This window comes from Oncorhynchus clarkii, chromosome 12, assembly GCF_045791955.1.
Source record: "Oncorhynchus clarkii lewisi isolate Uvic-CL-2024 chromosome 12, UVic_Ocla_1.0, whole genome shotgun sequence".
NCBI classification, from domain to species: domain Eukaryota; kingdom Metazoa; phylum Chordata; class Actinopteri; order Salmoniformes; family Salmonidae; genus Oncorhynchus; species Oncorhynchus clarkii.
Window position 1 is genome coordinate 77,535,251 of NC_092158.1, and position 144,179 is coordinate 77,679,429.

The 144,179-nt window shown below is 43.7% G+C and overlaps 5 protein-coding genes across 7 annotated transcripts; 3 read left to right on the forward strand and 2 right to left on the reverse strand.

Annotated features, from left to right (window-relative positions):
• Positions 1–24,181: 24,181 nt before the first annotated feature.
• LOC139421370 (phospholipid phosphatase-related protein type 5-like) lies at positions 24,182–70,230 on the reverse strand. Of its 2 annotated transcripts, none has more exons than XM_071172195.1 (8): positions 69,896–70,230; positions 65,285–65,412; positions 50,806–50,994; positions 33,943–34,063; positions 30,011–30,261; positions 29,684–29,860; positions 28,610–28,737; positions 24,182–27,844 (listed from the first exon to the last, which is right to left on the reverse strand). In XM_071172195.1, the coding sequence occupies exons 2-8, from the start codon at positions 65,357–65,359 to the stop codon at positions 27,736–27,738; spliced, it is 1,050 nt and encodes a 349-aa protein (XP_071028296.1). In that variant the 5' UTR covers positions 65,360–65,412; positions 69,896–70,230; the 3' UTR covers positions 24,182–27,735. The 2 variants fall into 2 exon arrangements, with proteins under 2 accessions (XP_071028296.1, XP_071028297.1); XM_071172196.1 differs by having other exon boundaries at positions 28,594–28,737.
• Positions 70,231–80,322: 10,092 nt separating this feature from the next.
• Positions 80,323–109,224, forward strand: LOC139422257 (paralemmin-1-like). Of its 2 annotated transcripts, none has more exons than XM_071173437.1 (8): positions 80,323–80,589; positions 97,924–97,975; positions 101,967–102,047; positions 103,286–103,365; positions 103,610–103,692; positions 106,415–106,442; positions 106,704–106,787; positions 107,410–109,224. In XM_071173437.1, the coding sequence occupies exons 5-8, from the start codon at positions 103,669–103,671 to the stop codon at positions 108,357–108,359; spliced, it is 1,086 nt and encodes a 361-aa protein (XP_071029538.1). In that variant the 5' UTR covers positions 80,323–80,589; positions 97,924–97,975; positions 101,967–102,047; positions 103,286–103,365; positions 103,610–103,668; the 3' UTR covers positions 108,360–109,224. The 2 variants fall into 2 exon arrangements, with proteins under 2 accessions (XP_071029538.1, XP_071029537.1); XM_071173436.1 differs by having other exon boundaries at positions 80,423–80,589; positions 103,610–103,688.
• A 435-nt stretch (positions 109,225–109,659) lies between these two features.
• Positions 109,660–115,879, forward strand: LOC139422258 (trichohyalin-like). Its single transcript, XM_071173438.1, has 4 exons — positions 109,660–109,688; positions 111,375–114,010; positions 114,900–114,988; positions 115,315–115,879. Exons 2-4 carry the CDS (start codon positions 111,466–111,468, stop codon positions 115,411–115,413), a joined length of 2,733 nt encoding a protein of 910 aa, XP_071029539.1. The 5' UTR covers positions 109,660–109,688; positions 111,375–111,465; the 3' UTR covers positions 115,414–115,879.
• A 2,291-nt stretch (positions 115,880–118,170) lies between these two features.
• On the reverse strand, positions 118,171–120,423 carry LOC139422548 (anoctamin-10-like). The gene has a single exon (XM_071173699.1). It carries the CDS (start codon positions 120,421–120,423, stop codon positions 118,171–118,173), a length of 2,253 nt encoding a protein of 750 aa, XP_071029800.1.
• Positions 120,424–136,857: 16,434 nt separating this feature from the next.
• On the forward strand, positions 136,858–140,827 carry LOC139421371 (uncharacterized). The gene is made up of 2 exons (XM_071172197.1): positions 136,858–137,169; positions 138,405–140,827. The coding sequence occupies exon 2, from the start codon at positions 138,498–138,500 to the stop codon at positions 139,662–139,664; it is 1,167 nt and encodes a 388-aa protein (XP_071028298.1). The 5' UTR covers positions 136,858–137,169; positions 138,405–138,497; the 3' UTR covers positions 139,665–140,827.
• Positions 140,828–144,179: the final 3,352 nt, after the last annotated feature.

Consider the following 144,179-nt stretch of genomic DNA (forward strand, 5'->3'; position numbering starts at 1 on the left):
GTAATTGTAATGGAGTGACCCATCCAGGGGAAATTACAGCTATCCCCACCCAGCAAATCCAAGACCTCCTTATTTATTCCCAGTCTGAAGTCTCTGTTCTGTTTGCTCACTAGGATGGTTATTAGAAGTGTACAGAGAGACAGGCTGCAGTGAGACTTGTCCGGTGTTGATGTAGTTGTGAACAATATACAGTAGCATACCAGCTTCCTCACAGATGTAGACATGGTAGATCTCATTAGTGATATGCTAGTGTCAAGAGCATGCAAGATGCACAGAAAATAAACATGGTCAGTTGATATAGCCAAAATAGAAAAAAATAGTAAATATGACATTGTAACATTGTTGAGTGCAAGACGATGGGACTGGAGGGAATAACAGTGTGAGCAATCTCTTTAGCATTTATTGATAACTTGAATACATACAGTACTGTATGTAATTAAGTAAACAAACCCAAATCTTGGGCATCTTACCCGCCAAGTCCGTAGTTTACTTTTTAGCTTTCCATTACATGGGGTCAACATGGAATTTGGTTTATTAGGGACTAATTAAGTTATTAAAATGAATAATGAGCGGGGGCTTAGAGATCAAGTTCTATCATGAATTAAAGGATGGAGGAAGAGACTGGAATACAGAGTCTGGAGGCTTGTGCTAACCTTAGGCCAACTGTCACACGTGCATGCGAACCCACACCCACACCCACACACACACACACACACACCCCTCCCTGAGAGAGAGGAGCTCATGTCAGTGCTGTCTCGATGGGCTGCTGTGGAGAATCCTCTTGGCTGAGTGTCTCCAGTGTTTAGTACAGAGACACTGTCAAAGACCCTTTACATGGATGAGACCCAGACTCCTCCCACTGTGAAATCAAGGTATTTACATAATCTTATTACACCCTATTAAAAAAACATTAAAATGAAAATCACCACGGAGGGAAGTTATTAATTTGATCCCCCTACACAACCCCACTAGTTCTCTTCTGCTTTTCCACGTACAGGTGCAGTTAAACAAGTGGAAGTATTAATAAAAAAATGGAAAAGAAAATGAATGTACATGTACAGTGCCTTGTAAAAGTATTCAAAGCCCTTCGATTTCTTCACATTTTATTGTGTTACAAAGTGAGATTAAAATTGATTTGTCATTTGTCAACAATCCACACAAAATACTCTGTCAAAGTGGAAGATTGAAAAAATATATAAAAATGTAAGATGAATACAAATGTTATAAATGAAATATAGTCCTTACATAAGTATTCAGCTCCCTGAGTCCATACATGTTAGAAACACCTTTAGCAGCAATAACAGCTGTGAGTCTTCTTGGGTAAGTCTAAGAGTTTTGTACACCTGGATTGTGCAATATGTGCCTATTATTCTATTTAAAATTATTCAAGCTCTGTCGAGATGTTGGGGATCATAGCTTGACAACAATTCTCAAGTCTTGCAATAGTATTTCAAGCAGATTTAAGTCAAAACTGTAACTTGGCCACTTAAAAACATTCACTGTCTTCTTGACAAGCTACTCCCGTGTAGATTTGGCCTTATGTTGTAGGTTATTGTCCTGCTGAAAAGTGAATTCCTGAAGCGGGTTATGCTCTAGAATTTTGCCTGTGCTTAGCCCTATCCCATTTCCCTTTATCCTTAAAAACTCCCCAGTACCATGCTTGAAAATAAGGAGGCAGTTACTTAGTGAGGTGTTGTGTTGGATTTGCCCCAAACATAGGGCTTTGCATTAAGGCCAAAAAGTGTATTTCTTTGCTATGTTTTTTTTGTTGCAGTATTACTTTTGTGCCTTGTTTCATAAAAGATGCACATTTTGGAATATATTGTATATTTGTGTTTTTCTTTTTATTCTGTCATTTAGGCCATTATTGTGGAGTCACTACCATGTTGTTGATCCATCCTCAGTTCTCTCCCATTACAGCCATTGAACTCTGTAGCTGTTTTAAAATCGCCAATGGCCTCATGGTAACATCCCTGAGCAACATCCTGCAGCTCAGTTCAGAATGGATGACTGGTTCTTGGAGGTGTCTGGGTGGTTTAATACATCATCCAGAGCATAATTATTAACTTGACCATAGAGACATTCAATGTCTAATTAGTTTTTTATAAAAATGTGAAAAGCTCCCTGGTCTTTGTAGTTGAATAAGTGCTTGAAATTCAACACTTGACTAAGGGACCTTACAGATGTTGTATGTACCGTATGGGGGACAGAGGAAAGGTCAAGACCTTTAAAAATCATGTCAACCCCTATTATTTCACACAGAGTCCATATAACTTATTATGTGATTTAACTAAGCCTTTCATAAACACATTTTTTTGTATAAAAAATAAATGTTCTTCCACTTTGACATTACAGAATACTTTGTGTAGATTGTTGACAAAAAAATGACAATTTAGTCCATTTGTATCCCACTTTGTAACACAACAAAATGTGAAAAAATTGAATACTTTTGCAAGGCAATGATACTGTCTACATTTGGATGTGCGTTACAAAAAGGTAGTTTAACCAAGATCACGGTATCACAAATACACCAGTTCACACAAACATCTTTGGTTGGAATGCGTGTTAAATCTCCCACACCATTCAGCCTAGACTGTCCTTCCCTGTTGCCCTGCCTCAACCTGCCCGTCTGTCTGTCCCTGTACCACCTCCAACCAGCCTGGAAAACAGCATCCAGGCTGAGATTTATCTTTGTGCTCTAATGCATTCAGTCCATGCTCCTACCTGCCAGTCTGGATATTGGATTTGCTCTTTGGCTGTGACCTTATTCGACACGAGCCACAGGAGCTGCTGCTGGACCTCTGATGTGTGGTATGGTGTCGCCCAGGCCCACTTCCTCACAAACTCTTATTGGATTCCCCATCCACCACGCACTGCCTCTGATAAGGGCATCTGTCAAGCGGAGGAATAATCAGAGCAAAAAAGGGATGTGATATATGGCTGGGAGGCGCTTACCTTCTGAAGAGGATGTCTGGTTGGGGCTCAAGGTACCGGTCACAACACAGCTCCGAAAGAGAGAGTGTTGGGCAGCGTTGAGGCTGCTTGGATCAACACTAAGGGTCCATATAATGTAGAACATTTAAAACAAATGATAGTACAAAAGTGAAGATTGATCTTTGGAGGAAGGTGTTGCTCCTGTATGTCTATATGACTCCAGAAGGAAAGGTTGGTTGAGGAAAATGGCTTCCACTCAGCTACGCGTATTCTCAAGCAATAACATCGACATCTGTATTATCAACCCAAGAATACCCGTGGTCGAGACGGGAGCAAACGTTCCGGCCACCTCCTCCCCTCCATCTTCTCTCCTCCCTTTCCTCTCCCCATCCCCTATCCATGCTTCATTACAGTGGAAGAGAGATGGAGGGGTGGGCGGGGGTTCATTTACCGCTAACATTGTCCAGGTCCTAGAGAAAAAAAGAAAAACAACTTGCAAAGGAAGAATCGTCTTTCAGTTTGGAGTAGTAATTTGGAATTAACAGTCAATGAATGAATAATTCTCCCCTATCTATGTCTTCTATATGTCTATATGTCCTGTATCTATGCCTGAAATAGTATTAAAATACAGTAACTCTCCCATATCTAGTCCATATCTGACATCTAGTCCATATCTGACATCTAGTCCATATCCCACAGTGTGGGGTGACTGAAAGGCCAGTTGAACGTAATGTACCTGCAAGCTCACGTGTGCTGTCACCTTGTCACACCACACCAGTGTACAATAAAGTTGGCAGTTTTTGAATTCCCGGCCCCTGACTGAGTGTAAACTGTGAGGCTTGCCATCCCTGTCCCTGCGTTTATCAGTGAGAGCCACAGTCACACACACATCTGAAGGAGTGTGCTTCCCCCGCAGCGCCGGGAGCCCAGGCCCCCACGCTGAACACATGAGAGAAACGGAGAGAGAGAGAGAAAAAGAGAGAGAGCGTAAAGGAGAGAGCAGGGACTGAGTGAGAGATATGTTTATTGGGACAGGCAGACTGTAAACTTAAAGGACCTGCTATCGCCTGGCTTTGGACTGGCATTATGAGCTGTGATTGGCTGTCAGTGGAGATAAGGAGACTTCACATCCTCATGCCCTTGCTTCCTCAAGGGGTGGGAATCAAACCCAGAAAACACTGCTCTGCACGTCTCTGCTAAAAGGCGAGCACATGAAAGGAATGAATCCAGCTCTATTATTCTAAAAACCTCTGCATGTGACATACCACACGTTTGGAGGAGGAGTGAAAGAAGGAAGACAGAAAGCCCTGAAAGGGTTTAAATGGGAGGATTTTGGTAGGAGTCTGATAGCATCCTTGTGGTTCCAAGGCCTGAAATTCAAAGCTGTCTTTTTTCACTCCCTCTTTAAAACTGCCTTAGGCTCTCACACAGGAGAGTGAATTAAAGGGAAGGATGGAGAGGGGCAGTCTCCCATATCCCAAACCCCAATGGGATGTAGCTAGTACTGTAGCCCTGAACCAAAGATGCCATCTATAACATGTACATGATCATGGAACATACTGCATGAGGTTTACATATGGGCCTTTATGACATATAGTCTAGGCAACTGTTTATATGATTTCTATTGATGCCTATATGTCTATACTGTATAGAGGTATATACACAATATAATGTCTACACTGTGAACATGACAGGGCTGTCTAACAGGACTACATCCTGGGTATGGACACCTAAAGTAGAAGAGGAGATACAGCTATACACCTATCTACCACTGACAGTCTGTGGGATTCCAGGAGCATCAGTGCCACTCCAAACCAGCTCCCCACTACGCATCACATCAATTATTCACCATATTTATCTATGCAATTTAACGGACGCTCCCCTCTAAAGCTCCTAACAAATTGCGGAAGCTGCTAATATGGCTTCTGTCTCAAATCACCACACAACATACAGAATGCTCAGAGGCTATGGTGGAAAGGCTGTAACAAGCTAGCTTGGCAGTATGATAGTATTCAATACCCGCTGGGCACAGACGTCAATTTAACATCTATTCCACGTTGGTTCAACATAATTACATTGACATTATGTGGAAACAACATTGATTCAACCAGTGTGTTCCCAGTGGGTAGTCTCTTATATGACTACCAACAGTGATCTTTCTTTGTAAAGAAGTAGAATAACTGTTGACCAATGCGACCAATGAATAGTATAGTGCTGTATGTATGCAAATATGAAACCTGTGGAGCCTTTACCAACACAAAAATGACTTGTCAACCTAGCGGCCCTTCCCCCATTAGTTTAAACGCACAATAACACACCTTTGTTTTCCTCTCCACCAAACCTGCATTTAGCATGACCGAAGCCGAGGAGCCAGGGAAGCCAAGTATCAAACAGATGTCAATGTATGTTTTACAATACTAAGGGGAGCCCAAAAACCACACAGATGTTTTATTTTCACATGACAAGATGGTGTCGACAGATACAGTAGCCCAGTTTCTAGCTCCTAGCCAACTTTGCAATATTTTTTCTTACATTATTTGCTCAGAAGGTTTATTTTATTATTACCTACAGCCGGAAATAACTTTTGGATATTAGATCGGCAGTCACCCACCAGAAATTTGAGCATAAACGTGGATCCTTTGTTTGAACTTCCCGAGACAGGCGCAATTCATCCTGGGGGCTGCACCAAAATGTTGAGGCCAAAGAAGATTGGGGCCCTAGTCAGGAGTGGGGCCCTACTCGGACTCAGACGGCATGCATACCATCCACTGCTTCCGAGTATATTACTTGTTGGACAATAAACTGGACAATAAAAGGTAGACAAGCTCAGGGCGAGGATCTCCTTCCAGAGAGACATCAGGGATTCGTTCTCCCAATCTGGAATACCTAATCATCAAATGGCATTACCTCCCGAAATGTTTTGGTCATCGTCACTGCCGTGTATACCCCCCCAAGCCAACACAGAGACGGCTCTCAACTAACTACACTGGAATGTGCAAACCATATATCCTGAGGGCGCATTTAGATTAGCTGGGGACTTTAATAAAGGAAATCCTGTGCTACACGTGCAACACAGACCCTGGATCATTATTACTATCCCTTTCAGGAGGCGGCAAGACCCTTCCTCTGCCCTCGCTTCGGCAAATCAGATCACGCCTCCATTCTGCTCCGCCCCACCTATAGGCAGAAACTTAAACAGGAAGCTCCTGTGGTAAGGACTGTTCAACGTTGGTCAGACCAATCTGATTCTATGCTGTTTTATCACGTGGACTGGGAAATGTCGCCTCTGAGAATAGTATCGACGTGTACACTGACTCGCTGACAGGGTTCTTCAGGAAGTGTATAGAGGATGATATTCCCACTGACAATTAGAACTTATCAAGACCAAAAACCGTGGATAGATGACAGCATTTCCACAAAACTTAAAGTGCAAATCACTGCATTTAACCATGGCAAGGTGACTGGGAACACAGACCAGCTATGACCTCCGTAAGGCAATCAAAGAGGCAAAATGACAGTACAGGGACAATGTGGAGTCGCAATTCAATGGCTCGTGGCAGGGACTCCAGACAATCACAGATTATAAAGGGAAACCCAGCCACATCTCAGACACCTTCTTTGCCCGCTTCAAGGCAAACAAAATGGAGTCGCCGACACGGGCCCCTGGCGCTTTCGAGGACTGTGTGCTCTCGTTCTCAGTTGACAACGTAAGCAACTTAAGCATGTTAACTATCGCAAGGCTGCCAGCCCAGACGACATCCCAAGCCGCATTCTCAGAGTATGTGCAGACCAGCTGGCTGAAGTGTTTACGGACATTAAATCTCTCCATATCCCAGTCTGTTGTCCCCAATTTCTTCAAGATGTCCACCCTTGTTTCTGTACCCTTGAAAGTGAAGTAACTGAACTAAATGACTATCACCCTGTAGCACTCAGTTCTGTCATCATGAAGTGCTTTGAGAGGCTAGTTAAGGTAAGAATATCACCTCTACCTTACCTGACACCCTAGACCCACTACAATTAGCATATCGCTCCAACAAATCCAACCGCCATTGCACTGCACACTGCCCTATCCCAACTGGACAAGAGAAATACCTATGCAAGAATGCTGTTCATCGTCTACAGCTCAGCCTTCAACACCATAGTGCCCTCCAAGCTCATCACTAAGCTTGGAGGGCACTGGGTCCTGGACTTCCCGACGGGCCTACGCCAAGTGGTGAAGGTAGGCAACAACACCTCCACCACGCTAACCCTCAACACGGGGGTCCAACAGGGTTGCGTGCTCAGCTCCCTCCTATGCTCCCTGTTCAACCATGACTGCGTGACCAAAACGATAAGACAGCCTACAGGGAGAAGGTGAGAGACCTGGCGGAGTGGTGCGAGGAAAATAATCTCTCCCTCAACTTCAACAAAACGAAGGAGCTGATCATGGATTACAGGAGACAGCACAGAAAGCACACCCCCATCCACATTGAAAGGGCCACAGTTGAGAGGGTTAAAAATTGAATTGTTCCCTTCACACAGACACCGTGGTGAAGAAGGTGCAACAGCGCCTCTTGAACCTCAGGAGGCTGAAGAAATTCGGCCCCTAAGACCCTCACAAACTTCTACAGATGCACCATTGACAGCATCCTGTCAGGCTATATCACTGCCTGGTATGGCAATTGCACCTTCCGTAACCACAGGCTCTCCAGAGGGTGGTGCGGTCAGCGCAACGCATCACCGGGGGCACGCTGCCTGCCCTCCAGGACATCTACAGCACCCGGTGTCACAGTAAGGCCAAGAAGATCATCAAGGACCTCAGCCACCCGAGCCACGGCTTGTTTACCCCGCTACGATCTGAAAGACTGAGACAGTACAGGTGCATCAAAGCTGGGACCAAGATGGCCTCCCAAGTGTTGCAGCGGTCTAAGGTACTGCATCGCAGTGCTAGAGGCATCACTACAGATCCGGGTTCGGTCCCGGGCTGTGTCCCAGCCGGCTGCGACTGTGAGACCCATGAGGCGGCGCTCAATTGGCCAAGCATCGTCCGGGTTAGGAGAGGGTTTGGCCGTCCGGGATGTCCTTGTCCCATCGCGCTCTAGCGACTCCTGTGGCGGGCCGGGTGCATGCATGCTGACACCAGTTTGACGGTGTTTCCTCCGACACGTTGGTGCGGCTGGCCTCCGAGTTAAGCGAGCAGTGTTTCAAGAAGCAGTGCGGCTTGGCAGGATCGTGTTTCGGAGAACGCATGGCTCTCGACCTTCGCCTCTCCAGAGTTACAGTAATGGAACAAAACTGCAAACACAAATTGGGGAGAAAAAAGGGTAAAAAGTACCAAAGAAAAATACTAAATTAAGCTGTGACCAAGAGACAGAAAAACAGTTTATATCTCCAGGCCATCAGACTGTTAAATAGTCACCACTAACCTTAGTCACTGTTCTAACTTGCACCTTAGAGACTTCTGCCCTATGTTCATAGTCATTGAACACTGGTCACTTTAATCATGTTTACATACTGTTTTACCCAATCGTTGAACACTGGTCACTTTTTTTATTTCACCTTTATTTAACCAGGTAGGCCAGTTGAGAACAAGTTCTCATTGACAACTGCGACCTGGCCAAGATAAAGCAAAGCAGTGTGACAAAAAAACAACAACACAGAGTTACACATGGGATAAACAAAAGTACAGTCAATAACACAATAGAAACATCTATATACAATTGTACAGTGTGTGCAAATGGAGGTAAGGCAATAAATAGGCCATAGTAGCGAAGTAATTATTTAAAGATGGGCTATGTTCAGCTGCAGCGATCGGTAAGCTGCTCAGATAGCTGATGCTTAAAGTTAGTGAGGGAGAAATAAGTCTCCAACTTTAGGGATTTTTGCAATTCGTTCCAGTCATTGGCAGCAGAGAACTGGAAGGAAAGGCGGCCAAAGTAGATGTTGGCTTTGGGGATGACCAGTGAGATATACCTGCTGGAGCGCGTGCTACGGGTGGGTGTTGTTATGGTGACCAGTGAGCTGAGATAAGGTGGAGCTTTACCTAGCAAATACTTATAGATGAGCTGGAGCCAAATGGGTCTGGCGACGAATATGTAGCAGCCAGCTGACGAGTTCATAGAGGTTGCAGTGGTGGGTGGTATATGGGCTTCGGTGACAAAACGGATGGAACTGTGATAGACTGCATACGGTTTACGGAGTAGAGTGTTGGAGGCTATTTTGTAAATGACATCTCCGAAGTCGAGGATCGGCAGGATAGTCAGTTTTACGAGGGTATGTTTGGCAGCGTGAGTGAAGGAAGCTTTGCTGCGAAATAGGAAGCCAATTCTAGATTTAATTTTGGATTGGAGATGCTTAATATGATTCTGGAAGGAGAGTTTGCAGTCTAGCCAGACAGCTAGGTATTTGTAGTTGTCCACATATTCTAAGTCAGAACCGTCCAGAGTAATGATGCTAGTCGGGCGGGAAGGTGCGGGCAACGATCTGTTGAAGAGCATGCATTTAGTTTTACTAGCATTTAGAAGCAGTTGGAGGCCACGGAATGAGTGTTGTATGGCATTGAAGCTTGTTTGGAGGTTTGTTAACACAGTGTCCAAAGAAGGGCCAGATGTATACAGAATGGTGTCGTCTGCATAGAGGTGGATCAAGGAATCACCCGCAGCAAGAGCAACATCATTGATATATACAGAGAAAAGAGAATTGAACCCTGTGGTATCCCCATAGAGACTGCCAGAGGTCCGGACAACAGGGCCTCTGATTTGACACACTGAACTCTATCTGAGAAGTAGTTGGTGAACCAAGCGAGGCAGTCATTTGAGAATCCAAGGCTGTTGAGTCTGCCGATAAGAATACGATGATTGACAGAGTCGAAAGCCTAGGCCAGGTCGATGAAGATGGCTGCACAGCGGAGAAGGTACGGTGGGATCCAAAATGGAGTTCTGTTTGTTAATAACTTGGCTTTCAAAGACTTTAGAAAGGCAGGGCAGGATGGATATAGGTCTGTAACAGTTTGGGTCTAGAGTGTCACTCCCTTTGAAGAGGGGGATGACCGCGGCAGATTTCCAATCTTTAGGAATCTGAAAGAGAGGCGATATGAAAGAGAGGTTGAACAGACTAGTAATGGGGTAGCAACAATGGCGGCGGATAATTTTTGAAAGTGAGGGTCCAGATTGTCTAGCCCAGATGATTTATACAGGTCCAGGTTTTGCAGCTCTTTCAGAACATCAGCTATCTGGATTTGGGTGAAGGAGAAGCTGGTGAGGCTTGGGCAAGTAGCTGCGGGGGTGCGGAGCTGTTGGCCGGGGTTGGGGTAGCCAGGAGGAAACCATGGCCAGCCGTAGAGAAATGCTTATTGAAATTCTCGATTAACGTGGATTTATCGGTGGTGACAGTGTTTCCTGTTTCCTATCCTCAGTGCAGTGGGCAGTTGGGAGGAGGTGCTCTTATTCTCCATGGACTTTACAGTGTCCCAGAACTTTTTGGAGTTAGAGCTACAGAATGCACATTTCTGATTGAAATAGCTAGCCTATGCTTTCCTAACTGACTGTGTGTATTGGTTCCTGACTTCCCTGAAAAGTTGCATATCGTGGGGACTATTCGATGCTAGTAATATCTGATTTTAATTATGTTTACTGCAGGAATGTCCAACAGAGCTGTTGCCAGAGAATGTAATGTTAATTTCTCTACCCTGAACCGCTTCCAACGTCCTTTTTGAGAATTCGGAAGTACGTCCAACCGGCCTCAAAACCGCAGACCACGTATAACCACGCCAGCCCGGGACCTCCACATCCGGCTTCGTCTCCTGTGGGATCATCTGAGACCTGCCACCCGGACAGCTGATGGAACTGAGGAGTATTTCTGTCTGTCATAAAGCCCTTCTGTGGGGAAAACCCCATTCTGATTGGCTGGGCCTGACTCTCCTGTGGGTGGGCCCACCCATGGCTGCACCCCTGCCCAGTCATGTGAAATCCATAGATTAGGGCCTAATGAATGTATTTCAATTGACTGATTTCCATATATGAACTCTAACTCAGTAAAACCTTTAAAATTGTTTAATGTTGTGTTACATTTTTGTTCAGTTATATATATATATATATATATATATATATATATATATATTTGCACAAAGGCGGAGGTAGCGGTCCTGCTGCTGGGTTGTTGCCCTCCTACGGCCTCTTCCACGTCTCCTGATGTACTGGCCTGTCTCCTGGTAGCGCCTCCATGCTCTGGACACTACGCTGACAGACACAGCAAACCTTCTTGCCACAGCTCGCATTGATGTGCCATCCTGGATGAGCTGCACTACCTGAGCCACTTGTGTGGGTTGTAGACTCCGTCTCATGCTACCACTAGAGTGAAAGCACTGCCAGCATTCAAAAGTGACCAAAACATCAGCCAGGAAGCATAGGAACTGAGATCTGGTCTGTGGTCACCACCTGCAGAACCACTCCTTTATTGGGGGTGTCTTGCTAATTGCCTATAATTTTCACCTGTTGTCTATTCCATTTGCACAACAGCATGTGAAATTTATTGTCAATCAGTGTTGCTTCCTAAGTGGACAGTTTTATTTCACAGAAGTGTGATTGACTTGGATTTACATTGTGTTGTTTAAGTGTTCCCTTTATTTTTTGAGCAGTGTATATATTCATGTCTCTGACATTGCTCGTTCTGATGTTTCTTAATCATTTTTTCTGGATGATTGTTTTTATTTATTTATTGCTAGGTGTTACTGCATTGTTGGAGCTAGAAACACAAGCATTTTGCTGCACCTGCAATAACATCTGCAAATCTGTGTATGCAACCAATACAATTTGATATGATTTTGATTTGATCCTCCCCTCTCTTGCCTTTTCCCAACATGGTATGTTCAGGGCCCACTGAGGATATCCCTAGCCCCCCCTCCCTCCACCACACACACACTGCTTGCTAAATGGAAAGGCTGAGATTGTCAATTAGCAGAGTGGGAGAGGGGGAGGGGGGATGGGAGATGTTGGGGGGAGGTTGGGAAGGTGGAAGGGATGGAGGAGGGATGGAGCACAGATCAGAACCAAGGACAGCTCCCAGTGGAGAGATCTGTGCTGGTTTACTAAATGGATGTCCCGCTTGTTTGGCTTTTAGAGAAACACACACACACACACACACACTTGTCAATTTCCCTCTCATTTTCTATTTTCCCTTGGTTTCTTTTATTCCTCTCTATTCTCATCTCCTTCCTTAGAGGAGGTACACTCACAGTTTCAAGCCCAGTCCAAAAACAGATGTGACGGAACTCTATGTCTCTCTCTACTCCTTGATCAATATGAATTTAATAAACAAGGGTTGAGTTCAGGGAGTTCATGCTGGCCGGTGTGCCTATGGGCAAACTGACTGCACACTGAGACTGACACACACACTTGCATGCTCACACACACACTCACAATGTTCCCTGCAAATGCTACTAATTCAATCCAATTTAGTCTATAGGCAGTATGTGTCCCAAGCTCATATTACTGACATTCGAGTAATAATTCACACATTATTGAATTATGTATCTCACTAGGATAAACCTTGGAAGTTTTATGGGCTAAATGGGCTAAAATTGATTGACAGAAACAAAATACCTTGCCTGCCTCAAAGTGAATTTAAATATACAAGATAGAGACTGAGATACTTACAAATAGTGATCAAGCGATACAGACAATTCACAACCCAAAAAATGTATGCAGGACAAATGCAAATAGTTACAGTGTTTATAAAGATTATCATTCAACTCTAAATAAGATTGTGGAAGAACACAACTGACACATCAATCCCTTTCTTTTTAAAGAAATTATGTTAACCATGTAGCGACAAAAATTATATTTATTTCTTTAAAAGCTTGAATACCTAATTGAAACAATAACAAAGCAGCCACCGCACCTCAGTTTTGGTAAAAAGTTGAGGGATGGGCCTGGGGAAATGTTACCACTCTCAAATTCCTAGTCAGAGCTATGGATGCAAGGGCTGACCATCCAGGAAATCAAAATGATAGTTTTAACCATGTTTTGTATTTTTGTTGCTATACAGTGTTTGTTTACATGGAGTAAAACAAGCTTATATTTTGGTTTCTGATGGGGTAGGCCCTACTACAGTTGAAGCTCATGAGGCATTTATGAGTTACATTCTTAGAGAATTAATGGGTCACAGGAGGCTGGTGGCACCTTAATTGGGGAGCACAGACTTTTGGTAATGGCTGAAGCAGAATGAGTGTTTTCCATGTGTCTGATGCCATTCCATTTGCTCTGTTCCGGCCATTATTAGCAGCCTCCTGTGCAATGGGTATATATCATTAATTTAAAATAAAAAACAAATGATGTAGCAATGAAGGATTCTAGCTTTAAGATTAAATATAGTGTTAAGTTTTAGGTGAATGAATATCATTCATCTGTGTGTTGCATTGTGCATTGGATTGCCACCTGCTACACAAATTCAATACGGATAGTCCTGTTTCATTTGTGGCATTATTTTAAACCAAATGACAAGCCTTTAACTTTTCCAAAGGTTTAGGTTATTGAGTGTTGTATCTATATCAACTTCTATTCGCAAATAATAACTTGAATCTACTGTAAAAACAAACAGACATGGTTAAAGTAAATCAATGGCAATACACTAGGCCTCACTCTCAACATGCATTCATAAAGTCGCTCGTGACAGATTGAGCTGTCTATTGAGGAATACGAATTTAGTACAAGGTAGTCTACCAAGTCACGTAGGTCTATCTCTGAATGCATAGACTAGCCTTTACAAAAACAGTCGGTCCTGTTATAAGGGAATTTGAGATCAAACAATTACATTTCAGATAAGTAAAATGGAATAACATAGCTTGAGAAGTCATAGCACTGTTGGCTTTGTGATGCGTTTCAAACACTCAGCGCTTTTTCCACTTGATGATAGAGGGCTATCTTTTACCATGGCCAAACAAGTATTTGCCATCACGTGTAGCCTACATAGCAACCAGTTAAGAGTACCGTTCCTTACTGTATCAATGAAGATCAATTTATCACAAATGTTTGGTTAAGAATATGATAATTTCAACCAATCTAAATCCTCGTGGGTTTCGTAATTGTAAGCCATTTGGTTATTTTTTCGGCAAGAAGAGAACATATAAAGCATTACCAAATATTACATTCAGATGCCATATACTCACCAATTGTTTTTAGTCCTGTCAGTTTCCCCCACTCAAGTAGACGACACGATGTTGACAATGTATTGGAAATATCTGATAATCATAGCCAGGAGAAACGCCCCCTCCAACTCTCTCTCTCCCGCTCTCTAGATACTCCATCCCAATGCCTCTCCCTTTCAGAAAAAAACCCGAAAGGCAGAAGCCACACGCTTACACCCTTTTTCCTTCGTTATCTCTTGCATTTCTTTCTCGCTCACTCTGTCTCTCTTTCTCTATGCCTCTCTCTCTCTCTCTCTCTCTCTCTCTCTCTCTCTCTCTCTCTCTCTCTCTCTCTCTCTCTTCTCTCTCTGACTCTCTCTCTCTGATTCTATTTCGCTTCTAACCTCCCATTGTTGAGATTCAAACGTGGTCAAAGGGGCGAGGCGGAGGCGACTCGAGTTGGGAGAAAAATACATTCACGCTCACACATCATCATGATGCATAGCCTACGGATCAAGATAATGAGAGTTATAAGTGCCAAAAAGAGCGGGTGATGACTGTGATTGTGTCATAATAGCCTAATAATAATAATCCAGTGAAGTCTAATGCCTACCATTTTATTGTAATCAATCAACTGCCTTCATTGTATTAATAACCACATTAAACAATGGTGCTAAAAATGCAGGACAATTATTCAAATGTAACCTTCAGAAAAGTGGTCGAATTATAAAACTGCACACCAGGGACACTAATTACACCAGTGCCATGTTGCTAAGAGACCTCCCTCTTTGAGCCGTTTTGCCCTAAACATGACCGTGGTATGCGTTAATTACCTGTAACTTAAAATTACAGATGGTCCTGAATTTAGATTCAGGGTAGACTGATCGACATTTCTGTTTTCATTTCATGATCCACCTCGCCCTTGCACTACAACATGGTTATAAAACAGGGATCATCAATTTTTCCTTGGGGTGCCTGAACATAGTTGTAAATCATTTATACACTGGAAATTGACCGCAAGAATCCAAAACAGATAAAACAGTATTTCAAAACGTGATTACCTTTGGTGGGATACGATCACAAATGCCTTTCTATTTATACGTGGGAATACTTGGGAAAAGGCTTCCTAAATTAAAATCACTGTGAGCTGATTTCCTGGTGATTTTACAGTCTATGTACAAAATTAAAATAAAGATTGTCTTTTTGCTTAGAAAACACAGGGCCAAATAAAATGAAGGCTGCCAGAAAATTGTTACCTAGATGCTGGGTATACTATACTTTAAAACATATACATAAATTATAGGACTAATAAAGAATATTTAAATATATCTTAATAAAGACCTCATTTTAAAAATGTGTATTTAACCTTTATTTAACTAGGCAAGCCAGTTAGGAACAAATTCTTATTTACAATGACAGCCTACCCCTGCCAAACCCTAAAGACGCTGGGCCAATTGTGCACTGCCTTATGGGACTCCCCAATCATTTTTAATAAAGGATAACATACAGAACATATGAGGCTATGATGGATATATCATTGCAATGAGTGCATATGTCTTGCTAGTGCATGCAGAGTCCTATGCATTGGCCACTCCATGTTGTCTGAGGAACACAGTAGGCTATGTGGTGAGTGACAGTGACATCTCAGAGATGGGTTGTATCCACTCTAATCCAATCTCACGGGATTTCCAGGTGTGGCATTTATACACAGACAGCTTCAATTCTATGATCTATGCTTACCAAATCTCCCCAAACCATCCTCATCCTCTGGGGGATAACACATGCCTGCACCATGGATAGCCTGCTCTCGATGCATCTGGCTATTACACAGCTCCCCATTGGCCTGTAGATCTGCCATTAAAAAATATAACAATGGATTTTGTCTGTCAATCAGTTGATATTGTGTGTTTGTCACAATTTATTAGAGATACAAATGAATATTTCTGAAGTGAAACTGTCAGAGGCTCAAATAAATCTGCCTACACAATGGAAGGAAAAAAGTAAATATTTTATTTCAAATCTATGCCTAAAAACATGTATTTTACCTTTTTTGTGAAGAGATTTTCCACTTCTTATCTGCTAGACTGAATATGCATAGGCAATGTGGCATTGTGATGTGTGCAGTTCCAAATGGCCTAACTAACTGCCCGCCCGTCCTGTTGTGTTCTGTTCTGTCTGACTCTCTCCTCTCTTTCCTCTTTTGCAGTCTCCTCAGATCCCTGTTGGAATGAGCACATTTCTCATTCCTTCTATCCTTCTCTCCCGCTCCCTCGCTCCCTCCAGATTGCTGCTTTATTAAACAGACTCTCCCTATCTTTCATTTGTCAATCTGCTTCCCATTCCCTCCTCTCTCCTTCACTCTATTTTTCTCTTTCACTCACGCACGCGCACGTCCCTGCACACACACAGAGCTGGATACATCAGTACAGCACATCAGTCATTGCTCCATGTAGTTTCTGCTCTTACACTTTCCTCCATATTCTAGTTCAGGGAGAGAAGAGAGAGAAAGAGAGAAAGAGAGAGAAAGAGAGATAGAGAGAAAGAGAAAGAGAGCAACGAGCAGCAGCCCCACAGAGAGCTCCACGCTGCTCTCTGTCTCCTCCTCTCCACTCCTCTCCACCTCTCTTCCCTGTGCTCCGTCTCTCCCAGAACCGGCCAGGGCAGCTATATTTAGAGCCAGGTTAACTGCTCCTGTCAAAGGTCTGATTTGTATTCCTTGCATGTCTGTCTGACTCAGGACTGGGAGCAACACAAACAAAAGGGCTAGTTTGAATATGCACTGATCCACTGGCTTAGAAATCAAAGCCCCCTTTGCCTCATTGCCAGTGGCGCCACCTGCTCTGGGGGGAACTCAAAGTCAAGCCCATTCACTCTGAACACAATCAGCAGAGAGGACTGAACTCAAAGCAACACTTCAGTTTGCTCTATCACATAGTCAAATGTAGGATGGTTAGATTGAAGGCAGCCTATTGGCCATCTACCATTCCCCTGAAATGTCTTCATAGGGCCCCTACAGGAACATCTTACTTGGAGTATTTCTTGACATTAACCCCCAGCTGAAATGACAGAGGAAATTGTATTGAAAGACATGCACACACACAGGGGCAAAGACGTGTAATGTTCAGTTGAGAATGAGGTGTGATGCTTGCTGCTGCTCACCTCCTCCTCTCTTCCTCTCATTGGCTCTGACTACAACTGTGAAGCCTTCTTCCCACAGGAGCCTCCCCAGTACTCCCAGCCAGACTTGAGCTCCAGCCCCTGGGGAGACAGACTCACTCCGCGCCCACTGTAGGCCATGCTTCCAGTACCACTACTTGGTTCCAGATGCCAAGACTCTAGATGGGAAGTGGATCCCGTAGAGACCCTGACAGTCTGTCTGGTCCGTGATCGGCTAGAGATACTGCATGAGGTATGGACTCACATTGCAATTTACTTGCTGTCTCTTGACATGGAAATATCAACCAATCCATGTTTATACCGGTCCAACTGCATTGGATCAGAGATGACTTCAAGGAAGAGAGAAAAGGAGGGAAGGAACTCAGGCCTCTGCCCTGAGTTCACTTCCTGACTGGCTGGTAGCCTGACAAGGGACGTTCCTATGCAGAGCCCCAGCTGGGTCTGTGGTTGGTTGGTTGATGCTTCCGATGCTTCCTCCTGCATTCAGAGTTCAGACAACAGACACTGTTTGTCGTCAGTAAGGCAGAGTCACAAGAACACCTTTGTTCCCACCTGTCATCCCATCAAACACTTTTGCTTTTCACCAAATACATAAGACTCTCTTTCCTGTTCTGTAAGAGTATTGCATTGATAGTACCAATGTGGTGGACTTTCACCTTAACAATCTCTAGTCCTTAGTGGATGCATGTTCAGTTTTAGGACATAACTAATCACACCCAGAAGATTCCTCTGACAGCATGTGCTCATGGGCCATTACCTTACTGTGTTCTCCCTCTCCCTCTGTCTTTCTCTGTGTGTGTGTGTGTGTGTGTGTGTGTGTGTGTGATGAGGTCCTGATCCTGCCATCAGTCAGATTAACAGCAGGCAGAGAGAGGCATCTCATTCCCTCAGGTCACCGTCTCTCCCACAGGCTCTGATGGTGGCTCACGCTGATGATGTCATGGTATAGATCAGCAGGGCGTCTGTTGTGGGGTTGGGTGTCAGCGGCGCTGGCTGGGATAGAGGAGGGAGGGAGTGATGTAGGAGTGGGGGGTAGGGACAGCAGAGTGCCTCACTGGCTGAGAGTGACTCAAGCCTTTTAGCCAACTTCAAGAGACACTGGGGAAATGTGAGGAGGATGAATCCACACATTACTTCCAGCTACTGCTCATTCTCATCCATGGGTGGGTCAATATGTTAACTGTAAAACTGTTGTGTTTCCATCACACAGACAGTGAGTGGGGTGAAGTGAGTGCAGCATCATGCCCCCCAGGGTGGTGTGGGACAGAACAGTGACACTGTCTCTAAGGGCTGCTGGGCTCTTGACTGTAGCTCCGCCTGATACACAAAACTATCCTTCCCTCCTCCTCCTCTTCCTTGCTTCGCAGTTTCAATCCCACTCTCTGTTCCCACTTCTTGGAACCAGCCCATGCAATTGGATTTGGTCTCTGTCCGTCGGTGCGTCTGGCTTGTCTCAACATCCTCTTCACTCACTATGGCTCTCCATTCCCCCCTGCCCTGCCTTTTATCTTTCTCGTAACTGGCCAGTGGTCCATTGCAGTCTGTTACAACATGACTGTGCAACAACAACAGCAGAGATCCGTATGTACTTGTGCTGATGCTGTGTACTGAGACGCGGTCCGCATGCTGCTGCCTCTAGGAGCCTTTGTGTGATGTTTGATGCGTGCTCTGGTGTTACACTGGCTGTTTGTGTTTAGATATCTAGGAATCGGTTGGGGGGGATGGAGAGATAGACAGTTCATTGTTTACATTCATTGATTGCCAGGGAGCCTCTCTCTCTCGCTCTCTCTACCCGTCTTTTCCACCAAAACCACTTTATCAGTACACCCAGTACCCTGCTCCCTAAGCAGCTGCAGGCCAGGGGTTTGGTTAGATCAGGGTAATGGGTGTAGAAACAGGCTAATAACATTACTGACACTGTAAGGAAGGGAGGGGGAGGGGGGGCAGAGTGGGCTGATGGGAGAAAAGGGTGGAGAGGGATGCTGGGAAGGGGGAGGGGCAGGTGCATCACTAATAGCTTTTTAAAAAGGTTACAGCATGTCGCTCCCTCTTTATAATGGGCCCTAGCTGTGCTGGAAATGCAATTTCCGGGAAAGATAATGCGCAAGTGAGAGGGGGGAAGTGTGTACCTTGTGCTTGTGCTTGAGAAGGGGAGGGAGAGAGAGGGGATGGTGAGAGAGAAAGACATATAGAAAACAATAGAGGGAGAGAGAGAGAAAGGCGGGTGGTGAGTAGAGGTGTAGCGAGTGTACTCTGTTTATCACTGCAGTGTAAAGGGTGGCGGTGTAAATGTAGAAATACTTCATGTGAGCATTATCCGTGGACACTACACTGTCATGTATCTGAACAAACATGATTCCTGAGCTTCCTGCATGTCTGATTCAGCCATGTACACTAATTAACCTCGTGCCTCCACTGGATAGGAGTTTAAACATAGCCTGATTACATGCGCATGCTTTTCCAAGGGTAAATGTAATTGCTAGTCATGTTCTGGAGACAACTTCATTGCACACTGCCTATAAGGATACTCTTACCATTTCCTTCTCACTCTCTGCATTTTACATGCAGGTACAGAATTGATTAAATGTATAATTTCTATTTCATTGTATCAAGAATGGAGAGTGTAAGGCTGTTGATATGCCAAACTAAAGAATTATAATCAATATTGACCTTCAGTTGGCGTGTGTGTGTAGAGAGAGAGTGAGAGAGAGCACTGAAGAACAAGTCAGAGAACATTGCCTGGGTTTCTCTCATCAATCAGCTTCCCTCCATCTCTTTCTATATCTCTATACCCTATCACCTAATCTATCAACCACGGAACATCCGGGACTGTCTGTCACTCTCTCCCCTTCCTCCCTGTAGAGTGTTATACACCATCTCTCTCTCTCTCTTTCCCCATCATGACTCATCCTGCCTGCCTCACCTCCTTCAGTTAATGATGATGATGACACGTGTGACTTTCTCAATGGAGTGACTCATCTGATCACACATAACTTCCTCTTTGACAAGGGAATCTGCTGCTGCCTCAAGTCACTGCACCTGGAGAGACTTTAGGATTGAGCAGTATGGGTCTGGGGTTGTATTCGGAATGTGTGACATTATTAAACGTAATAAATATGAATCTGACCTGTTTTACAACTTCTATGTATGTTAAGGGTGAGGAATTTAGCACGGTTTAGATAAGAAAAATCAATAGCAGAATATACACATAGAATTACACTCTCAACTGATATTCAGAACATTGTTCACACTTTAGAGTGCTCAGTCCAGGTTTAAATCATCCTGAATAAACCCCAGAGGAAGTGCAGATGGAGTCCGGCTGTGAGGGGAACATTTCTCCTCATAGGGTCTTTCAACCTCTCTTCATGGAGTCTTTGGTTCTTTACATTAATTTACCCAGGTTTATAAATTGCAGGTGCAATTCTAAAAGGTCTTGAAGCTTCCGAAATCATTGTGAGTCAAATGTTTATTTTCTAAGATTTCAATTAAAACCTACATTTGTAGTAAAAGAGGCGAGCCTAAGAGAGCCAATGCTACTGTGTCATTGGAATACCTTAACATGTTCACAGCTGTGATATTGGAACATCACCTAGAAGAAACAGGAATGGCAACCTCGTAATCAGTGATGCACTCTGATAATTGCTTACCTTGCATTATTAACACAGGTACGTTGCCTCTGAATAACACAGTCATAGCACCGGTGGAAATATCTGATATAGGTCGCCATCTTGTGGCCTTCTACTGTCACTGCATAATCAACGGACGTAATCAATAAGGCCCAGTCCTTGCTATGACAGTCTGTAGGGTCTTTGCTATTACTATCACATGATAGCTTGCACATAATACTTATATTCTACATTTTATCCCAACATACATTTACCATTTGTGAAACCATTAGGCTAAGAACATAAAATACTGTGTTTCCTTGTTCAGTAATTTGCACGTATGCTAGTTTTTAGACATTACTGGGAGTAATTAACAACATTGTACTGAGGTAATAAGGACATTTTAAAACTTCTTAGGGCTAGGCCACTTTTTTCTCCACTTCCTGTCTGAATGACATGTCCAAGGTAAATTGCCTGTAGCTCAGGTCCTGAAGCCAGGATATGCTGATAACTGATACCATTAGAAAGAAAACACTTTGAAGTTTATAGAAATGTTAAAATAATGTAGGAGAATATAAACACAATAGATATGGTAGGAGAAAATCCAAAGAAAAACCAACCGGAATTTATTTTTTGAGAGGGACCATCCTCTTAGAAATGCAAGAGAAAGGTCATATTGTAAAATAGCTCCCTGGATGCAATTCCTATGGCTTCCACAGGGTGTCAGCAGTCTATGTTCAAGTTTCAGGCTCACAAATAAGAAATAACAGTTTTTGTAAGAGGACACAGTCTTGTGTCTTGACACAGTCTTGTTTTTGTGCGTCTTGATAAAGTTGTGCAACTGCTAAAATCGGTTTCCTATAGAACATACTTCTTTCCAAAATAAATATTATAGTTTGATTACATTTTAGGGTGTCTGAGGAGTAAATAGAAATGTAATTTAACTTGTTTAAACAAAGGTTAGGGGTAGAGTGGATTACTCAAAACTAAACAGACTTTTTGGGAATAAAAAAGGATTTGATCTAACAAAACAACACTACATGTTATAGCTGGGACCCTTTGGATGACAAATCAGTAGAAGATTTTCAAAAAGTACGTGAATATTTCATCTTTATACAGTGCCTTGCGAAAGTATTCGGCCCCCTTGAACTTTGCGACCTTTTGCCACATTTCAGGCTTCAAACATAAAGATATAAAACTGTATTTTTTTGTGAAGAATCAACAACAAGTGGGACATAATCATGAAGTGGAACGACATTTATTGGATATTTCAAACTTTTTTAACAAATCAAAAACTGAAAAATTGGGCGTGCAAAATTATTCAGCCCCTTTACTTTCAGTGCAGCAAACTCTCTCCAGAAGTTCAGTGAGGATCTCTGAATGATCCAATGTTGACCTAAATGACTAATGATGATAAATACAATCCACCTGTGTGTAATCAAGTCTCCGTATAAATGCACCTGCACTGTGATAGTCTCAGAGGTCCGTTAAAAGCGCAGAGAGCATCATGAAGAACAAGGAACACACCAGGCAGGTCCGAGATACTGTTGTGAAGAAGTTTAAAGCTCCAAAAAGATTTGGATATAACAAGATTTCCCAAGCTTTAAACATCCCAAGGAGCACTGTGCAAGCGATAATATTGAAATGGAAGGAGTATGAGACCACTGCAAATCTACCAAGACCTGGCCGTCCCTCTAAACTTTCAGCTCATACAAGGAGAAGACTGATCAGAGATGCAGCCAAGAGGCCCATGATCACTCTGGATGAACTGCAGAGATCTACAGCTGAGGTGGGAGACTCTGTCCATAGGACAACAATCAGTCGTATATTGCACAAATCTGGCCTTTATGGAAGAGTGGCAAGAAGAAAGCCATTTCTTAAAGATATCCATAAAAAGTGTAGTTTAAAGTTTGCCACAAGCCACCTGGAAGACACACCAAACATGTGGAAGAAGGTGCTCTGGTCAGATGAAACCAAAATTGAACTTTTTGGCAACAATGCAAAACATTATGTTTGGCGTAAAAGCAACACAGCTGAACACACCATCCCCACTGTCAAACATGGTGGTGGCAGCATCATGGTTTGGGCCTGCTTTTCTTCAGCAGGGACAGGGAAGATGGTTAAAATTGATGGGAAGATGGATGGAGCCAAATACAGGACCATTCTGGGAAAAAACCTGATGGAGTCTGCAAAAGACCTGAGACTGGGACGGAGATTTGTCTTCCAACAAGACAATGATCCAAAACATAAAGCAAAATCTACAATGGAATGGTTCAAAAATAAACATATCCAGGTGTTAGAATGGCCAAGTCAAAGTCCAGACCTGAATCCAATCGAGAATCTGTGGAAAGAACTGAAAACTGCTGTTCACAAATGCTCTCCATCCAACCTCACTGAGCTCGAGCTGTTTTGCAAGGAGGAATGGGAAAAAATGTCAGTCTCTCGATGTGCAAAACTGATAGAGACATACCCCAAGCGACTTACAGCTGTAATCACAGCAAAAGGTGGTGCTACAAAGTATTAACTTAAGGGGGCTGAATAATTTTGCACGCCCAATTTTTCAGTTTTTGATTTGTTAAAAAAGTTTGAAATATCCAATAAATGTCGTTCCACTTCATGATTGTGTCCCACTTGTTGTTGATTCTTCACAAAAAAATACAGTTTTATATCTTTATGTTTGAAGCCTGAAATGTGGCAAAAGGTCGCAAAGTTCAAGGGGGCCGAATACTTTCGCAAGGCACTGTATGTGAATGTATGAAACCTGTGCCGATGTAAAAACATTTTGATGTGGGGCGCCGTCCTCAAACAATCGCATGGCATGTTTTCGCTGTAATAGCTACTGTAAATCGGACAGTGAAATTAGATTAACAAGAATTTAAGCTTTCGGCCGATATAAGACCCATATGTACCTAAATGTTTAAAATCCTTAAGAACTATTCAAATTTATTTGAATTACGCGCCCTCCAGTTTCACCGGAAGTTGTTCCCCTAGCGGGACACCGATCCAAAACAACTTGTATATCACAGAGGTTAGAGAGTTATCAGCTCAGAAGTTGCAGATCTGCATTGACTAATAAATGATTTACATGTAATACGTATCTCTCACCAGCCTTTAGAGGTTGTTGCTAAGGCAGAAGTGCATATTATGTCCAATAGAGAAAATAAAAAGAGAACATTGATTAAAAAGTATAAAACATTGCTATTGGCTATGATCCACACCCTGGGCCACATTTGAGCAACAATCAGCATTGTGATTGGTCAAAGGATAAAATCAATGACAGTAAAACAGAATGTGTCCTGCCCTCATAAAAGGCAAGAGCAAACACTCAACGTCCTTTTTATTGCAATATCCATTTATTGTTCTCATCCGACAAATCTTTACAAAACAGAGGGTACGTTGTAACAAGATGAAATGAAGTGTTAAAACTCAGAACACTCTTCTTTTGTTACTGCATTACTTATCATCTTATTATTTTAAAATATAACTAAATCAAACTGCAGATGTATTGTATGTGCACCAAGGAACACACATTCTGACCAAAAACATAGTCAAGCCATCTGTGTAGTATTTTGTAGCTGCTGTCAGTTTTGGCCTAGCAGTTAAGAGCTCTGGGCCAGTAACTGAAAGGTCGCTGGTTCGAATCCCCGAGATGACAAGGTGCCCTAGACCAAGGCACTTAACCACAATTGCTTCTGTAAGTCGCTCTGGATAAAAGCGTCTGCTAAATGACTAAAATGCAAAAGCAACAGTCCCACTCAAGATTGTGATAGTAGTATACAGTGCATTTTGTCCTAATTCACTGACTTTGGTGTATAGGGAAAGGAGGATACCTAGTCAGCTGTACAACTGAATGCATTCAACCCTACCCCTCTGAATCAGAGAGGCATGGGGGGCTGCCTTAACCCACTGTTCCCTGGGAGCCAATGACATTGATTAACTGTCTTGCTTAGGGGCAGAACGACAGATTTTTACCTTGTCAATTTGGGGATTCGATCCAGCAACCTTTCGGTTACTGGCCCAATATGGACTGGCAGGTGAACTATTACAAGAGAAACTAAACCATGAGGGGATTCTACTGTTAGCATAAAACCACGGGCCATCTTCGGTTGACTCCAACCTTGGACCGGGAGGGTACCTGGTTTGATGCAGAATGGCTGCCATTTTGGAACGAGGAGAGGTCCAATCCAGGCTTGATTTAGAATGGCCCAGGACCTTTACATACACTCTTGTCTTTAGTAATACAGTTGATATGATTAATGTTCCCATTTCTCCATAACCACTTAATGTAAGGAGAGCAGTGGGGTGTCTGTGTAAAAATCACCTTCTCATTACAAAAAATAACTATTTACAAAACCATACAAACAGGTTTAAGTGTAAGAAAGTGGAAAAGAGGGGAGGTACAGGCTAGAGATTAGGAAAGGTAAGTGAGTGTGTGTGTTTGTTTGTTTCGTTGGGTTAGTATGTGTATGTTCGTCCAAAAGTGTGTGTATTTTGGTAAGTTTGTCAATATTAAATATATGTTTTCTTATGAGCGTTTTCGTGTGTGTGTGTGTGTTGTCCAGCAGAGGGAAACATTCCACAGCACAGTGACAGTATAGTCAGGATACAACACAAAGAAGAAAACCAAACAGGGGAAGAAAACCATACGCCAGAGGGAGGGAGTGGAAAGTGGAGGGTGAGATATGAGCAGTGGTGGAAAAAGTACCCAATTATCATACTTGAGTAAAAATAAAGATACCTTAATAGAAAATGACTCAAGTGAAAGTCACCCAGTAAAATACTACATGAGTAAAAGTCTAAAAGTATTTGGTTTTAAAGTATCAAAAGTAAATGTAACTGCTAAAATATACTTAGTTAGACGTAAAAGTAGAAATCGTTTCAAATTCCTTATATTAAGCAAATCTTGTTAATTTATGGATAGCCAAGGGCACACTACAACACTCATAACTTACAAACAAAGCATTTGTGTTTCGTGACTCCTCCAGATCAGAGGCAGTAGGGATGACCAGGGATGTTCTCTTGAATAGTGCATGATTTGGACCATTTTCCTGTTCTGCTAAGCATAAACATTTTTTGGGCTGTCAGGGAAAATATATGGAGTAAAAAGTACATCATTTTCTTTAGGAATGTAGTCAAGTACAAGTAAAAGTTGGCAAAAATATAAATAGTAGAGTACAGATACCCCAAAAAACTACTTAAGTAGTACTTTAAAGTATTTTTACTTAAGTACTTTACACCACTGGATATGAGTGAGGGCTGTGCAAATCAAAATGAAACTGTTTGTGGTAACCACACCATATATACACATCAAATAAATACATCTACGATCAATCTCCTCATAAATAAAATCACATTATCACATGAATAGGCAAAGTCCAATAATATCTCTCTACGGCCCAGAGACAGGGAATCTTGGTTTTCCAGTGTGGCGTTCCGTTCCATGCCGATGTGATCCGTTCCATTCTGATGTGATCCGTTCCATGCAGATGTGATCCGTTCCATTCTGATGTGATCCGTTCCATTCCGATGTGATCCGTTCCATTCCGATGTGATCCGTTCCATTCTGATGTGATCCGTTCCATTCCGATGTGATCCGTTCCATTCTGATGTGATCCGTTCCATTCCGATGTGATCCATTCCATTCCGATGTGATCCATTCCATTCCGATGTGATCCGTTCCATTCCGATGTGATCCGTTCCATTCCGATGTGATCCATTCCATTCTGATGTGATCCGTTCCATTCCGATGTGATCCGTTCCATTCCGATGTGATCCATTCCATTCCAGGCAAAAGGGATGTGTAAGTAAACAAGTATTTTAGTGACATCACAATGACAAAGCTTTGGTAACCAAGGTTCCCTGTCCAGATACATTGAGTGTAAAATAAAATGTTTTGTACTGTACAAAGCTCATGTCTTGTCACTTGTGATGTATTTCAAAATGTGTCTCATCCGGTCTTACCAAATCTGTATATATATATATATATATATTTCATGCTGACTTGCTGCAGAAGCAACCAATCGAAAGCGGAGAAAAATAAACTGTCTGCAGTTTCATCCTGTTTGTTCTTGTATTGTCTACTCCTCAGTGATATGAACAGAATCCTTTGATCTGGGTAATGTCATGCAGAGCTGAAGAGAGATCTGCCAGAGAGCTAATGCGGTGCGTGTAGACCTACCAGGATCCTGATCTGTGTGTGTTGTCTCTATGCTGTATTTGGAAGGTACAGTAATTAAGTACCACACTTGCTACAGAAAGTGATTGGTCCGTAAACATTTGTTCACTTGAGTTTGTTGACTCGTGCAGATATTTGATGACTGGCGCATTCTAGGATACAGAAAATGATCTCTAAAGCCAGCAGAGAGCGCTCATTCAGCGGTTGTTTGGGTTCATCTTAAAAGTGTACAGAGACACAAATGACTGAAGTGTTTCAGGATGACTGGCTGCATTGCAGACAGTTGAAAACACAAAGGAAACACAGTTGTCAAATGGATTGACAGTTTCTCCTTACAAGCACGTAGAAGATGAAACACCACCTTGTGATATCAGTGAAATGTGTACTTCACACAATGAAGCACATTCCAAAAAAAGTCTGCAAAACAAAAAAGAAGCCTCTGAAAACAACTAAATGAAAGAGGCATACCTGTACCTGACACTGTACTGAATGTTCAGCTGGACAGCTGTTAAGTCTTTGTGAGTCTCACTTTGAGATCTCTCAGTTCCCCCAGGGGTTTGGGCTTGGACAAGGTTAGGGGGAGGTTTGTAGAGGTCTGAGTATGCTGTGTGTGTTGTGTTTGTGTGCGTGTGTTTTGAAAGTCTAGACCTGCGTGGAGTAGGATCTGTAGAGGGTGGAGTAGCGGCCTGCCGGGTGGGCGGCGCAGTGGTGTTCGTGTGAGAGTTCATGTTCGTGTGGCTGGTCTAGACTTCGCTGGAAATGGAGCGAGACGGAATGAGGACATCTGGGGTTGCGGGGAACCGATACGGCTGATGGTCATGTGATCTCTGTGAAAGGAGACCCCCTCGGAGTCTGCAGGGGAGAGAGAGGAGTGAAAAAGAGAAAGAGAGGGACAGAAGAGAAGAGAGGGAGGAAGAAGAGACAGAGAGAGAAAGATGGGGCGGAAAGAGTGATGAAAAAAAGAAAAACGAGTGAGGAGCAAGAGAAACAGATCAAAAGTTGGTCAGAATGGCTGGTGAACGTAGGGATGGTAGGGAGGGCAGGAGGAGGAGAGTGCAGGATGCTGGTGATAGAGATAGAAGGATAGAGATCAAGTGAGGGATAAGGGAAAGAGCAAGGTGGGAGACAGGGGAGAGGAGGTCAGGTGAGGGTTAGTGTAGGTGACTGACAAGAGGAGACACAAGCAATCTCAAAGCTGCTCCCTTGAATCACACTTCCAACAGGTTGTGCTTCCCCAGTGCCTTCTGCTCTCCCTTATCTAAAGAGCTCACAGTGCACCTCTCATTCACTTCAAAGTTCTAAGAGGCCTTCAAAGCTTCAACCACTGAGGGATGGTGAATGAATGCTGAGGAAGAGACTACTGCAAACGGCTCCCTCTAAAGAGCCACACATTTTCTGAGTAAAGGGTTATTGGCTCAAAGACAAGGTTGGTGTTCTTGTGCTTTGGTCGGGTTTGAGGGTTAGGGGGTGGTGCTGGGAGATGCGCTGTGAGGGGACATCCTCTTTTGGGATTGGGGGGACGACAGAAGGGGAGAGAAGGGGTGCATGTCTGCCCCCCCCTGTGTGTGCAACCCTGCCACTCACCCACCCCCACCCCTTACCTGAGTTCCACTTAACTTTTCGAGAGGACTCTCCACACATGGCAGAGCCACCATGGGCATGCCTAGCACCGACTCAGGGCGCTGTGGCCGCGGGGGAGGGGGAGGGGGCCTCGTCTGCTGGAAGTTGTTGATCACACACGTCACCTGGAGAGAGAGGAGTGAGAGTGAGAAAGAGAAAGAGAGAGAGAACGAGAGAGAGAGAGAGAGAGAGAAGGAAAGAGAAAGGGAAAAACTGAGTTAATAAGAAAAGAAAAGGTAATGCCAAAAGTATTGGGACAGTAATAATTGTGTTGTTTTTTGACTCTGTACTCCAGAACTTTGGATTTGAAATGATACAATGACTATGAGTGTAAAGTGCAGACTGTCAGCTTTAATTTTAGGGTATTTTCATCCATATCGGGTGAACCATTTAGAAATTACAGAACTTTTTGTATATAGTCCCTCCATTTTAGGGGACCAAATCAAATTGTATTAGTCACATGTGCCGAATACAACAGGTGTAGACTTTAGAGTGAAATGCTTACTTACAAGCCCATTCTCAACATTGCATAGTTAAATAGTAAGACAAATACTTACACAAAAAAAACAAAATAGTAAGACAATAAAAACAATAACAAGGATATACAGTGGGGCAAAAAAGTATTTAGTCAGCCACCAATTGTGCAAATTCTCCCACTTAAAAAGATGAGAGAGGCCTGTAATTTTCATCATAGGTACACTTCAACTATGACAGACAAAATTAGAAAAAAATCCAGAAAATCACATTGTAGCATTTTTAATGAATTTATTTGCAAATTGTATGAAATGCAGGCCTCTAAATTTCTCACTCCTCATTATTATACTTTTGGAGCTCACCGTAAGTGAAATGAGAGTGACATTTCTCATCCCATGGTGAGAAGTACCAGGATTAACAGCCCCTGAGCTTATGAAATTAAATATCAACGTAAAATGTCAGCAATATACATCACTGTTACATTCTATCACCCTCATCTCATCTCTCTGAATAATGACTTCCCTAACCACCCTCTTCTCCCTCACCATTCCATCAGCTCCCTCCATCCTTCCCTCCCCTCCCCTCGCTCCCTCTCACCAGAAACACAGCGATAGCTCCTCCAGTGAAGAAGCCGGCCAGGACGTCGGCCCAGTGGTTGCGGTACTCTGCCACCTTGACCACTCCCACCAGCATGGCCAGGCATAGCAGGGTCAGGCTGACCGTAGGCTTGGTCAGCCGAGTGCCTTTGGTCCGGAATACCAGCGTCACATACATCTGAGACAGACAGAGGTAGGGGGAGGAGACCAGGAGGACTGTCAGGAATTGTAATACTGTAGGCTGGGTATCAACTCTATACTATAGGGTGGTATACCATAACATGTGTATCAAACTGTCCAAACTCCTACTCCCCAGACCAGAACCTACCACAGTGTAGACTGCAGAGTAGACACTGAGGGCTGCGTCCTTGGAGGGGAAGGATTTGCGTGCGGATGCCACTACCAGGGGGTTTCCAGTGCAGGCACGGGGCTGGGTGATGTACTGCATGTTAGATGTGCACCCCAGGGCCGTGTAGTTAGGCCGGCAGGCAGACAGGAAGTGAGGCGTCTGGTTTCCTGTAACCGCCTGACCCGCGTTGGCAAAGATGGTGGTGGTGAACAGGCCGAAGGAGAACACCCCTGAGGGAGAGAGAGAAAGAGAGAAAGAGCGAGAGAGAGCAATGACAGCCAACTAAAAGAGGAGGAGTTTAGTTATCCCCCAGCCTACCTGGGATCCGCTGTTATCAGCTGAGGTGTGAAATTGCAAAAGCCTTCATGATCACCTGAAGTGATGAACATGCAAATAAAGTTGAAGTCGGAAGTTTACATACACCTTAGCCAAATACATTTAAACTCAGTTTGTCACAATTCCTGACATTTAATCCTAGTATAAATTCCCTGTCTTAGATCAGTTAGGATCACCACTATATTTTAAGAAAGTGAAATGTCAGAATAATAGTAGAGAGAATGATTGATTTCAGCTTTTATTTCTTTCATCACATTCCCAGTGGGTCAGATGTTTACATACACTCAATTAGTATTTGGTAGCATTGCCTTTAAATTGTTTAACCACATTGAAATGTTTTGTGTAAGGCTACGCAGAACATTTCACCGTGTTTAAACAATTTAAAACTTCCCACAAGCTTCCCACAATAAGTTGGGCAAATTTTGGCCCATTCTTCCTGACAGAGCTGGTGTAACAGAGTCAGGTTTGTAGGCCTCCTTGCTTGCACACACTTTTTCAGTTCTGCCCACATATGTTCAATAGGATTGAGGTCAGGGCTTTGTGATGGCCACTCCAATACCTTGACTTTGTTGTCCTTAAGCCATTTTGCCACAACCTTGGAATTATGCTTGGGGTCATTGTCCATTTGGAAGACCCATTTGCGACCAAACTTTAACTTCCTGACTAATGTCTTGAGATGTTGCTTCAATATATCCAAATAATTTTCCTCCCTCATGATGCCATCTATTTTGTGAAGTGCACCAGTCTGTCCTGCAGTAAAGCACCCCCACAACATGATACTGCCACCCCCATGCTTCACGGTTGGGATGGTGTTCTTCGGCTTGCTAGCCTCCCCCTTTTTCCTCCAAACATAACGATGGTCATTATGGCCAAACAGTTATATTTTTGTTTCATCAGACCAGAGGACATTTCTCCAAAAAGTATGATCTTCGTCCCCATGTGCAGATGCAAACCGTAGTCTGACTTTTTTTATGGAGGTTTGGAGCAGTGGCTTCTTCCTTGCTGAGCGGCCTTTCAGGATATGTCAATATTACTATGAATATAGATGTTTTTGTAACTGTTTCCTGCAGTATCTTCACAAGGACTTTTGCTGTTGTTCTGGGATTGATTTGCACTTTTCACACCAAAGTACGTTCATCTCTAGGAGACAGAACGCGTCTCCTTCCTGAGCGGTATGACGGCTGCGTGGTCCCATGGTGTTTATACTTGCGTACTATTGTTTGTGTAGATGAATGTGGTACCTTCAGGCATTTGGAAATTGCTCCCAAGGATGAACCAGACTTGTGGAGGTCTAGAATTTTCTTTCTGAGGTCTTGGCTGATTTCTTTTGATTTTCCAATGATGTCAAGCAAAGAGGCACTGAGTTTGAAGGTAGGCCTTGAAATACATCCACAGGTACACCTCCATTTGACTCAAATGATGTCAATTACCCTTTCAGAAGCTTCTAAAGCCATGACATAATTTTCTGGAATGTTCCAAGCTGTTTAAAGGCAACTTAGTGTATGTAAACTTCTGACTCACTGGAATTGTGATACAGTGAATTATAAGTGAAATAATCTGTCTGTAAACAATTGTTGGAAAAATCACTTGTGTCATGCACAAAGTAGATGTCCTAACCAACTTGCCAAAACTATAGTATTTAACTAGAAATTTGTGGAGTGGTTTAAAAATGAGTTTTAATGATTCCAACCTAAGTGTTTGTAAACTTCCGACTTCAACTGTATGTATGAAATTCTCTTCCTGTTTTATTGTTGTGTTACTTGCATTCTCGAGTTTCTTCAAATGTAGCAAGTTCAATCAGGAAGGCTGGTCTGAATGTTTGTTCAACTTCATCAAGCCGCAAACATGTCTGTTTCTTATTATACGGGCATATTGGGAATGAATACAAGTGTTTCATCATCAGCATAGCATCTAGTTCTTCTCCTCTATCCTATTAGCCATGTGCAGAATGTCATTCACCTATTTCCCTTAAGCCTATAAGCACGGCACAATAATGCACATTCTGCAGGGTTCCTGTTTAACCTATCACTTTCCTCTCTTTACTGTCCCAGACCCTCCATTTGTGGCAGCTGGAATTGGGTGAGAGCCCTCCGACCTGATGTTTGAGGACTGGCCTGGCCCTGGATGAGAGGAACGATTTGCCGTGGTTGGTAATTGGCGGAAAGGCGAAGGAGTAATGCTTTGTCCAGATGGAGGAATGCTAACTTGTGTCACTGGCATAGAAGGCGTTGGCAGAGTGGCTTGTCTCCCATGCTCCGTGTTGGCCCCGGAGCCTCCGGGGACTGTGTGCCATGCTGTACCAGAGGGGCAGATTGGGAAAGAAAGGCAGACAGGTCAGGTCAATGTGGAGGGGTGGTCAGGTCAACTCCCTGTTCGTTCCTCTCCAGGAAGGATGAGACCATTCGTGCCTCCTCCAATTCCCTTCTTGCTTGACGGTGCCGTCGCTGCTGTGCCAGGTCCTTGACAATGATTTCCCGTTCCTGTAGAGCTCTATGGGCCTGCACATCCAATTGGTGACATCGTTTGTCAGCCTGTCGTTCCTCCTCAATCTGACGCTCAATTTCCTCCAAAGCTAATAGTTTCATCCTCTCTTGTAGGACAGCGTTCTGTGAATCGCTGAGGGCTAGTGAATGGGGCGGTTTCCTATCTAAGAGTGGAGGATAAGGCAGGCCACACCCATGTCTCCTTTGTCATGGCCAGGTCCAGGGTCGCACCCAAGAAGCAGTTGTCAATGCCTAGCCTGGAACTCAGTGCCGCCCTTTCCGGAGCCCAGTTGGCCTCTACCTTGCGAGCCGAGCTCACCTTGCTAATCCAAAGGGTCATCTACTGGAGTGATTCGACCACTGTATTGACCTGGCTCAAGTCGGAGTCCTGCAGGTATAAGGTGTTTGTCGGAACTCGCATTGCGGAAATCCAAGACCTAACAGAAGTCCAGGACTGGAGGTATTTATATTACTATCTATATTATTATTCATATTTATATCTGTATTATTATTATTATTATTATTATCTATTTTATTATTATTTTCTATATTATTTACATTATAATTTATATTATCTATATTATTATTATTATCTACATTATTATTATCTATATGATTATTATTTATATTATCTATATGACTATTATTATCTATATTATCATTAATACTAATATGTATATCTATATTATTATTATCTATATTTTTTATTTTATTTGTATTATTATTATTTTCTATATTATTATTATTATCTAAATTATTAATAATATCTATATTATTATTATCTATACTATTATTATAATTATTATTATCTATATTATTATTATCTATATTATTATTATTATTGTTATCACTGCACTGTTGGGAAAGAGCTCTCACTGTATTGTTTTATACCAGTTATATCCTGTGCACAGTGACAAATACAATCAACATCTACATTTTCCTTTAAAAATACATCAAATGTAGGTACCCTTTTGTAGATATTTCCAATTCCAGGTGTGTTTATATCATCTTGTTAGACACACTAATCATTCAAGACTAGTTCAGGCAGGGCTGGGTGGTGTTGGCCTAAACTCTAGAGGCTGTAGTGGGTACCTAGGAAGCGGACGATGCGTCGCAGCAGGGGGTTGAAGTAGCAGCAGTCTGCTGTCACTATGGTCTTCTCTTGTGTCCCCTCAGCCTTCAGAAAGAACGCCACCAGCTCCCCTACCAGGATCTGTAGAGAGAGAGAGAGAGAGAGACACACACAGAGAGAGACAGAGAGAGAGAGAGACGAAGAAGAGACAGAGAGAGAGAAAGAGAGAGAGACAGAGAGAGAGAGAGGGAGGCAGAGGGAGAGAGAGAGAGCAACGGAAGGGGGAGGCAGAGAGAGAGACACAGAGAGAGAGAGAGAGGGAGGCAGAGAGAGAGACAAAGAGAGAGACAGAGAGAGAGATAAGCGAGAGAGAGAAAGCGAGAGACAGAGAGAGAGACAGAGAGAGAGGGAGGCAGAGAGGGAGAGCGACAAAGAGAGATAGAGGGAGGCAGAGAGAAAGAGAAACAGAGAGAGAGATAAGCGAGAGAGAGAGACAGACAGAGAGAGACAGACAGGGAGAGACAGACAGAGACAGACACATAGAGACAGAGAGACAGAGAGAGAAAGAGACAGACAGAGAGAGACAGAGAAACACAGAGAGAGACAGAGAGAGTGAGAGAGAGACAGAGAGAGGGAGACAGAGAGAGAGAGACAGGGAGAGAGAGAGACAGACAGAGAGAGACAGAGAGAGAGAGAGAGAGAGAGAGAGAGAGAAGAGACAGCGAGAGATCCCATTAGCTTTATTGAGGGCCCTGAACTGAGCGAGAGGGCGCGTGTCTTGAAAACAACAAGTTATTTTATTTAATTTAGGCAATGCACAAGTTCTCGAAAAGCCACATGCCCACACAGACCTCAACTCTCTCACACAACACGTGGCTTAATGTCAGCGCGTGGCTAGTGATCCCCATGTTCACACCCACACAGTTTCATTTGAAACCCTCATCATCAACATCACATTCGCAGGAGTCCAGCCATTCATTTGTGTTACAAAAAACACCCACCATTGGAGCGAGGAACGTGCCAGGCTCGTGACAGCCGCAGAAACCAGATAACTGTAGCTACATTGCACACCCACTGAGTGCATGTGCTGACATGATTGCTTTATTGAGGGCCCTGAACTGTGAAACTCACTCTTTTATGCATGGTACTCAAACAACATCAACTATTTCCACTTTCTGAAACGACTTGCCTCAACAAAACATTTGCTTGTCCTTCTGGAGAAAACCATGTGTTTATTACTCCAACAGCAAGGACTTAAGCTAATAACCACCCTAACACTAAAGTATAACCGAATCCAAGTTATGTTCATGAAATATAAATGTAAAATGCACTCGGGATCCACAATACAGAGGAATAGCAGAGAATAACATATTACCTCCCCTCAGATCTAAGAAAAAGTAAGACTGGAGAGTTTGAATGAGCTAACAGCCTCTGAAGCAGAGACTCTGTGTTGCTATGTGCGTGCCCAATAGCACTCCCCCTCCATTAGGGAAACATAGATCATAGCGACTAATGGTTCCATAGCAACATTAAACTAACTCTAATATGAACCATGACTTCAAATTGGAAGGAGATGATCAACATAAACTAGAGGTTGCAGAGGGCACCGCTGACTGACAAACATATGTCCACACAGTAAATCTGTTAGCATGTGTTAGGGAAGTGAGGTATTGGGCTTCATCCCATCCCACTCCTGCATGGATCATTACTCTGAAACGCTGATTCTCAGTCTGCTAAAAGCTGTTCAGCAGTAGGGTGGTGATCCTGTTCGGAAGCATATCACATAGTCAATACTGTACAACCATCCCTCTTTCACCACTGTTAATAGCTACGTCCTCCAGAATTGGAGCAGATGAAAACACTTTGGAGATACAATCAGTACAGAGAGGGAGATAGAAGTGCGTGTCGAGATGGAGAGGGAGCGAGTGAAGGGAGAGGGACACAGAAAGAGAGGGACGAGGGAAGAGAGAGAGAGAGAGAGAGAGAGAGAGAGAGAGAGAGAGAGAGAGAGAGAGCAAACTGTAGCAATTAATTATTCACAGATGTGCCTGGACCCTGTCTCCATGGTGAATCATGTTGAACATTATTTCAACTGACATCTTTTAAATAATCCCCTCCATAACGCTGGAGCTCGCTCTGCTGCGTGTCTCTATTCTTACTGCTCTCTTAAAGAGTGAAGGTAACATTGCCGGAGTGTTTGTGTTTAACGTCAAGGAAGTTAAGTACGACAGTCAATGTGCTGTCTACAACACAATCCCGTAACAATTCTGTTTCTACACAGCACCAGTTGACTGGGTGCAGGGAAGTGAGTGTTTGTTCGCAGTGTTATTAGACCCACTCCACCACACCTCTGAGGAGGAAAGGAGAGAGAGAGTGGAAAACACACAGGAGGGTTGGGGTCAATTACATTTGAATCCCAGTCAATTCAGGAAGTAAACCAAATTCTAACTCCAAACTTTCCTCATTGAAAAGCATTTTATTTACCTTTATTTAACTAGGCAAGTCAGTTAAGAACAAATTCTTATTTTCAATGATGGCCTAGGAACAGTGGGTTAACTGCCTTGTTCAGGGGCAGAATGACAGATTTGTACCTTGTAAGCTCGGGGATTTGAACTTGCAACCTTTCGGTTACTAGTCCAACACTCTGACCACTAGGTTACGCTGCCACCCCATTGAAAAGCATTGAAGGGAATTGGAATTGAAATGTGAATTTCAGTATACTTCCTAAATTGACTGGAATTAAACAAAATGTTTAACCTCAACCTTACTTACCTCAACCAACTGCAGACAGGCAGTATCACCTCAACAGACTAAGAACAGTATCTGACCAATCATGTGCCTGGGCTGTGACATCAGTCTAATATGAGTTGCGTGGAGACACAGAGCGGACAGGAGAAGAGAAAAGAGAACGTCCTGCACTTCACCCTCGTCTGTCGCTGAATCAGACAAAAGCTCTGACAAGTGGGATGAACTGGACCCTGACACTGTTGGGGTGTGCGCGTGTGTGTGTGTATGTGTGTGTAAACATTCCTGCCAGAGTTAGAGCAAGTTGGAGGAGTCAGTTTGTGTTTGTGTGTAAGCAACTGGGTAAATATCTTTACTGTGCATATCAAAATATGTGTCTTCTCCAAAACAAGTTGGGAATCAGTTCTAATCACGTGGGAACGAGGGGGAAGGAGATATGAAGACAGGGAGAAGAGGCAGAAAGAAGATAAGGAGCAGACGAGGCAGGGAGATAACAGCCCTAGGTAATCATCTGAGGCTAATTCCAAGAGGCCTGTTAGATCCCAGATAAACACAGACAATAAAACCGAGAGTGACAAGAACAGCAGCAGCCTCCTGACAACAACACAGCACTGGAGCAGAACCATTGTTCCTCAGATACACACACACACACACACACACACACACACACACACACACACACACACACACACACACACACACACACACACACACACACACACACACACACACACACACACACACACACACACACACACACACACACACACACACACACACACACACACAGGGCTACGGATGCTCAGCGAACCGACACATACCGCTCTGGTCCAACAGCTGACTCTGTTAAGATGAGTGTGTGGGGAAATGGAAGGCTGACAATTCCAATCCCATAAACAGATGCATTATGGTACATGGCATACCACCTCTACTGCTATTGTGTGTGTCATCACCTACAGTGGAATCTGACCTGAATCACCTCAACATACTGGGCTTTAGATAGGTCTACCATGTAGGGTACATGTCACAGTGGATTGAGTTGATTATCCTCTGGTGCTGAGAGAATAAGCTACAGCCTACAACACTATGAATGGTACGTAAAGGAAGTGTTAAGGGCCTTGGCGACTTGGAGTTAGATCCCATCTAGTACATACAGTAGTGGCTGGGATTGTATAGTGTATACAGTATCATGTTAATATGAAGAGGATCCAGGCTGTACCACATCTCCACGGAGGGTAGGAACAGCTGGCCAGGCTGGGGATTGTTAAAACCATTTGTTCAACATGAACCGTTACAAGAGAGAACAAGCACTATCGCGGTTGAATGAAATCTGTATACGCGCGTGCATTCACGAACGCACGCACGCACGCACACACAGACACACGCCAATTAACTAATGTGTGAGTGCACTTCATGGACATTGATATAGCTCTCTGATATGAAGGGAAAATAACTGTTTTCAACGCACTTATTTCAGTGTAAACAGCTGAACTTGACTGTTTCTATGGTTGACATGTATGGTTAATCATTCTGGTTGTTTTCAGTTTACTATGTTCTAATGCTGTGATTTCTATAGTCTTTACCAACCATAACCCTTTAGTCGTGTGTTATATCACTCTTCTCTTACCCACTCCTTCCTCCCTCATGTCTTTTTCTATGTCAGTCAACCTTTATAGATGTTTCCTCCCAGTCCCCAACAGGGAAAGTAGGTTAGGATTTCTCTCTCCCTTTGTCCTTCCCCTCCATTCTTGAACTCTTTCATTTCATGCTCTCTTTTCCCAAAATCTCCTCTGTTAAATCCCTATAAATTCCCTGTCACCAGCCAAACAGCTAAGCCACAGCTGCATATGAGGAACAGAGTCTGTCTTTAGTGTGAAAAGTACAGAGATGCAGGAAGAGAGGCAAAAGAGAGGAGCGAAATGAAGAGGGAGGAACCGAGAGAAGGAGAGCAGAAGCTGAAGAGAGTGAGGATGAGTGAGTAAAACAGAATTAGATGATGCTGCTAACTGGTCTCTGGGGTGTTGAGTGAAGCATGTCCCTCTGCCAGGACCACTGAGGTGTCTCTGCTTTCTGCCTGAGCGTAAAGGGATCAGTCATCCGTGCTGTGGAGCTGTGACTGACGAGTTCACTCTAATCACATTGCACAAGCGGGTATATGTCTTCAGCTGTCACATACAGTACAACTAGATACTGGAACATAATCTGCTTATATTATACACATATGTACATTATACACACATACAGTATTACTTTACATGCAGGTATATGTAGGCTATCCATGGCCAATCAGGTCAGTAAAGAAACCTTCTCAGGAGAACCAGGCTAATGCTACATGGAGCTGATAGCGGCAAAACTCTGCCATGAACTATACATAAACTATACTAGAATTATACTATTCACTATACCATAAACTATACTATAAAATATACCATAAACTATACCATAAACTATACTAGAATTATACTATTCACTATACCATAAACTATACTATAAACTATGCTATAAACTATGCATAAACTATACTAGAATTGTACTATTCCCTATACCATAAAATATACTATAAAATATACCATAAACTATACTATAATTATACTATTCACTATACCATAAACTATACTATAAACTATGCTATAAACTATACTATAAACTATACCATAAACTATAAACTATACCATACACTGTACTATAAACTATACCATAAACTATACTATAATTATATTATTCACTATACCACAAACTAAACCATAAACTATACCATAAACTATACTATAAAATATACCATAAACTAAACCATAAACTAAACCATAAACTATACTATAAAATATACCATAAACTAAACCATAAACTAAACCATAAACTAAACCATAACCTATACATACACTACACCACAAACTAAACCATAAACTAAACCATAAACTATACATAACCTATACATACACTACACCACAAACTAAACCATAAACTAAACCATAAACTATACATAACCTATACATACACTACACCACAAACTAAACCATAAACTAAACCATAAACTATACATAACCTATACATACACTAAACCACAAACTAAACCATAAACTAAACCATAAACTAAACCACAAACTAAACCACAAACTAAACCATAAACTAAACCACAAACTAAACCATAAACTATACATAACCTATACATACACTACACCATAATCTATACCATAAACTATATACAAACTATACCATAAAATATATATAAACTATACATACACTATACCATAAATTATACATAACCTATACCCACTCTCAGAGAGAAAGTAATGCAAATAAAGAGAGCAAGAGCCAAAGAGAGAGAAACAGTAGAGAACAAGAGAACCAGATCAGAAAAGAGATAGATAGAAGCGATAAAGGGATGGAGTGAATCATTTGATGGTGCGATCAGTGTATCGCTCTGTAAAGTGATTATCAATGTGGTCAGTCATATAATCCTTGTGATTGTGTTGAGGCTGAGCGGGACTGTGAAGCTGCTTGTAAATTGGCCTGCTGCACGGATACCAAACAGATATAGCACCACTCTGAAAGCTGGGTATTACCATGGTAACCACTTCACAGTGGTTACACTAGACACGGTCATTCTCCTAAAAATAATAGGCAACAACCTCTCTTTTTCTTAATGGTGTGTACTATGTACCTTCACTTCAACCCCTCTCTACTAGATCTATTGTGTTTATCTCTTAGGGAGATCAAGGAAAGTCCTACTCTCCCACCGTCTATTTCTGTGCCTCCACACTCAATATTTCTCTATCCCCTCCCTGTATTTCATCATCTGATACTCTTCTCACATTTCTCAATTTGTCATTTCACCCTTGGCACTCCTCATTTTCCCCCTCCCCCTCTGCACCCCTCCCTTACCCCCTCCACACCCCTTGCTTACCTCCTCCTCCTCTGCACCCCTCCCTTACATTCTCCTCCTCCTCCTCTTGCACCCCTCCCTTACATTCTCCTCCTCCTCCTCTGCACCCCTCCCTTACATTCTCCTCCTCCTCTGCACCCCTCCCTTACATTCTCCTCCTCCTCCTCTGAACCCCTCCCTTACATTCTCCTCCTCCTCCTCTGCACCCCTCCCTTACATTCTCCTCCTCCTCCTCTGCACCCCTCCCTTACATTCTCCTCCTCCTCCTCTTGCACCCCTCCCTTACATTCTCCTCCTCCTCTGCACCCCTCCCTTACATTCTCCTCCTCCTCCTCTGCACCCCTCCCTTACATTCTCCTCCTCCTCCTCTGCACCCCTCCCTTACATTCTCCTCCTCCTCCTCTGCACCCCTCCCTTACATTCTCCTCCTCCTCCTCTGCACCCCTCTCTTAACCCCTCCTCCCCATCGGCACCCCTCCTTCACCTCGTCCTTCCCTGAAGCAGTTCACAGCGGCCCAAGCGACAACAGTGACTCTTTCTAGACACATATGGTCCCATGGCAGAGAAGAGACACAGCCAACACGTCCCCCTGGAGACCACCCTGCCATCTGCATCTGTGTGTGTGTGTGTGTGTGTGTGTGTGTGTGCTCATTTGCACTCCAGTTGTCCTTCATTTGATCCTTTCTGTCTTTCTTACTTTCTGGACCCAAAATCCAAATTTCAGTATGTATCACTATGATTAAAAGGTAGTCAAATAATTCTTATAGAATTACTCTTATAGAATTTCCACGTGGGTGAGGATATTGGACATTTTATTAGCATTTTATTGGATAACACCTTGTTTTTAACCAGGACAGAATCATTTATAACTTACTTTTTCTGACATAATAGAGGTATGACGGCTGCGTGGTCTCATGGTGTTTATACTTGTGCACTATTGTTTGTACAGATGAATGTGGTACCTTCAGGCATTTGGAAATTGCTCCCAAGGATGAACCAGACTTGTGGTCTACAGTTCTTTTCTGAGGTCTTGGCTGATTTCCCATGATGTCAAGCAAAGAGGCACTGAGTTTGAAGGTAGGCCTTGAAATACATCAACAGGTACACCTGCAATTGACTCAAATTATGTCAATTAGCCTATCAGAAGCTTCTAAAGCCATGACATAATTTTCTGGAATTTTCCAAGCTGTTTAAAGGCACAGGCAACTTAGTGTATGTAAACTTCTGACCCAGTGGAATTGTGATACAATGATTTATAAGTGAAATAATCTGTCTGTAAACAATTGTTGGAAAAATTACTTGTGTCATGCACAAAGTAGGTGTTCTAACCGACTTGCCAAAACTATAGTTTGTTAACAAGACATTTGTGGTTGAAAAACTACTTTTAATGACTCCAACCTAAGTGTAAGTAAACTTCTGACTTCAACTGTATATGGGGGATACAACCATCCCAGCTCTGCAAATTTTGCTGTGAAGAGATAGAATTATTAGATAAATTGTTTTGGTACTGTCCATATGTAGCTTGTTTTTGGTTGCAGGTTCAGAAATGGCTGATTCATTGCAATACCTGGAGCTAACTCTGCAAATAGCACTGCTGGGTGATTTAAAAGTCATAGTCAGTAGATATAGTAATACTCTCAGCAAAAATGTTTATCTTTAATTTACTATCTGTAGAAACTATGAGAATAGAAAGGGTCAGAATTTTTGTGAAACAGCACAATGGAAAAATAGAAATGGCAAATAGAAATATCAAAACTGTATGGTGTTCAGAGATAGATGGAAGGATAGCTGAAGGATGGCACTAAAAACAAGCAAAAAAACTATTGTAAAATATACTGTGTCTGTAAAATGCATATACAATGCTTTCGGAAAGTATTCAGACTCTTTCTCTTTTTGTTACGTTACAGCCTTATTCTAAAATGGATCAAATTGCTTGATACCCCATTTTCACAAAGAAAAGGTAGGTTTTTAGACATTTGTTAATGCATGATTATTTATTTTTTATCACATTTACATACGAATTCAGACCCTTTACTCAGTACTTTGTTGAAGCACCTTTGGTAGTGATTACAGCATAGAGTCTTCTTGGGTATGACGCTACAAGCTTTGCACACCTGTATTTGGGGAGTTTCTCCCATTCTTCTCTGCAGATCCTCTCAAGCTCTGTCAGGTTGGATGGGGAGAGTTGCTGCACAGCTATTTTCAGGACTCTCCGGAGATGTTTGATCGGGTTCAAGTCCGGGCTCTGGCTGGGCCACTCAAGGACATTCAGAAACTCGTCCCAAAGCCACTCCTGCGTTGTCTTGGCTGTATTCTTAGGGTCGTTGTCCTGTTGGAAGGTGAACCTTCCAACCTTCCTTAGCACTCTGGAACAGGTTTTCATCAAGGATCGCTCTGTACTTTTCTATGTTAATCTTTGCCTCGATCCTGACTAGTCTCCCAGTCCCTGCTGTTGAAAAACATCCCCACAGCATGATTCTGCAACCACCACCGTAGGGATGGTGCCAGGTTTCCTCCAGACGTGACGCTTGGCATTAAGGCCAAAGATTCTTGTTTCTCATGTTCTGAAAGTCTTTATGTGCCTTTTGGCAAACTCCAAGCGGGCTGTCATGTGTATTTTACTGAGGAGTGCTTCCGCCTAACCACTACTATAAAAGGCCTGATTGGTGGAGTGCTGCAGAAGATGGTTGTCCTTCTGGAAGGTTCTCCCTTCTCCACAAAGGAACAGAAGATCGAGCTCTGTCAGACTGACCATCAGGTTCATGGTCACCTCCCTGACCAAGGTCCTTCTCCCCGATTGCTCAATTTGGCCGGGCGGCCAGCTCTAGGAAGAGTCTTGGTGGTTCTAAACTTCTTCCATTTAAGAACAATGGAGGCCACTGTGTTCTTGGGGACCTTCAAGGCTGCAGACATTTTTTGGTACCCTTCCCCAGATCTGTGCTTCGATGCAATCCGGTCTCGGAGCTCTACGGACAATACCTTCAACCTCATGGCTTGGTTTTTGCTCTGACATGAACTGTAAACTGTGGGACCTTATATAGACAGGTGTGTGCCTTTCCAAATCATGTCCAATCAATTGAATTTACCACAGGTGGACTCCAATCAAGTTGTAGAAACATCTCAAGGATGTTCAATGCAAACAGGATGCACATGAGCTCATAGCAAAGGGTCTGAATACTTATGTAAATACGTTTTTTTGCTTTTAATACATTTTCAAAAATGTCTAAAAACCTGTTTTTGATTTGTCATTATGGGGTATTGTGTGTAGATTGCTGAGGATTTAAAAAAAAAATAATTTAGAATAAGGCTATAAGGTAACTTAATGTGGAAAAACACCAGTCTCATCGTCAACAGCAAAGAGGCGACTCCGGGATGCTGGACTTCAAGTTCCTCTGTCCAGTGTCTGTGTTATTTTGCCCATCTTAATCTTTTCTTTTTATTGGCCAGTCTGAGATATGGCTTTTTCTTTGCAACTCTGCCTAGAAGGCCAGCATCCTGGAGTCGCCTCTTCACTGTTGACGTTGAGACTGGTGTTTTGCGGGTACTATTTAATGAAGCTGCCAGTTGAGGACTTATGAGGTGTCTGTTTCTCAAACTAGACACTCTAATGTACTTGTCCTCTTGCTCAGTTGTGCACCGGGGCCTTCATTTCTCAGAACAAGAACATACTGACGAGTTTCAGAAGAATGTTCTTTGTTTCTGGCCATTTTGAGCCTGTAATCAAACCCACAAATACTGATGCTCCAGATACTCAATTAGTCTATAGAAGGCCAGTTTTATTGCTTCTTTAATCAGAACAACAGTTTTTAGCTATGCTAACATAACTTCAAAGGGGGTTTTCTAATGAACAATTAGCCCTTTAAAATTATTAACTTGGATTAACTAACACCACGTGCTATTGGAACACAGGAGTGATGGTTGCTGATAATGGGCCTCTGTACACCTATGTAGATATTCCATAATAACATCAGCCATTTCCAGCTACAATAGTCATTTATAACATTAACAATGTCTACACTGTATTTCTGATAAATTTGATGTTATTTCAATGGACAAAAAATGTGCTTTTCTTTCAAAAACAAGGACATTTCTAAGTGACCCCAAACTTTTTAACGGTAGTGTATATATTTACAAAAAATATATATGGGGGATTGGAAATTATGCAGACAATTACATTGATGGAAGCCACAATCTATCTTCAAAATTAAAGCTGATCTACCCCACCGCCACCCCTCCCAGCCTCTGAGCAGCAGGGAGACGCAGGAGAGAAAACATCTTCTTGTTGTGCCGGCTCAGCGTGTCTGGTCTCCGGTACGCCGTTTAGGCCCAGGGTATCCTGCGCCAGCTCTGCGTGCTCTGGGGTGCTGGGAGGGTGCAGTGCGTCCTATTCCTGCGCCATGCCCGTACCGGGCAAATGTGGGCATTGAGCCTAAGGGAGAGGTGCGAGTAGTATGCACCAGATCTCCAGTGTCATGTTCTGACCTTAGTTCCTTTTTTATGTCTTTGTGTTAGGTTGGTCAGGGCGTGAGTTGGGGTGGGTAGTCTGTTCTTTTTCTATGTTATATTTCTATCTGTTTGGCCTAGTATGGTTCTCAATCAGAGGCAGGTGTCGTTCGTTGTCTCTGATTGAGAATCATACTTAGGTAGCCTGTTTTCCCCATTTTGGTTGTGGGTGTTTCATTTCTGTTTAGTGTCTGTTCACCTGGCAGAACTGTTTCGTTTTCTCTTCGTTGTTATTTTGTGTAGTGTTCAGTTTTTCTATTAAAATATGACGAACACTTACCACGCTGCATTTTGGTCCTCCTCTCCTTCCAACTTTTCTGTCTGCCAGTTGGATCATGTGCATGAGATCTCACTTCGACTTGGCCTGATGGAACTGTACTGAGCAAGCAGTTCTAGAGCTCACCGATAGAGCTGGCATCTACCTCCATTTCTAAAGGCTAACTGTTAAGAGACGCTAATCTTAGATGACATCTTACTTACACGATCCCTTATTACTTTGATGTCACTAAAGTAAGGGTATAGATAAGAAATGACATGGTAACTGGTAGCTCTTATCCAGGTTTCCCCAACTGGCAAGCCTGTGCCAATTTGGGCCATTTTCTGACAAATAAAAAGTATGTTTTTTAATTACATTTGTATTATTTATCATTTTCATTGTTGGACATAAAATACTGTATAAGCACCAGGAAATCAGCTCCAAGTGATTTTAATTTCGGAAATCTGTTCCAAGTATTCCCAAGAATAACAGAGAGGCACGTGATCGTATAAACATGTTAGTAAGGTTTGAAATGATTATGTTTTAGTCAAATATTAATTATGTTTGGGCTTCTTGCAGTTAATTTGTAGTCTACAAATTATTTGTAATTAGGTTCCGACCCCACGACCATCCACTCAAGAAAAAAACATTGCCCATGGCTGAATCTAGTTGACTACCCCTGTTCTAGTCTATTTTAAACACAGACGGAGGAGTCAAAAGACTCTTGTTTCTCTTCCATTAGGGCTACCTGTCATCCCCATTACCCTTTCCTGATATGAAGAGACTGGATGGGCAGACGTGCTATGGTATGAGCCTATTTGCTATAAAAACCAAGGATTGCTAGTGTGAATTCCTCAGGTTCCTGTTAGATTCAGCCTCTCCTCAATGAGACACACATAATGGGCACTAAGCACATCGTTTCCATCTGTTCTGTCCTCTCAGATAACTGTTGGAGTAGAAGAGGATGATTTACCACGGTAGAGTATTGGGATTCACCCCAGATTCAGTATTTCTCTCATAGGCCTACAATACAGTATATGCTGGAAAAGTATTCTCTGGTGAGCAGGTTTGGTAGGCCAAGTGGTAGTCCATTAAGACTGAAGTGAGAGGGCCGTCCAGAGGATCCATCTCTTTATCTAGGCAGAAATGTTGATGGGGGGGATTTATAAAGGACTCTTGGGGATGATGCGTTAGATCTCACTACATCTCTGCATGACAATGTGGACACACACATACACACACTCATCAACTGTCAGATAGAATCTACGATAAGACATGTTCTCTCAGGTCAGCCCACTCCTCTGCACACGCCACTGGCTTCCAGTCATAGCTCGCATCCCCTACAAGACCATGGTGCTTACCCACGGACCAGCAAGAGGAACTGCCCCTCCCTACCTTTAGGCTGTGCTCAAACCCTACACCCCAATCCAAGCCACCTCAGGTCTCTTGGCCCTCCCGCCCCTACGGGAGGCAGCTCCCGCTCAGCCCAGTCCAAGCTCTTCTCTGTCCTGGCACCCCAATGGTGGAACCAGCTTTCTCATGAAGCTAGGACAGCAGAGTCCCTGCACATCTTTCAAAAACATTTGAAACCCTGCCTCTTCAAACATTTTCTTAAATAATCATCCTCCTCACCTCGACTCTGCCCCCCCAAAAAACTAAATAAAAAACGTAAACAGCAGTTTACCCCACCTTTCTAGCTCTGACTCTACAAATAGCTACATTATTGAGGAAAGTGTTCATTTTTATGCCTGTGATATGTGATTGTCCCACCTATCTACAGTGCCTTGCGAAAGTATTCGGCCCCCTTGAACTTTGCGACCTTTTGCCACATTTCAGGCTTCAAACATAAAGATATAAAACTGTATTTTTTTTGTGAAGAATCAACAACAAGTGGGACACAATCATGAAGTGGAATGACATTTATTGGATATTTCAAACTTTTTTAACAAATCAAAAACTGAAAAATTGGGCGTGCAAAATTATTCAGCCCCTTTACTTTCAGTGCAGCAAACTCTCTCCAGAAGTTCAGTGAGGATCTCTGAATGATCCAATGTTGACCTAAATGACTAATGATGATAAATACAATCCACCTGTGTGTAATCAAGTCTCCGTATAAATGCACCTGCACTGTGATCGTCTCAGATGTCCGTTAAAAGCGCAGAGAGCATCATGAAGAACAAGGAACACACCAGGCAGGTCCGAGATACTGTTGTGAAGAAGTTTAAAGCCGGATTTGGATACAAAAAGATTTCCCAAGCTTTAAATATCCCAAGGAGCACTGTGCAAGCGATAATATTGAAATGGAAGGAGTATCAGACCACTGCAAATCTACCAAGACCTGGCCGTCCCTCTAAACTTTCAGCTCATACAAGGAGAAGACTGATCAGAGATGCAGCCAAGAGGCCCATGATCACTCTGGATGAACTGCAGAGATCTACAGCTGAGGTGGGAGACTCTGTCCATAGGACAACAATCAGTCGTATATTGCACAAATCTGGCCTTTATGGAAGAGTGGCAAGAAGAAAGCCATTTCTTAAAGATATCCATAAAAAGTGTTGTTTAAAGTTTGCCACAAGCCACCTGGGAGACACACCAAACATGTGGAAGAAGGTGCTCTGGTCAGATGAAACCAAAATTGAACTTTTTGGCAACAATGCAAAACGTTATCTTTGGTGTAAAAGCAACACAGCTGAACACACCATCCCCACTGTCAAACATGGTGGTGGCAGCATCATGGTTTGGGCCTGCTTTTCTTCAGCAGGGACAGGGAAGATGGTTAAAATTGATGGGAAGATGGATGGAGCCAAATACAGGACCATTCTGGAAGAAAACCTGATGGAGTCTGCAAAAGACCTGAGACTGGGACGGAGATTTGTCTTCCAACAAGACAATGATCCAAAACATAAAGCAAAATCTACAATGCAATGGTTCAAAAATAAACATATCCAGGTGTTAGAATGGCCAAGTCAAAGTCCAGACCTGAATCCAATCGAGAATCTGTGGAAAGAACTGTTCACAAATGCTCTCCATCCAACCTCACTGAGCTCGAGCTGTTTTGCAAGGAGGAATGGGAAAGAATTTCAGTCTCTCGATGTGCAAAACTGATAGAGACATACCCCAAGCGACTTACAGCTGTAATCGCAGCAAAAGGTGGCGCTACAAAGTATTAACTTAAGGGGGCTGAATAATTTTGCACGCCCAATTTTTCAGTTTTTGATTTGTTAAAAAAGTTTGAAATATCCGATAAATGTCGTTCCACTTCATGATTGTTTCCCACTTGCCCAACAGCCTTGGGGTAAAAGCCCACAGTATCCTACTGGATGGAATGCATTAATATATAAATAAATGCAGCTGTCTTTTTAAAGTTCACTTGTTTTTCTGGAATAATTCAGTTGACACACACACACACACACACACACAGACACACGCACACACGCACACACACACGCACGCACACACGCACGCACACACACAAACACACACACACACAAACACAAAAGCAGTGTTTTTGAGATAACATTGAATCAAAAGCCAGCATCAGAATGACGTCACTCCAGCTGAATGTAGTTAAATAAAATAAATAAAATAAAAAATTGAAATAAATTATCTCAGTGTGATAACACTGGTGTAGAGGTTCCTATCATTACCTCAGCGTGATAACACTGGTGTAGAGGTTCCTGTCTTTACCTCAGCGTGATAACACTGGTGTAGAGGATCCTGTCATTACCTCAGCGTGATATCAACTGCTGCCCATTCATCATCCACCCTCACAATTGTTTTTCACACTTTTTCCTAGATCACTTACAAACCTTTTCTAGTAGAGCCCACTGGATACTGACACTACATCATCACGATGTCATTTCTACAAATACTAGGTCTAACCACTGGACTGGTGACCACCAGACACCCGGGACAAAGTTCCAACACGGTGTTGTACATAAAACAGCTATGCGATCTGTGACCGGATCACCATACAGGGCCATCATACAGTAGTACTTCATGCATAATGCAGCATTCTGAGGAAAGGGGTCAATTATCAACAAGCGGCAACTGAAAAGTCACAGACGAGGCGTGAAAGTGGCCAAACCCTCTTTGTTCTGTGTGGATACTGTTGGCCTCTAAGCAGGGAACTGGCTCCTAATGCAGAGCTGAGATGTCAAAGGATAACCGACTACTTTAATTAGGAAAGAAGGGACCCCTGGGAAGATGAGTGAGGAGGATAGTGCCAACTACTAGCCCTGGAGAACTGGCTCTGACCCAAATATACTGGCCAACAAGCAAAGGTAAAGGACTGACTGGTGCACTGTACTGTAGCTGTTGGGAAAAGGGATCAAATGCCTCTAGACTAGAGTCAACAACAAAATGACAGAGGTACTATAGGCGGAAGGTGTCATGAATATGCCTGCCCACTGGTTACGTGTTTGGCCCCTGTCAGTTAAGGTTAGGTCAGGTTTTGGCTGTGCTCTGATGCAGTGAAATGAAGCTTGACCCAGGTCAAATCTTGGTTAATGCACTTTAAAACTGTTGTGGTCTTTTATTGTGGTGGTTTTCAGCTAAGGCCGGTATTGTCTGTTGTCTGAAACAAGGAAGCAGGTTTGGCCTGTGTTGTTCAGTGCCAGGTGCTCCATGTTTTACGCCCACTGAATCTCTCACACTGACAGCTCCACAACATTGGTACCCTTCCATCCACATTACCATCTCTTTTCTATCCACCATCTCTGTGGTTCGTTGTCTCTCTTTATTGTCTCATCTTCTCACATCTCCATTCAATTGACCTTTCTGTCTATTACTTTCAAATGAAACCCACTGACCTTATCACCCTCACAGCCTCTAAAACGTTGGTGTTTCCATGTTCTGTTTTCTCACTCTCTCGCCAATCGTTTCTCCGACTCTGTTTGTTTCCATTACATCTTTACGTGGTGTGACTATCTTCACCCAATCTCTATTTATATCTGTCCATACACAGCTTTCTGACCACACACACACACACACACACACACACACACACACACACACACACACACACACACACACACACACACACACACACACACACACACACACACACACACACACACACACACACACACACACACACACACACACACACACACACACACACACACACACACCTTTCTGTGACAGGCTCTGAAATGGAGGGAGGGGGCTCCACGTCGCTCACCAATCTGTTCACCATGTCTGTCACAAAGCAGAGATGCACTGGAGATGCTTTGACTCACCAAATGACAGACAGGATCCAACATTCAGACAAATGATGAATGGTAATATACAGAACCATAGCCCCTCTCCTCCGAGACACAAACAAACAAATAGGATCGGTTAAACATACAAAACACATCCAGGTACTCAAACACACCCCCTTGGAATACCCCACATACATGCACTCATGCTCTCACTTCCCACACTGACAAGTTGTCTTCATCGACCAGAGCCCCTCCACCCCCCCACCCCACAGGATTAACCACATGGTCTTACCGTGAAGCATGGGATGCCTGTAACCAGTGAGTAGACCAGCAGTGGGGGTATCTTGCTGGTGTCATCCGGGCCGGGGTAGGGCTTGGAGAACGTCTTGTCGTAGCAGAAGAAGCCCTGGATGTGCACAGGGAACGTGTCTGTGTACTCAAAGTAGTACGCCAGGAGAACCGTCCCTGCCATGATCACCAGCTGGAAATAGAACATGATCCCCGCGTTAGGCAAGAAGAGGAGGAGGAGGTGGCGGAGGAGAGGAAGGAGGGAGAGTCAAGTCCCGATTCCCCTCATCCACAGAGAGAGGCATAGGAGTGATGGGAGCGAGAGAGAGGTCCGGTGAAGAGATCAATAGAGGCAGAGAGCACCTACTGTAAGCCTGACCAGTACAGCGGGAGACAGAGAGAGAGTGGAGTACGAGAGAGAGAGAGAGAGAGAGAGAGAGAGAGAGAGAGAGAGAAAGCTGGAGGAAGAGAGAGCGAGAGAAGGGAGCATCTACAGGGGAGAGGAGGAAGATGGAATAAAGACAGAATAAATAGAATTCTTCTGCAACATGAAGAGAGAAAACAAAGAATATCAGAGCGAAAGAGAGACTGGGAGTGAGGAGGGTGAAAAGAGTGTGAGGTAGATGGAGAACTGCTTGCATTGGTATCGGTGCCGGCGCGCCTGAGTCTACTACGGAGGAGCAGTGGGTGTATTTTTGGATGCTGTGTATGAAGAGTAGTGTGAATGTGATCATAAGCATCCTCCAAACCAGTTATATGAGCTGACATCCCCTGTGACATGTTCAAAGTCTGATTCCAGGGTTTTTTCTTATATAGGCAGGTCCATGGATATCAGAGATAATAATACACTACTGAGATATCAACTCAATAGCAAGTTGTCCTACAGTTTAAAAAATATATATGAAAATGGTGTCTACATGTAATATTTTCCCCCACATTGAATAGACCAAAATATACTTTTACATGACTTTTTGTTTCACATGGAATTTACACTGTACGGTGGAATGGAGCTGCATCTGACTTTGTAACTCAAATACCCACAATAAATCTTAGCTGTATGGCCTCGTTTATCAGGGAAGTGAAGGGATAGTAATAGCCCTTTCCTTCCACTTAGCTAGGGACATGGTGCTGGGTGAGGGGACATGTTTCAGCTTCACACTCCCTTAGGATATTATCTGTGCTCCATCTCCCTCTGACCATAGACACTGCCGACATCTGCGACACACACACACACACACACACACACACTAGGGTACTCAGATATTTATATATTTTTTGTCTTCACTCTCTCTACCCTCCCTTGAGAGAGAGACATGTTATGCCATGAGCGGTTGTCATGGTGAAGAATATAACGGTAGAGACGAGTTCACAATATTGTGCCATTTCATTTCCTCTCAGCAGGATTTATGAATGCATAAAGTGTGGAGGTATATTGTCCTCATTCAGAATGATTCAAGTGTCACGAACGTTGTTGTAAGAATCGGCCCAAGGTGCAGCGTGGTTTGGGTTCATCATCTTTATTTAACGTGAACTGGCAAAAAAAAAGAAGAAAGAAATGAATGTGAAGCTATGCAGTGCTCAAGGAAACTATAAACAAACAAGATCCCACACCAAACAGGTGGGAAAAGGCTGCCTAAGTATGATCCCCAATCAGAGACAACGATAGACAGCTGCCTCTGATTGGGAACCATACCAGGCCAACCTAGAAATAAAGAAACTAGAATGCCCACCGTAGTCACACCCCGACCTAACCAAAATAGAGAATAAAACATCTCTAAGGTCAGGACGTGACATCAAGGGAGATCATTGTAAGAGTAATGAAGAACTAATGATGACCAGCAGCATCACTGAAAGATACATAAGAGCTAAACATATACTTTATAATTGGCGATATATTAAATTATACTGTTTATTAACTGTATGTTCTATACTAACAATGAGTATGCGGAGTAGGTTTATGTTTAAGTAACACATCTGCAATAATGTAGGCTATTCCAGATACAACATTATCTCATCAACAATGATACCCAAAGCCCCTGATTTATCACATTCCAAGCTAATGTGATTCTCTCTTTGTGTATCTTTATCCCCAACAGCCTGGAGAGAAACAGAGATATTTTGAAGTAGGAGTGAGTCATATCATTTTCCCGTACCATTATTTTACATATGATCTGGGAGGGATCTGGGTTGGATTTGAATCATTACATTCTGAGAACTGTCCATCTCACGGTAATGCATTTTAAAGACATATGAGATAATGTATGGCATTGTGGTATTAGCAGTACATTGTTCAATAAGACACAGTAACAGTAGTGAGGACATTATTCCCATTCAGGTGGCCTCTTGTCCAAATCCAGTTGTGGGTTTGTTGTTTTTTGTGCCAGTCTCACTTTCATCTGACTCGTTGGACTGGTGATGTTCAGACACATTATTTACACCCTGACACCTCCTCAACCTCCCTCTGCTTCTCTCTCTCGTCCTACCTCTCTCACACTCTATCACTGTCTACAGTATATCTCTCTCTCACCCACACCAATGTGCTTGTATCTGACTGGTCCAGCTGTGCTGCTGTCAGAACTCATGTCAACCAGTCATAATTCCTAACCTGTGATGGTCACAAGGTGAAACATGGCAGTACTGTTTACAATGTGGGCCGGTCCCTTTTAATATCAACCAGTATGAAAAAAATCCTTTAAAAGGGGCAGAATAGTAAAAAAAAAATAATAATTCAAAGAAATACCTGATATTTCAACTCTATGAGGTCAAAATAACACTGAAATTGTGAAAATGATAATGCACTTATTGTGTAAGAGCTGTTTAAAAAAAACCATGGAATTTCAGCCTGTTCAGTTAGGATGGTGTTTTTTAATTTTCTTATTTTACAGGAAATGAGGGTTCCTCTAGCCTGGAGGAGGAACTTGCCCACTGCAGAGTGACAGGCACCTCTTCTCCTCTATTCTAAGATGATTACGTGTTAATTGACGTGGAGTTAGCTGAGGACCACCCGCAGAGCACAGCGCCCCACACCCGTCCAACTAGAACGCTCTTCCTTTATTCTTAGTCACACACTTCTGGGTCGTGGCCAGGGACTATCTAATGTGATGATGGATGTCAAAACAGTTTGTCCTCTTCATTTCCTTCAAGGTAATTTAAGTTATTAAGCATGTTTCATAAGACTGAATCGTTTAAAAGCAATACAATTGAAACTATTCTGTTTCCGAGCCTAAGCAAGTGGACATTCGCTCAGGCATCCTGACTGTGGTTATACAACTATGTTCTCCTGATCAGATGTTTTTCAGGGAGCTATTGTGCTCGCTAGTCCCACTTTAGTGTTGTTCTAGCGCTGTTATGTGTTGTTTATGGTGGAATCGTTTCAAAATCACCTGCATCCCTCGCAGAGAGATACTTTCTTGCTCGGGATCTTGCATTGTTAGCACTCAAACACAGGGGGACATAATTGTCATTACCTTCAATGACCACAGTTTGAGTAGCAGTCGGGACACCAACACTGCTGAACACAGTTACCTCGCTGTTCACCTTTGCAGCAAAGGCTGGCATGTCATACACCTCCTCACAGCACCAGTATTCAAAATGACACAGACAGGAAGCAATTTTGCCCTTTTCTGAAATTACTGTTCCACCTCCTTGCTTAAGTATGACGTTAGGAATTACACATTGTGTGTATATCTTTTCCTTTCAACATGTCACATTTTATGTCCTGTCTTTCTTCATTTTCCTCAAATCTTAACCTTTACCTTCGCCTCTCTCAAACCCCTGATTCACCTCCTAAAACGATCTTTCGCTCTTTCTCCCCTCAGTCTCCCCTTAGGGTTTATTGTTCTCCACGTCTCCTCCACTCGTATTTTGTTTTAACTCTGGTGAATATTTCATAGCTGTACATCTGTGTTTACAAGTTCAGGACAGACCAGAAAGACATAATGTACTTGAAGACACCATTTAGACTAAGCCACTAAACTCAGGGAATACTCCATCACTCTCACCCCAAGCTTCCAGATAAAACATGTATCATAATCCTAACTCCACATTCTAATCCTAATCCTTGGGTGTAATCCTAAATCTTTTCTTTTGTCCCTTTGATAAAAAAAATATTGTAATCCATGTTTCCTATAATACTGACACAAGAACTCAGATCTCAGATCAAGACTGGGTTGGTAAGGGCACGCTGTTGACACTGAATGTACAAAACATTAGGAACACCTTACTAATACTGAGTCGCACCTTTTGCCCTCAGAAAGCCTTGATTCGTTGGGCCATGGACTCTACAAGGTGTCGAAAGGGTTCCACAGGGATTCTGGCCCATTTTGACACCAAGTTGTGCTTCCCACAGTTGTGTCAAGTTGGCTGGATGTTATTTGGGTGGTGGACCATTATTGGTACACACGAGAAACGGTTGAGAGTGAAAAACCCAGCAGCACTGCAGTTCTTGATACACTCAAACTGGCACGCCTGGCACCTGCCTGGTTCAAAGGCACTTACATATTTTGTCTTGCCCATTCACCCTCTGAATGGCACACATATACAATCCATGTCTCAAGGCTTAAAAATCCTTCTTTAACCTGTCTCCTCCCCTTCATCTACACTGATTAAAGTGGGTTTAACAAGTGGCATCGATAAGGGATCATAGCTTTCACCTGGATTCACCTGGTCAGTCTACAGTATGTCATGGAAAGAGCAGGTGTTCCTAATGTTCCTAATGTACACTCAGTGTATCTCCCTAAAGAGTACATCATATACAATTCCTGACCTGTGTGCCTGCCATTCATGTGTAAGCAGGCCTGTAAACAACCTATGTCATGTATGTTAAATGATGATTTGTGAATGGTATGGGGGATTCCATATGTAGGATCTTAATTTGAGTCTGTTTTCTGCAGCAGGAAAATAATCCTGCAGCAACAGAAAATGTGAATCATTATGTGGACATTTTTGTAGGGGTTGATGCATTTTTCGTGAGAGAAAATCAATTCTGACAGTGGAAATGACTAACTTTAGAAGCCTTTTTAAAACTCAAATACACTTTGCAAGTTTTAATTTCCTGCTGGGCAGAAAAATTCTCAGCAACAAAAAGAATGAGGAAATTAAGATCCTACATCTGTAGAGATGCCGTTTGCTTTTCAAAGTGCTTTTCTCTGCCTCCATGTATGATGCATTCTCTCCCTCCATCTTACAGTACACGGTCTAACCTTACTCCATCACTCCAAGCTCTGCTGACAGACCTCACCCCCCACTGAGAGGACAACTTTGCAGATGGACTCCCATGCTGAGTGGACAAGACTGTGTAGCGTGATGCTCACTATCACTGACCACCATACTCTAACACAGGGTCAGCTGAAATATTTGTACATAGCTTTGTCTCAACGTACAATATGTTTTTCTCAGGAGGAACAGCCATGTCCCTTTGTGCTGCTAAAGCAGTGTACTCTGAAAGAGCAGTTTTGTGTTTTGCTGGGTGGGGTGTGCGGGTTCAGATGGAGAGCTGGGCACAAGGGCCCACGTCAAACACATTCTGTACATTAAGAGCCCCCAACAGCCTTCCACTCTACTGCCATCACACACGCTACACTGAACCGCCCAGACATGACAGGAGACATGGGGAGAGAGGAGGGGGACTGCATGGAACAGGTGCGGGACTAGGGGTGGTGGTGGTAGCAGAAGAAGTCCCCTCTCTCCCCCTCTCCCCCTCTCCCCCCTCCACAGTCACAAAAACAACATTCACTATGTGAGGGTAGAGGGCACAATAACAGATGATTTTATGATTCACTAAGTGTGTAGATTAAAGAAAATTCCCTTCAACTTGCTTACCTTACCCTATGTGCATACAAGTGTTTGTGTGTGTGTTGGTGTGTGCTGAATCGCATGTTGAGCATGGAGGCTCCTCTGTAACTGACTGTAAAGTGGGCTGGGAGGGGGGCTCAAATGGACATTGTGTAACGTTTAAAAACACACACCCCTCTCCAGGGTACTGACCAATGCATGTGGAGAAGAGAGATCACTCCTGCCCTCCACACTATAAGACATGATGCAACAACACAGAGACAGTTGTCACTGGCATCCTCAGTCTAAGGAGTTGGTGCTGCCCTCATTACATAAAACTTACTATGTTCTTATTGTGTGTCAACAACCAAATCTCTCCTAGGTAGATGTTGCCATCCATGCAGCTGACAGCAGGTCAGTGTTAATTATAGCTCAGCTACAGACTACAGTAGAGTTGGCAGGGCTGTGGTCTATCCTGATCTCAGGCCTGTGCCAGACAAACAGGTGAGCTGAATGGGAGATTAGTGAGGCTGGAATGGAGATATATTTTTCTTCAACAAAGCTACGTGTAATTTTCTTCAATCCTTCTCTCTCTTTATCTTCATTTCTTTCATAAGATCCATCTCAACATATTTCAGACTCACATGTCGAATAGCTAGCAACATTAGAGGTAATATGTTTTGCTCATTCTGCCAGCCAGAAGCTGATCATGTGACTATTTGACAGCGCAGAAAATAGTCAATAGAAACGTGTGTGTGAGAGTGTGAGAGAGTGTGAGTGTGAGAGAGAAACAGACAGAGACAAAGAGAGAAACAGAGAGAGAGAGATGGAGAGAAAGAGAGAGAGACAGAGAGAGAGAGCATGAAAGCATGAGAGAGCAAAATAACGGAGATGGAGGAGGTAAAATAGATGGATGAGGAAGGATGGGAGATTAAATGAACAAGAAGTACGTCTCACTGTACATTGTTGGGGCCGTACAGATCCCAGTGGTGGGAGGAAGAAAGGAAAGCAGAGGAAGAGGAGGTGTACATGGATGGAGGGAGGAAAGAGAGGAAGGGATGGCGGGGGAGTGGAGGGGACAGGAAAAGAGAAAGGTTGAGAGGGGGTGAGTGAAGAGAGAGGGAGGAGAGTGAAACTGGCATATGAGAGGTACTGTAGCATGGAGAGGTTGGTAGTTTGGCATGCTTTCAGGGCTGTGTGTGTGTGTGTGTGTGTGTGTGTGTGTGTGTGAAAAAGAGAGAGTGAGAGAGAGATGGAGAGGGAGAGAGAGTAAGAGCGAGAGAGGAAGAGAGAGATGACCGATCTGTGTGAAAGAGTGGAGGAGGGGGAGAGTAGAATGGGTACAAAAGAGAGAGATGTGAGCTGAGCTTAGATCGTCCTCCAGAAAACATCTCTAGGGCTCCTTCTTTAAATATCTCTTTCTCTCTGTTTCTGCTTTTCAATCTTCACTCCCTCTCCCAACCACTCTTTCTTTTCCATGTAACTCTTATCTTAGCCTCTGATTTCCCCCTCTTGTCATGAAATCCCTCTTGCCCTATTTTCAGTATAACTCTTCTTTTGTCCCAGTGATGCCTCTGTCGTACACTATGTGAGGATGGGTGGGGCTGTAAACTGTGTTATAATGGCTGGTAAACAGACCCACACACAGGGGGGCATGAATCACTGGGTGTAAATATTCAGTCAGATCCACACCCCTGCATAGTGTGGGACCAGGGAGGAGACCCTGTACCCACATTACACTGATTACACTGCAAAAACCCATACATTAATGCTACAGCACATATCACAGTACCTGCTTCTTACGAGTGTAGACACACAGCTGCAAAGTATGTGAATGAAGGCTTATACAACCTTTACATTTATAAATCCTTTATAAATATGTAATTACACAGGAATAGCAGTTAAAGCTGCAGTCTACGATGTTGGGTTCTAATTTGAAATGTTGAAATATCCTGAGACATATTAACCATATTAGAACTGGGTGTATGGAAATCTAGAGTGAGAAAGGGGAGTGCAGAAAGTTATACAGCCAACTGCTTAAGGTGTTTCCACATATTCTATGTTTTGAAACACATTTAATCCCAAATGAGGTATTATAAATGAAACACTAAAAGGATGGGGAACTTTGACAAAGTGATACTAAGAGACCACATTCACAGAAGATTGATTGACAGCTGGCTACAGTGACAGCAATCAACCACTTCTCTTTCATATCGTCTGAGATCCCTAAAGATTGGAAAGCTGCCGCGGTCATCCCCCTCTTCAAAAGGGGGAGACACTCTAGACCCAAACTGTTACAGACCTATATCCATTCTGCCCTGCCTTTCTAAAGTCTTCGAAAGCCAAGTCAACAAACAGATCACCGACCATTTCGAAATCCCACCGTACCTTCCCCGCTATGCAATCTGGTTTCCGAGCTGGTCATGGGTACACCTCTGCCATGCTCAAGGTCCTAAACGATATCATAACCGCCATCAATAAAAGACAATACGGTGGAGCCGTATTCATCGACCCGGCCAAGGCTTTTGACTGTCAATCAATGCATTCTTATCAGCAGACTCAACAGCCTTGGTTTCTCAAATGACTGCCTCGCCTGGTTCACCAACTACTTCTCAGAAAGAGTTTGGAGGGCCTGTTGTCCGGACCTCTGGCAGTCTCTATGAGGGTACCACAGGGTTCAATTCTCGGGCCGACTCTTTTCTCTGTATATATCAATGATGTCGCTCTTGCTGCTGGTGATTCTCTGATCCACCTCTACGCAGACGACACCATTCTGTATACTTCTGGCCCTTCTTTAGACACTGTGTTAACAAACCTCCAGACAAGCTTCAAAGCCATACAAAACTCTTTCCGTGGCCTCCAACTGCTCTTAAATGCTAGTAAAACGAAATGCATGCTCTTCAACCGATCGCTGCCCGCACCTGACTAGCATCACTACTCTGGACGGTTCTGACTTAGAATATGTGGACAACTACAAATACCTAGGTGTCTGGTTACACTGTAAACTCTCCTTCCAGACTCACACTAAGTCGAAATTAAATCTAGAATTGGCTTCCTATTTCGCAACAACGCCTCCTTCACTCATGCTGCCAAACATACCCTCGTAAAACTGACTACTCTACAGATCCTTGACTTTGGCTTTGTCACCAAAGCCCCATATACTACCTACCACTGCAACCTGTATGCTCTCTTTGGCTGGCCCTCGCTTCATATTCGTCACCAAACCCACTGGCTCCAGGTCATCTATAAGTCTTTGCTAGGTAAAACCCCACCTTATCTCAGCTCACTGGTCACCATAGCAGCACCCACCCGTAGCACGTGCTCCAGCAGGTATATTTCACTGGTCATCCCCAAAGCCAACTCCTCCTTTGGCCACCTTTCCTTCCAGTTCTCCGCTGCCAATGACTGGAACGAATTGCAAAAATCACTGAAGCTGGAGACTTATATCTCCCTCACTAACTTTAAGCATCAGCTGTCAGATCAGCTTACCGATCACTGCACCTGTACACAACAAATCTGAAAATAGCCCACCCAACTAACTCGTCCACATGTTGTTATGTATTTTTGATCTTTTGCACCCCAGTATCTCTACTTGCACATCATCATCTGCACATCTATCACTCCAGTGTTAATGCTAAAATGTTATTATTTCGCCACTATTGCCTATTTATTGCCTTTACCTCCCTAATCTTACTACATTTTCACACGCTGTACATAGATTTTTCTATTGTGTTATTGACTTTACGTTTGTTTATCCCATGTGTAACTCTGTGTTGTTGTTTTTGGTCGCACTGCTTTGCTTTATCTTGTCCAGGTCGCAGTTGTAAATGAGATATTTTTCTCAACTGGCTTACCTGGTTAAATAAAGGTGAAATAAAAAAATGAATGAAAAACTTCCTGAATGCAAAATGGTAGAATGCTCCAATCAGGAAAGCTTTAGAGCCTCTTTGATAACACAAACTAGGTCCAGGAGAGATACTTGTGTAGTGTAAAGAGATGGATCTAGATTCTAATCAACTCAAATCATCAAATACGATTTTACTCGTCACGTACTTCGTAAAACAACAGGTGCAGACTAACAGTGAAATGATTACCTAAGTGTCATTCCCAACAATGCAGAGAGAAAGAAATGTGACAATGTGATTTTCTGGATTTTTGTTTTAGATTCCGTCTCTCACAGTTGAAGTGTACCTATGATACAAAATTACAGACCTCTACATGCTTTGTAAGTAGGAAAACCTGCAAAATCGGCAGTGTATCAAATACTTGTTCTCTCCACTGTATATGTTTTACCGTTTAGAAATAAACTGTAAAATATCACACCGCACCTGAGTAGCGCAGTGGTCCAAGGCACTGCATCTCAGTGCAAGAGCATTACTACAGTCCCTGGTTCGAATCCAGGCTGTATCACATCCGGCCATGATTGGGAGTCGGGGTAGGCTGTCATTGTAAATAAGAATTTGTTCTTAACTGACTTGCCTAGTAAAATGTGAAGGCATAGTTTTTTGACAAATTCACTTACAGTGCATTCAGAAAATATTTAGACCCCTTGACTTATTCTAAAATTGATTAAATCGTTTTTTTCCCTCATCAATCTACACACAATACCTTAATGACAATGCAAAAACAGGGTTTTAGAATTTTCTTGAAATAAAAAACTGAAATATGATATTTGCATAAGTATTCAGACCCTTTACTCAGTACTTTGTTGAAGCACCTTTGGCAGTGATTACAGCCTCGAGTCTTCTTGGGTATGATGATACAAGCTTGGCACACCTGTATTTGGAGAGTTTCTCCCATTCTTCTCCACTCAAGCTCTGTAAGGTTGCACAGCTATTTTCAGGTCTCTCCAGAGATGTTCGATGAGGTTCAAGTCCGGGCTCTGGCTAGGCCACTCAAGGACATTCAGAGACATGTCCCAAAGCCGCTCTTTGCTGTGTGCTTAGGGTCGTGGTCCTGTTAGAAGGTGAACCTTTGCTCTGGAGCAGGTTTTCATCAAGGATCTCTCTGTACTTTGCTCCGTTCATCTTTGCCTCGATCCTGACTAGTCTCCCACTCCCTGCTGCTGAAAAACATCCCTACAGCATGATGCTGCCACCACCATGCTTCACCGTAGGGATAGTGCCAGATTTCCTCCAGAGGTGATGCTAGGCATTCAGGCCAAAGATCTTGGTTTCATCAGACCAGAGAATCTTGTTTCTCAAGTTGTAGGTGCCTTTTGGCAAACTCTAAGCGGGCAGTCATGTGTGCCTTTCCAAATCATGTCCAATCATTTGATATTTACCACAGGTGGACTCCAATCAAGTTGTAGAAACATCTCAAGGACGTTCAATTCCTAACAAGCAATGATTACATCAAGCTTGTTGGATGTGCATCAAACTTGTTGGATGTAGTTGCTGTTTGTTTTGGTTGGGTTTCAGATTATTTTTTGCCCAATAGAAATGAATGGTAAATAATGTATGGTGCCAATTTGGAGTACTTTTATTCTAAATAAGAATCAAATACGTCTTTCCGACCACTTCTACATGAATGCGGATGCTACTATGATTATAGATAATCATAAATGAATCATGAATAAAGGTGAGTGAGAAAGTTAGAGGCACAAAGGCCATACCCCCAATACATAGTTTTTTATGTACATATACAAATACATATTTATGCCTCTGTACCTTACTCACTCATCATTATTTCCATGAAACACTTATATTCTGTACAACATCATCTGAAACAAAAGCAAAACAAACAATGAATTTGTCCAAATACTTCTGAAATAGGACAGTCTTTCACCAGTCATTCATGCTTCTCTCATTATTTTCCTTGAACTACTACTTTCCCTTCCACAGTGCAGAGCTGCTGAAAACACTGTGCTGTGGCTACCTCAAGCTGGGCTGGCTGGCTGGCTGGCTGGCTGGCTGGCTGAGTGCTGAGTGCATTCTCCCTGCTTTGATTCAGAGGCCAGAACATAAAGCAGGGGCAGCTCTTTAATGGACATTTACCAGATGGCAACCAAAGGAAAAGTCTGTTTTTCTTTGTGTCTTAGGGCTCCAGCTGATCACAGCACTCTAAAAAAAAATGTGTGTGTGTGTGTTCTTTTTGCACTTCACTTGAAAGACTCTCTCCGACAGGTGTTACCCACCATCACACACTGGGGTTATTTTTAGAGACGGAGGAAGCAAAAGAGAAGGAAAGGTGTCATTTCACCTATTTCAAGTGTTAATGAGGCTGTGTGTGTGTGTGTGTGTGTGTGTGTGTGTGTATGTGTGTGTGCGTTCTGAACATTAATTAAAATTCTACTAAAATCAAGGCAACTCGTTTTGAAATGGACAGATGTGGAATATTCATTACAGTAAATTGTCACCATTACCATTCCTTGTCCTTACTGTGAATAAACCAACACAACAAAACTGAGCTTCATTGGCTAAATTCAATTATATTAGCAGAATATAAAGACAAATTGACTCTGGTTAGACACACAAAACCACGACGAAACAGTATTACTGAGCTTCCAAAAGCAGCTCTGAAAGCCTTTACAGTACATCAACAGTGCCCTCTGGTGGGTATAGAGTCCTCGCATGAAACGCAGAGGGGAAAGGTTCATCACACTGCATGTGGTGAGAGATAGATGATGCCCACACAAACACGATTATGAGTACTGCTCATGCCAAAGACAAACACCCCTGCAGTCAAGGAAATCTCCAACGTCACAATGATTCTGACTCATAACCATTCATTCCATAACCGTGGCTGAGAAAAGTGGGACATGTTCGATAAGAGGGTAAAGCACATCATGTATTACAGAATGAGTCATTTTCAAGTCCAAGTAAAAGATCTGAAAAATTGAGAGTAAAACAGGTTATTGTTGCTTTTAATATTAGAGTAGTGTGTGTGTGTAGAGCATATGATTTGACTATTTCTTTTTGTTCATTGAAGGTGATGTTTCCAACTATTAGGTTATTCCTGCTTCCACATTAAAGCCGCAGCCATTATACAAGACACATTCCCACACTTCATAAACTGAATCTGTGACAACCCATACATGGTCCTGTGTGGACAGGACAGGTCAATATTAGGTCACATGACGCACCACACACCCCAATCACACGGCACCGGTTGTCCAATAGCAGTACATCCAAAGCCATCAGAGGGGCTTGTATTTCCTCCTCCATTGGTCTGGATAACTGTTTATGTTAATGTGGCCTTTACAACCCCAAAGCTGTGTTCTCTGCTACACCTGATTACTTATACACACACAGTGGATTATTTCCTAAAAGCATGTCTGTGTTCTGACAATGGCATTTCCATGCATCCTTTGTATCATCCCAGTGCTGAGAGAAACTGACCTGTATAAGCTCTATTGATGTTGAAATTCACATTCAGATAGAAGAGACGGAAGGAGATATCTATATCTAATAAATGTCTATGACTTTCAGGGAGCGAGAGAGAGAGAGAGAGGCTATAGCCTGCATAAGAGGGTAGGTAGTGGATGAAAGGAGGCAGAAGAGAGAGAGACAGAGAGAAAATGAATCCAACTGATTGGTTTCCATGGAAACGGGCTGATGAGGTGTGAGTCTAAATAAAAGAGCAGGTCCTGGCTCAGTCTAAATCACTGTCTGTCTGTGACACACCCCTGAGAAGGGGAGGGGGACGGGGAGAGGGTCAGGGGAGATGGACAGAGGAGCTAAAATGGTTGGGTCTCAGTCAGACCACACTGTCACATCTTCTGCACCCACTCACTGCTACCTCACATATTGCACATTATGATTTCACAAATCCCACATATCACTACAACTGTACTGAATACCACAAGGTCTTACATCCAATATAATATAGCATTTCATTCCTCATACAATACTTTTCACCTTCCATGTCATACATCACACCTCACATATGGACCTCCATATTTCACATGACACAGAAGACCTTGTACCTCAAATATCACCTATTCCACCTCACATTTAATATGTGTGAGGGATGGCACAGTGGACTAAGGGAGTGCTTTTATTGTGGACCATAATCTAGCAGCATAGAGACCTTCAATACCCTCTGAGTAATGTAGCTCCCACAGCAATACGGGACACGCCTACGGGTCACGCCTACATACGGGTCTGTATGTGAGTCTGTGTCGGTGTGTGTGTGTGTGTGTGCCTGACAGTGTGTGCAGAGCATCCAGTACCTATACAAAACACAGTTAGCTGTGATATCACTCAATACTTCAATGGATCAGATGCAAAGACTCATATAAACAGGGAGCAAAGATCACATATAGTAGCAGTGTGGAGACAGGAAGCTCCATCTGAACAGATTACATACTATAACAACTATTTTATACCATATGACAACTGTTTTCCACCATATCCACGTTACTCAGTCTCAGCCATGGCAGTGTGGTGGATGTGTGTTGAGCTGACAATATTTATAACATTTTCCACTGAAGCTAAAGATGAAAGTGTTCCCTGGAGGCTGGACAGCAGACAACAGCCAATTGAGGTCAAGTAGTAGAATGAATGGAGCTCATTGAGCTCTGAGAGGAGCGGAGAGGGGTGAGAAACTGAATATGGGGAAGGTTAAGGGTAAAGGAAATTCCCCATAAAGAGATATCATCAAACAGCATGAAGAGGCTCTACTGGATCCATGAGGAGCCAGAGGGTTCATCAGCTCCTCCCAGTAGTGTCATTTTAGCCAATCAGGAAAAGAAAGACATGGCAACTCACCTCAACAAACAAGAAGCAGGGAACGATGGAGCTGCTGCTCTTCAAACCTGGCTTCTCCTCCTCCGCTGCCATCATTCTCTCGTTCTCTCTCTCCTGTCCTCTCTCCAGCACTCTCTCTCTCCTCACACCTGTGAAGGAAAGAGCATTCCAGGTCAGTAAGAGTTGTCTTGATCTAAAGGAAGCTTGAGGCTCAAAGTATAACATTAAGTTTTATCCCATGACAAGAATGTAGCGTTGGATGGAACAATGGGTCTTGATGTTCTTATACAGAATAACACTTTTGTTTACTTACATGTTACCTCTGTGGCCATAAGACAAAGTGCAAAGACCCACCCACACACTCCCTCCCACTCTCCCCAACACACACAAATAAACAACTAAATAGTATAATATAAGCCTATCAGTGGGCAGTAATGAGCCTCTCCCTCAGTCCCTCAGTCCTGATGAGTCAGTGCTGAAATGAAAATACAGATTGTGTCTAACACTGAATGCCACTATAATGAATGGAACCTTTATGAGCTAGAATAAACATACATCCAGCCAATACACAACACAACATGGAAATAGCATATCTTAATGATGCATGCTACAAAGTAGTCTTAGATTAGAAATATGCTCTTTACATTTGCATAATCACATTTATGTTCACATCTATTTATATTCCAACCAAGGCACAACTCTCTGTCTGCGTGTCTTATTCAATGTCATGTCTACACACTTTACATGGCAGGTAAAGGTGCTCTCGAGTGGCTAGATGTTCTTTACCATTCGGCCATCAGATTTGCCACCAACGCTCCTTATAGGACACATCACTGCACTCTATACTCCTCTGTAAACTGGTCATCTCTGTATACCCATTGCAAGGTTGATGCTTATTTATAAAAACCCTCTTAGACCTCACTCCCCCCTATCTGAGATATCTACTGCAGCCCTCATCCTCCACATACAACACCCATTCTGCCAGTCACATTCTGTTAAAGGTTCCCAAAGCATATACATCCCTGGGTCGCTCCTCTTTTCAGTTTGCTGCAGCTAATGACTGGAACAAGCTGCAAACAACACTCAAACTGGACAGTTTTATCTCCATCTCTTCATTCAAAGACTCAATCATGGACACTCTTACTGACAGATGTGGCTGCTTTGCGTGATGTATTGTTATGTAGTGTTGTCTCTCGTCTTTATTTGTGTTTTGTCCTATATTTATAGATAGACAGATAGGGGCAATGCAAACGGGACATTGTGCCCAGTCAGTGAGGAGTCTCCTGAGCTCGGAATTGAGGTTTTCCCTGACTACAGGAAAAACTTCAGGCCCTAGTCATAGGCTATTGCTAGTCAGGTGGTCAGGGGAAACTCAGGGCCCTTCTTACGGCCATCCAACCTCTGAAGTGGACCAGAAGTCATCCTGAAGAGATCCTATAGCTTGGATCTGGTCTGTGAGAGTTCCCATTTCCTGGGCGTTGTCAGATTGACCTCTATTCTGGGGAAATTAGTGTTGTGTGCTGGAAAGCTTTCTCTTTTTCCCCCACACTGACAGTCAGTCAGGCAGGATGTCAGAGAATAGGCTGTGAGGATGAATAAGGAATGAGACTGGGCTCTTAGCAGCAGAGACAACAACGCAAAGCGGGGCTGCTTTTAGAAAGAGCTCTCTCTCTCTCTCTGAGTGGCCGGCCAGGAAACATCTTGTAGCTGTGACCGTGAACAAGCTGAGGCCCCAGGTAAGGGAAAATCACACAGGATATTTTGGTGATCCTGCTCTACTGATCCCAGCAGCAGATGGGAAGTGTAATGCAGCCTGAGTGGACGGCCGGGTGTCTAACGTCCCTAAGATCAGGATGTCAGGAGGAGGGAAGAGAGCAGGTCAGCACACAGGTGTTGCTGTTTGAGATGGGACAGTGTCTGTCAAAGAGAAAGCCTTTGTGTCCATATGTGCTACATACCGAATAGACAAGAATAGTATTTTGTAGAAACCTTATGGGTGGGCAGGAAAAGGGAGGAGAGGGAGATTTGTTGAGGAAGATAAAAGTAGGACACCAGGGGCAATTTACCCAGCGATAGGAGAAAGAGTGTTGTTTGATAGCAAATGACTGCCTGCGCATGCATGTGTGTGTGTATGTGTGTGTGTGTTTGCGTGTGCGTGAGTACAGCTGGATTTGATCTGATTAGGGAGGCAGGGTGACAGGAGTCCTGATCTTATTGGCTTGCCATCCATCAGAGAGCCCAGCCAGCTTGTCGTCACTGAGACACTGCAGCCCACAGACACACACACAAACACAAAAGCGAGAGGGAAGAGACGAAAATACCAGGGAACGAGAGAGGGAGGAGGCAAAACTATTGTTGGAAAACTCAAGAAAAAGAATGAGAGATGGGGGTTAGGAGGAAAGGACATGTGAAGGGAATGAAAGAGGATGAGGTTGTTAATATGAATAGACTAGTAACTAGTTAGCTGACACAGAGAAGGAGGAGAACTATACAATATCCTGCTGGTCTGAATCCCCAGTCTTAGGAGAGGAGCCCAGAAAATCATATGTCCACTCTCCTCCCTCAGACACACACACGCACAGGCACATGTACAGACACACACCGCCCGGGGACACAAAGGCTAATTGGACACTACAATCTGTATCACGGCTGCCTTCACGTCCAGCTATTTCTACCACATACTGAGAAATACTACAACTGCGCAGAGATATTTCATCTGCACAGATGTATATTGCAATATTCTATATGAACATAAAATAGCAAAGTACAATGTACAGTGCCTTCAGAAAGTATTCATACCCCAATATTATTTTTCTTACCCATACCCCATAATGACAAAGTGAAAACATTTGAGCAAATTTACAGAAAATGAAATATCTAATTTACATCTGTATTCAAACCCGTGGGTCAATACATGTCAGAATCACCTTTTAGCAGCGATTATAGCTGTGAGGCTTTCTGGGTAAGTCTAAGAGCTTTGCATACCTGGATTGTAAAATATCTGTACATTACTCTTTTTAAAATTCTTCAAGCTCTGTCAAGTTGGTTGTTGTTCATTGCTAGACAGCCCTTTTCAAGTCTTGTCATAGACTTTCAAGCCTATTTAAGGCAAAACTGTAACTAGGCCGCTCAGGAACATTCAATGTCTTCTTGGTAAGCAACTCCAGTGTATATTTGGCCTTGTGTTTTAGGTTACTGTCCAGCTGAAAGGTGAATTTGTCTCCCATTATCTCAACAGTCTCTCAGCAGACTGAACTAGGTTTTTCTTTAGGATCTATTCCATTACTTTTTATCCTAAAAAACTCCCTAGTTTGACAAGCATACCCATAACATGATGCAGCCACCACCATGCTTGAACATGTGAAGTGAACTCTGTACAGGCTTCCTTCTTTTCACTCTGTCATTTAGGTTAGTATTTTGGAGTAGCTACAATCTTGTTGAGACATCCTCAGTTTACTCCTATCATAGCCTTTAAACTCTGTAATTGTTTTAAAGTCACCGTTGGCCTCATGGTGAAATCCCTGAATCGTTTCCCTTCTCTCCAGCTACTGACTTAGGATGGTTGCCTGTATTTTTGTAGTTACTAGGTGTATTGATATACCATCCAAAGTGTAATTAATAACTTCACCATGCTCAAAGATATATTCAATGTCTGCTGTTTTTTACCCATCTACCAATAGGTGCCCTTCTTTGTGAGGCATTGGAAAACCTCCTACTTATTGACTCAAGACATTTTAGCTTTTCATTTTTAATTAATTTTTAAAACATATTTACACTTCAACATTATGGGGTATTGTGTGTAGGCCAGTGTCAATTTTTTTTATGTAATCCATTTTAAATTCAGACTGTCACATAACAGAATGTGTAAAAAGTCAAGGGGTGTGAATACTTTTTGAAGGGCAGTCTGGTTGATCCTTTCATCCTTGAATGTAGCCATCCCCCTGACACAGTACTACTCAGAGAGGTACAAGGTAGTATATTCAATGTGTTTGTACAGTCCACTGCAGCATTTACATGGCACTGTCTGCTTCTTTCTTTCAACCTGTGTGTGGCTATCCTGTGCTGCTGAATACTCTCCTATAACCAATCACGTTCAAAGAGATCAGTCCAAGTCCCTTTAATCACTGTACTGTTTGTTGTCTTGGTGCATTACCAAGGTGTGTGTAGTAAGCATGCAGGATGGTAGTATGTTGAGTGTGTGTGCCTTGCTCTTGACCGACATGTTTCACTCAAACCAGACCACATGCTGAATCTGCAGATATCAGTGTGCAGAACGCATAAACACACACACCACACGCACACTCCTTCACTTGCGGTAATAAAAACATACACTACCCCCCTGCCAGAGAGACAATTCCACTTCACGCTATTAATAGGGCGGTGGAGGGTGTAGGTAGGGCGGGGGGGCTAATAGGATTTCAGAACGCTAGGTTATTAGAGCTTCCCTTTGGGGAATACCATGGTGAAACACTCCTCACCTCCACATAAACACCTAAACACTCTCATTTGCTTCAACCACAATCTGAACCATTGACATAAAACACAATGCTAACATGCTAATGCTCGTCATACTGCAACCCATGCAGACAGAGAGGAAAACAGACGGAGGAGAGTAAAACCCATCCCTCTTACCTTAGACACCTCGCTGCTGCCTAGCTCCTCTGTTGCAGTGGCACCAGATTCCTACGCGGAGGCCATGTCAGATGAGGGAGAGTGCTGTGAAAATCTCCCCACCCAGCTGCCTCTCTATCTCTTTTCTTCTTCTCTCCTCCTCCTGCTCCAGAGTGAAGTGAGGTACCGGAGCTCCTCAGACAGACACTCACACACGCGCGCACGGAGATAAAGCGAGCTAGCGACTCCCCAGCCCTCCTCACACACTCAACACACTCCCCATCTAATTAGCCACTTCAAATAAGCAGTTAATCAATTAAGTGGCGGGAATTACTGCATGTGCTGCGCTGTCTTCCAATACAGACCGAGAGGCAGCGTGTGTGGAAGGTTGTGTATTCGCGTGTGAGTAAGAGAGAGAGAGGGGATGTGTGGTATCTGTGCCACTAGAGAGAAGCTAATTTGTATTCAAAACTTGTTTCTTTCCATCCCTCTCTCTCTGTCCTCCCTCTCTCTCGCAGTGAATGAGGGAGGGAGGGGATGTAAAACTCAAACAGAGTGGTGTGTGTGTGAGAGAGAGAGAGAGAGAGAGAGAGAGAGAGAGAGAGAGAGAGAGAGGGAGGGAGGGAGGGAGGGAGGGAGGGAGGGAGGGAGGGAGCTCAGGTGTGCCTCTGTGTCGGGCTGCAGCCTGCCTGCCTCAGGGCACACAATCCAATGAATACATGGCTATTGATCTAGGGCTGGTGTGGGTTTAATATGGCAGGTCAGGACTGATAAGAGATAGGGGCTGGCTGCCTGCCTGCCTGCCTGCCACTGTTAAACAGGACAGGGTCAACAGCTAGAGGGGAACTGTTATAGTGGAAGGGAGAGTCAGAGTGTGTGTAGAGAGTGAGAGAGAGAGAGAGAGAGAGAGAGAGAGAGAAGAGAGAGAGAGAGAGAGAGAGAGCAACACAATTAGACCCAACCAAATCATGAGAAAACAAAAAGATAGTTACTTGACACATTGGGAAAGAAGTAAAAAAACTGAGCAAACTAGAATGCTATTTGGCCCTAAACAGAGAGTACACAGTGGCAGAATACCTGACCACTGTGACTGACCCAAACTTAAGGAAAGCTTTGACTATGTACAGACTCAGTGAGCATAGCCTTGCTATTGAGAAAGGCCGCCGTTGGCAGACCTGGCTCTCAAGAGAAGACAGGCTATGTGCACACTGCCTACAAAATGAGGTGGAAACTAAGCTGCACTTCCTAACCTTCTGCCAAATGTATGACCATATTAGAGACACATATTTCCCTCAGATTACACAAATCCACAAAGAATTCGAAAACAAACCACATTTTGATAAACTCCCATATCTACTGGGTGAAATACCACACAGCAGAAATATTTGTGACCTGTTGCCACTGAAAAGGGCAACCAGTGAAGAACAAACACCATTGTAAATACAACCCATATTTATGTTTATTTATTTTCCCTTTTGTACTTTAACTATTTGCACATAATGACATTTGAAATGTCTTTATTCTTTTGGAACTTTTGTGCGTGTAATGTTTACTGTTCATTTTTATTGTTTATTTCATTTTTGTGTATTATCTGCTTCCCTTGCTTTGGCAATATTAACATATGTTTCCCATGCCAATAAAGCCCTTAAATTGAGGGGGGTTGACATACATGTGCTTGCCAAGGCTTATCACATTAACAATATCAATGACACACTCTGATATTCTTGATGGCAGTAGTCTGGCCTATTATTAATGTGTGTGTAACATTCCAGGGGAAGGGACTGTGGGCTCAGGCTATTGATGAAAGTACGCATCAAACTTTGCTATGTGATCACAATACGAAGATCTGGGGCTCACAGTTTCACCGCATGAAGAATGTCCTCATTCAGTAGCCAGCGGGGTTTTAATGCAGTCAGCTCACATCTGAATCATAGTACACGTCTTCCAAACAGACCCAACTAAACCGAGGTCGCTATGCCCACCCAATTCTGTCTAGTCTCAAACCCTAGCTTCTCACACATGCTCATTAGCACTTTGAAACATTTATTGGACAGTAGTGAGTGTAGAGAGTATAGAGATATTGTTATCCACATCGGCACCAACGATGTTAGGATGAAACAGTCAGAGATCACCAAGCGCAACATAGCTTCAGCGTGTAAATCAGCTAGAAAGATGTGTCGGCATCAAGTAATTGTCTCTGGCCCCCTCCCAGTTAGGGGGAGTGATGAGCTCTACAGCAGAGTCTCACAACTCAATCGCTGGTTGAAAACTGTTTTCTGCCCCTCCCAAAATATAGAATTTGTAGATAATTGGCACTCTTTCTGGGACTCACCCACAAACAGGACCAAGCCTGACCTGCTGAGGAGTGACGGACTCCATCCTAGCTGGAGGGGTGCTCTCATCTTATCTACCAACATAGACAGGGCTCTAACTCCTCTAGCTCCACAATGAAATAGGGTGCAGGCCAGGCAGCAGGCTGTTAGCCAGCCTGCCAGCATAGTGGGGTCTGCCACTAGCACAGTCAGTGTAGTCAGCTCAGCTATCCCCATTGAGACCGTGTCTGTGCCTCGACCTAGGTTGGGCAAAACTAAGCAATCTCACTAGGATAAGGACCTCCTCCATTCCTGTCATTATTGAAAGAGATCATGATACCTCACATCTCAAAATAGGGCTACTTGCCTTCAAAGGCAATTATAGTCAAAGAAGTAATCACTGATCATAATCTTGATGTGATTGGCCTGACTGAAACATGGCTTAAGCCTGATGAATTTACTGTGTTAAATGAGGCCTCACCTCCTGGCTACACTAGTGACCATATCCCCGTGCATCCCGCAAAGGCGGAGGTGTTGCTAACATTTACGATAGCAAATTTCAATTTACAAAACAAAAAATGACGTTTTCGTCTTTTGAGCTTCTAGTCATGAAATCTATGCAGCCTACTCAATCACTTTTTATAGCTACTGTTTACAGGCCTCCTGGGCCATATACAGCGTTCCTCATTGAGTTCCCTGAATTCCTATCGGACCTTGTAGTCATAGCAGATAATATTCTAATTTTTGGTGACTTTAATGTTCACATGGAAAAGTCCACAGACCCACTCCAAAAGGCTTTCGGAGCCATCATCGACTCAGTGGGTTTTGTCCAACATGTCTCTGGACCCACTCACTGTCACAGTCATACTCTAGACCTAGTTTTGTCCCATGGAATAAATGTTGTGGATCTTAATGTTTTTCCTCATAATCTTGGACTATCGGACCACCATTTTATTACGTTTGCAATTGCAACAGATAATCTGCTCAGACCCCAACCAAGGAACATCAAAAGTCGTGCTATAAATTCACAGACAACACAAAGATTCCTTGATGTCCTTCCAGATTCCCTCTGTCTACCCAAGGACGCCAGAGGATAAAAATCAGTTAACCACCTAACTGAGGAACTCAATTTAACCTTGCGCAATACCCTAGATGCAGTTGCACCCCTAAAAACTAAAAACATTTCTCATAAGAAACTAGCTCCCTGGTACACAGAAAATACCAGAGTTCTGAAGCAAGCTTCCAGAAAATTGGAACGGAAATGGTGCCACACCAAACTGGAAGTCTTCCGACTAGCTTGGAAAGGCAGTACCGTGCAGTACCGAAGAGCCGTTACTGCTACTCGATCATCCTATTTTTCTAACTTAATTGAGGAAAATAAGAACAATCCGAAATTCCTTTTTGACACTGTCGCAAAGCTAACTAAAAAGCAGCATTCCCCAAGAGAGGATGGCTTTCACTTCAGCAGTGATAAATTCATTAACTTCTTTGAGGAAAAGATCATGATTATTAGAAAGCAAATTACGGACTCCTCTTTAAATCTGCGTATTCCTTCAAAGCTCAGTTGTCCTGAGTCTGCACAACTCTGCCAGGACCTAGGATCAAGAGAGACGCTCAAGTGTTTTAGTACTATATCTCTTGACACAATGATGAAAATAATCATGGCCTCTAAACCTTCAAGCTGCATACTGGACCCTATTCCAACTAAACTACTGAAAGAGATGCTTCCTGTGCTTGGCCCTCCTATGTTGAACATAATAAACGGCTCTCTATCCACCGGATGTGTAACAAACTCACTAAAAGTGGCAGTACTAAAGCCTCTCTTGAAAAAGCCAAACCTTGACCCAGAAAATATAAAAAACTATCGGCCTATATCGAATCTTCCATTCCTCTCAAAATTTTTAGAAAAGGCTGTTGCGCAGCAACTCACTGCCTTCCTGAAGACAAACAATGTATACGAAATGCTTCAGTATGGTTTTAGACCCCATCATAGCACTGAGACTGCATTTGTGAAGGTGGTAAATGACCTTTTAATGGCATCAGACCGAGGCTCTGCATCTGTCCTCGTGCTCCTAGACCTTAGTGCTGCTTTAGATACCATCGATCACCACATTCTTTTGGAGAGATTGGAAACCCAAATTGGTCTACACGGACAAGTTCTGGCCTGGTTTAGATCTTATCTGTCGGAAAGATATCAGTTTGTCTCTGTGAATAGTTTGTCCTCTGACAAATCAACTGTAAGTTTCGGTGTTCCTCAAGGTTCCGTTTTAGGACCGCTATTGTTTTCACTATATATTTTACCTCTTGGGGATGTCATTCGAAAACATAATGTTAACTTTCACTGCTATGCGGATGACACACAGCTGTACATTTCAATGAAACATGGTGAAGCCCCAAAATTGCCCTCGCTAGAAGCATGTGTTTCAGACATAAGGAAGTGGATGGCTGCAAACTTTCAACTTTTAAACTCGGACAAAACAGAGATGCTTGTTCTAGGTCCCAAGAAACAAAGAGATCTTCTGTTGAATCTGACAATTAATCTTAATGGTTGTACAGTCGTCTCAAATAAAACTGTGAAGGACCTCGCCGTTACTCTGGACCCTGATCTCTCTTTTGAAGAACATATCAAGACTGTTTCAAGGACAGCTTTTTTCCATCTACGTAACATTGCAAAAATCAGAAACTTTCTGTCCAAAATTGATGCAGAAAAATTTATCCATGCTTTTGTCACTTCTAGGTTAGACTACTGCAATGCTCTACTTTCCGGCTACCCGGATAAAGCACTAAATAAACTTCAGTTAGTGCTAAATACGGCTGCTAGAATCCTGACTAGAACCAAAACATTTGATCATATTACTCCAGTGCTAGCCTCCCTACACTGGCTTCCTGTCAAGGCAAGGGCTGATTTCAAGGTTTTACTGCTAACCTACAAAGCATTACATGGACTTGCTCCTACCTATCTCTCTGATTTGGTCCTGCCGTACAAACCTACACGTACGCTACGGTCACAAGACGCAGGCCTCCTAATTGTCCCTAGAATTTCTAAGCAAACAGCTGGAGGTTGGGCTTTCTCCTATAAGGCTCAATTTTTATGGAATTGTCTGCCTACCCATGTAAGAGACGCAAACTCGGTCTCAACCTTTAAGTCTTTACTGAAGACTCATCTCTTCAGTGGGTCATATGATTGAGTGTAGTCTGGCCCAGGAGTGGGAAGGTGAACGGAAAGGCTCTGGAGCAACGCACCGCCCTTGCTGTCTCTGCCTGGCCGGTTCCCCTCTTTCCACTGGGATTCTCTGCCTCTAACCCTATTACAGGGGCTGAGTCACTGGCTTACTGGGGCTCTTTCATACTGTCCCTGGGAGGGGTGCGTCACTTGAGTGGGTTGAGTCACTGATGTGATCTTCCTGTCTGGGTTGGCGCCCCCCCCCTTGGGTTGTCCCGTGGCGGAGATCTTTGTGGGCTATACTCGGCCTTGTCTCAGGATGGTAAGTTGGTGGTTGAAGATATCCCTCTAGTGGTGTGGGGGCTGTGCTTTGGCAAAGTGGGTGGGGTTATATCCTTCCTGTTTGGCCCTGTCCGGGGGTGTCCTCGGATGGGGCCACAGTGTCTCCTGACCCCTCCTGTCTCAGCCTCCAGTATTTAAGCTGCAGTAGTTTATGTGTCGTGGGGCTAGGGTCAGTTTGTTATATCTGGAGTACTTCTCCTGTCCTATTCGGTGTCCTGTGTGAATTTAAGTGTGCTCTCTCTAATTCTCTCTTTCTTTCTCTCTCTCGACGGACCTGAGCCCTAGGACCATGCCTCAGGACTACCTGACATGATGACTCCTTGCTGTCCCCAGTCCACCTGGCCGTGCTGCTGCTCAAGTTTCAACTGTTCTGCCTTATTATTATTGGACCATGCTGGTCATTTATGAACATTTGAACATCTTGACCATGTTCTGTTATAATCTCCACCCGGCACAGCCAGAAGAGGACTGGCCACCCCACATAGCCTGGTTCCTCTCTAGGTTTCTTCCTAGGTTTTGGCCTTTCTAGGGAGTTTTTCCTAGCCACTGTGCTTCTACACCTGCATTGCTTGCTGTTTGGGGTTTTAGGCTGGGTTTCTGTACAGCACTTTGAGATATCAGCTGATGTACGAAGGGCTATATAAATACATTTGATTTGATTTGATGAGGAGCATTTTTGATTGAACCTTTATTTAACTAGGCAAGTCAGTTAAGAACTAATTCTTATTTACAAATGCAGCCTACCCAAGGCCAAACAGCGCTGGGCCAATTGTGCATTGCCCTATGGAACTCCCAATCATGGCCTGTTGTGATACAGCCTGGAATCGAACCAGGGTCTGTAATGACGCCTCTGGCACTGAGATGCAGTGCCTTAGACCACCTTGCCACTCAGGAGCAGAGGACCTCTAAGTGCTCCCCATTCCACCCTGAGGTGTTAAATGAATCAGCAGGTCAACCACGGGTAACTCCACAATGACTCACTCACCTTCATTAATATAGCATTACCACTGGGAGGCTGATAGGCATTAGCCACATTAGCTAACACACAGTGCTTTCTGTATAGTATCTGACCAATACACATACAGTATATAAATATATACCTACAGCATAAATCAACACAGCCACTGGGTAACCCCTCTAGGCAAGCATAGGGGACTATTATGTGGAGGCTAGGGGTGTACTAAAAGGATAGTTGCCCAGCTTTATAGCCCCTGCCCTAGCACTAGCACCAGAGCCAGGCCCAGCTCTCCCCTCACTAGCACTTAGGCGCTGAGCATGCATTGCTGTTCTGGCTCGGTGGGATTGTCAGAGTGGGGATGAGATATGGCTACGGCATTGTGGAAATGAGGAATCTGCCCATTATTAGGCCGTTATGGTTACAGCACATTGGATGTCTGTCCCATGGGTCTCCTCTCCTCTCCTCCCCTCCCCTCCCCTGCCCTGCCCGGTGAGAACATAACTGAGCTGCCTTACTGACTGATCAATACAGACAGAGGAGGAATGGGGAGAAGAGGAGGGAGGGATAGAGGGCGGTAGAGAGAGCGAGGTGGAGGGGGCCGGGTATTCTCAAGGTGGGAGATGTGGATGTGTGGTTACCATGGTAACCATGTCTCTACACTGCACACGAGACACAAAAAGACAAACCCAACATGGGTGGACTTTATGGGATGTACACATACATTTACACATGCATGCACTTTGCACAAACATACACCAAACACCAAATAGAATATTCATATATGCATGTATGTGAATACGTAAGCACCTCCGGTACCTCTGGTTGTACTGCCTATAACACCTGCATACTGACCAGTTTGAATTATTTAGGTGATTGATTTTGTGAGAGTCTTACATGTGATGGGCATCCATGCAATATAAAGAATGTGATGATCCTGTAGTATTGGGCAGTCAGTCTGATGGGCGGTCAGAGAACTGACCACCCATCAGCAGTACAAATCCAGAGGTTTGGATTTAATTGCAGAAATGACTGCATATTTCCTTTAACAATGTAATGGCATAACACATTTCCTACATGGACACCCTCCACTAAGGCAGATCAGTCTGCAGAAAGACAGGAAAATAGGACACATGTGCATGCCTACGCATACACACATATGTGCACACACACAATGCCAAGCCAAGGCTCCAGCTGTGGTGCATAGGGGCAACTCATTAATCAGACACACAACAATAGACAACAGATGTAGGATCTTAATGTGATCAGTCTTTTGTTGCTGAGAATCTTCCTGACCGCAGGAAATGCAGATAAGCTTTGTGATTTATATAAATTCACTGAAAACACACAATACACACGGTATATTAACAGTAATGCACTTTTCATGTAGCCTACTTTTGGCCAGATAATAGCTTAACCACAGCTCCAGCTACATTATGGTCTATACGTTCAAATCCTGTTGCTGCATGATTATTTTGCTGTGACAATATAGGTCAAATGAAAATCCTACATCTGTACATTCCTCTGCTTGGTCTGCTGTCTATACAGCTTCATACTGTTGGCCTTGGTCTGCCTTGCTCGGCTCACTGAGAAACAAAACTATGATCAGTTAGAGTTAACCCTAATCCTAACCAAATGATCAGCTAGAGTTAACCCTAACCAAATGATCAGTTAGAGTTAACCCTAACCCTAACCAAATGATCAGCTAGAGTTAACCCTAACCCTAACCCAATGATCAGTTAGAGTTAACCCTAACCCTAACCCAATGATCAGTTAAAGTTAACTCTAACCAGATGATCAGCTAGAGTTAACCCTAACCAAATGATCAGTTAGAGTTAACCCTAACCCTAACCAAATGATCAGTTAGAGTTAACTCTAACCAGATGATCAACTAGAGTTAACCCTAACCAAATGATCAGTTAGCGTTAACCCTAATCCTAACCAAATGATCAGCTAGAGTTAACCCTAACCAAATGATCAGTTAGAGTTAACCCTAACCCTAACCAAATGATCAGCTAGAGTTAACCCTAACCCTAACCCAATGATCAGTTAGAGTTAACCCTAACCCTAACCCAATGATCAGTTAAAGTTAACTCTAACCAGATGATCAGCTAGAGTTAACCCTAACCAAATGATCAGTTAGAGTTAACCCTAACCCTAACCAAATGATCAGTTAGAGTTAACTCTAACCAGATGATCAACTAGAGTTAACCCTAACCAAATGATCAGTTAGCGTTAACCCTAACCCTAACCAAATGATCAGTTAGAGTTAACCCTAACCCTATCCAAATTATCAGTTAGAGTTAACTCTAACCAGATGATCAGCTAGAGTTAACCCTAACCCTAACCAAATGATCAGTTAGAGTTAACTCTAACCAGATGATCAGCTAGAGTTAACTCTAACCAGATGATCAGCTAGAGTTAACCCTAACCAAATGATCAGTTAGAGTTAACTCTAACCCAATGAGCAGTTAGGTAACACTGATGTGAGAGGAGAGGGTGCTCAGAGCGACACAAGGTGCAACACAATGTTCAGTCAGCCACGCAAATGCCTGACTGAACATAACCTTATGCAAATGTCTGCTAGAGTGGTCTCCATGCTTGCGCTCCCGCAGTGCTAGAGCTGTACTGTAGTCTATGCTTTGTGTTGGGCTGCTTCGGGTTGGTGTCATAAATATGGACTGAATGGATACAGTGAGTGTGCTGGCCATGCAAGCGACAGGGACTAGGTGAGATGCTTTGATGCTGATTAGAAAATAAAATCACGTGTTTTGTTTTACGCGCTTCAGTTATTTTTACAGGTTCTGATGGAGCTTCTTGTTCATGTAAGAGAGACTGCAGAAAAGCCTTCAGGCATGGGGGAAATGATGCATGTTATTGTGAACACACCAGATGGGGTCCCGATGCAGAGTACACTGAGGTTTAGGGTGTTAATGAGATGGAAATGTAGGTAGCACAGGGCTCATTTTAATGGATGATGCTTCAAGGTTACGCAGTTTGGAGCAGGCTGGCATCCCACATGACAGGTAGAAAACCTGCATGCAGAAAATATCCCATTTGTCAAATTTGGCTGGGGACACAAGCTCATTATAATGACAAGAAGTGCACCTCCTACAGAGCTGATTATTAATCACTGTCTCATGTGTACACTATCAAAGGAGCACTCCCATAATGACTCCACTCTGCCTTGGTGATAGACCATGCAGTCAGCCAAGCAGACACTATTAGTGGATTAAATGGTTTCCCTCCTGAATTATCAAGTAATAATCAATGGGTTTTCAATGGTATAAATATAAAATAATGTATAGGTATGCTTATACATATTGAGGCGTTTTCCAGGCATGTGACAATGACGTTTACAATAGAGCACATAACATGGAAGGGTCCCTAACATGTCTACTGTGTGGCATATGGCCCATACGGTATCTGGTATCTGGCCATAGCCTGCACCTTGTTATCGTAACCGACCCCATGAAAACTGATGAGATAACCAAGAACAGCCGATCTCAAGTTAACGTTTCACTTTCTTTCTTTTTTAGCTACCTATCCTGGCAGCAAGACATATTCTAAAACTGTTTTTAGAAAGTAAAACGCTAAGACTATTGCGGTAGTTAACGGTCTCGAGCATTCTTCTGGAGCATGCTATTCTTCTTCCCTGGTACCTTCCCCGAACGAGAGGCGCGCCGAAGTGTTCATTATGGACTGGGCTACTCTAGCCTCCTATTACGTCTCGCTGAACTTTGTGGTCACTCCCACAAACGAATTCGTGTTTTCTTACTAACTTCCCAGCAGTTTTCATACCCAACGTTACACATCGTAGAAGTGGAAAATACAGTCAAATCTGATTGAAGAGTTCATAACTTTTTCAATCTGAGTCCTGTCCTTGACCATATATTTCTGTGCGCTTGTTTTGCATTCCAACTGGGAGTGAAAGTTACGCAAGGTAAGGCTATTTACCTGTTTGTTCAAATGCTTTACACGTAATTTCAGTTGTATGTAAATTATTGTAGTTCATCATCTCTTTTAAAAGTCCACTCTGTGGGCCAACTTCGTATTATCATATCCCATGAAGTTGTACCAAGTTGGATCCCAGTTTGCAATATTATTAAACATTGAGGTTGTGCCACAGATCTTTAAAAAAAACGTTTTTTGTTTTGCAACATTGCTTATTATAATGTTGTAACTGGGCTGGTTCAATATAATGACACATTTTTATGAATATCATGTGAAATTAATCAATTCAGCTTCATTGTATTCCTGTTCAAAGTGTAAAAACCAAGTACCTGGCCTCATTTCACCATAGACTGCCTGATGTTAAATAATAAATGGTCCTCTTTGGGCATTCCTGAACTGAAGAACTTTGTCATCTCACTCTATTGGCAAAGCTTAAGACACAAATCCCTGCCTTTGGTATAGGAGAGATGACTATGACTTGGTGCACGTTAATATAAGGTGTGCATTTAAAATAGCTGCTTTTGTGACCCACTCAATACTGATAAACAACCTGTCAGTCACAGACGACTGACACATCTCTAACAGTGAGCGCTTCATTAACTAACCTACTCCATGGCAACAAAGATCCCCTAAAATGGCTGCAATGCTTAAAGAGACAAATTGCTTTGGGATTCTCAGCCAGGGCACAATAATGAAATTGAGTCTAATTGGAATGAAGTGCTACTATATTCCAGCCACACCGCAGCCTCCCAACACCACCACTCCAGCTCTGGCCTCTATGCTGCACTACAGAGACAGTCCCTCATTCCTCTTGTGACGTCTTCTGCAACAGAGCTTAAACACATATCAGCATCAGGCTGAGGGTCTTCATAGGAGATAACTAGTCTAGAATTGACACAGGCTCCACCTACCAAATATAGAGCTTGTTGTCAGGCAAAATATCACCCATTAACATAATGATAGTCATGTGAATAATGATATTCATGTGAATATGAATATCAAAGAAATGCCTTGTAGTTAATGAGTAAATGGGTAACGATCATAAAGAACATTAGCAGTGATTAGGGCACTAATATTCATATTGATTTCACATCATCAGAGTGGTAGTGTTGGTGCTAGGGTGGACGGCGTCTGAAGCCATCGCTCTGCTCTCTGTAAGAGAGGGAAATATATTCAGTGTGTAGAGTGTCTGCCAGTGTTATGAGCATCCAAATTGGGCCTGAGGCGGGTGAGACTCACTTAAAGACACCCACATGCTCCAGCAAAGTGCTTCATTAGGTAGAACACAGAGGGAGGAACACCGGGGGAGGGGGGAGGAGGGAGATGAAGGGATGGTTCTCGTGGCTCCATCTGGTCAGAATCTTGAACTACATTACGCTCCTGTGGAGTCAAGCCTTTACAGCCGGTTCGCCGCCTGACTTCTTTTCGATGTGTACAATCTCAAGCACTAAGGTCAAAACAGCAATCCAAAATTCCCGTTGAAGAGATTATGAGAAACCATAAGATAGTGCCAAAAGGTTGTGCCCCCTTAAACATTCAGAGTATTGGTTGTTTGGTTAGAACTAATCTTTCGTGGACAGACTACATAAACATAACCAAATTATGTGAGATTTTAGTTCTTAATTAACCGAGATTAGGTTGGAACTAGGGCTTTGCACCTGTCCAGAGCCAACCATTTTCAGTGGTGGGGTGCGCTGCGCTTGGAAAGGCAGGTGAATTTTGCTCTCTTGAATATTGGATGTTTCATATCACGTCAGGTAAGAGACTTACTTCAGAAGCTCTTGGTACATGGCTAATTTATTGTCAATCATCTCAAAGAGAAGCAGCGCTGTTTCCTGAAAATATAGCTGTGGTTCATGTTCTTCTGAGCCATTACAGTTAAATGTCAGAGCTTCAGTCACAGGAAGGAAAATGGATTCCAGAGAGAGGAACATTAACCATGCAGTTTGATACTGAATATCTGCTGCTCCGTAACCTCAGGCAGTTCTGGTCTTGATCAGATGTTCTGAGATATGGAGGAATTAGCTTACTGTGCAAAATACTTTTGTACTGTAGTTTTTATGATTGTTACTATAGATCGAATGGATGTGGAAATGTACAGTACTGTTCCTTAGATGAGGCAAAACTAAATTCCTGCGCGTGGATTTGGAAATCGAGTGTCAACTCAATTAACACATTTGAGCGCTGCTCTCCGTGATATCTCCTTGGTGATATCAGAAGCACAGTCTCTCACACAATTAGATTGATGGAGAGCTTTGAGCTGTTTGCATTCAGCCATGCCTGCCCTTCTCCCCACAAAATCTCCATCCCGTCATCAGCTTAATGTAGCCCGTGGATACACAAGCTGACAGCTTGAGAAAACCCTGAGGATTCTGGGTTCAGGGAGGAGACAATGGGCTGTCACTCCAGAGTCGTGAATCAGACTTACGCCTTGATGGAAAGACACCATTAGACACAAAACCTCTACGGATTTGCCTGACGAAGCTGGGCCTAGAAATGTGATTACAGACAAAGGATTATGGCCGCTGCGGCTAACACCGCCTTGCTTTCCCTTCTCTATTATTTATGGGTTTGCTTTGTCCTGTTCCACAGCCCCCATTACTTTCACGTGACCCACTTTTGAGGGGATGGATTCCACTGCCAGGGAAAGGGCTGGTAGGGGACCATTAATCAACATTTATTGGAACATTTACCATCCAACTCTGACATGACGTCGGCCGTCCTATGTTGGGTGGTGTTCTGTTGAAAGGAACCTCCGCCTAAATGGCACAGCTGAGTGTTATGGATTGGACAACGTGTTGTTACAATGACTATGAAACATCTAAGGACCTCGACTGCCACAAAATTCAGGATGAAATACTTCAGATTTTGAATACATATTTATACTGTACACAAATTCATTCAGTAGTACGCCCAAGGGATATGAGGACAGATGTGTAGGATTTGGATTGACATTTGGAGGCTCATCAGGCAATGGCTGTTCATTCTGCCTCAATCTAATCTATTTTTAGTTTTTATTTAACCTTTATTTAACTAGGCAAGTCAGATAAGAACAAATTGTTATTTACAATGGCAGCCTAACAAGAGGCAAAAGGCCTCCTGCGGGGACGGGGGCTGGGATATCATTTTTTTTTAGGACAACACACACATCATGACAAGAGAGACAACACTACATAAAGAGAGACCTAAGACAGCAACAGCATAGTAGCACATCATGGTAGCAACACAACAACAACAAGGTAGCAACATGGCAGCAGCACAACAAGATAGCAGCACAAACATGGTACAAACATTGTTAGGCACAGACAACAGCACAAAGGGCAAAAAGGTAGAGACAACAATACATCACACGAAGCATCCACAAGTGTCAGTAACAGTGTCCATGATCGAGTCTTTGAGTGTAGAGTGGGAGATAACATGGATCTAATTACCCTTCAATATGACTATAGTTGGGCCCCTTTCCCTCTAGTGCTGCCTCATAAATAACTTACGGGTCCTATTCCAACAATGCGGTGTTAAAATATAAGCCTGGCAAGTGAGGCAAAGTGCTTGATGAATGCTCTTTCCCGTTATGGAGCCATGAACTCATTAGACTTGCACTGCACATTGACAAGGCCCATTTTATTTGTTAAAGTGCTTAAATTGTAACCTCTACCAAGAGACATTGAGCTATTTCAGGAGAATTGCTATTGCATTAGAATGCTCTGGAAACATCTAAAATTGGTTTGAAATGCTTTTTCTCCATTGCCGTTTTTATGCTGAATTTGAATCAGTGAAAATACTTGTCAAGTGAGGTGTAGAAGAAAAATATATGAATTGTGCATTGAATACCCCTTTCCAAAGAGTAAATTGAGAGTAATGTACTTGTGACAGGCTGAACACACTATTTTCCAAAGGGTTTACACATTTGAATGGACAATCTGTTTTTCATAATCCAAGCTGTGTCAAGGAACTGCGGTTGACATCCTCACATGACAAAGCCATGCATGCCATAACACTGAGGTTAACAACATGACCTCATCTCTAATCTGACTTGAAAAGACATCACCATTAATATATTCCGCATATTCCGCCCAAATGATGTAATCGTCCCTCTCTAACGATGTAATGGTGTTAAGGCAGAGGAGAGAGAGGCTGCAGGGTCGATGGCTAAAAACAACGTAGCTAAGGAACAACAACAGCTTATGTCTTCGGTTTGTTTCTCCAACTGGATCAGGGTGCTGTGGAGGAGCACACGGTGTGATGAACAGGACGCCATGATTTATCAGATGTGCTTGAGCCTTAGCCTACACAAAATAAACAAGGATTAAGTGGAATATAATGTGCATAGATAGAATGAGATATGATTTACAGACTGTTGGGGAGGACAGAATGAGGACATACTAGTGGTGCATAATGTATTTGTATATGTGGACTTGGGAGGAGGTCTTGGATGGGAAGGTATCCTGGACTTGGGAGGAGGTCTTGGATGGGAAGGTATCCTGGACTTGGGAGGAGGTCTTGGATGGGAAGGTATCCTGGACTTGGGAGGAGGTCTTGGATGGGAAGGTATCCTGGACTTGGGAGGAGGTCTTGGATGGGAAGGTATCCTGGACTTGGGAGGAGGTCTTGGATGGGAAGGTATCCTGGACTTGGGAGGAGGTCTTGGATGGGAAGGTATCCTGGACTTGGGAGGAGGTCTTGGATGGGAAGGTATCCTGGACTTGGGAGGAGGTCTTGGATGGGAAGGTATCCTGGACTTGGGAGGAGATCTTGGATGGGAAGGTATCCTGGACTTGGGAGGAGATCTTGGATGGGAAGGTATCCTGGACTTGGGAGGAGATCTTGGATGGGAAAGGATCCTGGACTTGGGAGGAGGTCTTGGATGGGAAGGTATCCTGGACTTGGGAGGAGATCTTGGATGGGAAAGGATCCTGGACTTGGAAGGAAATCATGGCAAGACAGGATAGCCTTCCTTGGCGGCAGACGCAAAGAGAGAAGGGAGGACAGCGACAACGCCGGGGTTCGCAGCCACAAAGAAAGCCCAAAAAAACAGCCCAATTTTTTGGGGAGGGGACACAAGGGGTGGTCGGCGGAGCCGAGGAGTGAACCAGAGCCAGTCTTTGAGAAGAGGGATAAACTGGAGGTGAGTGAAAGGAGAGAGTCAGAGCGTCAGAGAGTGGATAGAGATATTGGAGGAGAGAGAACGGAGAGAGTTGTTGAGTTGGTGGAAGATGCACGACATTTGCGCTAAGGAGCGTGTTGTCAGTTTAATGCCATCTGAGTCAGCTCTCCGTACTTGTCCTAAGGAGTGTGCTATCAGTCTGGTCAAATCTGTGCCGGCTCCACGCACCAGGTCTCCAGTACGCCTTCCCAGCCCTGTACGTCCTGTGCCAGCTCTCCAAACTCGCCTTGAGGAGCGTGTCATTTGTCCGGTACCATTTGTGCCGGCTTTACGCACCAGGTCTCCAGTGCGCCTCCACAGCCCAGTACGTCCTGTGCCAGCTCCTCGCACTCACCGTGCGAAGTGTATCATCGTTCCGGTACAATTGATGCCGGCTATACGCACCAGGTCTCCAGTGCACCTTCACCGCCCAGTACGTCCTGTGCCAGCTCCTCGCACTTGCCGTGCTAAATGTGTCATCGAACCGGTACAATTGATGCCGGCTCCACGCATCAGGCCTCCTGTGCGCCTCTCCAGTCTGGTACGTCCTGTGCCAGCTCCACGCACTCACCCTGAAGTGTGTGTCACCAGTCCGGTGCCACCTGTACCGGCTCCACGCACTAGGCCTCCAGTGCGTATTCACAGTCCAGAGCTTCCGGCGATGGTTCACAGTCCAGAGCTTCCGGCGATGGTTCACAGTCCAGAGCTTCCGGCGATGGTTCACAGTCCTGAGCTTCCGGCGATGGTTCACAGTCCAGAGCTTCCGGCGATGGTTCACAGTCCAGAGCTTCCGGCGATGGTTCACAGTCCAGAGCTTCCGGCGATGGTTCACAGTCCAGAGCTTCCGGTGACGGTTTCCAGTCCAGACCTTCCGGCGACGATCCACAATCCGGAACCTCCTACGACGGTCCACAGTCCGGAACCTCCTACGACGGTCGACGGTCCAGAACCTCCATCGACGGTCGGCGGTTCGGAGCTTCTAGACACGTCGTCCAGTTCCGCTCCATGGCAGGAGCATTCCTCTGCGCCGGTGTCCAGTCCAAACACGGCGTCCAGTCCTGCTCCATGGCCTGGAGTCTTCTTCTGCACTGGAGCTCAGTCCAGATACGGCGTCCAGTCCAGCTTCATTGCCGGAGCCTTCCTCTGCACCTATATCCAGGCCAGGGCTGGTATCCAGTCCCGCTCCATGGCAGGAGCCTTCCTTGACACCGAGGTCCAGTCCAGGCACAGTGTTCAGCCCGGGTCCATGGCTGGATCTGCGGGATGAGCAGGTTCTTCGGCCCGCACCAGAGCCACCACCAAAGCTAGTGGATCCGCAAGCTGAGCGGGTTCTTCATCCCACACCAGAGCCGCCACCGACATCGACACTAATCACCCCCCCCCCCCCCCCCATTTGGTTTCAGGTTTAGCGGCTGGAGTCCGCACCTTTGGGGGGGGGGGGGTACTGTCACGCCCTGCCCATAGAGAGCCATTGTTTCTCTATGGTGTAGTAGGTCATGGCGTGCCTAGGGGGTGATCTAGTATATCTATGTCTATGTTGTGTTCTAGTCTCTTTTTCTATGTTGGTGTTTTGTATAATTCCCAATTAGAGGCAGCTGGTAATCGTTGTCTCTAATTGGGGATCATATTTAAGTAGTTATTTGTCCCACCTGTGTTTATGGGATCTTGTTTATGTGTAGTTGCCTGTGAACACTCCATTGTCTTCACGTTTCGTTCATTCTTTATTGTTTTTGAGCGTTTCATTTAATAAACATGTGGAAACCATATCACGCTGCACCTTGGTCCGATAATTCTTACGACGAACATGACACGTGTAAATGATTGCATGCATTTGTTTAAATGTAATGTTTAGACTGGTCTATGTTCAGTTCATACACTATATGTACAAAAGTATGTGGACACCCCTTCAAATTAGTGCATTCGTGTCACGCCCTGGCCATAGAGAGGCTTTCATTCTCTATTTTGTTTAGGCCAGGGTGTGACTAGTGTGGACCTTCTAGTTTCTTTATTTTTATGTTTTCTATTTCTTTGTGTTTGGCTGGGTGTGGTTCTCAATCAGAGGCAGCTGTCTATCATTGTCTCTGATTGAGAATCATACTTGGGTAGCCCTTTTTTCCACCTGGCTTTGTGGGAAGTTGACTTTGTTTAGGGCACATAACCTTTAGCTTCACGGTTTGTTTTGTAGTGTTTATTGTTTTGTGCGGCGTCTTTTCAAATAAAAATAATATGTACGCTCACCACGCTGCACCTTGGTCCTCCTCCTTCAACAGCCGTGACAATTTGGCTATTTCAGCCACACCCGTTCCTGACAGGTGTATAAAATTGAGCACATAGCCATGCAGTTTCCATAGACAAACATTGGCAGTAGCAGAGAGCTCAGTGACTTTCATTGTGGCACTGTCATAGGATGCAACTTTTCCAACATGTCAGTTCGTCAAATTTCTGCCCTGCTAGAGTTGCCCTGGTCAACTGTAAGTGCTGTTATTGCGAATTGGAAAAGTCTAGGAGCAACAACGGCTCAGCCACGAAGTGGTAGGCCACACAAGCTCACAGAATGGGACTGCTGAAGCGTGTAGCAAGTAAAAATAATCTCTCTTATGTTGCAACACTCATTACTGAGTTCCAAACTGCCTCTGGAAGCAACGTCAGCACAATAACTGTTCGCCGAGAGCTCAATGAAATGGGTTTCCATGGCCGAGCAGCCACACACAAGCCTAAGATCACCATGTGCAATGCCAAGCATCGGCTGGAGTGGTGTAAAGCTCACCACCGTTGGACTCTGGAGCAGTGGAAACGCGTCCTCTGGAGTGATGAATCCCGCTTCACCATCTGGTTGTCCGAGGGACGAATCTGGGTTTGGTGGATGCCAGGAGAACGCTACCTGCCCAAATGCTTAGTGCCAACTGTAAAGTTTGGTGGAGGATGAATAATGGTCTGGGGGTGTTTTTCATGGTTCGGGCTAGGCCCCTTAGTTCCAGTAAAGGGAAATCTTAATTCTACAGCATACAATGATATTCTAGATGATTTTGTGCTTCCAACTTTGTGGCAACAGTTTGGGGAAGGCCTTTTCCTGTTTCAGCATGACAATGCCCCCATGCACGAAAGCAGGTCCATACTGAAATGGTTTGTCGAGATCGGTGTGGAAGAATTTTCCTGGCCTGCACAGAACCCTGACCTCAACTCCATCGAACACCTTTGAGATTAATTGGAATGCAGACTGTAAGCCACGCCTAATCGCCCAACATCAGTGTACTAATGCTCTTGTGGCTGAATGGAAGCAAGTCCCAGCAGAAATGTTCCAACATCTAGTGGAAAGCCTTCCCAGAAGAGTGGAGGCTGTTATAGCAGCAAAGTGGGGACTAACTCCATATTAATGCCCATAATTGTGGAATAAGATGTTCGACGAGCAGCCTGTTTCTATGAAGGTGGAAATCATACAGGGAATGACAGCAAGACATCATGTGACTTTACTAGGCTAGGAGATTACAGGAGATTACATTGTGTACACTCTGCTCTCTGCAGCCTTCTTACTGTCTCTGTGTGTACAGTAAATGTGATCTCACTGCCTGGAATGTGTGAAGACGAGACGTGAGCAGGCTTTTCAATGACCTTCATCGTGAAAGGGTCAGAGATCAGTGCTGCTGTCAGCTGAATGAAAGAACCAGTCAGAACTGTGAACTATTAACTAGTGTTCAAGTACATAGGGGATCTGAGTGTCTATGGGACTGAATATCAGCTTGTCTGCAAAAAGGCTAATATTTAGGAGTGTGTGTGTGGAGGGGAAATATCTTTGGAAAGGGCCTCCCGAGTGGTGCAGCAGTGCTAGAGGCGTCACTACAGACCCGGGTTCGATCCTGGCTGTATCACAACCGGCCATGATCGGGAGTCCCATAAGGCGGTGCAGAATTGGCCTAGCATCGTCCGTGTTCGGGGATGGTTTGGCCGGGGGGCTTTACATGGCTCATTGCCCTCTAGCGACTTCATGTGGCGGGCCGAGCACCTGCAGGCTGACCTCGGTCATCAGTTGAATGGTGTTTTCTGGCTTCCGGGTCCAGCGGGCGGGTGTTAAGAAGTGCGGTTTGGCGGGTCATGTTTCCGAGGACGCATTACTCGACCATTGCCTCCCGAGCCTGTTGGGCAGTTGCAGCAATGAGTCTGTTTTTATGACGTTCGTTAATATCAATGGAATAGTCATAAAAACTGTCTTATTTAATTCTTACAACATTAAGGGAATGTCCTGTGCAACCTCACTTAAATTGTATGAATTTCATCACAACCATGCATATTTTGTGTTTTGGGAACCTATCTCTTGTAATGCACCCACACTGTTCCCAAAACCTAATTATATTTTCTGGGAACCTTTAAAGAACTCAGAAAGGCTGTTCTGTCAACATTCTTGCAACATCAAAGGAATGTTTTGTGCACCCGGATACAAACATTATCTGAATGTCAGCACAACTGGACAGTTTTTGTGTTTTAGGAACCTATCTCTTATCATATCCCCACAATGTTCCCACAACCTAAAGAAATGTTTTATGAACTTTTAAAGAAACAAAATACTTGTTCTGTGAATGTTATTGCAACATCAGGCAAATGTTGTTTGTTTTGCAACCTAATAGAAACATTTACATAATCATCACAAGTGGACAGTTTTTGTGTTTTGGGAACTCTTATAATGTCCACACAACATCATGAAACATTCTGGGAACAGATTAAATGTGTACTAGGAACATCAGGCAAATGTTTTATACAAACATTCTATAATCATCACAAAAAGACAGCTTTTGTGTTAAGAGAACATTTGCCACAACCTAACAAATGTACTGGGAACCTTTACAGAACCAATTTTGGTTTGCTCCACACAAACCTAAACCTGGCCTCCTGCAGGGCACAGGTACTGACAGCTACACCTCAAACTTCCTCAACAAGTACACTTTGGCCTTACATTCTTTTCATTTTTTGACATTTTAGCCATTTAGCGGATGCTCTTATACAGAGCGACTTACATTTTCTTGCTGGTGCCCCGTGGGAATCAAACCCACAACCCTGGCATTGCAAGCGCCATGCTCTACCAACTGAGCCACATAGGACCCCAGCCTCAGCTCAAAAGTGTGACCTAGCTGCCATTGCAGTGTGACCTAGCTGTCATTTTAAGCAGCAGTAAATGAAAGGTCAGTAGTTATATTGCTCATTACTTATATTGCTAGAGTGTTTATTACTGTATGAGGATTAGGCCTTTCAAATTTGATGTTGCCGGCCAGACAATAATTGCTGTAATGCCGTAATGTTGATTGGTCATTGTGGGTAGTTTCATTCTGATCATGGACTAGAACGGCTGAATCACTGAAGGTAAGTTAAGGTTCACCAGCTTTAACTCATTGTCTTATGGCTTTTCTCTCCATAGTGATGACAACTCTGCTGTTAATGGAACTGTATAACGTGATGATAATGGTCAACAGTGTAAAGGATGAGGTGTTGTGTGTGTTGGGTAGAGGTAGAGAGAAGTCTATGTGAGCAGAGCAGGTTCAGAGCAGGTTCATCTCAAAGTTAACCAGGCATGCTTATAGACCACATTCTCCAGGCCAGAGCCATAGTTATTAAGTGCTAGGCATCCCAGAAAAGCACAATTCCACCTCCCTGAATGCATATGTTGTAGACCGCCAAACTTGCAGGGCACAGGTTAACCAATTATTTTAAAAGCCCAGCTTTTTAACTATTTATGAGATGAGAACTTTTCCTGAGTTAACACTGTGTATTCTCGGCCCTCATTGTGCAGAATATTCCATTCACACAATGTGCTGCTGCAGAGACTACAGTAACACTTCATGCAATCTATAGCACATTGTTTCTGCCTGCTTGTTTATGCAGCCAAGTGTGCATGTGTCCATGTGTATCCATGTGTATCGACAGTATATCAGTGGAGGATGGGGGTGGGGTGCAAGCATTGGCTGCATCTGATCATGTTGTACCCTGGTCTGTTCCCATTAACTATAGCTAGGCTCAGTCACCTCCTCATGGCATTGCTTTGATTTGGCACAGTAGGTACCGCAGGGAAGAGGATGCAGCCTGACATACTGTACATACACAGCAGTTGGGATAGCGTTTCCTAAACTAGGGGTCGCCTGGTCTGAAAATGGGGTCGGGAGAGTAAATTGGTTCATAGAACTGGGGTTATGCCAGTACCCTGAAACATGTATGTGTCTTCTGAAACATGTACTGTATGTGTCTTCTGTTTCCTTCTACATGTCTGGTTTGCAGGCCATGAAAGAACTAGGAAATGTTCAGCTTCCAGGAATTGTGTACAGATCCTTGTGACATGGGGCTGTGCATTATCATGGTGAAACATGCGTTAATGGCGGCGGATGAATGGCACGACAATGGGCCCCAGGATCTTGTCACGGTATCTCTGTTCATTCAAATTGCTATCGATAAAATGCAATTGTGTTTGTTGTCAGTAGCTTATGCATGCCCATACCATAACCTCACCGCCACAATGGAGCACTCTGTTCACAAACCGCTCGCCCACACAACACCATACACACGGTCTGCGGTTGTGAGGCCAGTTGGACATACTGCCAAATTCTCTGAAATGGCTTTGGAGTCGGCTTATGGTAGAGAAATGAACATTCAATTATCTGGCAACAGCTCTGGTGGACATTTCTGCAGTCAGCATACCAATTGCACACTCCCTCAAAACTTCTACACAGGTGAACCATCTGTGGAAGGTTCACCTGTGTAATGATCATGCTGTTTAATCAGCCTTTTGATATGCCACACCTGTCAGGTGGATGGATTATTTTGGCAAGGGATATAAACAAATTTGTGCACCACATTTGAGAGAAATAAGGTTTTTGTGCATATGGAGAATATTTTATTTCAACTCATGAAACATGGGACCAACACTTTACAAGTTGCGTTTATATTTTTGTTCAGTATAAACGGCACACATTTAAACGGCACACAGTTCAGTACCCTTTCTAGGAAAACCGTTACGAAGTGAGAGAGCATTTCCATCCAAGTGTGTTTGCCAGGGAAAGTTGGTGAAGTGTGTGTGTTAGTGAGTGTGGGTGCGGGTGTGTCTTTGTGCGCATGCACCTTTGAACGTCGGTGTGTGTGCATGTGCACGTGATAGGCGGAGCTCCTGTGTGAGCTCTTGTGAAGTTAAATGGAGTGTATTGCTGCATCTTACTTCCTGTTGGGAAACAGCATACTGTTTCTCCTTATTCTAATTAGAGACGTTGACAGAGAGGCTCAGACAAACAAACAGAGCACACAGGAGCCATCTGTGCCCCCAAGCACAGCTCTGATGGTGATTGAACCCAATGATGAAGTAACCCACAATGACAATGCAAACGCTTGGTAGGCAACAGACACATGCCCTGCAATCTGGGCCTCAACATGGCAGGAGCTTCCTTGTGTGTGTGTGTGTGTGTGTGTGTGTGTGTGTGTGTGTGTGTGTGTGTGTGTGTGTGTGTGTGTGTGTGTGTGTGTGTGTGTGTGTGTGTGTGTGTGTGGCCCAGGTGGAAGTTCCTGATAGAGAGACCATTAATGTGAGTCCGTCTCCCCTGCTAAGCTGTGTGCTTTCAGTTGAGTAAAGCCTACCAGTCCTGGAAGTCCTGGCTCCTAGCAGCCCATCCTGTGCCAGGCTGAGGAGGGTTGGGGCTCTCCTGTCCTGACTCAGCCTAGTACAATACCACAGTCTACTGTATGTCTGGACAACAGTGATTCCGATGGAACGTGCTGTATTCTCTAGTTGACTTCATTGTACTGGAATGTTAGCTGCACCTCTGTTCCTGGAAATGGTGGTGTTGGTTACAGAGTTCAGGACATCCCATAGTTACTGGTGTATGAATATTGTTGCTGGGTGAACTCCTCTGCTAAAGCCCAATTATCTCCCTGATCCCTGCCTTACATCCCATTTAGAGATGTTTTGGATGTGAATAAAACTACAGCTGTGACCTTGCAGGAGAGATGTGTGGCTTCCTGATAACCTCCAGAATCTCACTGAGAGCTTATACTGTTCTCACATCTCCAGCGTCCCACAGTCACAGAGCTGTGAGCTTCCTCCTCCAGACCTGCTTTTGCTTTTGAGGAAGAATGTTCTGTGAGTTATACTTCTGTGGCATTCAAATCAAATATTTCTGATTCCACTCATATTCTGTCACTTTTACGGCTCCCTATACTTTCAGCACTCAATCTACCAAACACACGTACACAGATTCACACAAACAAACAAATGCATGCAGACATGCACAACCACAACGACTTAAAGCACTTGCACTTTATTAAAAACCAAAAGTATATACAATTGAATCCATGCTTTCAGCAACAGGAAGTAGAGGACTTGGAAAACAACACAGAGAGTAACTTTAAAAACCTTGTCGATTCCGGAGAACAGATAGAATTCCTTCCTAGTGCTGAATTATACATTAGGGAGCGGAGCAGCGTAACTTTTGTACATGACTGGTTTCTGGGACAGAGAATCGCTTTCTCTCTGGACTGGCTGACTCTCACCCCCATGTAGAATATGGCTAAGTGGCAGGGTCTGAGATTGTCTCACTCTGTGGACTGGATGTGCCATGAAGACCAGTGGCCAGACCAGATTGGCCATTTCTTGTTTTTACACAAACGATTGCGATTCCGATGCATTTAGGGCCAGGAGTTATTTCCATATCATGGGACCTGGCCTAGTTATAGTCACAACGAAGGCCAAGTCTTTTCTGGTCAGATCACACAGCCAGGAAAAACTCCTGGCACTCAACTTAATGTATACCAGAAATGCTGGAGAACATTTTACCTCCATCCCTGGGGATGGTGCCTTTTCCCCTACGTTTCCACCCACCATTCCAATATTATGGGCAGTGCTCCTCTTGAGTATTGTTCATACAGCATAGTGATTACAGTAATACTGAATGTGTAAAGCCTTTATTTCTTGTACACAACTAATTCCGTGTGTATCAACAATGCATACTGTACTCTATGAGGCTACAGAATATGCCCCCTGCTGTGCTACTGGTGTAAATATCTCCCAGTGCCCCCCCCCCCCCCCCCCCCCCCCCCCCCCCCCCCCAGTCTTACAGTCACATTCAGTGAGCCGTGCCTTAAGCAGAAAAGACAGAAGAGATTTTCAACCCCCTTGGAGAAGATAAGGCGCTGACTGTCGGACGTCTTGTAGTTGTTTGTGGCTGAGAAACACAGGTCAGATCTATCTCTCTCCCACACACACATCACCCACCCATTTACACCCCCACCTTCCTGTACATACTATCTGTGGCCCCCTGTGAAACACTCAATGTGATACACACACAACACACTCACTCCATCCCTGGATCTCACCCAGAGCTGGAGAGAAATCAGTTCAGCCTGAGTGGGCACTCCATGTTCCGTGAGAGCACTTCTCTCTCTACTAACGGATGGGAGAGAGAGAGAGAGAGAGAGAGAGAGAGAGAGAGAGAGAGAGAGAGAGAGAGAGAGAGAGAGAGAGATGGCTCAGTGACAGGGTGGGGACAGGTAAGGGACACCCAAACACCAGCCTCAGTGTCTGTGCTTACATTCCATTTTGGTCCCGTTCCAAGACTCCACTCAGTGGAAAAGGGTTGCAGGGACTCTGGCTTAAGAGCTCGATTTGTAGCTGTCGGAAGTACATTGTGTTTTCCCCTCAGTCCAGGTCAGGTCACAGAGGACCCAGATGTCTCTCTTTCCTCTATCTCTCTCTTTCAGGTCAGGGTCTCTCAAGAGGCTGAGTTACAGTACAGTGTACAGGGACATTTGATGCATGGAAAGTTTCTGTCCCTTTGGCCCTAGTAATTTCTCCTCGGAAGTTGCCAAAGCAACACGCGCCCCCCCCCAGACTGTACAAACAAAGTGGCATACTCTCTCCAGGGTAGCAGCAGCTGCCAGTCAAACACAGACAGACACAGAGGGACTGGGGTGTCCAAGTGAGTGGGGGGGCTCTGGGCTGGCTGGCGGTTGGCAATGTGTAAGGCGTCCATCATCTGGACAAGGAGAGTCCCCCGGGTTGGCAGCGCTCTAATGAACCTCTGCCTGTGGCACTCCATCACCGTGACAATGCCCACTAATGACCCCCGTGTTGGGTGTGAGACATCACAGCCCCTCCCTCTCCATCACAGCCCTGCCGTCAATACAACACCCCCTCTACCTCTAGAGCCGTCTGTCACCCTCACTACAATGCCCGCCTGGGACTAACAGCCCTCAGACACCATACAACCATCCTAAATCTCTAACCACTTATGCTATATAGTATCAATCTGAGTTGGACAGAACGGTACTTAAAATATAGTCACCCGTGCCTCGAGTACCATTCTCTATAGTAGGCTAGTTATACCAATCATGTATATCATTAATTTACAGATGTAAGGTAAATATCTGAGGTTGAATTATAACCTGTATAGGTATAATACTGTATAATTATAATATCTTCTGCTCTCATGAAATGGCTGTCATTGGCTGTGAATCATTATAGATCTCTTATTGCTTAACACATCTGCAACTTCAATCAAGCAGCCATCTCCCAGAGTGAGCTCTGATTTGAGGTGTGTGTGTGTGTGTGTGTGTGTGTGTGTGTGTGTGTGTGTGTGTGTGTGTGTGTGTGTGTGTGTGTGTGTGTGTGTGTGTGTAGCCCTTCTGACAGTTGTTGGAGTTTGACTCAATCGGCATCTTCCAGCGCTTCTTATGTCAGCACCTCTAAGTGTGTTTAAATAGATGACAGGATGAGATACTGTAGTGCAGTATGTAGTGTATTACACTCTGTAGTAATTCTTGCAGTGTAGTACCCTCTATAGTGTAGTACAATATGTTGTACACTGTGTTTTGTAGTACACTCTGCAGTACACTCTGTACTGTAGTACAGGCTGTACTGTAGTACACTGTAGTACACTCTGTAGTGTAGTACATTCTAATATGCTGTAGTGTAGTACACTCTGTAGTACGTACTCTATTACACTATTAATTCTTCCAGTGTAGTACACTCTGTAGTGTAGTACACTCTATAGTGTAGTACAATATGTTGTACACTGTGTTTTGTAGTACACTGTAGTACACTCTGTAGTGTAGTACACTCTAGTGTTGTACACTCTGTACAGTAGTACACTGTACTGGAGTACACACTGTCGTACACTATGTACAGTAGTACACTCTGTACTGTAGTACACTCTGTGGTACACTCTGTAGTACATTCTGTTGTGTAGTACACTGTGTCGTACACTCTACTGTAGTACACTCTAGTATACTCTGTACTGTAGTACACTCTGTAGTACACTATGTACACTGTAGTACATTCTGTGTTACACTCTGTTGTACACTCTGTACTGTAGTACACTGTGTATTACACTCTGTAGTACACTCTGTACTGTAGTACACTGTGTATTACACTCTGTAGTACACTGGACTAGTGGCATTGTCATGTCAGTGATCAAAGCTGCGACAGGTTGGTTTATAGCATTTTATTTACAGTTAATGATAACATAGGAATGGAGTGAACCTAATATACCTTCTGAGAGCAGCTCTCCCCTCCCACTCTTACTGTAAGCTAAACTGATCCATAGTCCTCTCCACAGCCTCTGTTTTATTCCCTCTCCTCATACACACAGTGATAAAGTGTGAGGTTGCTGCTCCAGGAATCAATCATTCCTTTAATTTTAGTCAGACTTATTACTGTTGGGAGCTCAGCAACTCAGCATCAAGTGCTGCTATGTGCTCTCTCTTCTCCCAGTTCCTCTCTGCTCTCTCATTTAGGGTTTAAATAATTATATAAGAATTATGTAGTAATCATCTCTAGTGCAGATATTGCTAACAGGCAGTTTTCCAGTCACCTCTGTGGAAAGTGTATAATAATATGAATATGTAGTTGGTGGTTTGAAGGATGACAGGTCAACACCCAAAGGACCCAGTACATGACAGAATACAGTAGTGTAGCAGTCTCTCCATGATAAGCCTGCACTGCTTTGATATATGACTGATCTAGGATCTGGCATCACATCATCACACTCTCTCATCCACTGTCCCACAGCGAAGGGAATTGAAAATCAGTTCTGCGCTTTCGCTAAATATGTGTGGAATAACTTTTAATAATTGAGTTTCATTTAAATGATGAACAGATTTCTGGACTGCTACAGTAGGAGTAAAGTAACTATAACTCTCCTCTGTGTTCTTGTGTTGTAGACCCAACATGGACGAGGCAGAGAAGTACCAGCAGAGAGTGCAGGCTATAGAGGTGAGTCTCTGTCACGGCCGTTAAAGGAAGAGGACCAAGGTGCAGCGTGGGCGTACATGTTCTCTTTATTTGGAAAATGACACCAAACAAAACAATAAACACTACAAAACAAACCCTGAAGCTAAAGGCTATGTGCCCTAAAAAAAGTCAACTTCCCACAAAGACAGGTGGAAAAAGGGCTACCTAAGTATGGTTCTCAATCAAAGATAAATGATAGACAGCTGTCCCTGATTGAGAACCCTACCCGGCCAAAACATAGCAATACAAATAATAGAGTATAGAATACCCACCCCAACTCACACCCTGACCAAACCAAAATAGAGACATAAACAGGATCTCTAAGGTCAGGGTGTGACAGTACCCCCCCTCCCCCCTGGATCATCACTGCAGGCATCGTGCCATGGATCATCACTGGAGGCTTCGGGCCCTGGATCATCACTGAAGACCGGGTGCGTAGAGCTGGCACAGGACGCACCGGGCTGGAGAGACACACTGGAGGCCTGGTGCGTGGAGCCGGCGCAGGATATCCTGGGCCGAAGAGTCGCACCGGAGACCAGGAGCTCTGAGCCGGCACAATCCGTCCTGGCTGAATGCTCACTCTAGCACGGCAAATGTGGGGAGCTGGCACAGAGTGCACCGGGCTGTGGTTGCGTACCGGCGACACAGTACGTGTAACCGCAAAGCATGGTGCCTGAAGGGTCACACGCTCCTTAAAGCGAGTGTGGGGAGTTGGCTCTGATCTGCAACCTGGCTCCACCAACCACCCCATGTGCCCCCCCCCAAAAAAATGTTTTGGGGGGATGCCTCTCGTGCTTGCGTCGAGGTCGCAAACCCCGGTGTCGTCGTTGTTCTTCCCTTGCTGCCTCCGTCTGCTCCCATGGAAGGCGATCCATTCCAGCCTGGATCTCCTCCCACGTCCAGGATCCTTTACCGTCTAATATATCCTCCCATGTCCAGGATGTCCTCCATTCACTTTTCTCCTGGGCCCAGGATCCCTGCTCCTCCTGGCCACGCTGCTTGGACCAAGGTGCAGCGTGGTAGGCGTACCTTTTACTTCATTTTCAAATGACACCAAAAAACAACAAAATATAAAAGAACGTAAAGTTCTGCAGGCTCCACAGCAAATATGCAAAACAAAATCCCACAAACTAGGGTGGAAAACAGGCTGCCTAAGTATGATTCCCAATCAGAGACAACGATAGACAGCTGCTTCTGATTGGGAACCATACCCGGCCAACAAAGAAATGCCCACCCAAATCACACCCTGACCTAACCAAATAGAGAAATAAAAAGGCTCTCTAAGGTCTGTCCATGTTTGAATAATTCAATTGGGTTGCATGGCGTTTGCTTCAGGGCCACTACTGACCTCATCAGCAGGGTTAAACACTACAGGGACCTTGAGCATTAAGGGATGGTAGAAATACACACACACACACACACACACACACACACACACACACACACACACACACACACACACACACACACACACACACACACAATGCTCATGCCTTCCCTCCATGCTTTATCCTGTCTTTTGTTGATGCATTGGGGTCTAGCCAACTCCCACATGTTATGCCCCAACACAGTTCTTATTGAATTAGGTTAGACCAAAATCATTAATTAAATTCTGTTCTAAATTAGCCCTTCTGTTTAGCGTAATCTAATTGCAGTTGCTTTTGAAAGGAGGGATGTTGGGGAAACTATGAGAAATCCAAAGGGATAGCAGTCTCAGGCCTGGATTGGTGCTAATGTATGGGAGTGAACCGCTCCTCCTAACAGAACATGAATGTGCAGTATGTGTGATATGTGTGTTACTGTCAGACTAGCTGATGAAGATGGAGTGCCGGCATGCCCACGTGCTCCTAGCCTTGCCTCCGCTTCATCTCCGTTTCTCTGCACTTTGACCTTAAAGAACCAGCTGTTCCACCGGTCAACAGCATATATGTCTATGGGGCTTGTCACTGTAATCTACTGTCACTGCTTTTCAGTTATACTGTAATAAGATATACAGTACTGTAGTTGTACTGTTATCTTCTCCTTCACTAGCACCATTCAAATGACAACTATGACTATCTCAATAGAGCTTGAAAGCAGTGTGAGCTGTGGGACTCTGTCTCTCTGGTGACACACGTCTGAGATGATTAATAACAGGAAGTGCTCCTCATTATTAGCCACCATTGTTCCTGTTCCCAAGAAAGCTAAGGTAACTGAGCTAAACGACTACCGCCCCGTAGCACTCACTTCCGTCATCATGAAGTGCTTTGAGAGACTAGTCAAGGACCATATCACCTCCACCCTACCTGACACCCTAGACCCACTCCAATTTGCTTACCGCCCAAATAGGTCCACAGACGATGCAATCTCAACCACACTGCACACTGCCCTAACCCATCTGGACAAGAGGAATACCTATGTGAGAATGCTGTTCATCGACTACAGCTCGGCATTTAAAACCAGAGTGCCCTCCAAGCTCGTCATCAAGCTCGAGACCCTGGGTCTCGACCCCGCCCTGTGCAACTGGGTACTGGACTTCCTGACGGGCCGCCCCCAGGTGGTGAGGGTAGGCAACAACATCTCCACCCCACTGATCCTCAACACTGGGGCCCCACAAGGGTGCGTTCTGAGCCCTCTCCTGTACTCCCTGTTCACCCACGACTGCGTGGCCACGCACGCCTCCAACTCAATCATCAAGTTTGCGGACGACACAACAGTGGTAGGCTTGATTACCAACAACAACGAGACGGCCTACAGGGAGGAGGTGAGGGCCCTCGGAGTGTGGTGTCAGGAAAATAACCTCACACTCAACGTCAACAAAACTAAGGAGATGATTGTGGACTTCAGGAAACAGCAGAGGGAACACCCCCCTATCCACATCGATGGAACAGTAGTGGAGAGGGTAGTAAGTTTTAAGTTCCTCGGCGTACACATCACAGACAAACTGAATTGGTCCACCCACACAGACAGCATCGTGAAGAAGGCGCAGCAGCGCCTCTTCAACCTCAGGAGGCTGAAGAAATTCGGCTTATCACCAAAAGCACTCACAAACTTCTACAGATGCACAATCGAGAGCATCCTGTCGGGCTGTATCACCGCCTGGTACGGCAACTGCTCCGCCCACAACCGTAAGGCTCTCCAGAGGGTAGTGAGGTCTGCACAACGCATCACCGGGGGCAAACTACCTGCCCTCCAGGACACCTACACCACCCGATGTCACAAGAAGGCCATAAAGATCATCAAGGACAGCAACCACCCGAGCCACTGCCTGTTCACCCCGCTATCATCCAGAAGGCGAGGTCAGTACAGGTGCATCAAAGCTGGGACCGAGAGACTGAAAAACAGCATCTATCTCAAGGCCATCAGACGGTTAAACAGCCACCACTAACATTGGAGTGGCTGCTGCCAACACACTGACTCAACTCCAGCCACTTTAATAATGGGAATTGATGGGAAATGATGTAAAATATATTACTAGCCACTTTAAACAATGCTACCTAATATAATGTTCCCTACATTACTCATCTCATATGTATATGTATATACTGTACTCTATATCATCTACTGCATCCTTATGTAATACATGTATCACTAGCCACTTTAACTATGCCACTTTGTTTACATACTCATCTCATATGTATATGCTGCACTCAATACCATCTACTGTATCTTGCCTATGCCGCTCTGTACCATCACTCATTCATATATCTTTATGTACATATTCTTTATCCCCTTACACTTGTGTCTATAAGGTAGTAGTTTTGGAATTGTTAGCTAGATTACTTGTTGGTTATTACTGCATTGTCGGAACTAGAAGCAGAAGCATTTCGCTACACTCGCACTAACATCTGCTAACCATGTGTATGTGAGAAATAAAATAAAATTTGATTTGATTTGATTTGATTAGGTTCAGAAACATAAGTATATCTCTACCTCCACTCAACCCTAAATCTCTCTTTTTGTTGGTCTCTTTCTCTTCTTCTCCCATCACCAGGACAAGCGACGTAAGCAGCAGGATGATGAGAAAGCAAGGAGGGAGATGGAGGAGGAGTGGCTGACGCAGGCCCAGCGCAAGGTCTGTCTGGATCTGTCTGTCTGTCCTTCCCTGTTGTCCTGTTGCAGGGAGCCACATGTCTGGCAGCTGGTTCGCATGCCCAGGGTTGAGCCCTCCTGTGTGATGATAAACTCAATTAGCTCCATAACACCAGACAACCTTCCCAACACCATGAGGTGTCCTGAGGCATTCTCTATTCCTCTGTATAACAGTATTTTTCTCCCTCCTTCCTGATCAACTCTCTTCTGCTCATCATCTTACCATGACCTCTGCTACCATGACCTCTGCTACCATGATCTCTGTAACAGAGAGAGAAATCACATGAAAGAGAGGAACTGAAATGATGAGGTGGTTGTAGAGAAATAGGGAGAGAGTGAGTCAGAGTGAGAGAGAGAGAGCTGTGCATTGTGTTGATCTTTGTCAGTAACTCTCTACTCCACTGGGACCACCAGCACTGATCCCTGTTGGACCCCATTAACTCCTTCACGTCAGATCAGTGGTGGAGTGGCTAGAACCGCTCCATCAACACATATGACTCAGGCAGCCGCCCACACAAACAGTCTACTCTACATTACTGGGTTTGCTCAGGTAGGACTATGTTCACCCCTCAGCTTGGTGTTGTCATATCTGAGTTAGAATGAAAGGAGGACCCCTCCTTTACTGTACCTCTGGGCTCTGGAAGGTTTCTGCTTCAAAGGTTGAAAGGGAACTAACTGAGTCGCTGCCAATGCAGGTTGGCAAATTTACAAACACTCTCTAAATAAACATGGTCAGGTTTATTATTGTCAGTCTCAATCAGACCCCTTGTGACCAAGCCTACACTCGGGTTTGAGGACGTGTGGCTCTCTGAGCCCTCCCTGTGAGGGATCCGGAGTTGGGGGCAGTTTCTCCCTCACAGACAACACCAGGCTCTTGGCCTCACTCTTTCTGCTGGAGATCCAAAATGGCAACCAGAGCTCTGTGCCTAGGGTCTGTTTGTTTTGGTTACTGCATACTGGATAACTGTTTCAGTATTCATAGAGACAGAAGGCTTTTGTTTTTGTTAGCTTCTTTTGCTATGGGGAATTTTAGAGAATAGGCTTGTTTTGAGCTGATGAGCTGGCAGGTGGGGAAGCTGCATGCTGTGAGAGATGGCTCAGAGCATAGGCCGTTTCATGCATATGCTAACTGCACAGGACATAGCAGACCCTAATCATAGTCACCAACCCTCTTTCTCTCTCTCTCCATCCCTCTCTCTCTCTCCAAATCTCTCCTCACAGCGGAAGTCCTTGAGGGACCAGTGGCTGAGCGAGAACCCCCAGCCTGTCCCTGGGCGCAGCGCTGAGAACTACACAGAGGAGTGAGACACCCACGGCACACACACACACAATCTATCACTCCCCATTCCTGTTGGCTGAGGGAGTTGATATGCTCAGATGTTTTTATATCTCTTACATAAAGCACTTGATACTGACCCTCCCCTGAACTGTAGTCATGCCTCTGCATGTATGTATTGTATTTGTGAATGGCTTTGTATGTTAATGTGTTGGTTTCATGTGTCATGGGGTGTTACGGTCATCATTGTGTGAATGTGTGTGTATTAGGTTGCCAACTGAAGAGGATATAGTGGAGGTCATTGAATCCACAAGCTACACAGTCACCAATGCCCAGAACCACAGCCAGGCAAGTGGAGAAAGCAGAGACATTCCGAGAACCTGAGTTTCAATATGATTTTTAATATACTCAATCAACTGTGCCATATTAAATATCTTAGCAGATTTTCCCCATTATACACTGAACAAAATTATTAACGCAATATGGAAAGTAAGCATTTCTCCTTTGCCAAGATAATCCATCCACCTGACAGGTGTGGCATATCAAAAAGCTGATTAAACAGCGTGATCATTACACAGGTGCACCTTGTGCTGTGGACAAGAAAATGCCACTAAATTGTGCAATTTTGTCACACAACACAATGCCACAAGTTTTGAGAAAGCATGCAATTGGCATGCTGACTGCAGGAATGTCCACCAGCGCTGTTACCTTAAGCCGCCTTCAACATTGTTTTAGAGAATTTGGCATTACATCCAACAGGCCTCACAACTGCAGACGTAACCACGCCAGTTCAGGACCTCCACATCAGGCTTCTTCACCTGCGGGACCGGGGGTGCTGAGGAGTTTTTATGTCTGTAATAAAGCCCTATTGTGAGGAAAAACTCATTCTGATTTTTTTATTTAACCTTTATTTAACTAGGCAAGTCAGTTAAGAACAAATTCTTATTTTCAATGACGGCCTAGGAACAGTGGGTTAACTGCCTGTTCAGGGGCAGAATGACCGATTTGTATCTTGTCAGCTCAGTGATTTGAACTTGCAACCTTTCGGTTACTAGTCCAACGCTCTAACCACTAGGCCTCCCCACCCCAGGCCCATGCATGGCGGTGCCACTGCCCAGTCATGTGAAATCCATCGATTAGAGCTTAATTTATTTATTTCAATTGACAGATTTCCTTCTATGAACTGTAACTCAGTAAAAACGTTGAAATTGTTGCATGTTGCGTTTATATTTATGTCCGGTATACTTTCTTACCCCAATGGTCTGTTTTACTCAATAGTCTCAATGTTTTTACATCAATAACAGCTGATTCAGTTTGGAACTGTGTAATATAAATAGCTACGATATTTCACAACTACAGCAGTTGAAGATCTTTTCCCTCACTAAGCCTGTGATCCTACAGATTGATGTTCAGCAGAAACCACTCCTCTCTGTAGTAAAGTATCCCGTTGTTCATCCAGTTATGACCTTTTCAACAGATTGGTTTTTGCCTCCCTTTGGAAATCAAACCACAGTACATTGCAAAGTGCCGATCCCCTGTTTTAAAGTAGGGGTGTATGTATGCTACCCTATGGAAAACTGACTCTGACATTTAGTGACATTATAGCCCTCCACATTGGGGGAGCCCTAAAGGGTGTCGGGCTATTGACTGACAGGACTTTGACCTCATAACAACTGTGAACTCTACAGGGGAACATACACTGAGTGTACAAAACATTAGGAACACCTTCCTAATATTGAGTTGCACCTCCTTTTCCCCTCAGAACAGCCTCATTTCGTCGGGGCATGGACTACAAGGTGTTGAAAGCATTCCACCAGTAGCAGTGTGTGGGTAAAATCACTGGGGAAGCCAAGCCAGAAAAAAGTGACAATTGCGTTGTTTGCTCTATAACCTGTTAGTTCATATGCCTTGCCACTGTGATATATAGGCCTAAGGCAGAGACAATAAGAAGATACAGTGGCAGAAAAATTAAACCACACCTTTGTATCATCACAAACCGGAGAGCAAGATCTGTCCGGTGAAGTCCACAAAGCATATTGAATGTAACAAACAGTTACATGACCTACAGCATGGACTACTAAACAACTGTTGATTTAGAACCACGTAGAGTTACCGCAAGTCACAAACAAAACAGGAGCTGCCTCCACTATTCCAGCACCATTTCAACTTCAACATTTCAACATCATCAAATCACCTCTGCTTGGTCTAATACAGGGACAACTAAAATATACCCAAAACTATTTAGTCCAATCAACATACGCCAAACATGATGTGGCTGTCCATGTGAGTGAGCTTTGATGTGAGATGTGTGTGTGTGTGTGTGTGGGTGTGTGCACAAAAGTGTAAAAAACATGTTGACTCAACCTACCTGTAGAGGAACACCAATGTCATCCTGCTCTCTTTCCTGTTGACGAAACGGTCTATGACTCTGTCATACAGTACACACTTGTATTTTTTGTTGCCTTAGGCTACCTGGCTAAAATGCTTCCCTTCATGGGCAACGATTAGCTAGTTAACATTAGCCTTCTACATCTAGCTACATATTGAACTTCCATGCTCTCAGTCCAGGGGCACAATGTATGAATTTATGGTTGGATCAGAATCTCCGTTATAATCATTGTCCAGCATGGAGAATTAAGTAAAACCACAAGTCCAAATCCTTATCTCCATCCATGGCTAATTTAGGAAAGGTGACATCAATAAGGGATCATAACTTTTACCTGGATTCACCTAGTCAGTCTATGTCATGGAAAAAGCAGGTGTGTTTGGCACACTCAGTGTATATAATATACTGGCCATTACTTGAACTTTTACATTCCGGTTTGTGTCTGGTCCATCTTTAGCTCACACTAACACTTGGTAAGGAAGTTCAGTGTGTATTCATCTCTAACACTCTAACACGAAGCTGAGCCCAGCGCCACACTGCTCTAATGGTTACTGTGACATATTTATGGCAGTGCGCAGGGCCTGAGAGAGATAAGGGATGAAGAGGAAAGTGTTTGGGGGAGACAGTGACTGTAGGACTGATTGGACCAGGGGTTCCACTTAAAATTGTCTCCTCTGTTTCCCCATAGGCTGACATTGAAGAGGGTGGGATACAAGGTAAGCTTCACCTGCATGGTAATTTAGCTCTAGGCCTGGATATCTCGTTTGTTCTCACTTTCTCTTAGACCATCCTGCATGTGACTGTTCTTTCATCTCTTTCTGACTGACACTAATGTAATCAGGGTGACAGAATGAAGCCACAGCTGTGATTGTTTTATAATTGCTATATAACTCAAATGCATGATTGTCGCGCAGCACATTAGCATTTGTATATGGAAAGTACAATGGTTTTGTATTAGCTGTATCTTTATCTTTTAGACATCATCAGAGCTGCTGGGGGTCAGCTCCCTGGGCCAGTAATGGAGAGGGTTCTCCATGAGAATGGACTGGAAGGTCGATCAGGTACTGTTTGGGGAGGATTCTACCACAGAAATGTGATAGTGCTCATCATCCTCCACACCATTGATTTGGGACGGGCCCAGCCACAGTGATGATCTATACATACCTTCGCTATGAGGGAAACCATATTTCTCTCCATATTTTTCTCTATATCTGTTCCTGTGGCTGGGTTTTGCCTCCAGGGTACGGCTTAACGATGTGGCTGGCTGGGTTGAAGGGCTGGAGCAGAATGCAGGCGATAGTTATATTTAGCCCACTTTGTTTCTCTTGGTACATTTCTTATGCATGCTGGGGGCTATGGAGAGTGGAAAGGGTACTGGGTTGTGCACTGTGAGCCTGCACATTGACCTTGTGTTGTTTACTCATGTTGTGCAGGCTGACATTAGCAAAGAGGGCTCTGACATATGCCACACAAATGTGCCTCCTCGCCCTTCACCTACTGGTAATGTAGGCCTTCCTTTAGGGGAAAGGCTATATTGATAGTATTTGAGTGGTGGTATGGGTAGAATATGACATTAATATTTTATGTTTCTATAGCCCAGGTAATCCATGCTCTGACCATAATTCCAAATATAGTGACTTGACTGTTATATTGCCCAGTATAATTTCTCCCTCTGTGTTGCAGTGCTGGGGATGGTTGCAGTGCAGATGGAGAGGGATTCAAAGACAGGGGTCACCAAGATCAGGTCTGTGGTGCCCGTGTCTGGATCACCCAGGGCCTTGGGGGAGACGGTGTTCAATGATAGCAGGAAGAGTGTCCACCACGTCGGTGGGGCAGAGGGGCAGCCTTCTGCTGAGGAGCTGGGACAGCTCCTTAGTGTCATCAACGATGTCGGGATGCAAGTGCTGCTGGATGAGATCCCAGTTGTACCACAACAGAAGGCAGAGGAGAAGATAGAGGTTGGTGGTGGGATGGAAGAGGAGATGGACAATGTGGAGGACACTGCCGCACCTACAACCCTGGGCTACACTGAGGAAGAGGTTGAGGTTGTGGAGCATGAGGATGATGAGATGGACGAGGAGGTAGAAATAGGAGTGGTGGAAATTGTGGAGGGCCCTACCCGACTGACCGACCTGGGCTACGCTAAGGAAAAGGTTAAAGATCTGGGCTGTGAGGATGATGAGATGGACAAGGAGACAGGAGTAGGTCAGGTAGACCTTGTGGAGGGCACTGTCACACTGACCTTCCTGGGCTACACTGAGGTAAAGTCAGAGAGTCTGGGCCATGAGGATGATAGAGAGTTGGTGGAGGTGGAGCGGGTGATCATTTCTGATGCGGGTGAGCAGGAGATTGTTCTCCAGTCTCCTGTTCTTGGGTCTGAGACTGAACCCTTTCTGGGCTACACTGAGCAAAAGGTTGAGGCTGTGGGGCATGAGGATGATGAGGAGGACGTGAGTGGATTGGTTGTCTTTGTGGAGGGCCCTGTCCCACCTGTCATCCTGGGCTACACTCGGGAAGAGGTTGAGGATCTGGGACATGAGGATGATCCCCCCAGACCAACCCCACACTACAGAGTTGAGGAAACAGGAAAGAGGGCATCCAAACACAATACCAAGTGCTGCTCTATCATGTGATTCTGCACACCCCATTTCTCTTAGCTATGCCACTCATGATGAATGGGCTGTATGCTTGGCCTAAATCTACAACATTGTCTAAATTGCACAGGATGTGCTCCAGCGTGCCTTTGCTCCTCATCTAAAATGTCACTGGTATCCTCTGAGACTACAGTCCCACATGGCTTGTGTCAAGGAGTGTTTACTGTTATCCTCCTCTCTTCAAACAGCTCCGTGAACAGACTCCAGTGTGACTGTTACAAAGCCCTTCTGCCTCCTGCTGGACACAGTTCAGTAATGCAACTAGGTTTTACTGCCAGAATCCCAGCAGCACTCATCTCACACTCCTCTGGATTGGTTGTATCAGCCCAAAAAACGTACTCAGCACTATGTCCCCAAGGAATGAAGACTATGAAGAATAGATGAAGAATACAACAACCACTGATCTGTTTCTTTTTGGAAATAGATTTTTAAATATTAATCTTAGAAATGCTTGATGTGCCTTTTTCAATGGCAACTCGTTTGTTCAAATCAAATCAAATGTATTTATATAGCCCTTCTTACATCAGCTGATATCTCAAAGTGCTGTACAGAAACCCAGCCCAAAACCCCAAACAGCAAGCAATGCAGGTGTAGAAGCACTTTTAGAGTCTCCTCATCAGTAATGCAAATGTTATGGTTATGAATACGATACTGTATTCCGTCATTGACCAAAACAGTCTGTTAAAGAAGGGTTGGTTGCCATTACATCTATCCAGTGCGATTTGTATGTGTAAGTGTGTTTGATAGTTGAATTTTGATTTAGCCATGTCTGTTAATGAAGGTGGATAAAAACTGGAATGTGTGTGTGATTATCAAAACTAAATATATTTCATATTCTTAAAAATGTTGTTTGTCTCGTTCTTTCCTTTTGATCAGCAGTAGCAACGTTCCTGTCAGGACGTTCATGTATAGGACTCTTTATTGCAAATGAGCTGTGACATACCATTGAAGACACGCTACGGAACTTTGCCGTCTACAAAGTATTTTTCTTCCCTCTCGCTTTGGGCTGGATGTGTCAATGTGTAGTTCATACATACTTAATATATGAGCAGAATTACTGTTTTACCACAATTAGCCATGAAATCCCTAGTATAAAAGAGATACTATTTTTCTGGAAGATGTGCTATGCCATTTTCCCTAAAATGTTCCCCACGTGGGCCAGCCCTGTAGCAATTCGATGTGTAGTCAATGAGCTTCAGTCCCTTCGCCTTTTGAGTGACAGGCAGTCTCACCTCTCACGTGTCTCAGCAGCAGCCTAGCAGCATCATTCAGACTGAAGCCTGGACACAGCCACGACACTGCAAACAGGTGGGTCTCTTTCTTATTATTCATTTTACAGTACCTTGCCGTATTCTGATATTATACTGTTAGTTACCAACGTTTTGTCATTAATAGCACTCACAGATGCATATGATTCATTTACATTTCATTTCCATAACCCATTTAGTTTTCATAAGCAAATAATAATGGTTTTGAACAGTATGGCTGTTATTATTGATCACAAAGTAACAACTCTTGAAACAAGCGTCTAGCTTTACTTTAATATAGATATATACAGCCTACAGTTTATTCCCACGAAAAGGCTTTAAATATTTGAGATTTCAGGATATTTGATATGTCATGAGGTGATATGTATAGTTAATTGTGGTTTTCAAGGAAGAGCTTGAATTTGTATCACTGAGCAATTTTTGGTTGACTTCCCCTTAATGGAGGAGATAAGCTCATTAAATATCATTAATATTTTGCGATGCGATGCAATCACTTCATACATAGTGTGGCTGGCTTTTTGCTAATCCTGGGCAGGAGTATGGCTATAAGCCTGAGGGTAAATATAGACATATAAATCTCACCTGCCCCTGAGGTGACTACAGGTGTAGGAATTTCATTTCATCACTCTTTTGTTGCTGAGAATTTTCCTGCACGGCAGGAAACGCAAACTTGTAGTGTTTTTAAAAGGCTTCTAAAGTTTGTAATTTCCACTTTGAAATTTCAGACTTGATTTGCCCTAACAAAAAATGTATCAACCCCTATAAAAATGGCCATTTATTATAATCCAGACAATAATTCCCATTTTCTGTTGCTGCATGATTATTTTCCTGCTGTCTTAAAATGAAGATCATGCATCTGTAGATTACATGGGAGCATTGGTAATTAGACATGATGACAGACAGAACTGCACAACCTCAATGACAATAACGCTTCTGATCAGTTTGCCATTATGCATCGTACACCAGGTGTGGTGTCTGGAGACATTCACGCAAATGACATACAGTAAACATACATTTTCATAATGTGGTTTACTGGTTCTCACAGATACAGCTCTCTAAATTGGCTGGAATTTAAATTAGTATGTTGTCATGAAGTCAGTGTTTTGAGCTTAAGACTGAAAGTGATATGGCTCTGGAGTAGAAGGCTGTGAAGGAGGCTCCTGTAGCAGATGCATAGTGGATGTGCCAGACAGTGAAAAGCTGATTACTCTTCCACCTAGTAAGCAGAACTCTGCTCAGGTCAACTACATCACCGTTGTAGTGTCAGCTAGTAAATATGTCAGGTGAGAGAGAACAGAATGCACTACAACTTTAAGATCATTTCCTTCATTTTAAAGCTTAAAAGGTGAAGTTGCAATTTTTTTGTACATATTTTTTAAATCCAAGTTCCATGTTTTAGTGACATGACATGTTTTAGTGACATCACATTATGCCAGTCCAAAGCTGGCATAATGACCGTCATCCTTTCTTTCAACGTTCAGCATTCCTCAAAAGAGGAACAGATTCACAAACATTTACTTTATTGTCCTATTTCTGCTGGTATTACCTGACATCTATGACATTGTTATAAAAATTGCCATTTTTAGTACACACTTTAAAGACTTCAACACATTTCGTAATTATTTGGTTTACTGAATGGTAGACCACCTAAGCCTTGTGGTGCATGTTTTTGAAGGGGCTCAAATAACATGCCTCTAATTGCAAAGTCATTAACATTATTTTTCAGATTGTGAGACTGAAACCAAAGGCAGTGAAAGGAGAATAAATAAAATATTTAAAGGTGTGAAGTTCAAATTACGGAATTATACCCCATCACTATGGAAACAGAGTCCATGGTCAGCCCCCAATCTCCTAAGGGTCCAGTCTCCCAGGAGGATTGTGGTCTCTGGATGGAGGTTGGCTGTAAACCGGCAGAGGACACAGATATGGCCAAAGACAACTCCTCCCTGACTTCTGGGGAAAAGCCCTGTGAGGCCTGGCAGGCTGTCATACCACCTCCCCCTTTGGTCAGCGCAGGCCACCCCGGTAGGATGGAGGAGGATGATGACGTCTTCATCCTTTCCCCACCATGCAAAGACCCCTCTTGTCCAGAAGAGGGCAGCACTACGGAGCCCAATGCTGGGGCCATAAGCGTCACAGAGGCTAAAGAAAATCCCAGGAGCTTAGATGGAGTTCAATCTGAGCAGCCTAGCAGCACTCCAGTCATGGACAAGGCTACAGTAACAGTGGAAGAGGAGCAGCAGACTGAACTGAAGAAGGGAGGATCTGAGGATGTCACAGTGCTGACTGAAAGACCTGGCTCTGTCACGCCACCAACAACAGACGGATATAAAGCAGTGGGTGCCAGTAGCCCTGAGCAGCCACATCCGAACATGGAAACCAGCATTCTGAAAGAGACAGATCCTGTCCCATCATCACAGACAAGGGAGTCTGAGCCAGAGCACTGCCTTGACAACAATAGTCATCCAACCCATGAAGGGACCATCATAGAGCCAGAACATACAGACGAGAGTAACAATGATGTTGAGGACATGGTCGATGGTAGATCACTAGACTATGACATGACCAAAGACGAGTGGGTCAGGAGAGACAGTGCTAGCAGTGACGTCCAGTGCCTCCAGCCTCACCTATCTATTTCAAGAGGTTTATCCAGAGAACAAGTATTAGTGCCCTCGCCTCAGTCACCTGCCCATGAGCAGCAGGAGCAGCAGGAGGTTAGCAGCCTGACAGTAGCTGAAGACATCCAGCAGGGGGAGCAGCTGCTGCATCGCCTGCATCTGGTGCAACAGAGACAGGATGGACAACAGGTGCCACAGGAGCCTCCGCCCGCACACCAGGTGGCCATGAAGACAACCAATCAGGATACAGGCTACCAGGAGGTAGAGCGAATCGAGTTTAGGAAGGAAGAGGAAGAAGAAGAGGAAGGAGGGAGTGAGGGAAGCGGTGAAAAGAGAGAGCAGGGAGAGAGAGTACAGACTGTCGAGGTGGAAGAGAGAGAGCAGGGAGAGAGAGTACAGACTGTCGAGGTGGAAGAGAGAGAGCAGGAAGAGAGAGTACAGACTGTCGAGGTGGAAGAGAAAGAGCAGGGAGAGAGAGCACAGACTGTCGAGGTGGAAGAGAGGGCAGCGGTAAGTGAGGAAGACACAGAGATTCCAGAGAAAGAACATATTGAAACAGTGGCAGGAGAGAAAGCGGAGGAGGTCCAGTCTCGTCCTTCTGCCCAGCTCAGTGTCCAACCTATGGTCAGGATTGAGATGGAATGCAGTGACGATGACCAGAGTGACAGCGGGGTGTCCACTGACTTCTCCCCTGTCAGCACACACGAGATCCACACGACCACAGCCCCCATCATGGACAACAAGGCTCCCCCACCCCAGAAGGAGACTCCCATCGAGAGGGAGATCCGGCGATCTGCTGAAAGGGAGCAGAGCCTGCGTCGGTCCAGGTGCATGTCAAACACCCAGGAAGGTCAGGAGGTGGTAGACATCCCCCTGATGAAGACTCCGCTGCTGGCTAAGACACTGTCCTCTAAGGCAGGGCCGGGGCAGGGTGCTGACTGGCAGTTCTCAGAGAAGAAGATGCAGAAGGAGATCAGCCAGGAGATCCATAGGGAGCTTGTCCTGGTGAACATGGGGAAGATCCCTGGAGTCTACAGCAAGGGAACAGTACGCCAGATGAGGGAGAGGAAGCTGCTGTTTGAAGCCTTCCAACAAGGCAATGCAGAAGGACCCACCAGGCACAGGAGACCCCTCACCACAGCAGGCCTGGGGATGAGAGGTCATGTCTACCCCTCTGTGCTGGAGAGGACGCGTAGCATGGAGCTTGTCTCTTTCAAAGGCTGCCCTCTCTCAAGAGCCCACTCCCACCAGCTGTTTGACTTAAAGGACAAAAAGGAGGCTAGCTCAGGCCAAAACCCAAGTGCAGAGAACCAACCCGCCGCTAAAGGAGCAGCGAGGAAGGTGGTTATTCTGGAAAGTGACGACACAATCATAGCCCACTATCCGAACCGAGACAGAGGAGCTCAGCGCCTCTACAGAAGCCTAGACTGCCTAAATATAGGGGGCACTGTCTCTACAGAGGAGGAGGCTACGGATGAGGTGAAGGTAGAACAGCCAGGGGATGAGGACGACATCCTCAGGGAGAACCCCTTCTTTAAGCTGCGTCCCTCACTGGCCATGAAGCCGGAGGTGGAAAGGGACATCCGGGAAGCCAGGGAGAGAGAGGAGGAGCTGCGCAGGCAGAGGTGTAGTCTGTACGGAGAGGCAGGAGTCGGTGGGGGCAGGCCAGACGGCACAGAGGACCCCAGCCCAGACTCACCTACCACACGCATTCCCTCATCCACCTCCTCTTTCACAGCATCAGGTCAGTGGACATGTCCTGTATTACATGTAGAATTCCTTTGTGTTTGAATTGGGGCAAAGTGAGGGGGAGCATAGTAGAGTTTTTGCAAAAAGTATTTGTTTGTGCCATCATGAAATAGTGTTGTGTCAACGTATGATAAGCACACCTAGCTGAGGGAAAGTGGATAAGCCAGTTATAGCCTCATTCATTCCACAGCACACATTCATCTCAGCCCAAGCACTTTAATGTCTGCCTATTTGCATTAGCATCAGATCATGTTATTATGGGCACAGTATTGTCGTCAACTTAGTGTCATCCCTGTCACCAGGGGTTAGGGCAAGATCCCTCTGGCTGAACACTTATCTGAATCAGCAGCACATGCCACAGGGGGACTTTGTAGGATGTAACCAAAGTTACCACGGCAGTACAATGGCCAGAAAGATCAGATCAAGGGTGTTCTGGGCATCTGCATGTTTGAGATGACAGATATGTCTTGGGGGGCAGCAAGGGGTTCTGTGAGCACAGTGCAGTCACAGCTTATTCCTGTCATGTAATGTAGAATCATATGAGTGTGTATATTCTAGATTGATAAACTTGTGGACATTGGGATGTTTATATATACATATGACTGTGACCTGTGACCATTGATATTAGAGGTCTGGGGGGACAGACGGAAGAATATAATTTCCTTGACTTCTAGCATGATTCAAATAAAATGAACTAGTTCCAAAGATAGCCATCGGAGGAATTACAATATGAATTATAGTAACTGCAATGGATACATCTTCAAATGGTACGGAGTCTAGAAGGAGTTTGTATATTTACTTAGCAGTGTTTTGGAGCCTGCTAGATCAGTCTGTAAATCCTTTCCTTATCCCATTTCATTATTCCTTATCCTGCCTCTCTGCAGTTGATGGCCGACAATCCAAGGGGAAGTTGGATCGGACCTGGCCTCCTCCCAATCCTAAGAGTGCTAGGGTGAACCCTGGACAAACACAGGTACAGCTCTGCTTTCCTAAAAGTTTGCTCCCTGTGACAAGAACACAACATGTCATTCACTCACAAGCTTTGATTGCAATTACACTGTATGTCTGTCTCTGCTAGCAATTTAACAGTAGGGGTTCTGTTTAGAATCGGTGTATTTTGCTGGCAAAGCTGACCTCAACATTTATTTTCTGCGCTATAATATTTTACATCTGACAAGGGATGTGGTTATATTCAAGTTCTGTGTGTGGCTAAATGGAGAGTGACTGAAATGTAAGAAAACCTAAACTGCTAATCAGACTAGCTAAATCCATTTCCTGTGTCCTGCATTATCTCTCCAGGAGCCCAAGGTTTACAAGGCAGGCGGCCAGAAAACTCCTCTGTGGCAGCGTTGGGAGGCAGGTATGGTGAACAGGCCACTGCCACGGGAACAGGACTGATACTGGAGGTCACCATTACCAGGACTTCTATAAGATTAGAGTTTCAAATGTATAACTAAGGAACTGGGATGGTAGAACTGCATAATTCACTACGATGGCAGAAACTTGAATTAGTATTAGCTTGAACATTCCATGCTTTGTAAGACTAAAATCTGTTTTGTATATAACATTACAATTTCATTACAAATATTCACAATGTACAAATGACGTCCTCTCTCATTTAACTGCTCTGCTTGTAAAGGTTTAACTACTGTTCAGTGTTCGATCAAAATGACAAATGTCATACACAATTCAGAGAAATGTCATTATCAAGGACTGCATAAATGTGAAGGTAATCAAAACTACTATAAATGTTTCAAAAAACGTACAAATGCCGTAATCATATCTCAGTCCGTACATATCTCAGTCCCTACATATCTCAGTCCGTACATATCTCAGTCTGTAATCATATCTCAGTCCGTACATATCTCAGTCCGTACATATCTCAGTCCGTACATATCTCAGTCCGTACATATCTCAGTCCGTACATATCTCAGTCCGTACATATCTCAGTCTGTAATCATATCTCAGTCCGTACATATCTCAGTCCGTACATATCTCAGTCCGTACATATCTCAGTCCGTACATATCTCAGTCTGTAATCATATCTCAGTCCGTACATATCTCAGTCCGTACATATCTCAGTCCGTAATCATATCTCAGTCCGTACATATCTCAGTCTACATATCTCAGTCCGTACATATCTCAGTCCGTACATATCTCAGTCCGTACATATCTCAGTCCGTACATATCTCAGTCCGTACATATCTCAGTCCGTACATATCTCAGTCTGTAATCATATCTCAGTCCGTACATATCTCAGTCTGTAATCATATCTCAGTCCGTACATATCTCAGTCCGTACATATCTCAGTCCGTACATATCTCAGTCCGTACATATCTCAGTCTGTAATCATATCTCAGTCCGTACATATCTCAGTCTGTAATCATATCTCAGTCCGTACATATCTCAGTCCGTACATATCTCAGTCTGTAATCATATCTCAGTCCGTACATATCTCAGTCTGTAATCATATCTCAGTCCGTACATATCTCAGTCCGTACATATCTCAGTCCGTACATATCTCAGTCCGTACATATCTCAGTCTGTAATCATATCTCAGTCCGTACATATCTCAGTCCGTACATATCTCAGTCCGTACATATCTCAGTCCGTACATATCTCAGTCCGTACATATCTCAGTCCGTACATATCTCAGTTTTGTCCCATCAGGCTCTGCTTATCAGTATTGTACATTTTGTTAATACAATCCAGTGAGGAGAAATGAAGTGCATACATTAAATATCCTTTTCAAATCAACTCTGTCTAATTTATCTTGCTACAGGAAGGTTCCTGTCCTTCATGTTATGGTCACGTGTGACAGTGAACAAACAAGGATCTACAGTAATTGGCATTTACATTTTCTTTGTTATATGCTTGGACCCAGATGCATTTTGAAAGCCAGATGACTATTATCCTGGGTGCAACCATGTTTGACTCAGCAAGCATAGTTAGCTGACCATAACCCACCCAGTGTACATGAGTTCGGGCCTCTGTGGCTAAAGCTAAGGTTTCACTGGGGGTCTCTCTATCTGCCATAAGTCACAAGTTAGAGGTGAGCCAATCAATGATTGGCTGGGATCAGCCCTTCCCATCTCAGATACTGTACCACTGACAGTTCATAATGAACATTATTGTCCTTAATGACATGGAATAACCAAAGTTCAGTCCATCCACAAATAAAACACTGTCATGAAGTGACTCAGATGAATAGTGGAAACAGGGTTCTGTTTTAACACCAGAAATGTTTGAGTCGAGGGTTCACTACTTTCCTGTTGGCAGGTAACATAGAATGACAAAACAGAACAGTCTATATTGTTCAATACTATGAGTCTTATCATCAGCAGATTCATTTAGGCCAAAGTCTAGAACTACAATAACTTTCACATTTATATTATATTTCAGTTATATCTTAAAAATGTAGAAGAAAGAGCCCAGGAGGCTACCTGCTATGTCTGAGTTTCAATTTAGAAAGCAATAACAATGTTTGAAGGATCAAAGGCTAGCAGCACCCTCTTATGCCACTGGAAGGCCTGGGTGTAAGTCCATAAACACTGTAAAATGCCACTGTAATCTAGTGATGTGCAGTATCTTTATTAGACCGACACATTTGATACATACTGTAGCTCGGTCATGTGTTTACCAAACATATATCAGTCTCAAAAAGCTGATCATTAAAACAGGACTTTCTCCTACTGGGACTTTCTCCTACAAGGACTTTCTCCGGTCTGTGATCAGACTCAGTGGAGAGTGTCTCATCTGTGAGGTCACAGACATGACCACTGAGTTTAGCCTTGCTTAGCACCATCTGTCAGTCCTACTGCCAGGGCGGAAGGACTCCAGTCACAGTGTTAATTGTCTGACTGTTATCACCATTCAACGTAGGCCAAAGCCTGGGCATAGCCTACAGTAGATGGGACAACGGTTAAGAATGACCCTCTAAAGATCCCAGATATAGATGTGTGAGCTTGATCTGTTTGAGAAAGATTTATGTACTCTAATGCCAAAGTTGATAGACTCTGTAAAATAAAAATGATACCCCTACACACACACACACACAAACAGCACACCTACAGTATGTCACTCCTCACTCCTCACTTTATTTGCAGGACACAATGATCCTCCCACAAAGCCTAAAGCTGAGTGGCTGCTGCATCTCTACAGTATGTGAGAGTGCTGCTGTTGATGGTGGTGGTGGCGATGGAGCCTGTGGAGGTGGGGTTGGCGAGTCTCAGGCTGCTCTGCCTTTCTGCCAACAAACCAGGCCAGGTAGAGGAGCAGGAAGGTGACCGCTCCTCTCAGGCTCAGCAGCGACAGCTGCAGCAGGAGGAAGGCCCTGAACATTTCCCACCCAGTATAGCTCAGGAAGAGAAGCCTGAACTCCAGAGAGGACCACAGCAGGAGGGAGTTGAGCAGGACAGCCAGGGCCTCAAAGCCACAGAAGACCCGCTGCCACAAAACGTTACCCCCGGGTGATGTTCTGGGGAATGGGCGGCGTGCGCCTGAACACAGGTGCCACAAGTCCATGCAGGATTTAGCTATGATGGTCAACAGGCACCAGAGGGCACACTGGGGGTAGATGCCTGAGAAGAACATGACGTGGCAGTAGGAGATGAGGAGCTCCAGGTAGCTCCAGGTCTGGGTGTCACACGGTGGTCTGTTGCTCTGCTCTATGATCTGTCTAAGGAAGGGAGACTGATGTTCCTGGTGGGCGCGGCCAAGGGGCGTCCTCATCCTCCTCAGGCGGGGAAATAGTGTGGCGGACAGTAGCTTGATGCCCAGGTGGGTGGCCAGCTGCACAGACAGGTGGAAGCGCACCATGGCGAGGTCCTTCAAGATCAGAGCCCTGTAGAAGTGGACGGAAAAGTGGTTGAAGAGGCAGGAGAGGATAACCTCAGGGAGCAGGGGCTGTTGCCTTGGTGACTGTTGCCCTGGCGGCTCGGGATCAGGGCTGAGGCCTTGGGACAGTTGGAATGCAACACAGTCCATCCCTGCCATGGCAACCGTGAGGGCGATTTTGGGGAGGTAGACAAGGATGTTGTGAAAGAGGAAACTGAGCTCTTCTCTCAGGAGGAAGTCCCCCACTAGTCCATCTAGGTGTAAATACATCAGGATCAGAATGGAGGAGAAGCAGAGGATGCAGGTTAGGAAGGCAACGGAGTGTTTCAGTCTCCTCAAGCTCATCTTTCCAAAAGGATGAACATCGATCTGGGGCTGTGGTGGTGCTGTGCCCTGTGCCACCCTGGGCACCGCTGCTGCTATTGATGAGTGACTGTGTGACAGATGAGTGACCACAGTCCCCCAGTCCCTCTGCAGGGCTTTGCTATTCTCCCCCCAGCCCTGCAGGAACAGCTCTGACCACACCACACTAGAGAGGGTGAAAAAGACCAGATTGTTCCCCAGCCTGAGGGGGTAGAAGGAGAGAAACATGGACAAGGTGGATTTCAGGAGGAGAGCACTGATGAGCGAACCCTCAAACCCAAAGTAGAGGGCCACCACCTCCCCAAAATAAGCCCTGATATCTTCCAGCAGCTGCCAATGCTCTCTCTGGCTGAAGGGTTTGAGGCCACACCAGCCAGCCCACCACCTCCCCTGGAGGCTCTGAAGCAGTGGCGCTTCATGTAGGGGGTAGATGCTAGTTAGGACTCTTAAGCGGGACAGACTGGCCATCACTGGTTCTCCTGGAAGGAGGGGAATCCGCTGGAGCACCTGAATTTCCTCCCCCTCCCACACTCTCAGCCTGTCTAGGATCCTCTGCACCAGGGTCACACACTCAGCCGATGACAGCATCCCATGCACCCCCTCCGTGGGGCGCATCCCCCCCAGGTCCCCCACCTCTCGTGCCTGACCTCCTATAGGGCAGCAGGGCTTGTGTCTGAACAGAAGGTCCTCGTCAGCCTCCAGGAGCAGCCGCTCTGGCGTGGCCCCCACCACCATGATGGCACCCCCGGCCCTGGTCCGGCTGATCACTATGGCCAAAAGGTCTAGTCCCCCCAGGGGCTCAGGTGTAAGGATCTTCCCCAGGAGCCAGTCCACAGTGTCAGCCTCAACCTCAGGGTGGAACTCCAGCAGAATCAGAGGGGTGATCTCATTAAGGTGCTGCACGGGGAGCATGAAGGCTGCCATGGTGACGTTGGTGAGTTCTTTCCTCCGTGTGTTCCCTCCTCCTAAAAACATGCTGTCCCGGAGGGCGGTCATGGTTCCTTCTTCCTGGTGTTGACAGGGGGTTCTGCGTAGTGTTCGCCAGCCCCCTGCTTCCTCTCTTCTCTTCACAGGGTACAGAGACAGGGCTTTGATGGACAAGATTGTCTCAGTACACAGTGCCACAGGGAAGTATGATGACACTAGCTGTAGCTGTGAGAATGTCTGAAAGTGGGGCAGCACAGTGCGGTTGCATTGTGACATCAGCATAATGTCATAGAAGAATGGTTGTCACTAGTTAGCACAGCCACAAAGTAAAAATGAGCTTTTTGGTCTTAATTTAAGGTTAAGGTTGGGCATAAGGTTAGCAATGTGGTTAGGGATAAGGTTAGGTTAAAAAAATGATTTTAAGAAGATAAATTATAGAAATAGGTGGGGTTTAGCCATAATTTTGACTTTGTGCTGTGGTAACTAGTGACAGTTACATATAACACTAATATACTATCAGATGAGTATTAGATATTAGATAAGTATTCAACCCTCTGATTCAATACATGTTAGAAACACCTTTGGCAGTGATTACAGATGTAAGTCTTCTTGGGTAAGTCTCATAAAAACTTTGCACACCTGTATTGTGCAATATTGGCCCAGTATTCTTTAAAAAATTCTTCAAGCTCTGTCAAGGTGTAGGGAATCATGGCTAGACAGCCATTTTCAAGTCTTAGATTTTCAAGCAGTCACGACTTCCGCCGAAGTCGGCTCCTCTCCTTGTTCGGGCAGTGTTCGGCGGTCAGTGTCACTGGTCTTCTAGCCATTGCCACTCCACTGTTCGTTGTTCCATTTGTTTTGTCTTGTTTCCCCGCACACCTGGTTTACATTCCCTAATCACACTACATACAGTATGTATTCCCTCTTATTTACAATGACAGCCTAAAGGGGAACAGGGGTTAACTGCTTTGTTCAGGGGCAGAACAACAGATGTTTACCTAGTAAGCTCAGGGATTCATTCCAGCAACCTTTCGGTTACTGGCCCAACACTAGGCTACCCACTAGGCTACCCTCATACCATGATGCAGCCACCACCATGCTTGAAAATAAGAATGTGTGATGTGATGTGATGTGTTGTGTTGGATTTGCCCTAAACATAAGGCTTTGCATTTAGGCCAAAAAGAGTATTCCTTTGCCATGTTTTTTTCTTTTCAGTGTTACTTTACTGCCTTGTTGCATACACATGCATGTTAAAAACAAAAACAAAAACATATTTATATTTGTATTCTTCTTATCACTCTGTGATGTAAGTCATTATTGTGGAGTCACTACTATGTTGCTGATCCATCCTCAGTTTTCCCTCGTCACAGCCATTGAACTGTGTTGCCCAATGGCCTCATGGTGACATCCCTAAGCAGTTTCCTTCCTTTCCTGCAGCTCAGTTCAGAAGGATCTGCATCTTTGATGTGTCTGGGTGGTTTAATGCTTCATCCACAGTAGTATAATTATTAACTTGACCACGCTTAAAGATATTATGGTGGAAAATTGCAAGACTATGTTATAATACTGTTATTGCATCAAATGGTTGTTTAAATGCAAAAGAATAGAGTATTCTTAACTATTGTGTGTGTGTTCTTCTGAGGATGGACCTCTGAGAGATAACACTGACAGGAGATTTACAATGTATTTTGGGTGATAAAACCTAAAGAGCATTCCAGAGCATGAGTTAATGTTTCTGTTCTATACTGTACCAGGGAGAGATGGTTCCAGTTTGGAGTCGGAGGACCAGTGAAATGAAAACTGTTGACACAGCAGATACTGTCTGCTACGTATTATAGGTATCTTTCATACAGATCTTAACCTTGTGACCCATTGTTGTTCGTCATGTAGGTTGAAAGGGGTGTATCTTGGCTATAAAAGACCTTTTCATCTGAGCATGAATCGTCGACCAACCATGACCAGCCATCATTATCGTAGAGCACTCAATCGATTCACTTTGTATGTGTGCGTTGTCCATATAACTTACTATGTGATTTAAGGCACTGTGGTTTTCATACTCTCATAATCAAAACATACAATATCATTCATTTACTAACCTGAAAATAAGTGGTCAATTCCTCTTCAAAAAGTAAAAAATAGTTGATCCAATTAACCATAATAAGTAGGCCTAATGAATTAGCACAGCAAGTAGGCTCTGTGGGTGGATTCAGAGATGTGATACCATCTTTTACCAGAAGATGGTGATATCACCCTTACAAATCAGAGAAAGTATTTCCTATACAGTACAGTAGTTCCACAAAGTCACTACAAGGGTAATATGAATAGGGTGTTGCTGACGACTGAAAATAACTTATGTGACTCATCCAGCTATGAGTCACTAATATCCTACTTAGTGATAGAACACTGCTACCTGTGATGTGCACCAGTTAACGCCAAGATAAAAGACCAGCTCAACAAACCTGCTAACTGATTTGTTTATCTATTTCTGAAATAGCATTGAAATATGAGTCCCTCTCTGACTCATAGGCTTGTATACAAAGCCTGCAGTGTAGTGTTTATTATGCAATTGATACAGTTGAGTCTAACAAAAGCCATTGGAGCGATGCCAAGCCTGACACAGTGTTCCAGCATTTCTTGGAAACCCATTGGCTGACTTTTGTAATTTCTTCCAGGAAAATGAATATGCATGCCTCCAGCCAGAAAACAGCAGAGAAAACAGGGAGTGGGGAAGGAAGAGGGTGAAAGAGAGGAGGGTAAGATGCAGGAGTGAAAGAGAGAGACAGTACGGTCCATTCATTCCAGTTTCAATCTCCCAGTGTTCGTCAATATGAGGAGCAGTCTGTGTGGGCTCAGGCAGAGTGTAGCTCTGACATCACCACTCCTTCAAATACCCTGAGATGAGATGGGGCCCAACAAATTTCCAGCAGAGACAAGCCTATAGGATGACTCACTCACCTCACCCCATCATACAGAGGCCACCAGGAAGCTCACAGGTAGCTCTGCCTGTCTGCCAGATAGATGTGTACACGTTTTCTTCCACGGAACAGATATGATGAATACTTCATGACCACTAAAAGCCTGTTTTCTTCTTTCAATATAATGTAACTGACATCTACGAGGTCCTTTGAGGTGGATGAAAAGAAGAATGGTTGTTGAGGGAATAAATCACTGTTTTGCGTAGGTAATGAATGAGTGCAAGGTTTATGTTTGGGAAACAGTTTTAGTGCATTTGCATCTCAAAGAAGAAAATATTCTGTAAAACTTGAAATGTAAATTCACGGAAGCACAAATATTTGACGTTACTTCCAGGAGGGCAGACTGTTTTGGTTCTGCACACCACTATAAGATATATAACATCTGTTTACAGGAGATTCTGACTTGCCTGTTCTGCCATCTGAATAAATTAATTGAAATGAATAAACCAACATTGGAAGAGGGTCCATGGTGTAATAACAACCAACAGTCCTCAAATAGCCCAACTATGGTATGCCATTGTCCTCACTATACCCCTCCCCCCCCTAAAAAATACAATTGTCTAATTCAATAACACAACGTTACAAGGGTCAACAACAAAGACAAGGTTGTCACAATTGGATGATGAATAGTTGGACTCTAGCCTGATCCCACAGGCTTGCACGAGGGTCGTTCCACCTCAAAAAGCCCAAGAAAGAGGATTTCAACACCCATCATCTCAGATTGTTCTGAAATTGTTTCTGTTTTTAGAAATAGATAATGTTGCACCATTTCTGCAACATTATTTTGTTGAAATATAATTTAATCTTTAAAAGATTTACCTAATTAATTGCACACAAATTTGCCAATTTCATTTATAGGATTCATATATTATTTAATAAATATAGTACCTAACATCCGATTCTAACAATGAGTTAAAAAGTTAAAAATGGTCAAAAAGCACCCACGGACATGCCACGAACCACCCACATCCCACGGACCCCCCACATCCCACATCCCACGGACGCCCCACATCCCACGGTCCCCCAACATCCTACGGCCCCCCACATCCCACGGACCCCCCACATCCCACAGTCCCCCCACATCTCACGGACCCCCCACATCCCAAGGACCCCCCACATCCCACGAACCCCCCACATCCCACGCCAACAATTAATACAAATATTTACTTCTAAGATTCTATTTCTATTTATTTCTAAGATTTTACTGAGTTAAAGTTAACCTGAGTTAAAAGTAGGGGCATGGATCAGAAAACCAGTCAGTATCTGGTGTGCCCACCATTTACCTCACACACGCCGACATATCTCCTTCTCATAGAGTTGATCAAGCTGTTGATTGTGGCCTGTGGAATGTTGTCCCACTCCTCTTCAATGGTTATGCGAAGTTGCTGGATATTGGCGGGAACTGGAACAAGCTGTCGTATTCGTCAATCGTGAGCATTCCAAACATGCTCAATTGGTGACATGTCTGGTAAGTATGCAGGCCATAGAAGACATAAGGTGATGGCGGGGATGAATGGCACGACAATGGGCCTCAGGATCCTGTCACGGTATCTCTGTGCCTTCAAATTGCCATTGATAAAATGCAATTGTATTCGTTGTCCGTAGTTTATGCCTGCCCATACCATAACCCCACCACCACTATGGGGCCCTCTGTTCACAATGTTGACATCAGCAAACCGCTCACCCACTCAACACCATACAGGTGGTCTGCTGTTTTGAGGCCGGTTGAATGTACTGCCAAATACTCTAAAACGACGTTGGAAGCCGGCTTATGGTAGAGATATGAACATTAAATTATCTAGCAACAGCTCTGGTGGACAATCCTGCAATCAGCATCCCAATTGCACACTCCCTCAAAACTTGAGACATCTGTGGCAATGTGTTGTGAGACAAAACTGCACATTTTAGAGTGGCCTTTTATTGTCCCCAGCACAAGGTGCACCTGTGTAATGATCGTGCTGTTTAATCAGCTTCTTGATATGCCACACCTGTCAGGTGGATGGATTATCTTGTCAAAGGAGAAATGCTCACTAACAGGGATGTAACCAAATTTGTGCACAACATATGAGAGAAATAAGCTTTTTGTGCGTATGGACATTTCTGGGATCTTTTATTTCAGCTCATGAAACCAACACTGTAGATGTTGCGTTTATATTTTTGTTCAGTGTAGTATGTTCAGAGAAATGTGTCTTTGAAGTTGTTGGGTTTATGCCCCATCCAATATCCTGATATTACCTGGTTCTGACCACTAGATGGTGGGGAAAACAGAGGGACACACCAAATTTACCTAGAGTACATTACAAAGGATGAAGAAACAAAACTCTGAGCCTCAGCTCCATACTACTTGTCAACCATAGAGAACTGACACTATATACTCGTCAAAAAAGTTTGGTCCAAATTGGCTGTTAGGTACTATAATTATTGATTATATGAATCCTATATATTAAATTTGCCAATTTGGTTGCAATCAATCAGCTTAATTCCTCAGAGATCAAATAATATTTTATCAAAATAATGCCTACGGAATGCTTATCTTATCTGCTTCTTACTATAGAAATGATTTCAGAACAATCTGAGATGGTGGTTGTCATGGCATGCTGAAATGACATGGAACGACCCATGACTGGTTCGCTACAGGGTAAATCAGTCGGGTATATACCAGGCTAGTTAGACTCCACCAGCTGGGAATCTTTTCTCTGTGGTTATTCAACACCAGTATGCATTATTGTACACTTCCACAATAAATCCTTTATCAATTGTCAAAGTAGTGAGGCCCAGCTCAACCTATTGTCCCCATGTCACAATAACATCGCCTATATCTGATGACAGTAGATGACAGTTCCCATCACTGACCAATCCGAATGTGTTATTAGCCTTGGCGGCTAGCTCTAGAATGGGGTTTGTTCAGAGGATCAGGGGCTGAAGTAACTTTGGGTTAAGCTCTTACAGCCAACTGTTCAAAGCCTTTTTTCACTGTTCTTCCTCTGCACTGCCATTACTCTATTTATGGAGTTAGTGGAAAGACCGTACTTGCAGTACCTTTACTTGAGAAAGCCTTTGAATCTTTTTCTGGAACACCAACAGACATTACATAAACCTCAACATCACATCATGGGCAAAACATTAGTCCAGCAAGGAGTTTCCATCACTGAAGCTGTGAAAACCCAGTTTAGTTCTCAGGGGGAAAGACGTGTTAGACATGCAGATACTTGTATTGGCTGCAGTGGACACAGCTGACATACTGTAGTTTCAGTAGTTTCAGTGTGAAAGTCACTGTTTTCCATTACAGCTACACCATGGATGTGAACTGAAGTCAATACTGGTACACATGGATGAATCTCGAAAGGGTTTGTCTGAAAACGTAGGCTAAAGTGAAGCCCTATAAATAAAAATTAAGGAGCAAAGTTTCAGATGAGTTTCCTTGTCTCTGTTTTTAATTGACATTTTTGTCATTAATAATTGCGATGTATTTTCACTCTACCTTATCTAAATGCATATTACATGCTTTTATATCTCTCTTTTTTCTTCAGTACATTATCTCGATAATCTGCCCAGCAACAGAGTAAGGAACAGAAAACTACGTACAGTCTATTGAATAGGCTGTAACAAAGTGCTTCTCTACATACATACATTAGTGCTCTCTGGGATTTGTACATTCCTTCTAATTTTAACCCCTCCTCCTCCTAAGTATGTCCTAAAATCTACTTGTACACAGAGGTTCTGCAAATGGGGGACATGTGCTGTTTAGGACATGACAAAGGAGGAGAATAGGACCATGTGAGTCTAATGGGTTCACTCCCAGTAATGCAACTAACCAATAATCACAAATCAGTCAATTCTGCTAACTAACTCTGAAAATGAATTGGTGTAATTACAGTGATAGAAAGATTCCTCTCTATCTGAGAGAGGGAGGCTGCTAGATCCAAACATGTTACATCGGAGGGTGTTACGAAGTGTACTTAGTTGTCTCTGGCAACGGAAGTGAGTATGATGGAGGAAGTCCTCTCTGATAACAACCGTAACCTAGCTCCTTTATTTGAGTGGATTCACTCTGACACTACAGCACTAATCTGAATAGTACAACATGTTTCAACTTCAAATTAATGAGAGGGAGGCGGTTATCTGAGGATGATGCAACAACTACAGTGCCTTGCGAAAGTATTCGGCCCCCTTGAACTTTGCGACCTTTTGCCACATTTGCCACATAAAGATATAAAACTGTATTTTTTTGTGAAGAGTCAACAACAAGTGGGACACAATCATGAAGTGGAACGACATTTATTGGATATTTCAAACTTTTTTAACAAATCAAAAACTGAAAAATTGGGCGTGCAAAATTATTCAGCCCCCTTAAGTTAATACTTTGTAGCGCCACCTTTTGCTGCGATTACAGCTGTAAGTCGCTTGGGGTATGTCTCTATCAGTTTTGCACATCGAGAGACTGACATTTTTTCCCATTCCTCCTTGCAAAACAGCTCGAGCTCAGTGAGGTTGGATGGAGAGCATTTGTGAACAGCAGTTTTCAGTTCTTTCCACAGATTCTCGATTGGATTCAGGTCTGGACTTTGACTTGGCCATTCTAACACCTGGATATGTTTATTTTTGAACCATTCCATTGTAGATTTTGCTTTATGTTTTGGATCATTGTCTTGTTGGAAGACAAATCTCCGTCCCAGTCTCAGGTCTTTTGCAGACTCCATCAGGTTTTCTTCCAGAATGGTCCTGTATTTGGCTCCATCCATCTTCCCATCAATTTTAACCATCTTCCCTGTCCCTGCTGAAGAAAAGCAGGCCCAAACCATGATGCTGCCATCACCATGTTTGACAGTGGGGATGGTGTGTTCAGCTGTGTTGCTTTTACGCCAAACATAACGTCTTGCATTGTTGCCAAAAAGTTCAATTTTGGTTTCATCTGACCAGAGCACCTTCTTCCACATGTTTGGTGTGTCTCCCAGGTGGCTTGTGGCAAACTTTAAACAACACTTTTTATGGATATCTTTAAGAAATGGCTTTCTTCTTGCCACTCTTCCATAAAGGCCAGATTTGTGCAATATACGACTGATTGTTGTCCTATGGACAGAGTCTCCCACCTCAGCTGTAGATCTCTGCAGTTCATCCAGAGTGATCATGGGCCTCTTGGCTGCATCTCTGATCAGTCTTCTCCTTGTATGAGCTGAAAGTTTAGAGGGACGGCCAGGTCTTGGTAGATTTGCAGTGGTCTGATACTCCTTCCATTTCAATATTATCGCTTGCACAGTGCTCCTTGGGATGTTTAAAGCTTGGGAAATCTTTTTGTATCCAAATCCGGCTTTAAACTTCTTCACAACAGTATCTCGGACCTGCCTGGTGTGTTCCTTGTTCTTCATGATGCTCTCTGCGCTTTTAACGGACCTCTGAGACTATCACAGTGCAGGTGCATTTATACGGAGACTTGATTACACACAGGTGGATTGTATTTATCATCATTAGTCATTTAGGTCAACATTGGATCATTCAGAGATCCTCACTGAACTTCTGGAGAGAGTTTGCTGCACTGAAAGTAAAGGGGCTGAATAATTTTGCACGCCCAATTTTTCAGTTTTTGATTTGTTAAAAAAGTTTGAAATATCCAATAAATGTCGTTCCACTTCATGATTGTGTCCCACTTGTTGTTGATTCTTCACAAAAAAATACAGTTTTATATCTTTATGTTTGAAGCCTGAAATGTGGCAAAAGGTCGCAAAGTTCAAGGGGGCCGAATACTTTCGCAAGGCACTGTATTTCAAATGTAGACAAACTGATATTGATTAACAGGTCATTTAATGGTTTCGCAGTACACAGAGTTACACTGAGCCAGGCTGTGCTGATATGGTCATGTTAGCAGTGGGAAAAAGGAGAGTTTTGTTTTAGCTTTGGTAGTGTGGTGGAATCAGTATTGGAACTGGTCATTAGCTCAGCAATGTTGGTGGAAGAGCAGAGGTGACACGAGTAGAGGAACATTCCAAAATGTCTGGAGCATGGCATACTGGAAGAGTCTGGAGCTGTGAAAGTATAAATAGAGTAATGACAGGGTGGCGCTTGCATGCACACTTGGAAAAGAATCTGTTTGACATGGCTCAGGGCCTTGCGGTGTGTTAGGCCTACATGTGTCATGTCTAAGTGATGTCAACTACAGGAGGGATTAGCAAACCCAAAAAGTATGTCTATCAGCCTCACACCAAAACATCTGTGACCAAATTTGTCTTAACATGTATACTGCAAATGCATTTTTTGTCTTCTTTAGACACATATCACTGTATCTGACATAGAAAATCTGTAAAACCATAGATATGCTGAACAATCCCAAGCCTTTCCTCTCTGCAGCCAGCAGTGAAATTAGTGTTCAGGACACTGTGCCACTGGTATGCTGGCAGGCACAAGGTGGAAACTAGGCCATCTATATCTGTCCTTGAGGCTGATTCTGAATGTATTATGTAAGGGCACAGCATGGGTTACATAACCCTAGTCATGCACTCACTCTCTACCCCCACCCCTCTGTGCTATAGATTGTTCAACAACACCAACCCACCAGTAAGAATAATACAACTAAGACCCCCCTCCCACACACAACTCCCTCCGTCACAAGCTCTGAGGATTTATATCTTATTTCATGACAACTTAACAATGCGTTTGACTTCACGACAGATGTCATAGTAGAGTAGTTGCACAACAAATATAAATACATTCAGTTCCTTGTCAATTTGTATTTCAATAGAGTGGAAGAAGGCAATAACATCTTGTATTGCCTAGTAAGCTATATTCCATATGCTTTTATGCTCTTTGAAACCAATACAAGTGTTTATCAGAGTCTATGTTCAAAGAAAAAAGGACGACTTTCAATGAGCACTGCCTCTTACAATTGCACACTAGACAGCTGTCACCTCCGCTCTGCAGCTAGCCAGGATTGTAGGTCAAAGTGTGCCCATTGAACAACACATGGATTGGTGACACATTGAGTCACATAATGGCATTAGGTGACAAGGTCATTACCTCCCAGTTACAGGAAATAATGCAGATTGCGCTCCTTCCTGGAGCCGACCTGGCACTGAGCTAGAGAACTGCTTAAGGAGCTCAACCTAAAATAAGAACGGCCAGACATGGCTTTCATACTCTGTCTGCATCTGCATCATTAACATTTGTGCTTTTCAACATATTGTGAAGAAAATAACTTTAGGCTGAAAGTATTTTTCTGGTTTATTGATCTGATCTGGATGTGAAAACTTGATTTTCCATTTGTTACCCGCCCATTTTATGATTATTTCATCACATCCCCTCCTCTCTGCAACCAGCAGTGGTTGCTGTGGCAACTGTGTGACGTATTTTAGAATCCAGGAATAGAAGCATGTGGAAGGAAGGGTTCTGAGGTCTTGTGTTCCTCTTCACAATGCTCTGTTTTTCTCATGTTGTTCTGATGTGTGTGTCAGAGGTTAATACTGAAACGCATACGGTTTTGCCTCAAAGCAGAATGTAAACACAAAGTAAGTTCTGTGTGTTAATTTAGTGTTCATTGTGAGTTAGTGCATGTGCTTTGGATTTAGCAGATGGAGAGTGATAGACATACAGTATAGAGTTAAAGGGGCAATCTGCAGTTCAAACTATAACAACACTGATGCTGTTCTGGTAAACATCTGAGGGATGGGGTTGGGGAAATTTAACTCACTCTCAAATTCATAGACAAAGCTATGGATGCAAGGACTGACCATCCATGATATCACAATTATAGTTTCAATCATGTTTTGAGGCTATACAGTGTTAGTTTACAATTGCGTTGTTTACAAACAATGAAGTAAAATAAGCTTGTAATTTGGGTTCTAATGAGGTATGGCAGTTAAAATATGCTCATAAGGCGTTTATAAGAATCAACAGGTTTATATAATTAATTTGTCAAAAAATGTATGTAGCGATTGCATATTGTCCCTTTAAGGAGGAGGGGGGGCTTAGTCCCCCTGTTATGAAACAGACCCCCAAGTTATACAAAATGAGTCGTGTTCTATTTTTAGGAGCCGCAGTACATCTCATATGCTTATGATTATGAAACAGTGGATGTGGCTGTGTGTATAGATGATTCGATAAGAGTTGAATGTGTTTCTGTGTGGAACTCTCAGAGGAGCACTTTAAAAAAGTATATATTTCACCTTTATTTAATTAACCAGGTAGCCAGTTGAGAACAAGTTCTCATTTACAACTGCGACCTGGCCAAGATAAAGAAAAGCAGTGCGATACAAACAACAACACAGTTACACATGGAATAAACAAACGTACAGTCAATAACGCGATAGAAAAAGTCTATATATAGTTTGTGCAAATGGCGTGAGGAGGTAAGGCAATAAATAGGCCATAGTAGCGAAGTAATTACAATTTAGCTAATTAAACACTGGAGTGATAGATGTGCAGATGATGATGTGCAAGTAGAAATACTGGTGTGCAAAAGAGCAAAAAAGTAAATAAAAACAATATGGGGATGAGGTAGGCAGATTGGATGGGCTATTTACAGATGGGCTGTGTACAGCTGCAACGATCGGTAAGCTGCTTAGATAGCTGATGCTTAAAGTTAGTGAGGGAGATATAAGTCTCCAACTTCAGGGATTTTTGCAATTCGTTCCATTCATTGATTCAGAGCTTGAAGTTAATTCTCAATTCAGGAAAACTAAATGTTGCAAGATTGTGGAATAATTCTATATAGAATTAAAATAGCATTTTACAGCACAGTACACATGTGACTCTGTATGGAGGGGATAGTGGAGGGATAGATGGTGCTGAGCCTATAAAGGAGGGTCAAATGGGGACATGGCAGTTTTATTTCAGGTTGGGGTGTCTTCAATAGCAATAACTGATATGCTGTAGTTTTACTAGAAACTACAGCATGGTGTTGAGCATTCCTATCTGTAGCGTGTCAATGAGTCCAGGGCAGATAAGTGGTGCAACATGTCAATGTGTTACAGCCCATTATCTAAACTGAGACACAATAACCCCAGCTTCTGGAATGAGGCTGTGATATGATCTGAGACTGGCCAACAGGGTTGAAAGAGTTTGACGAGAGATAGCGAGTGCGAGGGGGGAGAAAGGCACAACAAAAGAGAGACACAAAGAAAGAAAGAAAGAAAGAAAGAAAGAAAGAAAGAAAGAAAGAAAGAAAGAAAGAAAGAAAGAAAGAAAGAAAAAAGAGAGAGAAACTTTGACAAGGTGTGGTCCAGGTGTGCAGGAAGTGTTGTGAAATCTTTTCCTGCAGTAATCCAGCCTGGTCTCATAGATTAGACGTAGCATTTTTTAAATTTTATTTATTTATTTAATCTTTATTTAACCAGGTAGGCTAGTTGAGAACAAGTTCGCATTTACAACTGCGACCTGGCCAAGATAAAGCATAGCAGTGTGAACAGACAGCAACACAGAGTTACACATGGAGTAAACAATAAACAAGTCAATAACACAGTAGAAAAAATTAAATTAAATTACAATTTTTAAAAAAAGTCTATATACATTGTGTGCAAAAGGCATGAGGAGGTAGGCAAATAATTACAATTTAGCAGATTAACACTGGAGTGATAAATTATCAGATGGTCATGTGCAGGTAGAGATACTGGTGTGCAAAAGAGCAGAAAAGTAATAAATAAAAACAGTATGGGGATGAGGTAGGTAAATTGGGTGGGCTATTTACCGATGGACCATGTACAGCTGCAGCGATCAGTTAGCTGCTCAGATAGCAGATGTTTAAAGTTGGTGAGGGAAATAAAAGTCTCCAACTTCAACTATTTTTGCAATTCGTTCCAGTCACAGGCAGCAGAGAACTGGAAGGAAAGGCGGCCAAATGAGGTGTTGGCTTTAGGGATGATCAGTGAGATACACCTGCTGGAGTGCGTGCTACGGGTGGGTGTTGCCATCGTGACCAGTGAACATAGTAAATGTAAATCTGGTATTAGTATGACATGTTACGTTTGATATGGTTACATAAGACAGATGGTTACTTAAGGCTAAGGTGGTTGGTTGTAGTGGATGAGTGGGCATACAACGTGAACATCTAGGTTTTGAGTTCAATCCTCATCACGGACAACTATAGCATTTTAGCTAATTAGCAACTTTCATCTACTTACTACTTTTTAGCTACTTTGCAACTACTTAACATGTTAGCTAACCCTTCCCCTAACCCTAACCTTAACCCTTTTAGCTAACCCTTCTCCTAACCCTGACCTTAACCTTTTTAGCTAACCCTTCACCTAACCCTAACCTTAACCCTTTTAGCTAATCCTTCCCCTTCCCCTAACCCTAACCCTAACCTTAACCCTTTAACCTTACTCATAAAATTAACCCTAACCCCTAACCTAGGTAATATTAGCCAGCTAGCTAACGTTAGCCACCTAACTAGAATTCCTAACATATTGTAAATTCTGCAAATTCGTAACATATTGTACGATTTGCTAATTCATAACATATAATACAAATTGTAATTCGTAACATATCATACGAAATGGGTGGTGGATATCCACAAATTAATACGTACCATACGGCCAAACGTAGAATATCATACTAAATGGAGTCTCTCGAATTTACATACAGAATAATATGAAATGCTCTGAGACCAGGTTGCAGCAATCATTCATGTGTGTCAATAGAACAAAATATACAGTACATTATAGTATAGAGATCATGGCCTTTGTTTTCCTCAGTGGACTCCTCATGTTGGTATTTTAGGCACGATCCCAGTGTGTCCCAGAAGACGTTACACAACATCACTGTACCACCATCTTTCACTAAAACCTCCCTGTCCTCTCCCAGTGGTCAATTCTGTCGTTCAGTCTTGCTGGGATAAAAACAGCCTAACTGTGAGTCCCTCTGTGCCACTGTGTACCACCCACTTGGCAGGCAGGACAGAGAGATTTATATGTATAGAGATCACTGTATGAGGTGAGTGTGTAATGCCTCAAGTGAGTGTGTATTTCAGGCAAATAAGGCAAAAAAAAAGCAAGCTTTGTTACACTAGTTACAGTTACATCAAAGTGTTCCTTTAACTCAAATGAAGACACTGATATTGAGCACCATTATATGAATTGGAGTATGACCTATTCAATTACGTCTGTGAATACATGCATGCATCCCAGCTATCTCCCACCTACCCCACCTCAGCTTGCAGTAAGATAGATAGATATACTAGCCCCTGGCCCCATGATGTTTGATCTTCTTTGGCCTGTGATAGCCATGGCAAACACAGTGAGGAGGACAGTGACCTTACCATGTACATTGAGTTCTGTACAGAAGAACACTGGAGAAAATGGGTTATCCAACTAATCCCTGACCCCATACGGGTTGGGTAGGCTACTTTCTAAATGTAATCCGTTACAGTTACTAGTTACCTGTCCAAAGTAACATAACTTTTGGATTACCCAAACTCAGTAACGTAATCTGATTACATTCAGTTACTTTTAGATTACTTTCCCCTTAAGAGGCATTAGAAGAAGACAAAAATGTGTGTTACCAATTGAACAACTTCTATTGCAGGATAAATCAATGTTAAAGATTACATAGCTGGCCATACATGGATGTTACATTTTTCTAACCCATTTCTTCCTACTACATATAATACGATTAAATTATATTTTTACATTACTATAAATAATTTATATGTCCAAAATGGATGTAGCAACTACAGATTTCCCCTTTAAGTCTATCAAATGTGTGCTAGTTTGAGTATGGGTCCATTAGGCCTATGGATTTTTTTATCTGCATGAATTAGATTGCGCAATAAATGCCCCACTTTTATTCCATAGGCTGTTGCAAGAGTGCATTTTTCATTGACTGTCCACTGATTTCAAAAACAATGATTGATTTGCAACTTAAACTTCTTGAAGAGGGCCTCAGACTACCGCCACTAAAGAGGGATTCACACAATCTTTTGTTTGTTTATATCTTTTATATAATTTATATCTATATCTTGCATCCAACACAAATGATAAATTCTGCAACCAAGACCCACGCAAACAGCAAGCACTCACGAGGCTCTGTTGAAGGGATTGTTGAAGGGGAGAGGACCAAGGCAGGCATTGTGCCAGTTGAGGTGGGTGCGTAGTGGTTGCATAGTTAGTGGAGAGGGCCAGAGGAATGCCTGTGGTCATACCAAATGGACAGCGAGGGTGATAATTGGGAAATGACATCACTAGCACCTTGCAGCGCCTGGCTATTGTAGGCCGAGTGGTCAATGGACATCACACTGTATAAACAGATGAACATCAAAAGTACATGATGAGTCACTATTCATTTAATCATTGTAATTAATTTCATCTTGTTTTTCCCAAGAACAGATATGATTTTATGAGGTCAGCAACCAGTTCATTGTACACAGAGCATACAAAACATTAACGAAACCTGCTCTTTCCATGATATAGACTGACCAGGTGAATTAAGGTGAAAGCTATGATCTCTTATTGATGTCACTTGTTAACCCCACTTCAATCAGTGTAGATGAAGGGGAAGAGACAGGTTAAATAATGATTTTTACACCTTGAGACAATTGAGACATGGTTTGTGTATGTGTGCCATTCAGAGGGTGAATGGGCAAGATAAAATATTGAAGTGCCTTTGAACAGGGTATGGTACTTGGTGCCAGGCGCACCGGTTTGTCAAGAACTGCAACGCTGCTAGATGTTTCATGCTCAACAGTTTTCTGTGTGTTTCAAGAATGTTCCACCACCTAAAGGACATCAGGACTATTTGACACAACTATGGGAAGCATTGGAGTCAACATGGGCCAGCATCCCTGCGGAACACTTTCCACACCTTCTATACTCCTTGCCAGATGAATTGAGGTTGTTCTGAGGGCAAAGGGGAGGCGTGCAACTAAATACTAAGAAGATTGTCCTAATGTTTGGTATACTCTGTGTATGTGTGTAGTTTAACCAATTTAGATTTGAAAACTTTGTCTTTATCTATTTCCAGAAAAAAATAACATGGTTTAAAAATGTATTAATCCTATAGGAACAAGACTAACATGGAGGAAAGAATTTCATAAAGTCTCAAGCTGTTGCCTGCCTATAGTCTGGATTTGAAACTAATTCAAGAGAGACTTTTTTAAACCCAGGATTTATTTTCATAAGATGCTTGGTGGTCATTCGACTGATGCATACAGTATGTTCCACTCTAAAAGCTCATGTGACTGCTGAATTCTGCTGTTTTTATTGAACATTTCATGAGAAGCCATATGGAAAACAGAGAGTATTTCCCTGCACTATATCCCACCAGACATCTACAGTTTTTTTTATTTTTAGGAATGTCTCCTTTATAATGAGAATGGATTCAGTGGAGATCACCATATTCTGAAAAACTGTGAAGTGCTTACATAATGACTGCTGGCATTTTCTTTCTCAATTCTATTCCAACAACTCTGATCTGTCACTCACTTTGACGTGATACCGAGCATGCCGTCCCTAAAGCTGATGTTTGGTTGAAGAGCATAGGTCTATTGGAAATCTGCAGGGGGAGTGAGAGGGAGCCAGAGCTGGCAATATTACTTAATTGTTACCTAAAGCTGATGTTTGGTTGAAGAGCATAGGTCTATTGGAAATCTGCAGGGGGAGTGAGAGGGAGCCAGAGCTGGCAATATTACTTCATTGTTACGAAAGGATGGGCTAGCGAGTTCAGTTGATGATGCATGAGCAGGATAACGTTATGTGAGCTTTCCCTTGCCAGGACAGGGGTGGGTCTTGGCATGGAGAGAGGCGGTCTCAGTGAGCGCACCACACATACGCGGCCCATTGGTTCAAGTGAGGATAGGAAACGTCCTCGGCTGAACTTCACCGGGAAAGAAACAAATAGGAGCTGCAGCAATCCAAGTGGAGCAGAAACGCGAGACACAAGGTGTCAGAGAGACTAGTAGCCTAATATTGAGTAGGCCAACAGTAGCCTACACCGTGCAGGAAACAAAGTATCCTGTGTATTCGATGACCCAGTGCTGAATCGAAGCTGCTGAATTATCGCTCTGTTACATTGTGACACGTTTCTTTAATTGAAAGATCGGTGCTTTTCTGAGACAACGAGACTCCAACTCAAGGTAATTTCACAATTTACACTCATGCGGTGTATTTCAACAGTGCCTTCATTATACTACAGAGAATAGGCAATCGCATAAGGAGCAGAAATGTGACAATGTTGCCTACAACAGAAGCCTATCAATTATGAAGGCTACGATGATTTGAGGTTAAATAATATAAAATATACCAAGCAAAGAAAAATATAGCCAACTTTCGAATCAGCTTTAGATAAAATACATTTAAATATATTTATATAATATATATATTTATCACACACAACTACTCCACAAATGTCATTATTAGGCTTCGCCAGTGATCTATTCAGTAGATCACTTTACAGTCACAGAATTATGATGATTTAAGATGATCTGAATAGATTTAGTGGAACAGGTATGTAATTATGCTTAACAGGACCTTCATTGCAATAGTTTGTTGAAACTTTCATTGCTGTTTAAATACGTTATTTCGTTCCCTTTGTATATCTGACTGAAATGTAGAATGACATCCTCTAAAAGGTTTAGAGAAGAACCAGTGCAGCTTTCGTTTAGGGATGTACTGCAGCTAGGTTAATTAACAGTTCGATCTATACAGCGAGCCAATTGTAAATGAACGGAGGGAATAGCAGTAGGGCGCGGACTATTATTAACTTGCAAACTAGGCTTGTGCTCTTATAAATGTCCTTGAGGCAATTCGATTCCTGAAAGATATAACGTCTGGTCGTTAACTGAAAATGTTAAGCCGTTTTGTTTTAGTCAAATCAAAAATAAACAAAGCAATCAATACAGGTCATTGCGGGGATTTTTCCAGATATTGATACGGTGTGTTATATAACACAATGTTAACCTACATGTAGGCTAACACTGATTTAGTCTGATGAAGCGACTCCAGTTCCAGTCATTGGGTCAGGACAGGGATAATTAATAAATATAAGGCTAAAATGTTATTGTTTTTTCCTCCCAATTCTAAAGAAAGCTTTTATTTAAGAAATACGAATATAGATCTTATAATTAACCGTTTAACCTTTAGACTGACAGGAGCCCACTTTGATTATTATATTGTAAACATTTTCAAAAGAGATGTCTGTCTAGCACTTAGTACATCATGGTTCTTATTCAAGAGTCATGTGGGGTTGTTGTGCAAGTAGCTCCAGTTTAACTGGAAAAATGTAATGGGGTTACATAACATTGTGTTGTAACTGGTCTTGCATAACAATTAAATCCCCCTCTCCATTTCTTCTTCCTCTTTTGAACGCTAGGTGGGGCTATTGAAACAATTTACCGCCATACCATTCCAAGACACTGGATTTTGAGACTATCTGAAGAACAGTAAATCTCAACACAGCAAAACCATGAGTGTGACCAGTGAGATGTTTGAAGAAGATTCTCAAGACATGAGGGAGCAGAGCGGTGGGGAGTCCAGTTCTACACCTGGTGGGACCCTGTCCTTCACAGACGAGGCCGTGTCCATCCTGACCTCCAGCAGCCTGCTGGCCCGCTCTCTGCTCGGACGCACCTCTGCTCTGAAGCGCACCAATGACCCTCCCGCCTCTGGGAACCCCCTCAGACGGAAGCGTGAGTTCATACCCAGTGAGAAGAAGGATGACGGCTATTGGGACAAGCGCAAGAAGAACAACGAGGCGGCCAAGCGCTCCAGGGAGAAGCGCCGCGTCAACGACATGGTGGTGGAGAATCGCGTGCTGGCGCTGCTGGAGGAGAACGCACGTCTCAGGGCCGAGCTGCTGGCTCTCAAGTTCCGCTTCGGCCTGGTCAAAGATCCCTCCAACACACCCATCCTGCCCCTCCCTGCAGCCCCCTGTGCTCCACAGACCTTGGCTCCACACTACTATCTGAACAGTGGACCAGGGAGCCACCCTGCTGCCCCCGGGGGCCAGTTCAGCATGCAAGGATCCAGGGACGCTGGCAGCATGTCAGAGGACTCTGGGTTCTCCACCCCTGGCAGCTCCAGTTTAGGGAGCCCCCTCTCCTTTGAGGACCGACTGAGTGATCATGGCAAACTGTCCCCACACAGAGCAGAGGAGCTGGGCTACGAGCTCCACCACTCCCCTGCAGAGGCCCAGGTGCACCACAGTGGACACTTCCCTGGGGAGCTCTCCAGAGTGATAATGGGGAAAGTGGAGTCTGGGGAGGGCATAAAGAACTTTCCTCACAAAATGCGCTTCAAGATCCTCAGCAGTGGAGAGGACAACAGGCACAGCCCCATACAGTCAATGGGAGCAAGAGACGGTCCCCGGGAGGCAGTCAACGGACACATCATGTTGGGTGGAGCTGAGGGGGCAGTAGTCTGGCCACATAAGCAGGAGGGAGAGGAGACCCGGAGGGGGCGACAACAGCAAGAGTCCACTCAGTATGGCCAACCTACACCCCTACAGGGCCAGACAGAGTCTCATTATTATACAGAGAACAATGTCCTCAAGTCCCACCTCAGCTCCCTCAGTGAAGAGGTGGCCCAGCTCAAGAAGCTGTTCTCAGAGCAGCTGCTGGCTAAAGTGAACTGAGCCCAGGACTGGGTCAGTGGATGCTCGGTGAACTGTCCCATCCCAGAAGAGGAAGCTCAATCTGAGCTAGCATACTAACTTAACATAAGTACACACACATGGTGGAAATGAGATAGAGGGGAACAGAGACTCTAAACACCACAGTACCATGGCACACTGAGCTGCTACAGTGACAAACCAATGCCCTGGGCCAACTGGACTATGATCCACCCCATATCCTCAATTCAAACTGTTTACCTTTATATTTATGAGTGTGTGTATTTTTACCCTCTAATTTTGAGTTGTCCTGATTTTCTTCTCCTAAATCCTAAACTCCTAGACTCCTTATCTGCGCCTCAATTGAGAACAGTTTCTGAAACAAGTCCCATCATCACCTTATGAAAGCACAAAGCTATAGGTGTTGGTTAACTTGTGGCCCTCTGCCCCACACACTGTGAGACCCTCAAAAACACTCTGACACAAGAGGACACTGCCTCACCTCTCCAGAGGATGCTGTATTATTGACTGTCATCTCCACTCTGCATGTACAACAATGCTGCTTCTCAAGGCCACAGACAAAGCAATGTCAGTGATTGAGACATTGAGGTGAACTGGTGCTGAACTAATGTACACTGTAATTCAACTGGAGCTTCAACAAACTCATTATTAGTGCCGTGGCATTGGCACTAATTGTTTTTGAATATGCATGAGGAAAGAACACCACATTCTTTTAAACTGTAAACACAACCATAGGAAGGGCACTGAGGACAGATAACCTGAAAGGTGACGGTCTCCAGTCCCTGAATGGGGACTTTGAACTATTGTCATCTCTTTAATGTATTGCAACACAATGGACTTTGGATGATGACAATTGGAAATCAACTAATACTCTATCATTCCATTGCACAGTCAACAGCATAGCTGTGAGGACAGACACACACCATGTCAATCACTGAAATGTGATATGCTTCATGTAGGACAACACACTGTGTCTGGCAACTAGTGAAAGTGTTTTCATGTCTCAGTCGAATACTGTTTGTTAGCCTTGTCCAAAGAGTACATGGTCTGTGTAATTACTCGACATGCACTGTAAACTGTATCTAGGTGATGAAAACATTTGTTGTTCTGTGAATATCTGTATGAAAATACATTTTTGTACTCGTGAATAAATCTTTGAAATTAAATATTTTTGTCTCGTTTTGATTATACACTTTCTAATACTCTAAAAGTCAAGCAGCCACTTGGTCAGGGATGGCAACATACAGTATCAGGGATGGCAACATACAGTATCAGGGATGGGCAACGGCCTGTGAGCCCATTCAATCTGACCCGCAGGAGGTTTGAGTAAAAAGAAAATGTGTGCGACCTTCTGCTGAAATTTGAAATCCCAATGTGGCCCTCGAGCAAAAATGATTTCCCACCCCTGCACTTGATCCTCCCACTGTTAGGACACCTAGTAATGCATTATCATATATTTCCTCCATGTATTAAGTCACTGAGAAAACAACATGTTGCAGTCTAAATGTCTCCACTTACACTGTGGAAATATGTATCCTGTTTAAAAAAATGATGTATCTTGCTTTGTCTCACATTATCTAACAGGTGGAGTAATTGTTCCACAATGACTCAAAGATTTCTTCAGGGATTAAGTAGCAGCCTTTGAGAACATAGTTCATCAGTATACACGGAAGTCAACCGTTTAGAATATTCAACCTTAATGAATATCCTCTGTCACATATTTCTCCTGTCTGAGACCTAACTTACACAGAGTTAAGTATGTAGGAAGAGCAGCAGAGCCAGACAGATTGGACAGGTGAGACTATAGAGCTTTGTCTATCCAGACAGGAGCAAACGAGTCCTGAGGGGTGGAGTCTGCATGCCAGTCATGATCTAGTGTGTATTAGAGGCCACAGCTACAGAGAAACTGCAATTATAATCATTACAGGGGATTTCAGGGGATGTGGGTGGTATGAGCTAGACTGGGCCTGAAGACACATTCACATTAACGAAATAAGATTTCATCATAACAAACTTAATTACACTCCCTGCACGGCACCCATAGGTTCACTCATCATGCAGATGCTTTACTAAGAGCTTTACCTACTTAGTCTAAGATGTGTCATACCAATGACCCTTTAAACCTATAATTTGTCTGAACATTATTAATTTCCCATATGAAATCCCTTGACAAACCAAAGCAGATCAGAGCGCGGTAATAAATATAACAGCATAATAACTTTAGAAACCACTAAGTGGCAGCAAAGACTACCATTTGTTGAGTAGGCTAGCTGATGGTGCTATTGTTGTCATTCAGAGCACACAGATAGTGAGTGACATAGTAGCCTGTGTGTTTATTTCAGTGTGGCAGATTTTATTTGGTGCAGGTGTAGTGGAAAAATTACACCAAGGTTTAATTGCTATGTCACTCAATAACAACACTCAAACCATCAAGTCATTTAATTATTATTTGCCCCTAGTAACCAAACCCTACATTGAATGAGATAGGCCTACCTAAACCAGCATGTGTGTCAATGTAAACAAGTCAAATCAATCAAGATGAAGGGAAAGCAAGCTGACAGTAGAACTCTGTAGAGGCTCCATGTACTCCATGTATCCACCGGTGCAGAACATCTTCCATTCACTGAGCCCTGTGACGTTCCTATCTCATTACAAAGGAGATGCTCTCCTCAACCTGCAGCTGGCTTCACAGGTTCCTCAGTCAAATTGGGGATTCCTGTAGTGAGAGTGGGAGGAAGAGGACGGGTGGGGGTGGAGGAGAGGAGTGAGGCTAGTTAATGAAGCTACTACTGCATCAGCACACTACTACACAACCACCCCCAATAACACACCCCTTAAACCACAACCCCCCTGCTACTCCCCTCTCCATTCTGTCCCCGCTGTTTTCAGCGGGAGATAACGCCGGTTGCTAGGCAGGAATTGTGACAGTTGCCATGGGAACCTATGCATACGTAGCTAGGAGGGGGAGTGGTTGGGTAGGGTGGGGTGGGGTACAGAGGGAGTGGGGGGGGGGGGTGCGTCAAGTTCACGGCCAATGCTTCAGCTCTGAACAAAGAGGAATGGGAGAGAGAGGGGTATAATGGAAGCATGCCGGTGCTTGGTCCATGTATGGGGTTCTCTCCAGATGATGAGATGGACATAGAGTAGGCAATGAGTGGCATCTTCAGGTAAACAGCAATTAATAGACATAGAAAAATGAGGACCAATCCTCTAAGCCTCCATATGACCCAAATTAATGAAACATCTATATGCATTTGCTCTCAAGGTTGTTTCTATCATTGACATGAGGAAGGTATTGCTGCATGCTCGCTACCTCCATTCATTATCCACAATACAAAGAAACACATAGAAAACCTTTCACGAATGGTGAGTCAACCTGCTCATTTGTGAAACAAATGAGGCATATGGAGGCGCACTTATGTCTGTGACGCTGTGTTCAATAGCACAATGATACACAATAAAATGCATGGCATTGCAGGTAGATCCACAAAGTGCATTTGAAAGCTCAAGTGGGTCGGTTGAAGAAAGAGAGAAAGAGAGAGAGAGAAAGACAGAGACAGAGAGCATATGCTGAACAAAGACTGAGCCTGAAGTCAGACTTCAACCCTCCATTCCCTGTTGCTCTCTTCGGCCACATGAGAAGTAACCAGGGCCTTGAAGATAATGAGAGAGATCTATTAAAAGCATCTGCAATTGGAAACAGCCCTCTAGGCATTCAGCCAGTCCTTTTGTTCCAATCAAAACTGCCGTGGACACAACAAAATGCATTAAATAATACCGTTATCGCTCCAGTTGTTTCCATGGCTCTCTGTTGACGCAAGACAGAACAGGCACAGGTTGTAAGGTCAGATAGTGGAGGGCAGATGGACTGGAGAGAGGAAGAGGATGTAATCATCAAAGCACAGGAGATCACAGTCTACCTCCTAACCATGAGCCTGTCCCACCAGGAATTCATTTACCAGAAAAAAAGAAGAATGAGAGTGAAAATGAGCAGTCAACCTTCCCCTTGCTGTAGCTACATGGCATCTTCATATCCAGCTAGGACATAGGCCTAAGATATATTGCTCATTCCAAGTCAATATGCACATTAAATGAGCAAAAGGATATGGATATTTCAGACAAACAATTTTTGTCAAGGGTCACAGATTACATTCCAAAAGTCTGAACTCCATTTCAATCATTTCACCCTGTCATTACTGTACTGAGTAACACATTACGGAACTGGCAATAACAGCAATAAATACAATTGCAGTCAAATTTTAGTTCACTATTTGGGAAGTACCAAAAACACACAAATTCAACCAATGTGTTACAATTGTGTATTTAAAACTATGTAAATTGCTACCTTCTATATGGTGTAAGACGACAGGGGGCTTTAATGATCAACTAAGTCTTTCTTTACTGAATGGTGTGCATTGTACATTTAATGCAAAACATGACAAATCGTGTGTCATAAGAAGGAGGATGCCAATAAAGTAGCCTACAGTATAATGTCTCTATCAGATGAGAATGAGGTAC

What these genes read in the sequence shown, in the direction of transcription:
- LOC139421370 (XM_071172195.1), bottom strand. Translation starts at nt 65,359, where the DNA reads ATGATGGCAGCGGAGGAGGAGAAGCCAGGTTTGAAGAGCAGCAGCTCC. An exon ending in GAGCTATCGCTGTGTTTCTG is followed by an intron (nt 28,738 to 29,683) that starts GTGAGAGGGAGC and finishes CTCTCTCTCCAG; the next exon opens with GTGACGTGTGTGATCAACAA. An exon ending in GTGGAGAGTCCTCTCGAAAA is followed by an intron (nt 27,845 to 28,609) that starts GTTAAGTGGAAC and finishes TCTCCCCTGCAG; the next exon opens with ACTCCGAGGGGGTCTCCTTT.
- LOC139422257 (XM_071173436.1), top strand. Translation starts at nt 97,931, where the DNA reads ATGGACGAGGCAGAGAAGTACCAGCAGAGAGTGCAGGCTATAGAG. An exon ending in AGAGAGTGCAGGCTATAGAG is followed by an intron (nt 97,976 to 101,966) that starts GTGAGTCTCTGT and finishes TCCCATCACCAG; the next exon opens with GACAAGCGACGTAAGCAGCA. An exon ending in GCTGAGAACTACACAGAGGA is followed by an intron (nt 103,366 to 103,609) that starts GTGAGACACCCA and finishes TGTGTGTATTAG; the next exon opens with GTTGCCAACTGAAGAGGATA.
- LOC139422258 (XM_071173438.1), top strand. Translation starts at nt 111,466, where the DNA reads ATGGAAACAGAGTCCATGGTCAGCCCCCAATCTCCTAAGGGTCCAGTC. An exon ending in CTCCTCTTTCACAGCATCAG is followed by an intron (nt 114,011 to 114,899) that starts GTCAGTGGACAT and finishes GCCTCTCTGCAG; the next exon opens with TTGATGGCCGACAATCCAAG. An exon ending in TGAACCCTGGACAAACACAG is followed by an intron (nt 114,989 to 115,314) that starts GTACAGCTCTGC and finishes TTATCTCTCCAG; the next exon opens with GAGCCCAAGGTTTACAAGGC.
- LOC139422548 (XM_071173699.1), bottom strand. Translation starts at nt 120,423, where the DNA reads ATGCTGATGTCACAATGCAACCGCACTGTGCTGCCCCACTTTCAGACA.
- LOC139421371 (XM_071172197.1), top strand. Translation starts at nt 138,498, where the DNA reads ATGAGTGTGACCAGTGAGATGTTTGAAGAAGATTCTCAAGACATGAGG.